Genomic DNA, 105013 nt, shown 5'->3' with positions numbered 1-105013 from the left:
CAATAATTTCCATATAACTTCTATAGTTCTCATTAGGGTAGACAAAGAGACTGGGGAAAGGCATAATTCTAATATATCTGTTGCTTCCCTTGTCTAAATCCCATGTAAGAGATTTATTAATAGCAAATAGCTCCAGAGTCAGTCTTCCTTGTTAGGTGGGGCAGCCCCGTAAGTCACTGGTGGAGAGGATGTGAGGCCTGGGCAGGGGATGGCAAAAGTAGTGACCTTCCCTCTCACTCCTCCTCCATGCAGAGATTGTGTTAACTTACAAGAATGGGCTATGGAGAGGTCAGTTTTACAGAAGATGTACTATGAACACCAGAAATTAAATAACTGGCATATTCTTGGTTTCATAAGAAAAATGACTGTTCAGGATAGACTGAACAAAAGTATATCAAAATTCTAAAACATCCAAAGTAGTATTGCATGCTGGGAGTTGTAGTCAGAGACATGAAGAGGTGCTGAGAGGAAGAGCAAGTAGAGACTGGAGTCAACGAGGAGGCATAGTGAGCGGGTTGGTGTAATTTCAGTTTAGTGAGTGTGTGGAATAAAGGAGCTTTAAGTATTTGTTTCTGCTGTTTTGGAATTATTGTAGTACAATATAGTCACATTCATTGAAAATTTTGTATTTACACCAGGAATTAAATGACTGGCATATTCTTGGTTTGATAAGAAAAGGGGTCTGTTGAGGATAGACTGAACAAGAGGATACCCAAAGTCTAAAACATGCAAAATAATTTATGCTCTAATAAAGAAATTAATAGCTTGTGCGGTATTTGTTTTTCTCAAAAATTCAGTTTTCATCTCGTATCATGACAATGGCAATAGAAATAAACCTGTTTAGGAACAGAGTAAAAGCACATTATAATGCAACATAAACAAGCATTTAGGGAAACTGGTGAAGAGAACAACATGACCTCAACATCCTGTTGAGCTCAATGAGATTGAGTCCTTAACTTTGTAGGATATTTACTTTGTAGAATATTTACTGCATAATAGACTTCCTTTTGAAAACTTATAAAAATGCAAGAAAGCTTTCTAAATGGTAGATTCACAATACACCTTCTTAGAGAGAAGTAAAAATCGTATTTTGGACTAGGGTAGATATTTTATAGATCACCTTAATTTTTCTTTTTAATTTTACCCTTTAGCAATAAGACCCAATCCTGCTCTGCTCATCATAATAATTACAGGGGGGGGGGAATACTTATTTCTTACTGCTTTGTTATTGCCAGATGGGTAGAAAACACAAATGAAATTGAAAAGAACAAAGGAAAGTTCATCAGGTGATGTCTAACTCTAGGGCATAATATAAACTCCGATTATTTAACCCCTTCAAAGTTCATATAGGCTTCCCCCCTTTTCTTTAAAGATCAACTTCTCTTAAGTGATTGTAGCATGATTGTGATCATGAAAAATCCATCCTCCTTCAGGGAAAGTCTTGAGTAAGCACATTTATATCCCCCCCCCCCCCAATATCATTAAGATCTCAGGGCGGCATACAGATTCCCAGGGTGGCATACAGATAATAGGAAGGGAAAAAGAAAGACGTGGGGTTTCGGTGAAGAATGGATCTTGGGATACTTTCTTCTCCAGCTAAACTGGAAAAATAGAAAAGAGGAAAAAAGAGAGAGAAATATTGAGGGGAAAGGAAAACAAATAAAACAATAGGGAAGGGAATTAGGGCGAAGGGTGAAGCCTTCTGAGAAGTGACCCTGTACATGGTTTTATATTGATCAGGGATGGGAGCATACTTTTTCACTATTTTCAATAATTGTAAGTCGTTTTCATCATGCACATCATTTTGGGAAAATACAAGTGAACATATAAATCATTCTACTTTATATGAGTGCCCAAACTCTTTCTCATGGGAATGCTTGTCAGTGATTCTTTAATTGCCTTTTCCTTGCTTCATCAGCACACTCAATCTTCTACAACTACATTAAGGATGTATCATCTCCTATGCCAGTTCCCTGTCACAGGCTTCTTGTTTATAACCAATACAAAAGTTACACCATCGCAGTCATGGTTTATGTGGTCAATTTGACCCAGGCCGTTGCTAGACGAGGGTTTAGCCCAGTGCGAGGCCCGGGCTCCTTGCTGTGCGTGCAGATGATGCACAGGGGATCCCGGGGTCAGGCCGGGCTAAACCCTCCCTTGACCTGGGATAACCGGATCCAATTGTGGCCTGGTTTTTCCGCAGCCCCAGGCTGGTTCTAGCTGGTTCCGTGGTCTAGCTGGTTCCATGGCTTTTCCCGGCTCCTCGCTTACTCGCGAGTAGCCGGGAGAAGCTGTGCACGGGTCACAGCGCTACATAGGAGCGCTGTGCCCATCAGGCTGGGAGGAAAAACCATGGGGGGGAGATGGGGGATGTGGGGGAAGAGCGGACCCGGAGGGAGAGATGGGGGAAAAAGCGGAACCAGGGTGGGGAGATCATGGATGGGGGGGCAGAGGGGGCATCAGACATGGTGGGCAGGTGTTCGGGCGGGCGGGTGATTAGGTGGGCATGGCGAGTGGGGGCGGATGGGCGAGTGAGTGGGGGACGGGTGGGCGAGTGAGTGGGCGGGGGGGCATCAGACATTGGGGGAAATCGGGGGTAGGGGAAGCGGGGAACCCTTTATTTTTTAAAAAAAGACTTACCTTTTTGTTGGTGTGCTCCTGCGCACATGGCCCCTTTAAGATAAAAAAAATGGCCAACGCGACGGGGCTTTCTCTTACGCCATCGTGTGTTACGTGTAACTAGGGGCCATGGCCCGCACTGACATGCAATTTTAAGTGGAGAAAAGGCGTAACTAAAATAAATGAGTTCGAAGGAATCTGGAAACAGTTCCTAGTGTTCGTGTTTACTAAGGGAAATGGGAAACCACCAGCAGAAGAAATGATTAGATTTTGGACTCAAGAATGATCCCGAGGTGGGGGGTGCACTTTTATGTTAAGAATGAAGATGTTGTAGTGTGATAAGGCATATGTAATAGTTTTTGATATTTGTACTCAACAATTATTCAATATGTATGCAGCAGATATTTGATGTATTTTTTTTTCTTATTGTGTTTGTTTCAGTTATATTTTGGAAATGTTTATCTATGTTTATATAGTGTTGAAAATGAATAAAAATTATTATATATATAAAAAAAAAGATAAAAAAAATGGCCAACGCGACGGGGCTTTCTCTTACGCCATTGTGTGTTACGTCTAGCTAGGGGCCATGGCCCGCACTAGCTGCAGCGAGGCCTTGCCCCTACTCCCCACCGAATTATCAGGTAGGTCTAGCAAGGCCCCCAGAAGCAACTTCTCTTCCTTCCTCTGTTCATTTAACGAGTCTGCACTTTCCCACCATTGTTATCCACAGTAGTCCAATGTGGCTGCTCTAATATTTACTGAAGCAGGCAGTTCCTTGGGCCTAGCAGATCCATATTGACATTGGCTGCCATCGCTGCCACATAGTGTGACTTAAAACGGACTCTGTGTATTCTGTCAGATTCGTCACAAGGACTATGCCACTGATGTTCTTCTTATCACCCTTGCTGTGTCATCCTGAGCAGCTCTCTAGGTTCTGCTAAGCAGGAGAGGGCTATGTGTCAACTGTCTGCTATTACTGCAGAAGATGGCACCTGATACAAAGTTTTCAGTGTTGTTATCTCTTCAACACAAACTTGTAGTACCTTGTTGGCCAGTTGTTTCTTTTTGGTAAACTAAATTAAACTAAACTTAAAAGTACCAAACATTGTTTCCCCATGGAGAAGTTTTGGTGTGAGAAGACTTGGGTGTTGATAGGAAGAGGGTGTTGATAGGAAGAGGGCTGCTTCAAAATCCTGATGATGTTGACATGGTACTTGGAGCAATGCAACTGGCCATGTGCCCTCTCAATTCTTGCCCCTCCTGGCTAATAAAAGCTAGCCAAGGGAGTTTGACTGGGTGGGTCCAGGGTGTAGTGAATGCTTCTCTATGGGAAGGGTGGTCCCTTCAGTAGTGTGACCACTCCTCAATCAACTCCTTGGGATGGGCATTGGAGGCACTGTGTTCTGGTGGTTCCAGTCCTACCTGTAGGGTTGATTTCAGAGAGTAACATTGGATGATAATTCTCAGCCCCCTGGCAATTAAGCTATGGGAGACCGTAACAGGGCACCCCCATAAAGCCTTGAGGGTGGTCATATGGGGATTTGGAGCAAACTTCCACAAGCATGTTGATAACACACAGCTCTATCTCCCCGTGACATCTCAATCAGGAGAGGCTGTGCAAGTCCTAGATCTGTGCCTAAACTCAGTAATGGACTGGATGAGGGACGATAAACTGAAGCTGAATCCTGGCAAGATGGAAACCCTGTGGGTGAGTAGTTCCCGAGTCCAGGAATTAGGCTCATTGCCTTTTCTGGATGGGGCTGCACTCTCTCTGAAAGGTCAGGTTCATAGTTTGGGCATACTCCTAGATCCATCATTATCACTGGAGGCCCAAGTGGCTGCGGCAACTTGGAATGCCTTTTCCCAGCTTCACCTGGTTCGCCAGCTATGGCCTCTTCTGGACAGGAATAGCTCAGCCACAGTGGTACAGGCATTTTATTTATTTATTTGTTGTATTTTTATACCACCCAATGGCCGAAGCTCCCTGGGCGATTCATAAAACTTAAAACCATCCAAAGTATAAAACTAACAGCATAAAAACATTATATAAAATACAATATAAAAACACAACCAGATTAAAATCAACAGCGGTGCAGAAATACAAATTTAAAATACAAATTTAAAACAGCAAACTTAAAATTGAATTTATAGATTGTTAAAATGCTGAGAGAATAAAAAGGTTTTCACCTGGCATCTGAAAGAATATACTGTAGATGCCATGCAAACTTCCTTAGTGAGCTAATTCCACAGCTGGGGTGCCACAGCAAAGAAGGCCCTCCTCCTGGTAACCTCAAGACTGGATGACTGCAATGTGCTCTTTGTGGGGCTGCCCTTAAGACTGCTCCAGAAGCTGGAGCTAGTGCAGAACGCAGCAGCTCGGCTGGTGTCAGGAGCTGCCTCTTTTCTGCATATAACTCCTTTATTGAAGGAATTGCACTGGCTTCCTATTGGCTACTGGGCCAGGTTTAAGGTTTTGGTACTAGTGTACAAAGCCCTAAATGACTTGGGATCAGGATACCTGAGACAGCACCTTCTCCTTTACTGTCCTGCCTGATCACTGAGGCCATTGGAGGGCGTGCTCCTGGTGGTTCCACCTGGACCAGTGGACCGATTGGAATCCACACGGAGAAGAGCCTTTAGTGTAGTGGCTCCTTCTCTGTGGAACTCTGTGGAAATAAATAAATAAATAAGTGTGGTGACTAGAACTCTGCACAATATTCCAAACGTAGTTATACCATAGATTTGTTTAAGGGCATTATGATCTTGGCAGGTTTAGTTACTAATGGATAAAATAGCAAAGTGGAATTTCCTGGGATTTATTTATTTATTTATTTATTTATTTATTTATTTATTTATTACATTTATATACCGCCCCATAGCTGAAGCACTCTGGGCAGCTTACAACAGTTAAAAATAGTAAACATTAAAAAGTATACAAGATTTAAAAAACCATCAGAAACATAAAAACAGTATAAAAACAACAGTACCCATTTAAAAAACAACAATTTCTCATCATCTGCACTCCAGATCAACTTTTTCATTCAGTAATCCACCACATACCCTGGATTCTTTTCTTAGTCAGTCACTGCCAACTTACATGTTGCTTTCTATGGGTTCCATTATAGAATTGAGAGGTGCTTGTAAGATGAGTCCTGCTGCGTCAGGGCTTTTGTTTTTAAACAGTGTTTAAACACCAAAAGAGGTCCACATTATTTTTATTGGAGAAACGAGGGTTCTTATGATTACAATGTGTTGAAGTTTATCTCTCTTTAAAACAAACCTTCTCCCCCTTTTGTCCCAAGGTGCAGAATTTTCAACGCAATCCAGAAGTTATACTGCATGGAAATGGCAAGACATAAAATTACCACCATGGTGGTAAAATGAAGAAATCCAGGGTGTAAGGTTAGATAGCCCAAGGAGAATGATCTGTGGACTGTGTCATGTGCCACATGAGGTTTGTTGTTGTTTATTCGTTCAGTCGCTTCCGACTCTTTGTGACTTCATGGACCAGCCCACGCCAGAGCTTTCTGTCAGCCGTCGCCACCCCTAGCTCCCCCAAGGTCAAGTCTGTCACCTCCAGAATATCATCCCTCCATCTTGCCCTTGGTCGGCCCCTCTTCCTTTTGCCTTCCACTTTCCCTAGCATCAGCCTCTTCTCCAGGGTGTCCTGTCTTCTCATTATGTGGCCAAAGTACTTCAGTTTTGCCTTTAATACCATTCCCTCAAGTGAGCAGTCTGGCTTTATTTCCTGGAGTATGGACTGGTTGGATCTTCTTGCATTATAACAACTACTACTACTACTACTACTACAACCACCTTCTTGTAAATTGGCCCAGTGTCTGCTGATATTCACATGTTTGTTGAGATTCTCAAAGCACTCTAAAAGGCTAGTGACACAGGATGTCTTTCACAAAATGGAAGCAAGAGAATGGGCATCTCTTATTTTACCATTTGCCTTATCGATTGAAGCCACAACTGTGGCTCCAATAATACAGATATGAATCAGAACAAGCTATGAGTTGGAATTTGGTTGACAAATTTGGTTTTTGGAGATTCACACATCCATCAATCTCTTCAATGAAGGTCCTTGAAGCATGGGAGAGAGAAGGTGGATCTTCTCACAGACAGTTATGACATAATATGGCCTGCTAGTGACTATAGTGGGCTGCTCGGAATAGGAGTCAGCATCGGTTGGGCATAGAACTCCTCTTCCTGGGCTGTTATCCAAGGTAACTACAACAAAACACATACTTGACAATGGGAGGCAAAGGTGATCTCTCCCTGATTCTTTGTGTCTCTCAATTACATAATTATGAAGTGGAGCACTATGACTGGATGGGCTCAGAAAGGTCTCTGAGTGTTTGAGGAAGTGGGCATCTGCTTGGAGCATCACATGTCTCATTTTTGGACACAGAAGTGAATGCACACATTATCTCATGGGCATGAGGTCAGCTGTATGTTTTAGACGTTTACAACATGCTTCTCACCTGAAAACCATTTGACATTGATGATATCCACTCTTGAAAGTCCCTGAAGATCCCCTTTCCCCCGTTCTTATTTGAAAAAAGGTCTAGCAAATGAGGAGAGTGGGGGTGAGGAGAGACTTTAGGCCAGCCCTATGCATGACTGGCTGTTGCAGAGAAAAGGAACATAGGGTCAGTGGTGTAGTGGTACATTTTGAAAGGCAGGCGCTCATCATGATAGTCCCCCTAGCCATGCCCCCAAGGAGATTCCACATATTCATGCGGTTTTGTTGAGCCATATCAATAAACCAGTTCCAGCACCAGGAGCAAAACTTTTGTAAAGATAATGGGTCTTAATTGCCCATTCATGACCAAAATACTCTGCATTAGAACAGGGATAACTCACAACAATAAATATATATATATATATATATATATATATATATATATATATATATATAATCTCCCTACAAAATCCCATTTCCCTGAGTTACTGTGAGGGTTTAGCATTTGTCATAATTGTTCCTGCTAATCAAAAAGTATAGGCTCCACCAAACCACTGTGTGGGATACAGCAGGAAAAGGTCAAAATGTGTAAAGGAATGGAGGCGATTTGTTAGGGCAGACATGATAGTGCAAGAATAAGGATGTTATTGATTCACAAGCATGTTCCTATTTCCGTCTGTGAAGTGTCAGATGGGAATGTACATAGCATGATGTATCTTGACCTGATTGCAAAGTGGAGAGGATTTGATAGTGGAAATTGTTTCAGAAGTGAAATATACAAGAACAAGATACAAGAATACACAATCTCCTTCTTTATGTTTCATTGCGATGTTGCGAGAATCTAGCTATATATTTCAATTATGCTTCGAACTGATGGTGTGCAAAAGTTCTCAAACAAGGTATTTACTCAAAGGAAATGAAAAACAACAAGAACAACAACTGGGAAGCTGGTCCAATTGGCCATTTTGATGAGCCTTTAATCATTCTACATTTCCAGTTTCTAAAACTGATCTTACATAATAATATAGAAATAATGAAAGAGAGGACAAAGAAAAAATTATCATGCAAAGATTGAAAGAAGTAAAACAGTGATTGCATAAAATTTTATTGATTATGGGAAATCATGTATATTGGATGAAGAAATCTCCTTGAATCTCATATTTTAGAAATATAAAAGTGACAGAGCAATCAGGGAGAATGATGACATGAATCTACCACCTCCTTCACAGCCATGCTGGTTTACAACAGCCAAGGCGAATGGTCTTTGGGTGTGTCTGTTCTTTTTCTTTTTCTGGGTGGAACAGTTTTTTTAAAAAATGTTCCTCCCATGGGTCATAATAGGAAGGAATTTTGTGGGCAGCTTCAAATTTGCATATGTGGGGCCAAAATTAGCTGCTCTTGGAACAGAGGAGCTTTGGATCTGGATGCTCCATCACTGGTTCTGGCCCACCCAAGAATGACCATTTGCAAAGCTTTCCTTCTGATCTACTGAGCAGAAGTAGTAACTGATCTGCTTAGCCTGTAGTAACTTTCCACCTCTGTGGTGGTAATGGAGCCCCACTCCAATGGGATTGTTTTCAGCAAGTGGAGGCTGATGGAGGACACCCCCAAAGCATTGTAACCCCTTCTTGCCATTCAAAATGGGATGTTGGGATTGTTCTCAAAATCTCAAGGATGATTATTGTTATTATTATTATTACTATTATTATTATTATTATTATTATTACTATTATTATTATTATTATTGACTAAAATATTACCTTTAGCATAATGTAGATCTATCCTAATTGTCCTGGCTCCTGACCAGAGTCCAGGGGTGGATGAAACATTCTAAGCTTTTTCTCCAAGTATTAATGCCCAGGTTTCTTTTTTTTTTAATAACCCATAGCACTTTATCCATGACCAAATTGTTTTATAAAGATTTAAATCATCAATCCAGATGCACCCAAATTAATCAGACAGATGGCTGTTGGTGGTATGGGTCCCTGAATCTGTACCCTGTTGCAAGTGGTCATTTTGGACATATTTAAACAGAGTCGCACCGGGAACCTGCATGATGATATTCCACGCAGTCAGTTGGCAGGCTGAAAGAAGAGAGTCACAGGAAGACATGGCACAAGAGGCATCAAGAGGAATGTCACAGGAGGGATAGTGCAAAGGAGAGCAAGAGGAGGGTCACAGTGGAGGTGTTGTGCCATCCACCATTCTTCCCACCCCATTAGCAGTCGTCGTGGAGGTTTTCGTCATCATGGAGCTGTTTGCAGGGCACCAGTCGTTGCTTGAATCCACTTGAAATAGGCAGGTACTGAAGTGTAGACACCAGGGTGTTTGGGCTCAGCACACCCTGTTCCCCAACTCACAACCCCAACTTGAGTCCAACCTCCTTCACGTTTGCAAACCAAGGGTCCACCGGAGTCCCCCTGCAGAGAGAGACGATGGGAGATAGCACATGAGTGACAACAGATTTTAAACACTCTGAGCTTAGATTCAGTATACAGAGCACGTGAGGGGTCTAGAATAAATGTTCTACCTCCCTTCAGACACATACTGGGAAGGTGATCATAGGCAAGGCATTATCTCAGCCCCCTGCCACCCACATCTGTGATGTGTTCCGTATAAGCCTTCGAGGGTGACATGAGAAAGGGCCTTTTGGTGGCTGCTCCCAGGCTGTGGAACTCTCTCCCAAGGGAAGCTAGGTTCCCTCCCTCTTCGCTGTCCTTCCACTTGCAGGCAATGACCACTTTATTTAGGAAGGCCTTAGGTGTGGGTCTGTTGGGTTGTGTGCTGTTTTTATTCTGTAATTTTTATGTTTTATTGTATTTTAATGTACTCTTCTATAGTTTTAATCAAGTTTAATTGTTTCTTTAAGCCACATTGAATGCCATTTTAGATAGAAAAATGGGGGTATCAATCCATCCATCCATCCATCCATCCATCCATCCATCCATCCAATCAAAGAATTGCTGGAAAAGTTGTTAATGATTGTTTTTCAAAAAACAATAACTATTTTTTATGCAAAATGTGGTCAACAAGTTTGACTTTAGAAGAGGCATTCACTCCTGTGTCCAAGGGAAGAAGAGGGTGCAAGTCTTGCATGCAGACGATGTGATCAATTGACCAAGATTTAATTTTATTTGGTGACAACCTTAGATCATCATCATCATCATCATCATCATCATCATCATCATCATCATCATCATCATCATTATCAATAATAAACTTTTGAGAACTTGAAAAATGGAGATGTACCATCATCCAACTACACCAAATGCAGAAAGAAATCCATTTCAGTTTAATTAATCCATATTCCATTTTAAATGGCAGCTGCTCTCTTCTCAGAAAAGGAAGGAGGCCTGAATTCTTAGAATTCCTCAACTGTGTATTTCTGAACATTTTTGTTTGTGCATCTGGCCACTCTAGGATTGCACTATCATTACTCTCTGGTGTTTCACCACAGGGAATGCCTGTATGAAGGACATGTTATGGAACATCATACCAAGCAGGAATCCTTCCCTCCTTCTGGATAACCAGCGCACAACATTCCAGGCGTGACAGGATCCATGGGATTGCTATCAACGGGGGCACTGTTATAGAGATCGTTGCAGGCTGACCGGTTTATGAGTGGTACCTTCAGTTCTTGGAGGGTTTTGGGATATGGCAAACTCACTGTAGGAGAGAAAACTGGAATATTGACTTGAAATGCAGAGGGAGGAAAAATACATCATTGGAGCAATGGGTGCACTATGGAAGGACATACAGGGCTCATCTACACCAAGCAGGGTATTCCAGTATGAAAGACGTATGAAAGTGGCATATAAAAAGCAGGAGCCACACTACTGCTTTATAGCGGTATTGAAGTGCCGTGCAGGATCTACACTACTGCTTTATAGTGGGACTGAAGTGCACAGAAAAGTGTTGGGGCCCACAACACATCTACACCAACCAGGATATAGCACTATGAAAGTGGTATGAAAGCGGTATATGGCATGTGTCAATGAGCCCCAACAGTTGTCAGTGTGCTTCAGTATCACTATAAATATATCGCTCCATGCTTCTCCATCTGAAGGTTTCTTTCTCCCCCAGGCATGTCTGACCTTTCTTCCTTGTTCCCCATATTGCATCTGGAACTCCATCCCTGAACACCTTCCATTGCCACTCCATCTCTTCCTTCACAGACCTCCCCGAAAGCCTCCTTTTCTCTGAAGATTTTGGAGACCACTCATGACAGGGCAGCCATTTTGGGCAGCTTCCCTCTTGTAACCCTGACATGTGCTCCTCCTGGCCTGTTTGGATGGGTTATGATGGGAAGATCTCCTTCCCTGTGGATCTTGCCCTACCCTTTGAGCCCGGTTTGTTCACGGTCCCGGGCTGAGCCTGCGGCCATGGAATGTGTGGCCGGACATCATGGTTTGTCCCGGTTCCTCGCGAGGAGCCAGGTCCCATGCACAGGGACTGCACCCATGGGTGGGGCGGGGTGGAGTGAGCCGGGGAAATAAGGTGGTTATTTAAAGAAAAACTTACCTTTTCTGCACTAGCACTTGTGTGCATCTTCTCATTTAAAAAAACAAAACAAAATGGTGGGTGCAATGCCTTTTCCTCTGAGATCGTCTCACATTGTGTGTAAGAGGGGGAATCTCGTGATAAAAACCATGCGAGGTCTTCACCCCTCTGTCACGCAATAACAGGTAGGTCTAGCTAAGGCCCGTAAGGACCTTGGGGAGGGCAGCTGTCCCCCCTCCTATTGTAAAACACCATAATTGATGATCTGAACATCAGCAGAGTCTGAGTGAGCACCGGAAAGAGGATTACCCACCTCCATCTTTAATGTTTCCCCATCCAGTGTACAAGAACAAGATACAAGAATACACAATCTCCTTCTTTATGTTTCATTGCGATGTTGCGAGAATCTAGCTATATATTTCAATTATGCTTCGAACTGATGGTGTGCAAAAGTTCTCAAACAAGGTATTTACTCAAAGGAAATGAAAAACAACAAGAACAACAACTGGGAAGCTGGTCCAATTGGCCATTTTGATGAGCCTTTAATCATTCTACATTTCCAGTTTCTAAAACTGATCTTACATAATAATATAGAAATAATGAAAGAGAGGACAAAGAAAAAATTATCATGCAAAGATTGAAAGAAGTAAAACAGTGATTGCATAAAATTTTATTGATTATGGGAAATCATGTATATTGGATGAAGAAATCTCCTTGAATCTCATATTTTAGAAATATAAAAGTGACAGAGCAATCAGGGAGAATGATGACATGAATCTACCACCTCCTTCACAGCCATGCTGGTTTACAACAGCCAAGGCGAATGGTCTTTGGGTATGTCTGTTCTTTTTCTTTTTCTGGGTGGAACAGGTTTTTTTAAAAAATGTTTCTCCCATGGGTCATAATAGGAAGGAATTTTGTGGGCAGCTTCAAATTTGCACATGTGGGGCCAAAATTAGCTGCTCTTGGAACAGAGGAGCTTTGGATCTGGATGCTCCATCACTGGTTCTGGCTCACCCAAGAATGACCGTTTGCATAGCTTTCCTTCTGATCTACTGAGCAGAAGTAGTAACTGATCTGCTTAGCCTGCAGTAACTTTCTACCTCTGTGGTGGTAATGGAGCCCCACTCCAATGGCATTGTTTTCAGCAAGTGGAGGCTGATGGAGGACACCCCCAAAGCATTGTAACCCCTTCCTGCCATTCAAAATGGGATGTTGGGATTGTTCTCAAAATCTCAAGGATGATTATCGTTATTATTACTATTATTATTATTATTATTGACTAAAATATTACCTTTAGCATAATGTAGATCTATCCTAATTGTCCTGGCTCCTGACCAGAGTCCAGGGGTGGATGAAACATTCTAAGCTTTTTCTCCAAGTATTAATGCCCAGGTTTCTTTTTTTTGGAATAACCCATAGCACTTTATCCATGACCAAATTGTTTTATAAAGATTTAAGTCATCAATCCAGATGCACCCAAATTAATCAGACAGATGGCTGTTGGTGGTATGGGTCCCTGAATCTGTACCCTGTTGCAAGTGGTCATTTTGGACATATTTAAACAGAGTCGCACCGGGAACCTGCATGATGATATTCCATGCAGTTAGTTAGCAGGCTGAAAGAAGAGAGTCACAGGAAGACATGGCACAAGAGGCATCAAGAGGAATGTCACAGGAGGGATAGTGCAAAGGAGAGCAAGAGGAGGGTCACAGTGGAGGTGTTGTGCCATCCACCATTCTTCCCACCCCATTAGCAGTCGTCGTGGAGGTTTTCGTCATCATGGAGCTGTTTGCAGGGCACCAGTCGTTGCTTGAATCCACTTGAAATAGGCAGGTACTGAAGTATAGACACCAGGGCGTTTGGGCTCAGCATTCCTTGTTCCAAAACTCACAACCCCAACTTGAGTCCAACCTCCTTCGTGTTTGCAAACCAAGGGTCCACCGGAGTCCCCCTGCAGAGAGAGACGATGGGAGATAGCACATGTGTGACAACAGATTTTAAACACTCTGAGCTTAGATTCAGTATACAGAGCACGTGAGGGGTCTAGAATAAATGTTCTACCTCCCTTCAGACACATACTGGGAAGGTGATCATAGGCAAGGCAACATTATCTCAGCCCCCATGTCACCCACATCTGGAATATGTTGGTGGTGACATGAGAAAGGGCCTTTTGGTGGCTGCTCCCAGGCTGTGGAACTCCCTCCCAAGGGAGGCTAGGTTCCTTCCCTCTTTGCTGTCCTTCCACTGGCAGGCAATGACCACTTTTTTTAGGAAGGCCTTAGGTGTGGGTCTGTTGGGTTGTGTGCTGTTTTTATTCTGTAATTTTTATGTTTTATTGTATTTTAATGTACTCTTCTATAGTTTTAACCAAGTTTAATTGTTTCTTTGAGCCACATTGAATGCCATTTTTAGACAGAAAAATGGGGTATAAATCCATCTATCCATCCATCCATCCATCCATCCACCCATCTAATCAAAGAATGGCTGGAAAAGTTGTTAACTATTTTTTTATACAAAATGTGGTCAACAAGTTTGACTTTAGAAGAGGCATTCACTCCTGTGTCCAAGAGAAGAAGAGGGTGCCTCTTCTCTTGCACGCAGACGATGTGATCAATTGACCAAGATTTAATTTTATTTGGTGACAACCTTAGATCATCATCATCATCATCATCATCATCATCATCATCATCATCATCATCATCATCATCATCATCATCCATAATAATAAACTTTTGAGAACTTGAAAAATGGAGATGTACCATCATCCAGCTACACCAAATGCAGAAAGAAATGGCTAAGGGCTTTATTCATATAATCCATTTCAGTTTAATTAATCCATATTCCATTTTAAATGGCAGCTGCTCTCTTCTCAGAAAAGGAAGGATGCCTGGATTCTTTGAATTCCTCAACTGTGTATTTCTGAACATTTTTGTGTGTGCATCTGGCCACTCTAGGATTGCACTATCATTACTCTCTGGTGTTTCACCACAGGGAATGCCTGTATGAAGGACATGTTATGGAACATTGTACCTCGGCGGCATTCTTCCCTCCTTCTGCATAACCAGCGCACAGCATTCCAGGCATGACAAGATCTATGGTATAGAGATCGTTGCAGGCTGACCGGTTTATGAGTGGTACCTTCAGTTCCTGGAGGGTTTGGGGATCTGGCAAACTCACTGTAGGAGAGAAAACTGGAATGTTGACTTGAAATGCAGAGGGAGGAAAAATACATCATTGGAGCAATGGGTGCACTATGGAAGGACATACAGGGCTCATCTACACCAAGCAGGGTATTCCAGTATGAAAGACGTATGAAAGCGGCATATAAAAAGCAGGATCTACACTACTGCTTTATAGTGGGACTGAAGTGCACTGACAAGTGTTGGGGCCCACAACACATCTACACCCACCAGGATATAGCACTATGAAAGTGGTATGAAAGCGGTATATGGCATGTGTCAATGGGCCCCAACAGTTGTCAGTGTGCTTCAGTATCACTATAAATATATCACTCCATGCTTCTCCATCTGAAGGTTTCTTTCTCCCCCAGGCATCTCTGACCTTTCTTCCTTGTTCCCCATATTGCATCTGGAACTCCATCCCTGAACACCTTCCATTGCCACTCCATCTCTTCCTTCACAGACCTCCCCGAAAGCCCCCTTTTCTCTGAAGACTTCGGAGACCACTCATGACAGGGCAGCTATTTTGGGCAGCTTCCCTCTTGTAACTCTCACATGTGCTCCTCTTGGCCTGTTTGGATGGGTTATGATGGGAAGATCCCCTTGCCTGGGGATCTTGCCCTACCCTTTGAGCCCGGTTTCTCCACGGTCCCGGGCTGAGCCTGAGGCCATGGAATGTGTGGCCAGGCATCATGGTTCGTCCCGGTTCATCGCGAGGAGCCGGGTCCCGTGCACAGGGCGAAGAGCACCTCAGGAGCACTGAGCCCATGGTGGGGTGGGGTGGGGTGAGTGGGGGAAATAAGGTGTTTTTTTAAAGAAATACTTACCTTTTCTGCACGAGCACTTGTGTGCATCTTCTCATTTTTAAAAACAAAACAAAATGGCAGGTGCAACGCCTTTTCCTCTGAGATCGTCTCGCATTGTGTGTAAACAAAGGGGGATTCTCGTAATAAAAACCATGCGAGGTCTTCACCCCTCTGTCAAGCAATAACAGGTAGGTCTAGCTAAGGCCCGTAAGGACCTTGGGGAAGGCAGCTGTCCCCCCTCCTATTGTAAAACACCATAATTGATGATCTGAACATCAGCAGAGTCTGAGTGAACACTGGAAAGAGAATTACCCACCATTATATTTAATGTCTCCCCATCCAGTGACCCAGCAGTCTGCATCCATGGGGACTTCTTCCAAAGAGTGTAGCAGGCTGATGGGGTGGATGTAGTCAGTGAATTCCACAGGAGCCTTCAGTTTAACCAAAGCAATATCCGCAGAGGTTAAAGGATAGTAGTCAGGATGGATTTCAATCTGCTCCACATCAGAACGTATCACACTATCTGAGAAGTTTGAGAGCTGATAGGCACCCAGCAGGACTTTATAATCAGAAGTATTATTACACCTGTGAACACAAGAGCCAAATGCAGCAAGAACTTGCAAAGCTGGGGCTATTTATTGTTTCTGTGAAATGTGCAAGACCTCAGCCCCCCTCCCCCCTATTTACACCCTGCCTTGGCTGATAGTGAAACTACATTAAACATGGGAGCTCAATGAGTGGGAATCCATCCGTTTGGCAGAACAATCCAATATCCAAATAATGCGGAGGGCTGGGTAGGAATATTCACCACTGGTGTCTGAAATTGTGCTGCATTCCATTTCACCTCTAGGGTTGTTTTTGTTCACCAAACCACATAGGAACAACCAAAATTTGGTACAAAAGAGAACTTCAAAATGGGAAGCCTTAAAACGGGGGTTTCTATAAGACCTGACATACACTGAAGAAAATGATAGACACAGAGGGGGTCAAGGAGACTTGGGAAAAGGAGGCAAGGAGGTGAGTTTCTAGGAACATGCTTACCCCAAAAGGATTTAAAAGGTGGTTGAAGTGGTTGTGCTTTTCTCAAGATTGGCAAGGGGCGGAGAGGTAGGAGACCACCACAGTGCATTTTTTCTTGTGGCATTGCCACTGAATGCTACCACTGCACTCAAATGGAGGTGAGAGGCTCCTTGAATGGCCCTACAGGTTTAGCCTTGTTACTTAAACATATGGGACTTGGTTTTTCACTCAGTGGGAGCTTTGGTAGTGGGGTAAAGCTGCTGCTATGGGTGTACAAGGACAATGGACCCATCTAGGCAGACAAGGAAACAAAGTGGTTCAAGAAAACAATGGAAAGACAGAGGCCCTGGAAAATTGGATAGGTGCCAGAGTGGAGTAAGGGGGATCATGGTGAGAAGGGACCATGATGAACCTTCTTGGAGACACAGTTAAACATGGAGCTGAGCTGAAACCATGAATGGAAGAGATGCCAAAGCAAAAATTAAGTGTCTGAAATCAAGAGATTTCTAGGTTTCAGGGCAAAGAGCAAAAAAAGACTCAGGCCAGAACTCACCAAGCAGAATATAACACTTTGAAAATGGTATATGGAATGTCACATGGGCCCCAACCATTGTCTGTGCACTTCAAAACTGTTACAAAAAGTGAAGGTCCTGCCTTAGTGCCTTTGTATCTGGGCTTTGGATGAGGCTGAGCAAACAGAACAAAAGTTTGAAAAATACAAGGAATTCCTTGCTTCTGAAGGTAAATCTACCTGGCTTTATATGGCAAATACTGGGGGGTGGAGCCTAACAGTCTAATGGAGCGGTAGGACTTCTCAGCTCTTGATGGGTTAAGCCTAGAAGCGCAATTATCTCCATTTGATCGGCATAAGCTGTGAGTAAACTTTACAAAAAGATTTATGAAATCTCTGTGTATCTGGGAAAGTAGAGACGTCCCCCAGAGAGCTCAGGAAATGAATAATAATCTTTACTTTCACTTTTGCTCTCCATAAGGGGGGTCTTGCATATAATAAATAACTCTAAAGGAATGCAGAGACTCTAAGGCCTCATCTACACCAAGCAGGATATTCCACTATGAAAGCAGTCTATAGAGGCAGGAGCCACACTACTGCTTTATAGTGGTATTGAAGTGCACTAACAACTGTTGGGGCCCATTGGCACATATCATATACTGCTTTCATACCACTATATCCTGCTCGGTGCGGCTCCTGCCTTTTACATACCACTTTCATAGTGCAATATCCTGCTTGGTGTAGATGAGGCCTAAGTGGAATTAAATCACTCTCTATCTCAAGGAGAGACAGAAAAAACAAATTAGTCGCTCTAACATTATTTATAGAGGCAAAGGAGGGGTCGTGAAGGCCCGGCTGGGTGTTGGTGTGACGTGATTTCTGCCTACTGCAACTGTGAAAGAGCAACGGGAAGCTTATGCTGAGAAAAAATAAAAACAGAACCAAACCAATTTGGACCAGAACTAAAACACATCCCTCTGATAAGTCTGCGGCCAGATTAACAAAAAAAGAGGAAGGGGAAGAGAGTGGGAGTGCACAAGATTCAAACGACTTGACAACAGAAAGCGACGAGATGGCGGCCAAAGCTGGTACTGAGCCAAAATCAGCACTTGATGAATCTCATACTAAGATGATGGAATTTATCAAAAGTAATAATGACGCATTGCTCCAGGAAATGAGAATGATTAAAGAAGAAGTTATTAAAAATATACAAAAGCTTCAAATATCAGTAGCAAAAGTTGAGAAGGATCTGGCAAAGACCAAAACAGAACTCAAGCAAATATCAAATCAAGTGGATGTGAATCAACAACAAATAACTCAGCACAGTATTAAATTTCATCAACATGAACTGAGGCTGATCCATTTGGAAGTCAATCAAGACGATCAAATCTTCGGATAAAAAATCTCCCAGAGATGCAAGGAGAGAATTTGAGAATGAGTATTCTGGGATGGTTTAAGGAGCTGGCTGCAGATATGGATTTAACAAAGCAGGATGTTGAGAGATTTCACAGAGTGGCTGGAAACAGATTAAGTGCTATGCCCAGAGATACTTTGGTCAGATTTGCAAATTATTATAAGAAGGAGCAGTTCATGAGAAAATTAAGGTCAATATCTACGCTGAAGTTTCAAGAAGCATCAGTTCAAATCTACAATGATCTTTGTCAGCAAACCGTTGAATGGAGAATAAGCGTTAGGCCCGTAATAGCAAAGCTTAAGAAGGAGGGAATTGCTTATTCATGGGGTTATCCGGTGTTCCTGAGATTTATGCGAGATGGAAGACAGCACAGAGTAACATCTCTGGAACAGGGAATGGCTCTGTTGAGAAATCTGGGGCTGGATGAAGAATTGTCAACTCAGCCGGAAGGAGGAGAAGAGGAAAGTCCTGGCCCAAGTGGGATTTAAAGGTTTAATAAATTTTTAAAAAGTGCGGGGCGGGGAAGGAGATAATAAAAAATAAATAATGAGTAAGAGGCTTGCTGCATCAGGACTGTGGGTTCTACCTTCCCCCCCTTAAAGGTTGATAGCCATGACCGGGGTGTGTCACCAACGGAGCAGTAAAGGGGGGGAAAGAGGGGGAGAGGGGAGGGGAGGGAGGGGGATTAAGGGTGAGAAGGGGAGGGGCAGGAATAAAAATTGTATTTGTTGGTTGTTGTAAATTTGTTTTCATGGTTTTGATAATAATGTGCGTGTGCACAAGGGATCTACAAGAAATTAAACAAAAACATTATGGATAAGAAGATACGAATCTCAACACTCAGTGTCAAAGGTTTGGGGGCAGTTGTTAAAAGGAAGAGGATTAAACAATTATTAAATAAAGAAGGGGCCCATTTTATCTTTCTACAGGAAACACCTCAAGCTAAAGAAGGTGCAAATGAATTACATCTAAAGTGGTCAGTGTGGTATGAAAAGTCCTTGGGGACCTCAAAAAAAATATGGGGTGGCTATAATTATTTTGAATAAAAGTGGATTCAATGTATTAAAGAGTAAAAAAAAGATGAGAAAGGGAGATATATTATGATACAAGGGCAATTGGAAGGCAATTATTATACTTTAATTAATATTTATGCCCCTAATGAGAGACAAAAAGAGTTTTATAAAGAACTATTTAGGGAAACAGAGGAATTTAAAAAAGGATATGTTATATTGGCTGGAGATTTTAATATGGTCATGGATAATAGGGTAGACAGGTCCAACCCTACCGTTTATGAAAGGAAAAATAATATTACAATTTTAAATAAAATGATAAAAGAGAAGGATTATATTGATGCATGGTGTTTAACAAGAATGGGGGAACCTGGATATACTTATTATTCTCCAATTCACAAAACTTTCTCCAGGATAGATTATACTTTTGTTTCAAAAGACTTAGCAACAAAGGTTTGTAACACACGATTAGGGGTAATCAAAGTAACTGACCATGCACTGGTAAGCTTAGATATTAAAGTAAAAAGAGACTATAGGGAAGTGAATAGATGGAAGTTAAATACCAGAATATTAAAATATGATAAAGTGGTAGATAAAATGGAGAAAGAATTGTTGGAAATATGGGAAATTAATGAGAATGGGGAATGTTCCCCATCAGTATTGTGGGATACAATGAAGGCTGTGGCTAGGGGGATTTGTATTAAAGAAACGTGTAATTTAAAGAGGCAACAAGATGAAATACAGAGAAATTTAGAGGATGGAATTAAGAAGCTTGAAAGAGAGTATTTGCAAAGTAGAAATAAACAAATCCTGATAGAATTAGAAAGAAAGAATTAGAAAATAGGAATTTAGAAGAAGTACAGAAGAATTTGATTTACATGAAAAGAGAGTATTTTGAGAATAGTAATAAAAACTCTAAGGTGCTGGTGAGAATCACACAAAAGGAAAAGTCAAAGAATTTGATAGGGATCGTTAAAGATAAATTAGGAAAGCCATGTAGTATTATGAAAGGGAAAATAAAGATATTTCAAGAATTTTATCTAGAAGTATACAGAGAAAAGGACACACTGAAGATAAAGATGGAGAATTATATAGATAAACATATAAAGAAGGGTCTGATAGGGGAAGATAAAGATTTAATGGAAAGATATATTTCTCAAAGGGAAACAGAAGAAGCTATTGATAAATTGAAAGGGGGTAAATCCCCTGGTATAGATGGGTTGGGATTGGAGTACTATAAAACGTTTTAAAAAACATTGGTACCAAAATTATTGAAATTGTATAATGGGATAATAGAAGGAGATAAGATACCACCATCGTGGGAACAATCATTAATTATATTAATTCCAAATCCGGATAAGGACTTAACAGTCCCAGACTCTTACAGACCTATTTCTTTAATAAATCAGGATGCTAAAATTTTATCTGCTGTAATGGCAAGGCGGATGAATACAGTTATAGGTAATTATATTGGGGAGGATCAGTGTGGATTTATAGCGGGAAGACAAATGCACAATTTAGTTGGAAGAGCGTTAAATATAGTACAGGGGTTAAAAACAAACAAAGATAAAAGCAGGAATAATAGCTTTGGATATATTTAAGGCGTTTGATTATGAGAGCTGGCTAACACTAAAGATGATAATAGAAAAGATGGGGTTTGAAGATAGATTCGAAGGTTTAATTGGACAATTATACTCACAAAACAGCTTTAGTGATAAACGATGGAGTTACAGAAAAGATACAACTGGCCTGAGGAACAAGACAAGGACGCCCGCTCTCGCTGGTCTTATTTGTATTGGTCATAGAACTATTGGCGAACGTGATAAGAGATGATATTAGCATTGAGGGAGTAGGATGTAACAAAAAAATAAATAAAAATAAAAATGTTTGCAGATGATACATTGTTGACAATTAAGAATCTATTGGAGAAAATGGAAAGAATAAAATACCATCTGAAGGAGTTTGAAGAAGTGACTGGATTAAGAATAAATTGGACAAAATCAGAAATGATGCTATTTAATTATAATAAAAAGGAAGGGAAAGATTGGGAATGTAAAGAGAAGAATATGAAAATTAAAGAAATAATTAAATATTTGGGAATTAAAATTACAAAAAAATTAGATGATTTAGAAAAAGAAAATCTAAATAATTTGAAAAAAGAAGTTATGGATAAATTAGAAAAATATAAAAGGCTAAATTTATCTTGGTTTGGAAGAATAGCTTTAGTAAAAATGAGGATTTTACCAAAGGTAAATTTTGTATTTAGAATGTTACCAATAAGAAAATCTGAAAAAGAATTAAAAAGTTGGCAAAATATTTTATATAATTTTTGCAATGGTGATAGGAAAGCGAGAATAAATTTAAAAAGGTGGTGTATAATGCAAAAAAGAAAAAAGAAAAAAAGGAGGGTTAGGACTCCCAAACTTAAAACTATATTACGTAGCTAATAGGTTGAGACACGTAGTAGAATGTATGATAGGATTAGGAGATTTAAGTTGGTTGAAGGATAGAAAGGGAGAAGATAAAGAATGGAAATTAGAAAATATATTTTTCTGAGAATATAATAAAAAATGGGGGGAAGAAATAGAGAACCCCCTTTTAAAAAATCACTGGGAAATATGGTGTGTATACAAAAAGGATTTACTTCCAAGCATTTCCCCAATAACACCAGTGATAATGCTACGGAATTTTCCAGGAAATTTAAAAGATAAGTTGGGGAAAACTTTAATAGAGAGGAATATAATGAAGCTAAAAGATTGGCTAGGAAAGATGAATACTCGAGAAGACTTAGAGGAGGCACTAAAGGAGAAAAAATTAAATTATTTTCAATTAGAACAATGGACGAAGAAATGGCTAAAGGATAGTGTAGAGTGACTACGAAATTTGAGGAGCTGATCTTAAAAAAAGAAATGGAGAAAGGGGAAAATAAAGTGATAAAAGGGTTAACGAGCAAAATATATAGAATATTAGTTGGGAAGGGGGAGACAGAAAGTATGGGTAAGTTGGTTTGGGAAACTGACTTGAAGGTACAAATAGGGCAACAGAGCTGGGAGGGAATATGGAAACAAAGAGTGTTGAGAAATATGTCTGTGAGGATAAAAGAAAATTATTATAAGATTATATGGAGGTGGTATCTAACCCTGGTGAGATAAAATAAAATAAATTAATGTGAATTTGTTCAAAAATTGTGGAAAATGGTGTTTAATGAGATAAAAGAAATTGTAGGAATGGAGATTGAAGAGACACCTATAGTGGCATTGTTATCATTACATGGAGAATTAAACTGTAATAAAGAGATAAAAGAATTGATAACGAATTTGCTGACGGCAGCAAGGTTAATGATATCTAGGAACTGGAAGGTTCAAGGGGATTACCATATAGAAGATTGGTATCAAGAGATATGGGACATTGCTATTAATGTTAAATTAACATGTAATATAAAATTGAGAAGAAGAATAACAAAAACGAATGACTTCGAGGGAATATGGAAACAGTTCCTAGAATTTGGTTTATCTAAGGGGAGTGGGAAACCACCTCCAGAAGAAACAATGAGATTTTGGAAACAGGAATAGATCCCGGGGTGCACTTTTATGTTAAGTATGACTATGTTAACACATTAAATTAGAAAATATGTTATTAAGGTTATTCAGCATTTCAGTATTATGTTGGTTTTTTTGTTATTGTATTGATGTATGTTTAAGTTTTGAAAAGAATAAAAACTATTTTAAAAAATGGCAAATACTATAAATGGGGATATAATTAAATCGGGATATACAAAAGTAACGTTTCCATAGTTCCGTTTTTCTATTGTTCCATATCAATGGTAGAAGCACATAGTCCTGAGAGGTGCTCAGGTAGTTTCTATACCTGATGACTTGCCTGATAGATGGGAACATTTGAGGATCTGGTGATATTTCTCACCAAGGTACTATATTGGTCAATTCACTGCCTGGCAAGATAGCTGGGCAGTGGCTGGGTGGGAATCTACACTGGTGTTATTATAACGTTTTTAATGGGTTACTGTGACGCATAGCGTCACGTGACCCGGGTCTCCAATGTTGTAAATGAGTCGTACTTACAGTTTCTGTTTCTTAGTTCCAGCGTGGCTGCAGCTCCATGTGCCCTGTTCAATCGTTAATTTTCCTGTCCGTTTCTCAGAGCTGCAGGGTTTGCTCCGCCCACTTCCTGTTCTCCTTCCTTTCCCCGTTTGCTATCTTATCTGCTATAGCAGATAAATTACACCAGCCTTATACTGTGCAGTCACTGACGATGATTTTTTAAAAAAAACATTTTCCCCCTCTTTGCAAAGGAGCTGTAGCTCCCTGCAGGAAAATTAACAAGGTTCCAAAGTCCAAAACTCATGACCAGCGGCGGCTGCAAAAAGCTTTCAGTGTGGTCTGCCATCCAAATCCTCACCAGAGCCATCCCAGCTTAGCTTCAGCAAAGGGGCTGGCTCCTGTGCGCTCAGGCAATTCCCTGGGACTTGGGTTAAGATGTTTTGGGAGGGAGGGAGTTTGTGTGTGCTTATGCCTTGCTCTGCTTTGCCAGCTAGAAATGAGGCAGGCAGTGGGTGGAGCAAATCCAGCAACGAAGGGATTGAACCATGTGCCCTGCTGTAACGTTATAGCTACAGACAACCGATACAGAGAGCCACGTTAGAAAGGGACACTAGCAACGTTATAAGACTAGTGTAGAACCGGCCTGGGTATTTACATGTAATAGCTGGGTATTTACATGTTTCTATAAGAACTCAGTGGCTCTGAGGTTAAGCTCAGGAAAAGGTCAGGGAAGCTCCTGGCTTCTCAAGTTAAACTGAGCAAACTTTACATTGCAAACACTATACAGTGGGATATAATTCGTGACAGGCATACAAAGGAAAAGTTATTGGAAGAGGAACCCAGGTGGTCTCTAAACTTGTTGGATGGGAACTGTTCAGGATCTGGACATACTTCTCATCAAAGGTCTATACTGGTCAATTTACTGACTGGCTAGATGACTGGGCATGTTTCTGTAGTTCCCGAATCAATGGAAGAAGCACATATGCAAATGCTTTTTCTCTTCTATAGCCACCCAGGGAAATATCCATGATTTCAGCAGGCTTTGATGCCTATGGTTCTGCTCCTTCATCTGGCACAAAACAGATTCTTGAGGCAAGGTTTGAGGGTGATGCCAATGAAACACTAATACTCATGAGCAGGATCTCCACTACTGCTTTATAATGGGTTATAATGGTATTGACAACTGTTTGGGCCCAGGACACATTCCATATACCATTTCAGACTGTTTTCTGTGGCCTCATCTACACCAAGCAGGATATTGCACTATGAAAGCAGTATGAAAGCGGTATATAAAAGGCTGGAGTCACACCAAGCAGGATATTAGCACTATGAACGTGGTAGATGGTCTGTGTCAATGGGCCCCAACCGTTGCCAGTGCACTTCAAAACCTCTATAAAGCAATAGTGTGGCTCTGGACTTTTATAGACCGCTTTCATACACTTTCATAGTGCAATATGCTGTAGTGCAATATGGTGCACTATGGTATAGATCTGGCCTTGGACAGCATGTATGAATCCTCCTGTAAAACCTCACATTGACATATGCTACTTACTTTTTAAAGCAGTGCGCTGCTGTCAACACCCACTGTTCAGCTATGAGGGAGCCCCCACATAAATACTTGGGACAAAAAACGAGGACTTGCCATGGCCACGACCCAGGAGAAGCTGGTTGGCCCCCAATTATTTTTGGAGAGATTTTTGGCTCGCCACAAACTAAGAAGACATAAGAGGATGTGTCATTATGATTTGCAATTTGAACAAAATTAAAATGTTACAAGAGATGGAACATGTCAGGGAAGAGAAGTTCTCAACTTGAACTAGCTTGCCAATAGATGTATGTAATTTTTTGGTCAAGACTAATAATACTTCTAGGTCATGGGGTTTTTCATACTGGCAAATTAAGGAACATTCATTGTCTTATTTTGAGGCCCAATCTTAGGAATACTTAATCACAAGTAAAACTCACTTTGTTCAGTAAGACTGCCGCCCCTGGAAGTGCATGTCATACCCCAAAGAGAGGGTCAGGCTTTTTAAATTTATTTTTTTACTTTAGCACATGGAATAGGCAGGGAAAGTTATAATTAAATATTGAAGTCTTAAACAATATAGGTGTTTTATCTTATTAACATACAATCTCTATCACATATGTGCATAGAATAAAGGCAACTGAGAAATCTCTTTCTGTATTTTTATTTTCTCCCGCACTATATTCTGACTAATCTGTTCCAGAAGTCGCTCACCAGGAATCCTCTCCTAATTGTATCTGACTTTAATGGATTCCACTTCCCTCGGGATTTAATCCAGACTTAGAACCTTTGAAATGTATGGAAATCAAGTTAGCCATGTCCCATTGATTTCAGTTGGTCTTCTCTTCGTATGCCTAAACCTGGATCCAACCCTCGGAATGCTCCTGTCCACCACATGCTTCTCTTCACCAACTTTCCAATTCATTATTGTGGTTGCTGAATTTAATTTCAGCATTTCTGCTTAAGCAGAATCCTCTGCACAATCAGCGACTCTGCTAGTTTGCATCTCCCTGGGCAGCTCCCCACTGCCTCCACTCACCTTGGATCAAAGTCAGTTGTAGTAGCCATACAGTGAGCAAGGAAAACACAATGGGCATGGTTGCCACTTCTACTGTATCCTGGTCCGAGTGGCTCTGCTCCTGTCAGATACAGAACATGGCTGCTTTACTTCTATCTCAATGTCTTTTGGTATCTGTGCTACAACACTTCATATCTAAGATGAAAGGGTAGGATTGGTGGACTCTAAAGACCGGTGCAATTAGGAAGTCCCAATCCCTGAATTCCCCAGTTTCCAGCAGAATCCCAAATCCTGGCTCTCCCCAACATGCCGAGACCTCCCATCTCCCCCATTCTGAATACTGGTATTGTCAAAGTTCCTGGTAGTATTCATGTATTCTAAACAAGTACACATGAGTAGAAAATAAATCATCTCCACCATCATCATCTATGGCACTTGATGAATAGTTCAAGGACTGGTTACCTGCACTCTGTAGTGAGATTAGAAATACAGTCTTTATTTGTTTATTTAATGATACAGGGCTTCACCCCTGCAGAGTGCACTGGCTTGACCAAACACCCAAAGGAGCCCATACTGGCATGACACTGACACACCAACCCACAATGGGTGACAAGCTACACACTGTGCATTGTTTTACAGATATCCTACAGTGCAGGGTTGATGCACTTTTTTTTAATTACTTTTTTTTGCAAAAATGGTACCGGGAATCCCCCCCCCTCTTCCTGTCAAAGTACTGAAGATCATGGTTGTCAGAGGAATCCATCCAAAGGGTGGCATTTGCCAGTCTTTCCGCATTTGCCTCTTTGGACATTGGCTTGCTTCTTCATGAGCTGACTTGATTTGAACTGAATCAAGTCTGGCTTATCATGGATTTTCCAGGATTTTTTCCACGTCAATAGAGTGTTGTACAAATCGTGACCACAATTTGCATAATTCGCACAAATTCTGATCATAATTCGCATAATTTGTATGGATCCTTTTCACAATCTACATAAATTATGGTGGGAAAATATGCAAATTCAGTTAATTACAGCTGGAATTTGAGAAAATTGTGGCTGCAATTCACACAACATTCAATTGATAAGGAAAAAAACAACCGAATTGGAAGAAGTCCCCAAACTCTGAAAAAACCAAGGCCTTGTGGGCAGTGGGGTTCTATTGGGCCCGAATAGGGGCAGATGTCCAAAGGATGAATATCCTTTCTCTCTTGACTGCAATTCCCATCATTCTTCACAATTGATTATGCCGGCTAGGGCTGATTGGAGTTGGAGTCCAATAACCTCTGGAGGGTCACAATTTGCCGACTCTTGCATTAGACCATCCTCCCCTCCCTTGGAGGAGGGGCATTTTCATCTTAGTATTGCTATTTCTCCATGCTGTGGCTGCTTTTAAAAGAGAAAAATTATGTAGGGAGATCCAATCATTATTTATTTATTTATTTATTTATTTATTACATTTATATACCGCCCCACAGCCAAAGCTCTCTGGGGGCCTTGCTAGACCTGCCGGCATAAGTCGGCAGGGAGGCGGGGCTATGGCGCACTAACTTTAATGCGCGCCGCCCAGCCTCCTAGATGGCTGACGCGCAGGGACGACGGAATCCCTGCAGCGTCGGCTTTTTTTAAAAAAAGGGCCCACGTGGGTCTCGAAGCCGCCGGAGAAGGTAAGTTTTTTTTTTACGTGGGATCAACCCCCCCCTGGCGCGATGGGCACAGTGCTCGTATGAGCACTGTGCCATGTCCGTGGCGTTTCGCGGCTACTCGCGAGTAAGTGAGTAGCCGCAAAAAGCCACGGACCTTCCTAGACGTTCCGCAGCCCCGGCCTGAGGCCGGGGCTGTGAAAAAGGCTTGCCATAAGTCACTTCGCTTATGGCGTGTTAGAGGAGGCCTCAGTGCGGCCTGGGGCCGGATTCCCCTGTGCGTCATCTGGACGCACAGCAGGGAAACCGGCTCTCAAAGCGCGCTAAGGCCTCGTCTAGCAAGGCCCTGGGTGGTTCACAAAAGCTAAAAACAGTAAACATTAAAAGAATACAAAATTTAAAAACCATCAGAATCATAAAAGCTACAGTATAAAAACAGCAGCATCCTTAGATCTTCTATGTAACATCTGGTTTCCCCCATTCAGAACTCTGCCCGTGCATCCCTCATATCCAAATGCCCCTTCCTGTCCCTTGCAATTCCTACCTGGTTCTTTCTTGGTCGGTCAGAAAAGACCCGCTAACCTTGGGCTGCTGTTTGTTTCTTGAAGGAAAGCACAGAGCCCTTTATAAATACCCTGGTGCATTCTTTATATGGTACAGCACTATTTGTCAAATACTCAGAACAAATAAATTAGCTTCCTGGTTTGAACAAAGAGCCATCTTCTGATTTCTTTTTTCTTTTTCTTTTTTTTAAAAAAGAAGAAGTCAAAATGACATTTCTCTTCTTCAAAATGACATTTCTCAAAAAAGAGTTCAATAATTAAAACCTACACTATCCTCTAGTGGGCCAATGTTTCTTCCGCCCTAAATGATAGGGTAATCATATACATGCCTTCTCTGACATACACACTTATCTGGGAGTAAGGGCCAATAGAAACAATAGGACGTATTTCCAAGGAAGCATGTATAGGTTTGTGCTGTTAATAAAAAACTTAAATTCCCCATATTTTAAAATATTATTCATACGTCTTAAATAAGCCGCATGAATTGAATGCAGTGCTAACTTGCTGGATCGATACATTATAGCTGTATCTAGTGGGCAGAGGTTGGGGAAGGCTGTTTGAGGTTACTTTTTACTTATGGGAAGCCAAGTGAAAACAGGTGGGCCTTCCATGGTTTGCTTGATTGGTCACTTTTTTTCTTTAAGTAAAGATCAGTCTTTGCAAGGTTGACCAGTTCAACTGCAAAATTGCCTTAAAAGGAAGACGGGACTAACATTTTAAAGAGAACCTAGGGTGGACAGAATCAGATGTGGAGTTTGCCCAGGAGTTGATCTCCCTAGCATATGCTTTTCTGGTATGACACACCTTGACACATGCCCTGGATCTTTTGAGGTGGGACCTGGATCATTTTGAAGTGTCTCAATAATATCGTTTGTGTCATCATAAGTCTGTTTCTTCCTTGTTAGCTCCAGTAGTCTTGCATTGACTGGGAGAACTTAACATCCAGTCCTTTAGCAGGCCAGTAGGGGTTTATTATGAAATCAGCCATTTAAACTACAGGGAATACAACCACCCCCCTTTCCATCTCCGGGTTTGCTTATGTTTTTATTGTCTCTCCCTGCCTTTCTATTCCCCCACTCTTCATTTCACATACCTGTAACATCTAACGTGAAATTCCAGTACAGCAAAGAGGTATATATAGGTAGTAGATTGGAAACCACCCAGATTATGGCAACAGCAAAATTCCCAATAATTTCCATATAATTTCTATAGTTCTCATTAGGGTAGACAAAGAGACTGGGGAAAGGCATAATTCTAATATATCTATTGTTTCCCCTGTCTAAATCCCATGTAAGAGATTTATTAATAGCAAATAGCTCCATAGTCAGTGTTCCTTGTTAGGTGGGGCAGCCCCGTAAGTCACTGGTGGAGAGGATGTGAGGCCTGGGCAGGGGATGGCAAAAGTAGTGACCTTCCCTCTCACTCCCCCTCCATGCAGAGATTGTGTTAACTTACAAGAATGGGCTATGGAGAGGTCAGTTTTACAGAAGATGTACTATGAACACCAGAAATTAAATAACTGGCATATTCTCGGTTTCATAAGAAAAATGACTGTTCAGGATAGACTGAACAAAAGTATATCAAAATTCTAAAACATCCAAAGCAGTATTGCATGCTGGGAGTTGTAGTCAGAGGCATGAAGAGGTGCTGAGAGGAAGAGCAAGTAGAGACTGGAGTCAACGAGGAGGCATAGTGAGCGGGTTGGCTTAATTTCAGTTTAGTGAGTGCGTGGAATAAAGGAGCTTTAAGTATTTGTTTCTGCTGTTTTGGAATTATTGTAGTACAATAAAGTCACATTCATTGAAAATTTTGTATTTACACCAGGAATCAAATGACTGGCATATTCTTGGTTCGATAAGAAAAGGGGTCTGTTGAGGATAGACTGAACAAGAGGATACCAAAAGTCTAAAACATGCAAAATAATTTATGCTCTAATAAAGAAATTAATAGCTTGTGCGGCATTTGTTTTTCTCGAAAATTCAGTTTTCATCTCGTATCATGACAATGGCAATAGAAATAAACCGGTTTAGGAACAGAGTAAAAGCACATTACAATGCAACATAATCAAGTATTTAGGGAAACTGGTGAAGAGAACAACATGACCTCAACATCCTGTTGAGCTCAATGAGATTGAGTCCTTAACTTTGTAGGATATTTACTTTGTAGAATATTTACTGCATAATAGACTTCCTTTTGTAAACTTATAAAAATGCAAGAAAGCTTTCTAAATGGTAGATTCACAATACACCTTCTTAGAGAGAAGTAAAAATCGTATTTTGGACTAGGGTAGATATTTTATAGATCACCTTAATTTTTCTTTTTAATTTTACCCTTTAGCAATAAGACCCAATCCTGCTCTGCTCATCATAATAATTACAGGGGGGGGGGGGAATACTTATTTCTTACTGCTTTGTTATTGCCAGATGGGTAGAAAACACAAATGAAATTGAAAAGAACAAAGGAAAGTTCATCAGGTGATGTCTAACTCTAGGGCATAATATAAACTCCGATTATTTAACCCCTTCAAAGTTCATATAGGCTTTCCCCCTTTTCTTTAAAGATCAACTTCTCTTAAGTGATTGTAGCATGATTGTGATCATGAAAAATCCATCCTCCTTCAGGGAAAGTCTTGAGTAAGCACATTTATATCCCCCCCCCATATCATTAAGATCTCAGGGCGGCATACAGATTCCCAGGGCGGCATACAGATAATAGGAAGGGAAAAAGAAAGACGTGGGGTTTCGGTGAAGAATGGATCTCAGGATACTTTCTTCTCCAGCTAAACTGGAAAAATAGAAAAGAGGAAAAAAGAGAGAGAAATATTGAGGGGAAAGGAAAACAAATAAAATAATAGGAAAGGGAATTAGGGCGAAGGGTGAAGCCTTCTGAGAAGTGACCCTGTACATGCTTTTATATTGATCAGGGATGGGAGCATACTTTTTCACTATTTTCAATAATTGTAAGTCGTTTTCATCATGCACATCATTTTGGGAAAATACAAGTGAACATATAAATCATTCTGCTTTATATGAGTGCCCAAACTCTTTCTCACGGGAATGCTTGTCAGTGATTCTTTAATTGCCTTTTCCTTGCTTCATCAGCACACTCAATCTTCTACAACTACATTAAGGATGTATCATCACCTATGCCAGTTCCCTGTCACAGGCTTCTTGTTTATAACCAATACAAAAGTTACACCATGGCAGTCATGGTTTATGTGGTCAATTTGACCCAGGCCGTTGCTAGACGAGGGTTTAGCCCAGTGCGAGGCCCGGGCTCCTTGCTGTGCGTGCAGATGATGCACAGGGGATCCCGGGGTCAGGCCGGGCTAAACCCTCCCTTGACCTGGGATAACCGGATCCAATTGTGGCCTGGTTTTTCCGCAGCCCCAGGCTGGTTCTAGCTGGTTCCGTGGTCTAGCTGGTTCCATGGCTTTTCCCGGCTGCTCACTTACTCGCGAGTAGCCGGGAGAAGCTGTGCACTGGTCACAGCGCTACATAGGAGCGCTGTGCCCATCAGGCCGGGAGGAAAAACCATGGGGGGGGGGGAGATGGGGGATGGGGGGGAAGAGCGGACCCGGAGGGAGAGATGGTGGGAAAAGCGGAACCAGGGTGGGGAGATCACGGATGGGGGGGCGGAGGGGGCATCAGACACGGCGGGCAGGTGTTCGGGTGGGCAGGTGATTAGGTGGGCATGGTGAGTGGGGGGGCGGATGGGCGAGTGAGTGGGGGACGGGTGGGCAAGTGAGCGGGCGGGGGGGCATCAGACATTGGGGGAAATCGGGGGTAGGGGAAGCGGGGAACCCTTTATTTTTTAAAAAAAGACTTATCTTTTTGTTGGTGCGCTCCTGCGCACATGGCCCCTTTAAGATAAAAAAAATGGCCAACGCGACAGGGCTTTCTCTTACGCCATCGTGTGTTACGTGTAACTAGGGGCCATGGCCCGCACTAGCTGCAGCGAGGCCTTGCCCCTACTCCCCACCGAATTATCAGGTAGGTCTAGCAAGGCCCCCAGAAGCAACTTCTCTTCCTTCCTCTGTTCATTTAACGAGTCTGCACTTTCCCACCATTGTTATCCACAGTAGTCCAATGTGGCTGCTCTAATATTTACTGAAGCAGGCAGTTCCTTGGGCCTAGCAGATCCATTGTGACATTGGCTGCCATCGCTGCCACATAGTGTGACTTAAAATGGACTCTAATGTGTATTCTGTCAGATTCGTCACAAGGACTATGCCACTGATGTTCTTCTTATCACCCTTGCTGTGTCATCCTGAGCAGCTCTCTAGGTTCTGCTAAGCAGGAGAGGGCTATGTGTCAACTGTCTGCTATTACTGCAGAAGATGGCACCTGATACAAAGTTTTCAGTGTTGTTATCTCTTCAACACAAACTTGTAGAACCTTGTGGGCCAATTGTTTCTTTTTGGAAAACTAAATTAAACTAAACTTAAAAGTACCAAACATTGTAATGTTTCCCCATGGAGAAGTTTTGGTGTGAGAAGACTTGGGTGTTGATAGGAAGAGGGCTGCTTCAAAATCCTGATGATGTTGACATGGTACATGGAGCAATGCAACCGGCCATGTGCCCTCTCGATTCTTGCCCCTCCTGGCTAATAAAAGCTAGCCAAGGGAGTTTGACTGGGTGGGTCCAGGGTGTAGTGAATGCTTCTCTATGGGAAGGGTGGTCCCTTCAGTAGTGTGACCACTCCTCAATCAACTCCTTGGGATGGGCATTGGAGGCACTGTGTTCTGGTGGTTCCAGTCCTACCTGTAGGGTCGATTTCAGAGAGTAACATTGGATGATAATTCTCAGCCCCCTGGCAAGTAAGCTATGGGGCACCGTAACAGGGCACCCCCATAAAGCCTTGAGGGTGGTCATTTGGGGATTTGGAGCAAAATGCCACAAGCATGTTGATGACACACAGCTCTATCTCCCCGTGACATCTCAATCAGGAGAGGCTGTGCAAGTCCTAGATCTGTGCCTAAACTCAGTAATGGACTGGATGAGGGATGATAAACTGAAGCTGAATCCTGGCAAGATGGAAACCCTGTGGGTGAGTAGTTCCCGAGTCCAGGAATTAGGCTCATTGCCTTTTCTGGATGGGGTTGCACTCTCTCTGAAAGGTCAGGTTCATAGTTTGGGTATACTCCTAGATCCATCATTATCACTGGAGGCCCAAGTGGCTGCGGCAACTTGGAATGCCTTTTCCCAGCTTCAGCTGGTTCGCCAGCTATGGCCTCTTTTGGACAGGAATAGCTTAGCCACAGTGGTACAGGCATTTTATTTATTTATTTATTTATTTGTTGTATTTTTATACCACCCAATGGCCGAAGCTCCCTGGGCAATTCATAAAACTTAAAACCATTCAAAGTATAAAACTAACAGTATAAAAACATTATATAAAATACAATATAAAAACACAACCAGATTAAAATCAACAGCGGTGCAGAAATACAAATTTAAAATACAAATTTAAAACAGCAAAGTTAAAATTGAATTTATAGATTGTTAAAATGCTGAGAGAATAAAAAGGTTTTCACCTGGCATCTGAAAGAATATGCTGTAGATGCCATGCAAACTTCCTTAGTGAGCTAATTCCACAGCTGGGGTGCCACAGCAAAGAAGGCCCTCCTCCTGGTAACCTCAAGACTGGATGACTGCAATGTGCTCTATGTGGGGCTGCCCTTAAGACTGCTCCAGAAGCTGGAGCTAGTGCGGAACGCAGCAGCTCGGCTGGTGTCAGGAGCTGCCTCTTTTCTGCATATAACTCCTTTATTGAAGGAATTGCACTGGCTTCCTATTGGCTACTGGGCCAGGTTTAAGGTTTTGGTACTAGTGTACAAAGCCCTAAATGACTTGGGATCAGGATACCTGAGACAGCACCTTCTCCTTTACTGTCCTGCCTGATCACTGAGGCCATTGGAGGGCGTGCTCCTGGTGGTTCCACCTGGACCAGTGGACCGATTGGAATCCACACGGAGAAGAGCCTTTAGTGTAGTGGCTCCTTCTCTGTGGAACTCTCTGCTCCTGGAGGTCGGGCAGGAGCCAACACTAGGCAGCTTCTACCACCTCCTGAAAACAACTCTGTATCGAGAAGCCTTCCTTAATGGACTAGCCACTGTTTCTCTGGTTCCTTTCTTTTTAAATTGAACAATTTTAATTTGCTTTTTAATTTTCTTCCTTTTATTGTTTATACCTATGTTCACAGCTCTGGAATCTGTATTAGATAATCGATCAGTATATAAACAACAACAACAACAACAGAGAACAGAATTCTGCTCATATAGTGCCCAACTATTAGCAAATGGGAAACCCACAATCAGGAGATGAGTGCAATAGCACCCTCCCACTCAGGTCCCAGAACTGGCTTTCAGAGACATGCTACCTTTGATCGTGGAGGTAGCTTATAGCAATTTTGACCAATAGCCGTATCCTCCATAAATTTGTCTAATCCCCTTTTAAAGCCATCCAGGTTTGCAGGTATCACTCCACCTTGTCTCGTGAATTCCATGGTCTGTCAATGTGCTTTGTGATGAAGTACTTCTCTTCTTTTCTTTTCTGTTCTGAATCCCCCATCAACCAGCTTCTTGGGATGACCCCAGGTTCTTTTATTATGAGGTATGTTTTTCTCCCTCTCCACTTTCTCCATGATATGCAACACCTCAATCATGTCCTCCCCCCCCCCCGCCCTTGCTTCCCTTATTTCTAAGCATTGTAACCTTTCCTCCCAGGGGAATCGTTTTTAACTATGAGGAAAGGTTACAATGAGCTCATGACCTCCTTGATCATTTGGATTGTCCTTTTGTGCACTTTTCCCGGGCTGTCCAGAGGGATCAGGGGACTTGGAGCAATGGGATTTTTGGGGGGAGGGCTGTCACACAGGAGGCCTTGGGATTTTACTTAAAAAAAAAGCTTGTCAGGGCCCTCCTGCTGTCTGGGGGCCCAGGTCGAAACTGCCCATTTTGCCCACCCCCACCCCTCAACAGGCCTGCCTTTTCCAGTACTACAATATAAATTTTGAAGTGTGGTGACTAGAACTATACATAATATTCCAAACGTAGTTATACCATAGGTTTGTTTAAGGGCATTATGACCTTGGCAGGTTTAGTTACAAATGGATAAAATAGCAAAGTGGAATTTGCTGAGATTTATTTATTTATTTATTTATTTATTTATTTATTACACTAGCTGTACTCTTCCACGCGTTGCTGTGGCTCAGTCTGGTTAAATTGAAAAGAAAGAAAAGACAAAGCGGATGTTTCTAATATGTTTAATTTCACAATGCTTGTGGATATACAATATTTTTAGTTGTTCCATTGTCTGTGTAGATATAGAGATTGTCTGGTTTGCCTACTCTAGAACACGCAAGATATAATTGTCCATGTGAGAAGCAATCTGTGTCTAGATCTAAACCGCACAATTCTAAAGAATGGCCCTGAGCTTTGTTGATGGTGATTGCAAACGCCAATCGAATGGGGAATTGCAATCTCTTAAATTGAAATGGCATATCTGTTGGAATCATAGGAATGCGAGAAATGAGGACATCTTCACCTTTGAAAGGTCCTGTCAAGATTGATCTCCGACTATAACAATTGCCACTTCGTCTATAGTTGGAGCATTGAATCCTCGCACATGTTCTCCAGCAGGCATTTTATCAGCATGAATAACAATCTTGCGTGTATCAGATGCATCATGTCAATTGCTGTTTTGAACAAATGTACTAAATTGTTTTTTTCATGAAGTAGCTGTTGCAGTTTTGAAACGATGGACCTTTTTATGCCGGTATAAATTCCGCAGCGTGCATTCAATTCATCATTGCCATCACCAACGAAATACATTTGTAGGAATTTATGTTGACTATCTTGAAATGGAAGGAAGGAGCCGGCTTTATGATAAATTTGTCCTTTGACTTTGAAAGTTGGCATAAATGGAGCTGTGATGATTTCTGCGCCGAACGACGTCATTTGGAAGCATGAGTTGTATTTCCTGATGTTAGATAGGAAATGCTTTGATTCTGCGGTATATCCGGCAAGCAAAGTTTGTAATGGCTCTGGTGGTTCTCCAAGTTGAGGCAGTTTAATTTTTCCAGCAGCGCAACACATTCCTTTTGTTTCTCCATTAAATTTAAGAGCCTTGCAATAAGGACACACTTCAGTCATAGTGCCGATGAGAACATGCTGCCTCAAACTATAATCATCAGCTGGGTTGTACCAGAATGCAAGGTGATTGTAATCGTGTGATTGTTTACCATGGGGTCGTGTTTGACGCTGATGTGCTGTTTCTCGTTGACGTCTTTCAGCCACTCTCAGCCTGTCGCGTTCATTCTGTTGAGAACAAAGCAGATCTGAAGCTGTAGAACGCGATTGCCGTGCTCGCAATCGTGCATCCTCAATTCTGGCTGAACGTTGCTTGGCTGGTTCCTTGGCACGTATTTGAGGCATTCTTTTTCTTTTTTTCTCGTTTGCTGATGCCCGTTCTTCCTCAGTCTGATTTGCAATTTCTCGTCGGAGTGCTTCCGCTCTGCGAGTACGACGACCTAAGTGTAATTTTCTGTGAGGCATTATTTGGATGAAGTAAAGCAAATTGTTTGGTTTTTTAAAAAGGATGTTTTTACGGTGAGGAGGTTAGCGGAAACTCCTGGCACTTACCTTTCTTCAGAACGTGTAACTGTCACAGGTGTGACATCTATATTCACTCAGCCAAGGCAGTGGATTGGCCTACTGGTTGGCGATGTCACAATGACCTATAAGAGCCAATAGGAGAGAACATGCAAATAAGAGAGGAGGCAAAGGCAGCGGATTGGCCTACTGGTTGGCGATGTCACAATGATCAGCAGGACTGGTTTTGAGGAGGCCTATTTCTTTGATTTTAAGACAAACCTTTGACCCCATATAGAACATAGTTACATAACAACGCTTGCATATTCTAATGCAACATGGTGTCAAAATTTCAAAGCAATCGGTGAAGAGCTTTCGGAGATATAACGTCTGTTTCGAACAGACATTTACATTTCGGGTAACTGTCACAGGTGTGACATCTATATTCACTCAGCCAAGGCAGTGGATTGGCCTACTGGTTGGCGATGTCACAATGACCTATAAGAGCCAATAGGAGTGGACATGCAAATAGGAGAGGAGGCAGAGGGAGCGGATTGGCCTACTGGTTGGCGATGTCACAATGATCAGCAGGACTGGTTTTGAGGAGGCCTATTTCTTCGATTTTAAGACAAACCTTTGACCCCATAGAGAACATAGTTACATAACAATGCTCGCGTATTCGAACGCAACGCTGTGTCAAAATTTCAAAGCAATCAGTGAAGAACTTTCGGAGATATAACGACAGTAACGAATGGTCTTTTTCATTTTTATTTATATAGATAGATTTATATACCGCCCCACAGCCGAAGCTCTCTGGGCAGCTTACAAAAGTTAAAAATAGTAAACATTAAAAAGTATACAAGATTTAAAAAACTACCAGAAACATAAAAAAAGTAAAAAAAACAACAGAATCCATTTAAAAAACAACAATTTCTCATCATCTGCACTCCAGATCAACTTTTTCATTCAGTAATCCACCACATACCCTGGATTCTTTTCTTAGTCAGTCACTGCCAACTCATATGTTGCTTTCTATGGGTTCCATTATAGAATTGAGAGGTGCTTGTAAGATGAGTCCTGCTGCGTCAGGGCTTTTGTTTTTAAACAGGGTTTAATGCAGTCACACCAAAAGAGGTCCACATTATTTTTATTGGAGAAACGAGGGTTCTTATGATTACAATGTGTTGAAGTTTATCTCTCTTTAAAACAAACCTTCTCCCCCTTTTGTCCCAAGGTGCAGTATTTTCAACGCAATCCAGAAGTTATACTGCATGGAAGCAGCAAGACATAAAATTACCACCATGGTGGTAATATGAAGAAATCCAGGGTGTAAGGGTAGATAGCCCAAGGAGAATGATCTGTGGACTGTGTCATGTGCCACATGAGGTTTGTTGTTGTTTATTCGTTCAGTCGCTTCCGACTCTTCGTGACTTCATGGACCAGCCCACGCCAGAGCTTTCTGTCAGCCGTTGCCAGCCCTAGCTCCCCCAAGGTCAAGTCTGTCACCTCCAGAATATCATCCATCCATCTTGCCCATGGTTGGCCCCTCTTCCTTTTGCCTTCCACTTTCCCTAGCATCAGCCTCTTCTCCAAGGTATCCTGTCTTCTCATTATGTGGCCAAAGTACTTCAGTTTTGCCTTTAATACCATTCCCTCAAGTGAGCAGTCTGGCTTTATTTCCTGGAGTATGGACTGGTTGGATCTTCTTGCATTATAACAACAACAACAACAACAACAACAACAACAACCACAACAACCACCTTCTTGTAAATTGGCCCAGTGTCTGCTGATATTCACATGTTTGTTGAGATTGTCAAAGCACTCTAAAAGGCTAGTGACACCGGATGTCTTTCACAAAATGGAAGCACGAGAATGGGCATCTCTTATTTTACCATTTGCCTTATCGATTGAAGCCACAACTGTGGCTCCAATAATACAGATATGAATCAGAACAAGCTATGAGTTGGAATTTGGTTGACAAATTTGGTTTTTGGAGATTCACACATCCATCAATCTCTTCAATGAAGGTCCTTGAAGCATGGGAGAGAGAAGGTGGATCTTCTCACAGACAGTTATGACATAATATGGCCTGCTAGTGACTATAGTGGGCTGCCCGGAATAGGAGTCAGCATCGGTTGGGCATAGAACTCCTCTTCCTGGGCTGTTATCCAAGGTAACTACAACAAAACACATACCTGACAATGGGAGGCAAAGGTGATCTCTTCCTGATTCTTTGTGTCTCTCAATTACATAATTATGAAGTGGAGCACTATGACTGGATGGGCTCAGAAAGGTCTCTGAGTGTTTGAGGAAGTGGGCATCTGCTTGGAGCATCACATGTCTCATTTTTAGACACAGAAGTGAATGCACACATTATCTCATGGGCATGAGGTCAGCTGTATGTTTTAGACGTTTACAACATGCTTCTCACCTGAAAACCATTTGACATTGATGATATCCACTCTTGAAAGTCCCTGAAGATCCCCTTTCCCCCTTTCTTATTTGAAAAAAGGTCTAGCAAAAGTGGAGAGTGGGGGTGAGAAGAGACTTTAGGCCAGCCCTATGCATGACTGGCTGTTGCAGAGAAAAGGAACATAGGGTCAGTGGTGTAGTGGTACATTTTGAAAGGCAGGCGCTCATCCTGATAGTCCCCCTAGCCATGCCCCCAAGGAGATTCCACATATTCATGCGGTTTTGTTGAGCCATATCAATAAACCAGTTCCAGCAGTTGTCATCTCCACCAGGAGCAAAACTTTTGTAAAGATAATGGGTCTTAATTACCCATTCATGACCAAAATACTCTGCATTAGAACAGGGATAACTCACAACAATATATATATATATATATATATATATATATATATATATATATATATATATTCCTACGAAATCCCATTTCCCTGAGTTACTGTGAGGGTTTAGCATTTGTCGTAATTGTTCCTGCTAATCAAAAAGTATAGGCTCCACCAAACCACTGTGTGGGATACAGCAGGAAAAGGTCAGAATGTGTAAAGGAATGGAGATTTGTTAGGGCAGACATGATAGTGCAAGAATAAGGACGTTATTGATTCATAAGCATGTTCCTATTTTCGTCTGTGAAGTGTCAGATGGGAATGTACATAACACGGATGTACCTCTACCTAGTTGCAAAGTGGACAGGTTTCGATAGTGGAAATTAATTTGGAAATGCTGTGTCAGAAGTGAAATATACAAGTACAAGATACAAGAATGCATAATCTCCTTCCTTATGTTTCATTGAGATATTGCGAAAATCTAGCTATACATTTCAATTATGCTTCAAATTGATGGTGTGCAAAAGTTCTCAAAGAAGTTATTTACTCAAAGGCAATGAAAAACAACAACTTGGAAGCTGGTCCATTTGGCCATTTTGATGAGCCTTTAATCATTCTACATTTTAAGTTTCTAAAACTGATCTTACATAATAATATAGAAATAAAGAAAGAGAGGACAAAGAAGAAATTATCATGCAAAGATTTAAAGAAGTAAAACAATGATTGCATAAAATTTTATTAATGATGTGAAATTATGTGTATTGGATGAAGAAATCTCCTTGAATCTCATATTTTAGAAGTATAAAAGTGGCAGAGCAATCAGGGAGAATGATGATATGAATCTACCACCTCATTCACAGCCATGCTGGTTTACAACAGCGAAAGCAAATGGTCTTTGGGTGAGTCTGTTCTTTTTCTTTTTCTGGGTGGAGCAGGTTTTTTAAAAAATGTTCCTCCCATGGGTCATAATAGGAAGGAATTTTGTGGGCAGCTTCAAATTTGCACATGTGGGGCCAAAATTAGCTGCTCTTGGAACAGAGGAGCTTTGGATCTGGATCCTCCATCACTGGTTCTGGCCCACCCAAGAATGACCGTTTACATAGCTTTCCTTCTGATCTACTGAGCAGAAGTAGTAACTGATCTGCTTAGCCTGTAGTAACTTTCCACCTCTGTGGTGGTAATGGAGCCCCACTCCAATGGCATTGTTTTCAGCAAGTGGAGGCTGATGGAGGACACCCCCAAAGCATTGTAACCCCTTCCTGCCATTCAAAATGGGATGTTGTGATTGTTTTCAAAATCGCAAGGATGATTATCGTTATTATTATTATTATTATTATTATTATTATTATTATTATTATTGACTAAAATATTACCTTTAGCATAATGTAGATCTATCCTAATTGTCCTGGCTCCTGACCAGAGTCCAGGGGTGGATGAAACATTCTCAGCTTTTTCTCCAAGTATTAATGCCCAGTGTGTTTTTTTTGGAATAACCCATAGCACTTTATCCATGACCAAATTGTTTTATAAAGATTTAAATGATCAATCCAGATGCACCCAAATTAATCAGACAGATGGCTGTTGGTGGTATGGGTCCCTGAATCTGTACCCTGTTGCAAGTGGTCATTTTGGACATACTTAAACAGAGTCGCACCGGGAACCTGCATGATGATATTCCATGCAGTTAGTTAGCAGGCTGAAAGAAGAGAGTCACAGGAAGACATGGCACAAGAGGCATCAAGAGGAATGTCACAGGAGGGATAGTGCAAAGGAGAGCAAGAGGAGGGTCACAGTGGAGGTGTTGTGCCATCCACCATTCTTCCCACCCCATTAGCAGTCGTCGTGGAGGTTTTCGTCATCATGGAGCTGTTTGCAGGGCACCAGTCGTTGCTTGAATCCACTTGAAATAGGCAGGTACTGAAGTGTAGACACCAGGGTGTTTGGGCTCAGCACACCCATCTCCCCAGCTCACAACCCCAACTTGAGTCCAACCTCCTTCACGTTTGCAAACCAAGGGTCCACCGGAGTCCCCCTGCAGAGAGAGACGATGGGAGATAGCACATGTGTGACAACAGATTTTAAACACTCTGAGCTTAGATTCAGTATACAGAGCACGTGAGGGGTCTGGAATAAATGTTCTACCTCCCTTCAGACACATACTGGGAAGGTGATCATAGGCAAGGCAACATTATCTCAGCCCCCCTGTCACCCACATCTGTGATGTATTCCGTATAAGCCTTCGAGGGTGACATGAGAGAGGGCCTTTTGGTGGCTGCTCCCAGGCTGTGGAACTCCCTCCCAAGGGAAGCTAGGTTCCCTCCCTCTTCGCTGTCCTTCCACTGGCAGGCAATGGCCACTTTATTTAGGAAGGCCTTAGGTGTGGGTCTGTTGGGTTGTGTGCTGTTTTTATTCTGTAATTTTTATGTTTTATTGTATTTTAATGTACTCTTCTATAGTTTTAATCAAGTTTAATTGTTTCTTTAAGCCACATTGAATGCCATTTTTAGATAGAAAAATGGGGTATCTATCCATCCATCCATCCATCCATCCATCCAATCAAAGAATTGCTGGAAAAGTTGTTAATGATTGTTTTTCAAAAAACAATAACGATTTTTTATACAAAATGTGGTCAACAAGTTTGACTTTCGAAGAGGCATTCACTTCTGTGTCCAAGGGAAGAAGAGGATGCAAGCCTTGCATGCAGACGATGTGATCAATTGACCAAGATTTAATTTTATTTGGTGACAACCTTAGATCATCACCATCATCATCATCATCATCATCATCATCATCATCATTATCAATAATAAACTTTTGAGAACTTGAAAAATGGAGATGTACCATCATCCAACTACACCAAATGCAGAAAGAAATTCATTTCAGTTTAATTAATCCATATTCCATTTTAAATGGCAGCTGCTCTCTTCTCAGAAAAGGAAGGAGGCCTGAATTCTTAGAATTCCTCAACTGTGTATTTCTGAACATTTTTGTGTGTGCATCTGGCCACTCTAGGATTGCACTAGCATTACTCTCTGGTGTTTCACCACAGGGAATGCCTGTATGAAGGACATGTTATGGAACATCATACCGAGCAGGAATCCTTCCCTCCTTCTGGATAACCAGCGCACAACATTCCAGGCGTGACAGGATCCATGGGATTGCTATCAACGGGGGCACTGTTATAGAGATCGTTGCAGGCTGACCGGTTTATGAGTGGTACCTTCAGTTCCTGGAGGGTTTGGGGATCTGGCAAATTCACTGTAGGAGAGAAAACTGGAATGTTGACTTGAAATGCAGAGGGAGGAAAAATACATCATTGGAGCAATGGGTGCACTATGGAAGGACATACAGGGCTCATCTACACCAAGCAGGGTATTCCAGTATGAAAGACGTATGAAAGTGGCATATAAAAAGCAGGAGCCACACTACTGCTTTATAGCGGTATTGAAGTGCCGTGCAGGATCTACACTACTGCTTTATAGTGGGACTGAAGTGCACTGACAAGTGTTGGGGCCCACAACACATCTACACCAACCAGGATATAGCTCTATGAAAGTGGTATGAAAGCGGTATATGGCATGTGTCAATGGGCCCCAACAGTTGTCAGTGTGCTTCAGTATCACTATAAATATATTGCTCCATGCTTCTCCATCTGAAGGTTTCTTTCTCCCCCAGGCATCTCTGACCTTTCTTCCTTGTTCCCCATATTGCATCTGGAACTCCATCCCTGAACACCTTCCATTGCCACTCCATCTCTTCCTTCACAGACCTCCCCGAAAGCCCCCTTTTCTCTGAAGATTTCGGAGACCACTCATGACAGGGCAGCTATTTTGGGCAGCTTCCCTCTTGTAACCCTGGCATGTGCTCTTCCTGGCCTGTTTGGATGGGTTATGATGGGAAGATCCCCTTGCCTGGGGATCTTGCCCTACCCTTTGAGCCTGGTTTGTCCACGGTCCCGGGCTGAGCCTGAGGCCATGGAATGTGTGGGCGGGCATCATAGTTTGTCCCGGTTCCTCGCGAGGAGCCGGGTCCCGTGCACAGGGACTGCACCCATGGGGTGGGTGGGTGGGGTGAGCGGGCGAAATAAGGTGGTTTTTTAAAGAAAAACTTACCCTTTCTGCACGAGCACTTGTGTGCATCTTCTCATTAAAAAAACAAAAACAAAATGGTGGGTGCAACGCCTTTTCCTCTGAGATCGTCTCGCATTGTGTGTAAGAGGGGGAATCTCGTGATGAAAACCATGCGAGATCTTCACCCCTCTGTCACGCAATAAGAAGTAGGTCTAGCTAAGGCCCGTAAGGACCTTGGGGAAGGCAGCTGTCCCCCCTCCTATTGTAAAACACCATAATTGATGATCTGAACGTCAGCATAGTCTGAGTGAGCACCCGAAAGAGGATTACCCACCTCCAACTTTAATGTTTCCCCATCCAGTGACCCAGCAGTCTGCATCCATAGGGACTTCTTCCAAAGAGTGTAGCAGGCTGATGGGGTGGATGTAGTCAGTGAATTCCACAGGAGCCTTCAGTTTAACCAAAGCAATATCCGCAGAGATTAAAGGATAGTAGTCGTAGTCAGGATGGATTTCAATCTGCTCCACATCAGAACGTATCACACTATCTGAGGGCTTTGAGAGCTGATAGGCGCCCAGCAGGACTTTATAATCAGAAGTATTATTACACCTGTGAACACAAGAGCCAAATGCAGCAAGAGCTTGCAAAGCTGGGGCTATTTATTGTTTCTGTGAAATGTGCAAGACCTCAGCCCCCCTCCCCCCTATTTACACCCTGCCTTGGCTGATAGTGAAACTACATTAAACATGGGAGCTCAATGAGTGGAAATTCATCCGTTTGGCAGAACAATCCAATATCCTAATAATGTGGAGGGCTGGGTAGGAATATTCACCACTGGTGTCTGAAATTGTGTTGCATTCCATTTCATTTCTAGGGTTGTATTTGTTCACCAAACCACATAGGAACAACCAAAATTTGGTACAAAAGAGAACTTCAAAATGGGGAGCCTTAAAATGAGGGGTTCCTATAAGACCTGACATAGGCCATAGTTAGATGGGGCTTTATCCCGGGATGATCCCTGCGATCGCCCCTGTGTGTCCACATGATGCACAGGGGATTCCGAGATCAGGGATCCCTCTCTTGTCCCAGGAAATCGCCCTCCCTTTTGGCCCTGGTTTTTTCACGGTCCCGGCCAAGTGCTGCAGGTTGACTCCGCTCCGGGTGATTCCTTGTGTGGAACCGGGAGCTGCACATGGGGTGCAGCACTCCTCAGGAGCGCTGTGTCCATCGGGGGTAGGGTGGGGGAACAGGGAAAGTATTTTAAATTTTAAAAAATACTTAACTTTTGCACACAAGTGTTCGTGCACTGCTGATCCTTTAATCCCCTCCCAAAAAATGGTGGGCACGACGCCTCTCCTTCTGAGGTCATCATGCATTTCGTGTAAACAGAGAAGGTATCTCACATTCAACACAATGTGAGATCTTCCCTCCTCTGTCGCAGGATAACAGGTTGGTCTAGCTAAGGCCATACATTGAAGTAAATGATAGACAAAGAGGGGGTCAAGGATACTGGGGAAAAGGAGGCAAGGAAGTGAGTTTCTAGGAACCCAAAAGTGTTTAAAAGGTGGTTGAAGTGGTCGTGCTTTTCTCAAGATTGGGAAGGTGCGGAGAGGTAGGACAGCACCACAGTGCATTCTTTTCTTGTTGCACTGCCACTGAATGCTACCACTGCACTCATATGGAGGAGGGAGGCTCCCTGAATGGCCCCACAGGTTTAGCCTTGTTACTTCCACATCGGGGACTTGGTGTTTCACTCAGTGGGAGCTTTGGTAATGGGGTAAAACTGCTGCTATGGGTGTACAAGGACAATGGGCCCATCTAGGCAAACAAAGTGGTTCAAGAAAACAATGGAAAGACTGAGGCCCTGGAAAATTGGATAGGTGCCAGAGTGGAGTAATGGGGATCACGGTGAGAAGGGACTGCGATGAACCTCCTTGGAGACACAGTTAAACGTGGGGCTGAGCTGAATCCATGAATGGAAGAGATGCCAAAGCAAAAATTAAGTATCTGAAATCAAGAGATTTCTAGGTTTCAGGACAAAGAGCAACGAAGACTCAGGCCAGAACTCACCAAGCAGAATATAACACTTTGAAAGTGGTATATGGAATGTCTCATGGGCAACAACCATTGTCTGTGCACTTCAAAACTGTTACAAACCTGTAGTGAAGATCCTGCTTCGGTGCCTCCGTGTCTTGGCTTTGGGTAAGGCTTAGCAAACAGAACAATAGTTTGAAAAATGCAGGGAATTTCCTTGCTTCTGAAGGTAAATCTACCTGGCTCTATATGGCAAATACTATAAATGGGGATATAATTAACGTATACAAAAGAAACGTTTCCATAGTTCCATGTTTCTATTGTTCCATATCAATGGTAGAAGCACATAGGCACGAGGGGTGCAGATGTAGTTTCTATACCTGATGACTTGCCTGATAGATGGGAACAATTAAGGAACGGGCAATATTTCTCACCAAGGTTCAACATTGGTCAATTCACTGGCTGGCAAGATAGCTGGGCAGTGACCTTAGAGGCATTTACATGTGTCTGTAAAGACTCAGTGGCTCTGAGGTTAAGCTCAGAAAAAGCTCAGGGAAGCTCCTGGCTTCTCAAGTTAAACTATGGCCATGGCTAGACCAGGGCTGAAACAACACATCGTACTGAGGATACTGAGGACGCATGCGCCCCCAGTGCACCCCCAAGGCGATTGTGTAGCTTGCCTGTTCGAAGAGACGAGGAAGAGGAGGAGGAGGAGGTGGCTGGGGAATCCGGCTGCGTCCTTGCCGCCGCCGCCCTCCTCCCCGCTGGCCTCCAGCTGCCGGCGAAAGAGCCAGCTGGGTCGGAGAGCTTCTTCCGCTCTCTGCCCAGCCTTCTTCCGCCGAGCTCTCCGACCCGGCCGGCGAGGAAGTAGGTGGGCGGTGGCGGCCAGATTCCCCAGCTGCCTCCTCCTCCGCCTCTTCCTCGTCTCTTCGAATAGGCAAGCTACACGATCGCTTTGGGGGTTCACTGGGGGCGCATGCAAGCACTCTCAGTACGACGTATAGATTCAGCCCAGGCCTATATCCCGCGATCATCCCGGGATCATCCCTTTGCATCTGAATGACACACAGGGGATCCCAGGAGCAGGCAGTGACTCCATTTGCCTGGGATAATCCTTAGGTCTAGCTATGGCCCATGCTAAGTTTACATTGCAAACATTATACAGTGGGATATAATTTGTGATGGGCATACAAAGGAAAAGTGATCATGAGAGGTACCCAGGTGGTTTCTAAAGCTGTTGGATGGGAACTGTTCAGGATCTGGACATACTTCTCATCAAGGCTCTGTACTGGTCACTTTACTGACTGGGCATGTTTCTGTAGTTCTATATCAATGGAAGAAGCACATATGCAAATACTTTGTCTCTTCTACAGCCACCCAGGGAACTATCCATGATTCCAACAGGCTTTGATGCCTATGGTTCTGGCACAAAAGGGATTCTTGTGACAAGGTGTGAGGGTGATGTCAATGAGACACTAATACTCATGAGCAGGATCTCCACTACTCCTTTATATTGGGTTATAATGGCATTGACAACTGTTTGGGCCTAGGACACATTCCATATACCATTTTCAGACTGTGGCCTCATCTACACCAAGCAGGATATTGCACTATGAAAGCAGTATGAAAGCGGTATATAAAAGGCTGGAGTCACACCAAGCAGGATATTAGCACTATGAACGTGGTGGTAGATGGTCTGTGTCAATGGGCCCCAACCGTTGCCAGTGCACTTCAAAACCTCTATAAAGCAATAGTGTGGCTCTGGACTTTTATAGACCGCTTTCATACACTTTCATAGTGCAATATGCTGTAGTGCAATATGGTGCACTATGGTATAGATCTGGCCTTGGACAGCATGTATGAATCCTCCTGTAAAACCTCACATTGACATATGCTACTTACTTTTTAAAGCAGTGCGCTGCTGTCAACACCCACTGTTCAGCTATGAGGGAGCCCCCACATAAATACTTGGGACAAAAAACGAGGACTTGCCATGGCCACGACCCAGGAGAAGCTGGTTGGCCCCCAATTATTTTTGGAGAGATTTTCGGCTCGCCACAAGCTAAGAAGACATAAGAGGATGTTTCATTATGATTTGCAATTTGAACAAAATTAAAATGTTACAAGAGATGGAGCATGTCAGGGAAGAGAAGTTCTCAACTTGAACTAGCTTGCCAATAGATGTATGTAATTTTTTGGTCAAGACTAATAATACTTCTAGGTCATGGGGTTTTTCATACTGGCAAATTAAGGAACATTCATTGTTTTATTTTGAGGCCCAATCATAGGAATACTTAATCACAAGTAAAACTCACTTTGTTCAGTAAGACTGCCGCCCATGGAAGTGCATGCCATACCCCAAAGAGAGGGTCAGGCTTTTTAAATTTATTTTTTTACTTTAGCACATGGAATAGGCAGGGAAAGTTATAATTAAATATTGAAGTCTTAAACAATAAATAGGTGTTTTATCTTATTAACATACAATCTCTATCACATATGTGCAGAGAATATAGGCAACTGAGAAATCTCTTTCTGTATTTTTATTTTCTCCCTCACTATATTCTGACTAATCTGTTCCAGAAGTCGCTCACCAGGAATCCTCTCCTAACTGTATCTGACTTTAATGGATTCCACTTCCCTCGGGATTTAATCCAGCCTTAGAACCTTTGAAATGTATGGAAATCAAGTTAGCCATGTCCCATTGATTTCAGTTGGTCTTCTCTTCGTATGCCTAAACCTGGATCCAACCCTCGGAATGCTCCTGTCCACCACATGCTTCTCTTCACCAACTTTCCAATTCATTATTGTGGTTGCTGAATTTAATTTCAGCATTTCTGCTTAAGCAGAATCCTCTGCACAATGAGCGACTCTGCTTGTTTGCATCTCCCTGGGCAGCTCCCCACTGCCTCCACTCACCTTGGATCAAAGTCAGTTGTAGTAGCCATACAGTGAGCAAGGAAAACACAATGGGCATGGTTGCCACTTCTTCTGTACCCTGGTCCGAGTGGCTCTGCTCCTGTCAGATACAGAACATGGCTGCTTTACTTCTATCTCAATGTCTTTTGGTATCTGTGCTACAACACTTCATATCTAAGATGAAAGGGTAGGATTGGTGGACTCTAAAGACCGGGGCAATTAGGAAGTCCCAATCCCTGAATTCCCCAGTTTCCAGCAGAATCCCAAATCCTGGCTCTCCCCAACATGCCGAGACCTCCCATCTCCCCCATTCTGAATATTGGTATTGTCAAAGTTCCTGGTAGTATTCATGTATTCTAAACAAGTACACATGAGTAGAAAATAAATCATCTCCACCATCATCATCTATGGCACTTGATGAATAGTTCAAGGACTGGTTACCTGCACTCTGTAGTGGGATTGGAAATACAGTCTTTATTTGTTTATTTAATGATACAGGGCTTCACCCTGCAGAATGCACTGGCTTGACCAAACACCCAAAGGAGCCCATACTGGCATGACACTGACACACCAACCCACAATGGGTGACAAGCTACACACTGTGCGTTGTTTTACAGATATCCTACAGTGCAGGGTTGATGCACCTGACAAATGATCAGGCTCATCGTGGATTGTCTCCCCTCCTCCCGGCCTTCGTCTTTTGTCCTTCCGCTTGCTCTGCCTGGCATTTAGAGGTCTTGGCGGCAGAATCCATCTTGTCTGCCACTAATTTTCCATCCTTGCTTGATTGCCATTAGAGCACTTTTTTTTATTTTTTTTAAAAAATTTTTGCAAAAATGGTACCGGGAATCCCCCCCCTCTTCCTGTCAAAGTACTGAAGATCATGTTTGTCAGAGGAATCCATTCAAAGGGTGGAGTTTGCCAGTCTTTCCGCATTTGCCTCTTTGGACATTGGCTTGCTTCTTCATGAGCTGACTTGATTTGAACTGAATCAAGTCTGGTTGATCATGGATTTTCCAGGATTTTTTCCACGTCAATAGAATGTTGTACAAATCGTGACCACAATTTGCATAATTCGCACAAATTTTGATCATAATTCGCATAATTTGTATGGATCCTTATCACAATCTACATAAATTATGGTGGGAAAATATGCAAATCCAGTTAATTACAGCTGGAATTTGAGAAAATTGTGGCTGCAATTCACACAACATTCAATTGATGAGGAAAAAACCAACCAAATTGGAAGAAGTCCCCAAACTCTGAAAAAACCAAGGGCATGTGGGCATTGGGGATCCATTGGGCCCCAATAGGGGCAGATATCCAAAGGATGAATATCCTTTCTCTCTTGACTGCAACTCCCATCATTCTTCACAATTGATTATGCCGGCTAGGGCTGATTGGAGTTGGAGTCCAATAACCTCTGGAGGGTCACAATTTGCCGACTCTTGCATTAGACCATCCTCCCCTCCCTTGGCGGAGGGGCATTTTCATCTTAGTATTGCTATTTCTCCATGCTGTGGCTGCTTTTAAAAGAGAAATATTATGTAGGGAGATCCAATCATAATTGCTAGACCTGCTGGGATAAGGTGATGGCTAGATGGCTGACGCGCAGGGACGACGGAAGCCCTGCAGCGTCGGCTTTTTTTTTAAAGGGGCCACGTGGGTCTCGAAGCCGCCGGAGAAGGTAAGTTTTTTTTTTAAGTGGGATCAACCCCCCCTGGCGTGATGGGCACAGCGCTTGTATGAGCGCTGTGTCATTGTCTGTGGCTTTTTGCAGCTACTCGTGAGTAAGCGAGTAGCTACAAAAAGCCACAGACCTTCCTAGACGTTCCGCAGCCCCGACCTCAGGCCGGGGCTGCGAAAAAGGCGCGCCATAAGTGACTTCGCTTATGGCGCGTTAGAGGAGGCCTCAGTGCGGCCTGGGGCCGGATTCCCCTGTGCGTCATCTGGACGCACAGCAGGGAAACCGGCTCTCAAAGCGCGCTAAGGCCTCGTCTAGCAAGGCCCTGGGTGGTTCACAAAAGCTAAAAACAGTAAACATTAAAAGTATACAAAATTTAAAAACCATCAGAAGCATAAAAGCTACAGTATAAAAACAGCAGCAGCCTTCGATCTTCTATGTAACATCTGGTTTCCCCCATTCAGAACTCTGCCCGTGCATCCCTCATATCCAAATGCCCCTTCCTGTCCCTTGCAATTCCTACCTGGTTCTTTCTCGGTCGGTCAGAAAAGACCCTCTGACCTTGGGCTGCTGTTTATTTCTTGAAGGAAAGCACAGAGCCCTTTATAAATACCCTGGTGCATTCTTTATATGGTACAGCACTATTTGTCAAATACTCCGAACAAATAAATTAGCTTCCTGGTTTGAACAAAGAGCCATCTTCTGATTTCTTTTTTCTTTTTCTTTTTTTTTAAAAAGAAGAAGTCAAAATGACATTTCCCTTCTTCAAAATGACATTTCTCAAAAAAGAGTTCAATAATTAAAACCTACACTATCCTCTAGTGGGCCAATGTTTCTTCCGCCCTAAATGATAGGGTAATCATATACATGTCTTCTCTTACATACACACTTATCCGGGAGTAAGGGCCAATAGAAACAATAGGACGTATTTCCAAGGAAGCATGTATAGGGTTGTGCTGTTAATAAAAAACTTAAATTCCCCATATTTTAAAATATTATTCATACATCTTAAATAAGCCGCATGAATTGAATGCAGTGCTAACTTGCTGGATCGATACATTATAACTGTATCTGGTGGGCAGAGGTTGGGGAAGGCTGTTTGAGGTAACTTTTTACTTATGGGAAGCCAAGTGAAAACAGGTGGGCCTTCCATGGTTTGCTTGATTGGTCACTTTTTTTCTTTAAGTAAAGATCAGTCTTTGCAAGGTTGACCAGTTCAACTGCAAAATTGCCTTAAAAGGAAGACGGGATTAACATTTTAAAGAGACCCTATGGTGGACGGAATCAGATGTGGAATTTGCCCAGGAGTTGATCTCCCTCGCATATGCTTTTCTGGTATGACACACCTTGACACGTGCCCTGGATCTTTTGAGGTGGGACCTGGATCATTTTGAACTGTCTCAATAATATCATTTGTGTCATCATAAGTCTGTTTCTTCCTTGTTAGCTCCAGTAGTCTTGCATTGACTGGGAGAACTTAAGATCCAGTCCTTTAGCAGGCTAGTAGGAGTTTATTATGAAATCAGCCATTTAAACTACAGGGAATACAACCACCCCCCTTTCCATCTCCTGGTTTGCTTCTGTTTTTATTGTCTCTCCCTGCCTTTCTACTCCCCCACTCTTCATTTCACATACCTGTAACATCTAAAGTGAAATTCCAGTACAGCAAAGAGGTATATATGGGTAGTAGATTGGAAACCACCCAGATTATGGCAAGAGCAAAAATCCCAATAATTTCCATATAATTTCTGTAGTTCTCATTAGGGTAGACAAAGAGACTGGGGAAAGGCATAATTCTAATATATCTGTTGCTTCCCTTGTCTAAATCCCATGTAAGAGATTTATTAATAGTAAATAGCTCCATAGTCAGTGTTCCTTGTTAGGTGGGGCAGCCCCGTAACTCACTGGTAGAGAGGATGTGAGGCCTGGGCAGGGGATGGCAAAAGTAGTGACCTTCCCTCTCACTCCTCCTCCATGCAGAGATTGTGTTAACTTACAAGAATGGGCTATGGAGAGGTCAGTTTTACAGAAGATGTGGTATGAACACTAGAAATTAAATAACTGGCATATTCTTGGTTTCATAAGAAAAATGACTGTTCAGGATAGACTGAACAAAAGTATATCAAAATTCTAAAACATCCAAAGTAGTATTGCATGCTGGGAGTTGTAGTCAGAGGCATGAAGAGGTGCTGAGAGGAAGAGCAAGTAGAGACTGGAGTCAACGAGGAGGCATAGTGAGCGGGTTGGTGTAATTTCAGTTTAGTGAGTGTGTGGAATAAAGGAGCTTTAAGTATTTGTTTCTGCTGTTTTGGAATTATTGTAGTACAATATAGTCACATTCATTGAAAATTTTGTATTTACACCAGGAATTAAATGACTGGCATATTCTTGGTTTGATAAGAAAAGGGGTCTGTTGAGGATAGACTGAACAAGAGGATACCCAAAGTCTAAAACATGCAAAATAATTTATGCTCTAATAAAGAAATTAATAGCTTGTGCGGTATTTGTTTTTCTCAAAAATTCAGTTTTCATCTCGTATCATGACAATGGCAATAGAAATAAACCTGTTTAGGAACAGAGTAAAAGCACATTACAATGCAACATAAACAAGCATTTAGGGAAACTGGTGAAGAGAACAACATGACCTCAACATCCTGTTGAGCTCAATGAGATTGAGTCCTTAACTTTGTAGGATATTTACTTTGTAGAATATTTACTGCATAATAGACTTCCTTTTGAAAACTTATAAAAATGCAAGAAAGCTTTCTAAATGGTAGATTCACAATACACCTTCTTAGAGAGAAGTAAAAATCGTATTTTGGACTAGGGTAGATATTTTATAGATCACCTTAATTTTTCTTTTTAATTTTACCCTTTAGCAATAAGACCCAATCCTGCTCTGCTCATCATAATAATTACAGGGGGGGGGGGGGAAATACTTATTTCTTATTGCTTTGTTATTGCCAGATGGGTAGAAAACACAAACGAAATTGAAAAGAACAAAGGAAAGTTCATCAGGTGATGTCTAACTCTAGGGCATAATATAAACTCCGATTATTTAACCCCTTCAAAGTTCATATAGGCTTCCCCCCTTTTCTTTAAAGATCAACTTCTCTTAAGTGATTGTAGCATGATTGTGATCATGAAAAATCCATCCTCCTTCAGGGAAAGTCTTGAGTAAGCACATTTATATCCCCCCCCCCCTATATCATTAAGATCTCAGGGCGGCATACAGATTCCCAGGGCGGCATACAGATAATAGGAAGGGAAAAAGAAAGACGTGGGGTTTCGGTGAAGAATGGATCTCGGGATACTTTCTTCTCCAGCTAAACTGGAAAAATAGAAAAGAGGAAAAAAGAGAGAGAAATATTGAGGGGAAAGGAAAACAAATAAAATAATAGGGAAGGGAATTAGGGCGAAGGGTGAAGCCTTCTGAGAAGTGACCCTGTACATGCTTTTATATTGATCAGGGATGGGAGCATACTTTTTCACTATTTTCAATAATTGTAAGTCGTTTTCATCATGCACATCATTTTGGGAAAATACAAGTGAACATATAAATCATTCTACTTTATATGAGTGCCCAAACTCTTTCTCACGGGAATGCTTGTCAGTGATTCTTTAATTGCCTTTTCCTTGCTTCATCAGCACACTCCATCTTCTACCACTACATTAAGGATGTATCATCTCCTATGCCAGTTCCCTGTCACAGGCTTCTTGTTTATAACCAATACAAAAGTTACACCATGGCAGTCATGGTTTATGTGGTCAATTTGACCCAGGCCGTTGCTAGACGAGGGTTTAGCCCAGTGCGAGGCCCGGGCTCCTTGCTGTGCGTGCAGATGATGCACAGGGGATCCCGGGGTCAGGCCGGGCTAAACCCTCCCTTGACCTGGGATAACCGGATCCAATTGTGGCCTGGTTTTTCCGCAGCCCCAGGCTGGTTCTAGCTGGTTCCGTGGTCTAGCTGGTTCCATGGCTTTTCCCGGCTGCTCGCTTACTCGCGAGTAGCCGGGAGAAGCTGTGCACGGGTCACAGCGCTACATAGGAGCGCTGTGCCCATCAGGCTGGGAGGAAAAACCATGGGGGGGAGATGGGGGATGTGGGGGAAGAGCGGACCCGGAGGGAGAGATGGGGGGAAAAGCGGAACCAGGGTGGGGAGATCATGGATGGGGGGGCAGAGGGGGCATCAGACATGGTGGGCAGGTGTTCGGGCGGGCGGGTGATTAGGTGGGCATGGCGAGTGGGGGCGGATGGGCGAGTGAGTGGGGGACGGGTGGGCGAGTGAGTGGGCGGGGGGGCATCAGACATTGGGGGAAATCGGGGGTAGGGGAAGCGGGGAACCCTTTATTTTTTAAAAAAAGACTTACCTTTTTGTTGGTGCGCTCCTGCGCACATGGCCCCTTTAAGATAAAAAAAATGGCCAACGCGACGGGGCTTTCTCTTACGCCATCGTGTGTTACGTGTAACTAGGGGCCATGGCCCGCACTGACATGCAATTTTAAGTGGAGAAAAGGCGTAACTAAAATAAATGAGTTCGAAGGAATCTGGAAACAGTTCCTAGTGTTCGTGTTTACTAAGGGAAATGGGAAACCACCAGCAGAAGAAATGATTAGATTTTGGACTCAAGAATGATCCCGAGGTGGGGGGTGCACTTTTATGTTAAGAATGAAGATGTTGTAGTGTGATAAGGCATATGTAATAGTTTTTGATATTTGTACTCAACAATTATTCAATATGTATGCAGCAGATATTTGATGTATTTTTTTTTCTTATTGTGTTTGTTTCAGTTATATTTTGGAAATGTTTATCTATGTTTATATAGTGTTGAAAATGAATAAAAATTATTATATATATAAAAAAAAAGATAAAAAAAATGGCCAACGCGACGGGGCTTTCTCTTACGCCATTGTGTGTTACGTCTAGCTAGGGGCCATGGCCCGCACTAGCTGCAGCGAGGCCTTGCCCCTACTCCCCACCGAATTAACAGGTAGGTCTAGCAAGGCCCCCAGAAGCAACTTCTCTTCCTTCCTCTGTTCATTTAATGAGTCTGCACTTTCCCACCATTGTTATCCACAGTAGTCCAATGTGGCTGCTCTAATATTTACTGAAGCAGGCAGTTCCTTGGGCCTAGCAGATCCATATTGACATTGGCTGCCATCGCTGCCACATAGTGTGACTTAAAACGGACTCTGTGTATTCTGTCAGATTCGTCACAAGGACTATGCCACTGATGTTCTTCTTATCACCCTTGCTGTGTCATCCTGAGCAGCTCTCTAGGTTCTGCTAAGCAGGAGAGGGCTATGTGTCAACTGTCTGCTATTACTGCAGAAGATGGCACCTGATACAAAGTTTTCAGTGTTGTTATCTCTTCAACACAAACTTGTAGAACCTTGTTGGCCAATTGTTTCTTTTTGGTAAACTAAATTAAACTAAACTTAAAAGTACCAAACATTGTTTCCCCATGGAGAAGTTTTGGTGTGAGAAGACTTGGGTGTTGATAGGAAGAGGGTGTTGATAGGAAGAGGGCTGCTTCAAAATCCTGATGATGTTGACATGGTACTTGGAGCAATGCAACTGGCCATGTGCCCTCTCAATTCTTGCCCCTCCTGGCTAATAAAAGCTAGCCAAGGGAGTTTGACTGGGTGGGTCCAGGGTGTAGTGAATGCTTCTCTATGGGAAGGGTGGTCCCTTCAGTAGTGCGACCACTCCTCAATCAACTCCTTGGGATGGGCATTGGAGGCACTGTGTTCTGGTGGTTCCAGTCCTACCTGTAGGGTTGATTTCAGAGAGTAACATTGGATGATAATTCTCAGCCCCCTGGCAATTAAGCTATGGGAGACCGTAACAGGGCACCCCCATAAAGCCTTGAGGGTGGTCATATGGGGATTTGGAGCAAACTTCCACAAGCATGTTGATAACACACAGCTCTATCTCCCCGTGACATCTCAATCAGGAGAGGCTGTGCAAGTCCTAGATCTGTGCCTAAACTCAGTAATGGACTGGATGAGGGACGATAAACTGAAGCTGAATCCTGGCAAGATGGAAACCCTGTGGGTGAGTAGTTCCCGAGTCCAGGAATTAGGCTCATTGCCTTTTCTGGATGGGGCTGCACTCTCTCTGAAAGGTCAGGTTCATAGTTTGGGCATACTCCTAGATCCATCATTATCACTGGAGGCCCAAGTGGCTGCGGCAACTTGGAGTGCCTTTTCCCAGCTTCACCTGGTTCGCCAGCTATGGCCTCTTCTGGACAGGAATAGCTCAGCCACAGTGGTACAGGCATTTTATTTATTTATTTGTTGTATTTTTATACCACCCAATGGCCGAAGCTCCCTGGGCGATTCATAAAACTTAAAACCATCCAAAGTATAAAACTAACAGCATAAAAACATTATATAAAATACAATATAAAAACACAACCAGATTAAAATCAACAGCGGTGCAGAAATACAAATTTAAAATACAAATTTAAAACAGCAAACTTAAAATTGAATTTATAGATTGTTAAAATGCTGAGAGAATAAAAAGGTTTTCACCTGGCATCTGAAAGAATATACTGTAGATGCCATGCAAACGTCCTTAGGGAGCTAATTCCACAGCTGGGGTGCCACAGCAAAGAAGGCCCTCCTCCTGGTAACCTCAAGACTGGATGACTGCAATGTGCTCTTTGTGGGGCTGCCCTTAAGACTGCTCCAGAAGCTGGAGCTAGTGCAGAACGCAGCAGCTCGGCTGGTGTCAGGAGCTGCCTCTTTTCTGCATATAACTCCTTTATTGAAGGAATTGCACTGGCTTCCTATTGGCTACTGGGCCAGGTTTAAGGTTTTGGTACTAGTGTACAAAGCCCTAAATGACTTGGGATCAGGATACCTGAGACAGCACCTTCTCCTTTACTGTCCTGCCTGATCACTGAGGCCATTGGAGGGCGTGCTCCTGGTGGTTCCACCTGGACCAGTGGACCGATTGGAATCCACACGGAGAAGAGCCTTTAGTGTAGTGGCTCCTTCTCTGTGGAACTCTGTGGAAATAAATAAATAAATAAGTGTGGTGACTAGAACTCTGCACAATATTCCAAACGTAGTTATACCATAGATTTGTTTAAGGGCATTATGATCTTGGCAGGTTTAGTTACTAATGGATAAAATAGCAAAGTGGAATTTCCTGGGATTTATTTATTTATTTATTTATTTATTTATTTATTTATTTATTTATTTATTACATTTATATACCGCCCCACAGCTGAAGCACTCTGGGCAGCTTACAACAGTTAAAAATAGTAAACATTAAAAAGTATACAAGATTTAAAAAACCATCAGAAACATAAAAACAGTATAAAAACAACAGTATCCATTTAAAAAACAACAATTTCTCATCATCTGCACTCCAGATCAACTTTTTCATTCAGTAATCCACCACATACCCTGGATTCTTTTCTTAGTCAGTCACTGCCAACTCACATGTTGCTTTCTATGGGTTCCATTATAGAATTGAGAGGTGCTTGTAAGATGAGTCCTGCTGCGTCAGGGCTTTTGTTTTTAAACAGTGTTTAAACACCAAAAGAGGTCCACATTATTTTTATTGGAGAAACGAGGGTTCTTATGATTACAATGTGTTGAAGTTTATCTCTCTTTAAAACAAACCTTCTCCCCCTTTTGTCCCAAGGTGCAGAATTTTCAACGCAATCCAGAAGTTATACTGCATGGAAATGGCAAGACATAAAATTACCACCATGGTGGTAAAATGAAGAAATCCAGGGTGTAAGGTTAGATAGCCCAAGGAGAATGATCTGTGGACTGTGTCATGTGCCACATGAGGTTTGTTGTTGTTTATTCGTTCAGTCGCTTCCGACTCTTTGTGACTTCATGGACCAGCCCACGCCAGAGCTTTCTGTCAGCCGTCGCCACCCCTAGCTCCCCCAAGGTCAAGTCTGTCACCTCCAGAATATCATCCATCCATCTTGCCCTTGGTCGGCCCCTCTTCCTTTTGCCTTCCACTTTCCCTAGCATCAGCCTCTTCTCCAGGGTGTCCTGTCTTCTCATTATGTGGCCAAAGTACTTCAGTTTTGCCTTTAATACCATTCCCTCAAGTGAGCAGTCTGGCTTTATTTCCTGGAGTATGGACTGGTTGGATCTTCTTGCATTATAACAACAACAACTACTACTACTACTACTACTACAACAACCTTCTTGTAAATTGGCCCAGTGTCTGCTGATATTCACATGTTTGTTGAGATTCTCAAAGCACTCTAAAAGGCTAGTGACACAGGATGTCTTTCACAAAATGGAAGCAAGAGAATGGGCATCTCTTATTTTACCATTTGCCTTATCGATTGAAGCCACAACTGTGGCTCCAATAATACAGATATGAATCAGAACAAGCTATGAGTTGGAATTTGGTTGACAAATTTGGTTTTTGGAGATTCACACATCCATCAATCTCTTCAATGAAGGTCCTTGAAGCATGGGAGAGAGAAGGTGGATCTTCTCACAGACAGTTATGACATAATATGGCCTGCTAGTGACTATAGTGGGCTGCTCGGAATAGGAGTCAGCATCGGTTGGGCATAGAACTCCTCTTCCTGGGCTGTTATCCAAGGTAACTACAACAAAACACATACTTGACAATGGGAGGCAAAGGTGATCTCTCCCTGATTCTTTGTGTCGCTCAATTACATAATTATGAAGTGGAGCACTATGACTGGATGGGCTCAGAAAGGTCTCTGAGTGTTTGAGGAAGTGGGCATCTGCTTGGAGCATCACATGTCTCATTTTTGGACACAGAAGTGAATGCACACATTATCTCATGGGCATGAGGTCAGCTGTATGTTTTAGACGTTTACAACATGCTTCTCACCTGAAAACCATTTGACATTGATGATATCCACTCTTGAAAGTCCCTGAAGATCCCCTTTCCCCCGTTCTTATTTGAAAAAAGGTCTAGCAAATGAGGAGAGTGGGGGTGAGGAGAGACTTTAGGCCAGCCCTATGCATGACTGGCTGTTGCAGAGAAAAGGAACATAGGGTCAGTGGTGTAGTGGTACATTTTGAAAGGCAGGCGCTCATCATGATAGTCCCCCTAGCCATGCCCCCAAGGAGATTCCACATATTCATGCGGTTTTGTTGAGCCATATCAATAAACCAGTTCCAGCAGTTGTCATCTCCACCAGGAGCAAAACTTTTGTAAAGATAATGGGTCTTAATTGCCCATTCATGACCAAAATACTCTGCATTAGAACAGGGATAACTCACAACAATATATCTATATCTATATATATCTATATATCTCCCTACGAAATCCCATTTCCCTGAGTTACTGTGAGGGTTTAGCATTTGTCATAATTGTTCCTGCTAATCAAAAAGTATAGGCTCCACCAAACCACTGTGTGGGATACAGCAGGAAAAGGTCAAAATGTGTAAAGGAATGGAGGCGATTTGTTAGGGCAGACATGATAGTGCAAGAATAAGGATGTTATTGATTCACAAGCATGTTCCTATTTCCGTCTGTGAAGTGTCAGATGGGAATGTACATAGCATGATGTATCTTGACCTGATTGCAAAGTGGAGAGGATTTGATAGTGGAAATTGTTTCAGAAGTGAAATATACAAGAACAAGATACAAGAATACACAATCTCCTTCTTTATGTTTCATTGCGATGTTGCGAGAATCTAGCTATATATTTCAATTATGCTTCGAACTGATGGTGTGCAAAAGTTCTCAAACAAGGTATTTACTCAAAGGAAATGAAAAACAACAAGAACAACAACTGGGAAGCTGGTCCAATTGGCCATTTTGATGAGCCTTTAATCATTCTACATTTCCAGTTTCTAAAACTGATCTTACATAATAATATAGAAATAATGAAAGAGAGGACAAAGAAAAAATTATCATGCAAAGATTGAAAGAAGTAAAACAGTGATTGCATAAAATTTTATTGATTATGGGAAATCATGTATATTGGATGAAGAAATCTCCTTGAATCTCATATTTTAGAAATATAAAAGTGACAGAGCAATCAGGGAGAATGATGACATGAATCTACCACCTCCTTCACAGCCATGCTGGTTTACAACAGCCAAGGCGAATGGTCTTTGGGTATGTCTGTTCTTTTTCTTTTTCTGGGTGGAACAGGTTTTTTTAAAAAATGTTTCTCCCATGGGTCATAATAGGAAGGAATTTTGTGGGCAGCTTCAAATTTGCACATGTGGGGCCAAAATTAGCTGCTCTTGGAACAGAGGAGCTTTGGATCTGGATGCTCCATCACTGGTTCTGGCCCACCCAAGAATGACCTTTTGCATAGCTTTCCTTCTGATCTACTGAGCAGAAGTAGTAACTGATCTGCTTAGCCTGTAGTAACTTTCCACCTCTGTGGTGGTAATGGAGCCCCACTCCAATGGCATTGTTTTCAGCAAGTGGAGGCTGATGGAGGACACCCCCAAAGCATTGTAACCCCTTCCTGCCATTCAAAATGGGATGTTGGGATTGTTCTCAAAATCTCAAGGATGATTATCGTTATTATTACTATTATTATTATTATTATTGACTAAAATATTACCTTTAGCATAATGTAGATCTATCCTAATTGTCCTGGCTCCTGACCAGAGTCCAGGGGTGGATGAAACATTCTAAGCTTTTTCTCCAAGTATTAATGCCCAGGTTTCTTTTTTTTGGAATAACCCATAGCACTTTATCCATGACCAAATTGTTTTATAAAGATTTAAGTCATCAATCCAGATGCACCCAAATTAATCAGACAGATGGCTGTTGGTGGTATGGGTCCCTGAATCTGTACCCTGTTGCAAGTGGTCATTTTGGACATATTTAAACAGAGTCGCACCGGGAACCTGCATGATGATATTCCATGCAGTTAGTTAGCAGGCTGAAAGAAGAGAGTCACAGGAAGACATGGCACAAGAGGCATCAAGAGGAATGTCACAGGAGGGATAGTGCAAAGGAGAGCAAGAGGAGGGTCACAGTGGAGGTGTTGTGCCATCCACCATTCTTCCCACCCCATTAGCAGTCGTCGTGGAGGTTTTCGTCATCATGGAGCTGTTTGCAGGGCACCAGTCGTTGCTTGAATCCACTTGAAATAGGCAGGTACTGAAGTATAGACACCAGGGCGTTTGGGCTCAGCATTCCTTGTTCCAAAACTCACAACCCCAACTTGAGTCCAACCTCCTTCGCGTTTGCAAACCAAGGGTCCACCGGAGTCCCCCTGCAGAGAGAGACGATGGGAGATAGCACATGTGTGACAACAGATTTTAAACACTCTGAGCTTAGATTCAGTATACAGAGCACGTGAGGGGTCTGGAATAAATGTTCTACCTCCCTTCAGACACATACTGGGAAGGTGATCATAGGCAAGGCAACATTATCTCAGCCCCCATGTCACCCACATCTGGAATATGTTGGTGGTGACATGAGAAAGGGCCTTTTGGTGGCTGCTCCCAGGCTGTGGAACTCCCTCCCAAGGGAGGCTAGGTTCCTTCCCTCTTTGCTGTCCTTCCACTGGCAGGCAATGACCACTTTTTTTAGGAAGGCCTTAGGTGTGGGTCTGTTGGGTTGTGTGCTGTTTTTATTCTGTAATTTTTATGTTTTATTGTATTTTAATGTACTCTTCTATAGTTTTAACCAAGTTTAATTGTTTCTTTGAGCCACATTGAATGCCATTTTTAGACAGAAAAATGGGGTATAAATCCATCTATCCATCCATCCATCCATCCATCCACCCATCTAATCAAAGAATGGCTGGAAAAGTTGTTAACTATTTTTTTATACAAAATGTGGTCAACAAGTTTGACTTTAGAAGAGGCATTCACTCCTGTGTCCAAGAGAAGAAGAGGGTGCCTCTTCTCTTGCACGCAGACGATGTGATCAATTGACCAAGATTTAATTTTATTTGGTGACAACCTTAGATCATCATCATCATCATCATCATCATCATCATCATCATCATCATCATCATCATCATCATCATCCATAATAATAAACTTTTGAGAACTTGAAAAATGGAGATGTACCATCATCCAGCTACACCAAATGCAGAAAGAAATGGCTAAGGGCTTTATTCATATAATCCATTTCAGTTTAATTAATCCATATTCCATTTTAAATGGCAGCTGCTCTCTTCTCAGAAAAGGAAGGAGGCCTGGATTCTTAGAATTCCTCAACTGTGTATTTCTGAACATTTTTGTGTGTGCATCTGGCCACTCTAGGATTGCACTATCATTACTCTCTGGTGTTTCACCACAGGGAATGCCTGTATGAAGGACATGTTATGGAACATTGTACCTCGGCGGCATTCTTCCCTCCTTCTGCATAACCAGCGCACAGCATTCCAGGCATGACAAGATCTATGGTATAGAGATCGTTGCAGGCTGACCGGTTTATGAGTGGTACCTTCAGTTCCTGGAGGGTTTGGGGATCTGGCAAACTCACTGTAGGAGAGAAAACTGGAATGTTGACTTGAAATGCAGAGGGAGGAAAAATACATCATTGGAGCAATGGGTGCACTATGGAAGGACATACAGGGCTCATCTACACCAAGCAGGGTATTCCAGTATGAAAGACGTATGAAAGCGGCATATAAAAAGCAGGATCTACACTACTGCTTTATAGTGGGACTGAAGTGCACTGACAAGTGTTGGGGCCCACAACACATCTACACCCACCAGGATATAGCACTATGAAAGTGGTATGAAAGCGGTATATGGCATGTGTCAATGGGCCCCAACAGTTGTCAGTGTGCTTCAGTATCACTATAAATATATCACTCCATGCTTCTCCATCTGAAGGTTTCTTTCTCCCCCAGGCATCTCTGACCTTTCTTCCTTGTTCCCCATATTGCATCTGGAACTCCATCCCTGAACACCTTCCATTGCCACTCCATCTCTTCCTTCACAGACCTCCCCGAAAGCCCCCTTTTCTCTGAAGACTTCGGAGACCACTCATGACAGGGCAGCTATTTTGGGCAGCTTCCCTCTTGTAACTCTCACATGTGCTCCTCTTGGCCTGTTTGGATGGGTTATGATGGGAAGATCCCCTTGCCTGGGGATCTTGCCCTACCCTTTGAGCCCGGTTTCTCCACGGTCCCGGGCTGAGCCTGAGGCCATGGAATGTGTGGCCAGGCATCATGGTTCGTCCCGGTTCATCGCGAGGAGCCGGGTCCCGTGCACAGGGCGAAGAGCACCTCAGGAGCACTGAGCCCATGGTGGGGTGGGGTGGGGTGAGTGGGGGAAATAAGGTGTTTTTTTAAAGAAATACTTACCTTTTCTGCACGAGCACTTGTGTGCATCTTCTCATTTTTAAAAACAAAACAAAATGGCAGGTGCAACGCCTTTTCCTCTGAGATCGTCTCGCATTGTGTGTAAACAAAGGGGGATTCTCGTAATAAAAACCATGCGAGGTCTTCACCCCTCTGTCAAGCAATAACAGGTAGGTCTAGCTAAGGCCGGTAAGGACCTTGGGGAAGGCAGCTGTCCCCCCTCCTATTGTAAAACACCATAATTGATGATCTGAACATCAGCAGAGTCTGAGTGAACACTGGAAAGAGAATTACCCACCATTATATTTAATGTCTCCCCATCCAGTGACCCAGCAGTCTGCATCCATGGGGACTTCTTCCAAAGAGTGTAGCAGGCTGATGGGGTGGATGTAGTCAGTGAATTCCACAGGAGCCTTCAGTTTAACCAAAGCAATATCCGCAGAGGTTAAAGGATAGTAGTCAGGATGGATTTCAATCTGCTCCACATCAGAACGTATCACACTATCTGAGAAGTTTGAGAGCTGATAGGCACCCAGCAGGACTTTATAATCAGAAGTATTATTACACCTGTGAACACAAGAGCCAAATGCAGCAAGAACTTGCAAAGCTGGGGCTATTTATTGTTTCTGTGAAATGTGCAAGACCTCAGCCCCCCTCCCCCCTATTTACACCCTGCCTTGGCTGATAGTGAAACTACATTAAACATGGGAGCTCAATGAGTGGGAATCCATCCGTTTGGCAGAACAATCCAATATCCAAATAATGCGGAGGGCTGGGTAGGAATATTCACCACTGGTGTCTGAAATTGTGCTGCATTCCATTTCACCTCTAGGGTTGTTTTTGTTCACCAAACCACATAGGAACAACCAAAATTTGGTACAAAAGAGAACTTCAAAATGGGAAGCCTTAAAACGGGGGTTTCTATAAGACCTGACATACACTGAAGAAAATGATAGACACAGAGGGGGTCAAGGAGACTTGGGAAAAGGAGGCAAGGAGGTGAGTTTCTAGGAACATGCTTACCCCAAAAGGATTTAAAAGGTGGTTGAAGTGGTTGTGCTTTTCTCAAGATTGGCAAGGGGCGGAGAGGTAGGAGACCACCACAGTGCATTTTTTCTTGTGGCATTGCCACTGAATGCTACCACTGCACTCAAATGGAGGTGAGAGGCTCCTTGAATGGCCCTACAGGTTTAGCCTTGTTACTTAAACATATGGGACTTGGTTTTTCACTCAGTGGGAGCTTTGGTAGTGGGGTAAAGCTGCTGCTATGGGTGTACAAGGACAATGGACCCATCTAGGCAGACAAGGAAACAAAGTGGTTCAAGAAAACAATGGAAAGACAGAGGCCCTGGAAAATTGGATAGGTGCCAGAGTGGAGTAAGGGGGATCATGGTGAGAAGGGACCATGATGAACCTTCTTGGAGACACAGTTAAACATGGAGCTGAGCTGAAACCATGAATGGAAGAGATGCCAAAGCAAAAATTAAGTGTCTGAAATCAAGAGATTTCTAGGTTTCAGGGCAAAGAGCAAAAAAAGACTCAGGCCAGAACTCACCAAGCAGAATATAACACTTTGAAAATGGTATATGGAATGTCACATGGGCCCCAACCATTGTCTGTGCACTTCAAAACTGTTACAAAAAGTGAAGGTCCTGCCTTAGTGCCTTTGTATCTGGGCTTTGGATGAGGCTGAGCAAACAGAACAAAAGTTTGAAAAATACAAGGAATTCCTTGCTTCTGAAGGTAAATCTACCTGGCTTTATATGGCAAATACTGGGGGGTGGAGCCTAACAGTCTAATGGAGCGGTAGGACTTCTCAGCTCTTGATGGGTTAAGCCTAGAAGCGCAATTATCTCCATTTGATCGGCATAAGCTGTGAGTAAACTTTACAAAAAGATTTATGAAATCTCTGTGTATCTGGGAAAGTAGAGACGTCCCCCAGAGAGCTCAGGAAATGAATAATAATCTTTACTTTCACTTTTGCTCTCCATAAGGGGGGTCTTGCATATAATAAATAACTCTAAAGGAATGCAGAGACTCTAAGGCCTCATCTACACCAAGCAGGATATTCCACTATGAAAGCAGTCTATAGAGGCAGGAGCCACACTACTGCTTTATAGTGGTATTGAAGTGCACTAACAACTGTTGGGGCCCATTGGCACATATCATATACTGCTTTCATACCACTATATCCTGCTCGGTGCGGCTCCTGCCTTTTACATACCACTTTCATAGTGCAATATCCTGCTTGGTGTAGATGAGGCCTAAGTGGAATTAAATCACTCTCTATCTCAAGGAGAGACAGAAAAAACAAATTAGTCGCTCTAACATTATTTATAGAGGCAAAGGAGGGGTCGTGAAGGCCCGGCTGGGTGTTGGTGTGACGTGATTTCTGCCTACTGCAACTGTGAAAGAGCAACGGGAAGCTTATGCTGAGAAAAAATAAAAACAGAACCAAACCAATTTGGACCAGAACTAAAACACATCCCTCTGATAAGTCTGCGGCCAGATTAACAAAAAAAGAGGAAGGGGAAGAGAGTGGGAGTGCACAAGATTCAAACGACTTGACAACAGAAAGCGACGAGATGGCGGCCAAAGCTGGTACTGAGCCAAAATCAGCACTTGATGAATCTCATACTAAGATGATGGAATTTATCAAAAGTAATAATGACGCATTGCTCCAGGAAATGAGAATGATTAAAGAAGAAGTTATTAAAAATATACAAAAGCTTCAAATATCAGTAGCAAAAGTTGAGAAGGATCTGGCAAAGACCAAAACAGAACTCAAGCAAATATCAAATCAAGTGGATGTGAATCAACAACAAATAACTCAGCACAGTATTAAATTTCATCAACATGAACTGAGGCTGATCCATTTGGAAGTCAATCAAGACGATCAAATCTTCGGATAAAAAATCTCCCAGAGATGCAAGGAGAGAATTTGAGAATGAGTATTCTGGGATGGTTTCAGGAGCTGGCTGCAGATATGGATTTAACAAAGCAGGATGTTGAGAGATTTCACAGAGTGGCTGGAAACAGATTAAGTGCTATGCCCAGAGATACTTTGGTCAGATTTGCAAATTATTATAAGAAGGAGCAGTTCATGAGAAAATTAAGGTCAATATCTACGCTGAAGTTTCAAGAAGCATCAGTTCAAATCTACAATGATCTTTGTCAGCAAACCGTTGAATGGAGAATAAGCGTTAGGCCCGTAATAGCAAAGCTTAAGAAGGAGGGAATTGCTTATTCATGGGGTTATCCGGTGTTCCTGAGATTTATGCGAGATGGAAGACAGCACAGAGTAACATCTCTGGAACAGGGAATGGCTCTGTTGAGAAATCTGGGGCTGGATGAAGAATTGTCAACTCAGCCGGAAGGAGGAGAAGAGGAAAGTCCTGGCCCAAGTGGGATTTAAAGGTTTAATAAATTTTTAAAAAGTGCGGGGCGGGGAAGGAGATAATAAAAAATAAATAATGAGTAAGAGGCTTGCTGCATCAGGACTGTGGGTTCTACCTTCCCCCCCTTAAAGGTTGATAGCCATGACCGGGGTGTGTCACCAACGGAGCAGTAAAGGGGGGGAAAGAGGGGGAGAGGGGAGGGGAGGGAGGGGGATTAAGGGTGAGAAGGGGAGGGGCAGGAATAAAAATTGTATTTGTTGGTTGTTGTAAATTTGTTTTCATGGTTTTGATAATAATGTGCGTGTGCACAAGGGATCTACAAGAAATTAAACAAAAACATTATGGATAAGAAGATACGAATCTCAACACTCAGTGTCAAAGGTTTGGGGGCAGTTGTTAAAAGGAAGAGGATTAAACAATTATTAAATAAAGAAGGGGCCCATTTTATCTTTCTACAGGAAACACCTCAAGCTAAAGAAGGTGCAAATGAATTACATCTAAAGTGGTCAGTGTGGTATGAAAAGTCCTTGGGGACCTCAAAAAAAATATGGGGTGGCTATAATTATTTTGAATAAAAGTGGATTCAATGTATTAAAGAGTAAAAAAAAGATGAGAAAGGGAGATATATTATGATACAAGGGCAATTGGAAGGCAATTATTATACTTTAATTAATATTTATGCCCCTAATGAGAGACAAAAAGAGTTTTATAAAGAACTATTTAGGGAAACAGAGGAATTTAAAAAAGGATATGTTATATTGGCTGGAGATTTTAATATGGTCATGGATAATAGGGTAGACAGGTCCAACCCTACCGTTTATGAAAGGAAAAATAATATTACAATTTTAAATAAAATGATAAAAGAGAAGGATTATATTGATGCATGGTGTTTAACAAGAATGGGGGAACCTGGATATACTTATTATTCTCCAATTCACAAAACTTTCTCCAGGATAGATTATACTTTTGTTTCAAAAGACTTAGCAACAAAGGTTTGTAACACACGATTAGGGGTAATCAAAGTAACTGACCATGCACTGGTAAGCTTAGATATTAAAGTAAAAAGAGACTATAGGGAAGTGAATAGATGGAAGTTAAATACCAGAATATTAAAATATGATAAAGTGGTAGATAAAATGGAGAAAGAATTGTTGGAAATATGGGAAATTAATGAGAATGGGGAATGTTCCCCATCAGTATTGTGGGATACAATGAAGGCTGTGGCTAGGGGGATTTGTAATAGAGAAACGTGTAATTTAAAGAGGCAACAAGAGGAAATACAGAGAAATTTAGAGGATGGAATTAAGAAGCTTGAAAGAGAGTATTTGCAAAGTAGAAATAAACAAATCCTGATAGAATTAGAAAGAAAGAATTAGAAAATAGGAATTTAGAAGAAGTACAGAAGAATTTGATTTACATGAAAAGAGAGTATTTTGAGAATAGTAATAAAAACTCTAAGGTGCTGGTGAGAATCACACAAAAGGAAAAGTCAAAGAATTTGATAGGGATCGTTAAAGATAAATTAGGAAAGCCATGTAGTATTATGAAAGGGAAAATAAAGATATTTCAAGAATTTTATCTAGAAGTATACAGAGAAAAGGACACACTGAAGATAAAGATGGAGAATTATATAGATAAACATATAAAGAAGGGTCTGATAGGGGAAGATAAAGATTTAATGGAAAGATATATTTCTCAAAGGGAAACAGAAGAAGCTATTGATAAATTGAAAGGGGGTAAATCCCCTGGTATAGATGGGTTGGGATTGGAGTACTATAAAACGTTTTAAAAAACATTGGTACCAAAATTATTGAAATTGTATAATGGGATAATAGAAGGAGATAAGATACCACCATCGTGGGAACAATCATTAATTATATTAATTCCAAATCCGGATAAGGACTTAACAGTCCCAGACTCTTACAGACCTATTTCTTTAATAAATCAGGATGCTAAAATTTTATCTGCTGTAATGGCAAGGCGGATGAATACAGTTATAGGTAATTATATTGGGGAGGATCAGTGTGGATTTATAGCGGGAAGACAAATGCACAATTTAGTTGGAAGAGCGTTAAATATAGTACAGGGGTTAAAAACAAACAAAGATAAAAGCAGGAATAATAGCTTTGGATATATTTAAGGCGTTTGATTATGAGAGCTGGCTAACACTAAAGATGATAATAGAAAAGATGGGGTTTGAAGATAGATTCGAAGGTTTAATTGGACAATTATACTCACAAAACAGCTTTAGTGATAAACGATGGAGTTACAGAAAAGATACAACTGGCCTGAGGAACAAGACAAGGACGCCCGCTCTCGCTGGTCTTATTTGTATTGGTCATAGAACTATTGGCGAACGTGATAAGAGATGATATTAGCATTGAGGGAGTAGGATGTAACAAAAAAATAAATAAAAATAAAAATGTTTGCAGATGATACATTGTTGACAATTAAGAATCTATTGGAGAAAATGGAAAGAATAAAATACCATCTGAAGGAGTTTGAAGAAGTGACTGGATTAAGAATAAATTGGACAAAATCAGAAATGATGCTATTTAATTATAATAAAAAGGAAGGGAAAGATTGGGAATGTAAAGAGAAGAATATGAAAATTAAAGAAATAATTAAAGATTTGGGAATTAAAATTACAAAAAAATTAGATGATTTAGAAAAAGAAAATCTAAATAATTTGAAAAAAGAAGTTATGGATAAATTAGAAAAATATAAAAGGCTAAATTTATCTTGGTTTGGAAGAATAGCTTTAGTAAAAATGAGGATTTTACCAAAGGTAAATTTTGTATTTAGAATGTTACCAATAAGAAAATCTGAAAAAGAATTAAAAAGTTGGCAAAATATTTTATATAATTTTTGCAATGGTGATAGGAAAGCGAGAATAAATTTAAAAAGGTGGTGTATAATGCAAAAAAGAAAAAAGAAAAAAAGGAGGGTTAGGACTCCCAAACTTAAAACTATATTACGTAGCTAATAGGTTGAGACACGTAGTAGAATGTATGATAGGATTAGGAGATTTAAGTTGGTTGAAGGATAGAAAGGGAGAAGATAAAGAATGGAAATTAGAAAATATATTTTTCTGAGAATATAATAAAAAATGGGGGGAAGAAATAGAGAACCCCCTTTTAAAAAATCACTGGGAAATATGGTGTGTATACAAAAAGGATTTACTTCCAAGCATTTCCCCAATAACACCAGTGATAATGCTACGGAATTTTCCAGGAAATTTAAAAGATAAGTTGGGGAAAACTTTAATAGAGAGGAATATAATGAAGCTAAAAGATTGGCTAGGAAAGATGAATACTCGAGAAGACTTAGAGGAGGCACTAAAGGAGAAAAAATTAAATTATTTTCAATTAGAACAATGGACGAAGAAATGGCTAAAGGATAGTGTAGAGTGACTACGAAATTTGAGGAGCTGATCTTAAAAAAAGAAATGGAGAAAGGGGAAAATAAAGTGATAAAAGGGTTAACGAGCAAAATATATAGAATATTAGTTGGGAAGGGGGAGACAGAAAGTATGGGTAAGTTGGTTTGGGAAACTGACTTGAAGGTACAAATAGGGCAACAGAGCTGGGAGGGAATATGGAAACAAAGAGTGTTGAGAAATATGTCTGTGAGGATAAAAGAAAATTATTATAAGATTATATGGAGGTGGTATCTAACCCCGGTGAGATAAAATAAAATAAATTAATGTGAATTTGTTCAAAAATTGTGGAAAATGGTGTTTAATGAGATAAAAGAAATTGTAGGAATGGAGATTGAAGAGACACCTATAGTGGCATTGTTATCATTACATGGAGAATTAAACTGTAATAAAGAGATAAAAGAATTGATAACGAATTTGCTGACGGCAGCAAGGTTAATGATATCTAGGAACTGGAAGGCTCAAGGGGATTACCATATAGAAGATTGGTATCAAGAGATATGGGACATTGCTATTAATGTTAAATTAACATGTAATATAAAATTGAGAAGAAGAATAACAAAAACGAATGACTTCGAGGGAATATGGAAACAGTTCCTAGAATTTGGTTTATCTAAGGGGAGTGGGAAACCACCTCCAGAAGAAACAATGAGATTTTGGAAACAGGAATAGATCCCGGGGTGCACTTTTATGTTAAGTATGACTATGTTAACACATTAAATTAGAAAATATGTTATTAAGGTTATTCAGCATTTCAGTATTATGTTGGTTTTTTTGTTATTGTATTGATGTATGTTTAAGTTTTGAAAAGAATAAAAACTATTTTAAAAAATGGCAAATACTATAAATGGGGATATAATTAAATCGGGATATACAAAAGTAACGTTTCCATAGTTCCGTTTTTCTATTGTTCCATATCAATGGTAGAAGCACATAGTCCTGAGAGGTGCTCAGGTAGTTTCTATACCTGATGACTTGCCTGATAGATGGGAACATTTGAGGATCTGGTGATATTTCTCACCAAGGTACTATATTGGTCAATTCACTGCCTGGCAAGATAGCTGGGCAGTGGCTGGGTGGGAATCTACACTGGTGTTATTATAACGTTTTTAATGGGTTACTGTGACGCATAGCGTCACGTGACCCGGGTCTCCAATGTTGTAAATGAGTCGTACTTACAGTTTCTGTTTCTTAGTTCCAGCGTGGCTGCAGCTCCATGTGCCCTGTTCAATCGTTAATTTTCCTGTCCGTTTCTCAGAGCTGCAGGGTTTGCTCCGCCCACTTCCTGTTCTCCTTCCTTGCCCCGTTTGCTATCTTATCTGCTATAGCAGATAAATTACACCAGCCTTATACTGTGCAGTCACTGACGATGATTTTTTTAAAAAAACATTTTCCCCCTCTTTGCAAAGGAGCTGTAGCTCCCTGCAGGAAAATTAACAAGGTTCCAAAGTCCAAAACTCATGACCAGCGGCGGCTGCAAAAAGCTTTCAGTGTGGTCTGCCATCCAAATCCTCACCAGAGCCATCCCAGCTTAGCTTCAGCAAAGGGGCTGGCTCCTGTGCGCTCAGGCAATTCCCTGGGACTTGGGTTAAGATGTTTTGGGAGGGAGGGAGTTTGTGTGTGCTTATGCCTTGCTCTGCTTTGCCAGCTAGAAATGAGGCAGGCAGTGGGTGGAGCAAATCCAGCAACGAAGGGATTGAACCATGTGCCCTGCTGTAACGTTATAGCTACAGACAACCGATACAGAGAGCCACGTTAGAAAGGGACACTAGCAACGTTATAAGACTAGTGTAGAACCGGCCTGGGTATTTACATGTAATAGCTGGGTATTTACATGTTTCTATAAAAACTCAGTGGCTCTGAGGTTAAGCTCAGGAAAAGGTCAGGGAAGCTCCTGGCTTCTCAAGTTAAACTGAGCAAACTTTACATTGCAAACACTATACAGTGGGATATAATTCGTGACAGGCATACAAAGGAAAAGTTATTGGAAGAGGAACCCAGGTGGTCTCTAAACTTGTTGGATGGGAACTGTTCAGGATCTGGACATACTTCTCATCAAAGGTCTATACTGGTCAATTTACTGACTGGCTAGATGACTGGGCATGTTTCTGTAGTTCCCGAATCAATGGAAGAAGCACATATGCAAATGCTTTTTCTCTTCTATAGCCACCCAGGGAAATATCCATGATTTCAGCAGGCTTTGATGCCTATGGTTCTGCTCCTTCATCTGGCACAAAACAGATTCTTGAGGCAAGGTTTGAGGGTGATGCCAATGAAACACTAATACTCATGAGCAGGATCTCCACTACTGCTTTATAATGGGTTATAATGGTATTGACAACTGTTTGGGCCCAGGACACATTCCATATACCATTTCAGACTGTTTTCTGTGGCCTCATCTACACCAAGCAGGATATTGCACTATGAAAGCAGTATGAAAGCGGTATATAAAAGGCTGGAGTCACACCAAGCAGGATATTAGCACTATGAACGTGGTAGATGGTCTGTGTCAATGGGCCCCAACCGTTGCCAGTGCACTTCAAAACCTCTATAAAGCAATAGTGTGGCTCTGGACTTTTATAGACCGCTTTCATACACTTTCATAGTGCAATATGCTGTAGTGCAATATGGTGCACTATGGTATAGATCTGGCCTTGGACAGCATGTATGAATCCTCCTGTAAAACCTCACATTGACATATGCTACTTACTTTTTAAAGCAGTGCGCTGCTGTCAACACCCACTGTTCAGCTATGAGGGAGCCCCCACATAAATACTTGGGACAAAAAACGAGGACTTGCCATGGCCACGACCCAGGAGAAGCTGGTTGGCCCCCAATTATTTTTGGAGAGATTTTTGGCTCGCCACAAACTAAGAAGACATAAGAGGATGTGTCATTATGATTTGCAATTTGAACAAAATTAAAATGTTACAAGAGATGGAACATGTCAGGGAAGAGAAGTTCTCAACTTGAACTAGCTTGCCAATAGATGTATGTAATTTTTTGGTCAAGACTAATAATACTTCTAGGTCATGGGGTTTTTCATACTGGCAAATTAAGGAACATTCATTGTCTTATTTTGAGGCCCAATCTTAGGAATACTTAATCACAAGTAAAACTCACTTTGTTCAGTAAGACTGCCGCCCCTGGAAGTGCATGTCATACCCCAAAGAGAGGGTCAGGCTTTTTAAATTTATTTTTTTACTTTAGCACATGGAATAGGCAGGGAAAGTTATAATTAAATATTGAAGTCTTAAACAATATAGGTGTTTTATCTTATTAACATACAATCTCTATCACATATGTGCAGAGAATATAGGCAACTGAGAAATCTCTTTCTGTATTTTTATTTTCTCCCGCACTATATTCTGACTAATCTGTTCCAGAAGTCGCTCACCAGGAATCCTCTCCTAATTGTATCTGACTTTAATGGATTCCACTTCCCTCGGGATTTAATCCAGACTTAGAACCTTTGAAATGTATGGAAATCAAGTTAGCCATGTCCCATTGATTTCAGTTGGTCTTCTCTTCGTATGCCTAAACCTGGATCCAACCCTCGGAATGCTCCTGTCCACCACATGCTTCTCTTCACCAACTTTCCAATTCATTATTGTGGTTGCTGAATTTAATTTCAGCATTTCTGCTTAAGCAGAATCCTCTGCACAATCAGCGACTCTGCTAGTTTGCATCTCCCTGGGCAGATCCCCACTGCCTCCACTCACCTTGGATCAAAGTCAGTTGTAGTAGCCATACAGTGAGCAAGGAAAACACAATGGGCATGGTTGCCACTTCTTCTGTACCCTGGTCCGAGTGGCTCTGCTCCTGTCAGATACAGAACATGGCTGCTTTACTTCTATCTCAATGTCTTTTGGTATCTGTGCTACAACACTTCATATCTAAGATGAAAGGGTAGGATTGGTGGACTCTAAAGACCGGTGCAATTAGGAAGTCCCAATCCCTGAATTCCCCAGTTTCCAGCAGAATCCCAAATCCTGGCTCTCCCCAACATGCCGAGACCTCCCATCTCTCCCATTCTGAATACTGGTATTGTCAAAGTTCCTGGTAGTATTCATGTATTCTAAACAAGTACACATGAGTAGAAAATAAATCATCTCCACCATCATCATCTATGGCACTTGATGAATAGTTCAAGGACTGGTTACCTGCACTCTGTAGTGGGATTGGAAATACAGTCTTTATTTGTTTATTTAATGATACAGGGCTTCACCCCTGCAGAATGCACTGGCTTGACCAAACACCCAAAGGAGCCCATACTGGCATGACACTGACACACCAACCCACAATGGGTGACAAGCTACACACTGTGCATTGTTTTACAGATATCCTACAGTGCAGGGTTGATGCACTTTTTTTTAATTACTTTTTTTTGCAAAAATGGTACCGGGAATCCCCCCCCCTCTTCCTGTCAAAGTACTGAAGTTCATGGTTGTCAGAGGAATCCATCCAAAGGGTGGCATTTGCCAGTCTTTCCGCATTTGCCTCTTTGGACATTGGCTTGCTTCTTCATGAGCTGACTTGATTTGAACTGAATCAAGTCTGGCTTATCATGGATTTTCCAGGATTTTTTCCACGTCAATAGAGTGTTGTACAAATCGTGACCACAATTTGCATAATTCGCACAAATTCTGATCATAATTCGCATAATTTGTATGGATCCTTTTCACAATCTACATAAATTATGGTGGGAAAATATGCAATTTCAGTTAATTACAGCTGGAATTTGAGAAAATTGTGGCTGCAATTCACACAACATTCAATTGATAAGGAAAAAAACAACCGAATTGGAAGAAGTCCCCAAACTCTGAAAAAACCAAGGCCTTGTGGGCAGTGGGGTTCTATTGGGCCCGAATAGGGGCAGATGTCCAAAGGATGAATATCCTTTCTCTCTTGACTGCAATTCCCATCATTCTTCACAATTGATTATGCCGGCTAGGGCTGATTGGAGTTGGAGTCCAATAACCTCTGGAGGGTCACAATTTGCCGACTCTTGCATTAGACCATCCTCCCCTCCCTTGGAGGAGGGGCATTTTCATCTTAGTATTGCTATTTCTCCATGCTGTGGCTGCTTTTAAAAGAGAAAAATTATGTAGGGAGATCCAATCATTATTTATTTATTTATTTATTTATTTATTACATTTATATACCGCCCCACAGCCAAAGCTCTCTGGGGGCCTTGCTAGACCTGCCGGCATAAGTCGGCAGGGAGGCGGGGCTATGGCGCACTAACTTTAATGCGCGCCGCCCAGCCTCCTAGATGGCTGACGCGCAGGGACGACGGAATCCCTGCAGCGTCGGCTTTTTTTAAAAAAAGGGCCCACGTGGGTCTCGAAGCCGCCGGAGAAGGTAAGTTTTTTTTTTACGTGGGATCAACCCCCCCCGGCGCGATGGGCACAGTGCTCGTATGAGCACTGTGCCATGTCCGTGGCATTTCGCGGCTACTCGCGAGTAAGTGAGTAGCTGCAAAAAGCCACGGACCTTCCTAGACGTTCCGCAGCCCCGGCCTGAGGCCGGGGCTGTGAAAAAGGCTTGCCATAAGTCACTTCGCTTATGGCGTGTTAGAGGAGGCCTCAGTGCGGCCTGGGGCCGGATTCCCCTGTGCGTCATCTGGACGCACAGCAGGGAAACCGGCTCTCAAAGCGCGCTAAGGCCTCGTCTAGCAAGGCCCTGGGTGGTTCACAAAAGCTAAAAACAGTAAACATTAAAAGAATACAAAATTTAAAAACCATCAGAATCATAAAAGCTACAGTATAAAAACAGCAGCATCCTTAGATCTTCTATGTAACATCTGGTTTCCCCCATTCAGAACTCTGCCCGTGCATCCCTCATATCCAAATGCCCCTTCCTGTCCCTTGCAATTCCTACCTGGTTCTTTCTTGGTCGGTCAGAAAAGACCCGCTAACCTTGGGCTGCTGTTTGTTTCTTGAAGGAAAGCACAGAGCCCTTTATAAATACCCTGGTGCATTCTTTATATGGTACAGCACTATTTGTCAAATACTCAGAACAAATAAATTAGCTTCCTGGTTTGAACAAAGAGCCATCTTCTGATTTCTTTTTTCTTTTTCTTTTTTTTAAAAAAGAAGAAGTCAAAATGACATTTCTCTTCTTCAAAATGACATTTCTCAAAAAAGAGTTCAATAATTAAAACCTACACTATCCTCTAGTGGGCCAATGTTTCTTCCGCCCTAAATGATAGGGTAATCATATACATGCCTTCTCTGACATACACACTTATCTGGGAGTAAGGGCCAATAGAAACAATAGGACGTATTTCCAAGGAAGCATGTATAGGTTTGTGCTGTTAATAAAAAACTTAAATTCCCCATATTTTAAAATATTATTCATACGTCTTAAATAAGCCGCATGAATTGAATGCAGTGCTAACTTGCTGGATCGATACATTATAGCTGTATCTAGTGGGCAGAGGTTGGGGAAGGCTGTTTGAGGTTACTTTTTACTTATGGGAAGCCAAGTGAAAACAGGTGGGCCTTCCATGGTTTGCTTGATTGGTCACTTTTTTTCTTTAAGTAAAGATCAGTCTTTGCAAGGTTGACCAATTCAACTGCAAAATTGCCTTAAAAGGAAGACGGGACTAACATTTTAAAGAGAACCTAGGGTGGACAGAATCAGATGTGGAGTTTGCCCAGGAGTTGATCTCCCTAGCATATGCTTTTCTGGTATGACACACCTTGACACATGCCCTGGATCTTTTGAGGTGGGACCTGGATCATTTTGAAGTGTCTCAATAATATCGTTTGTGTCATCATAAGTCTGTTTCTTCCTTGTTAGCTCCAGTAGTCTTGCATTGACTGGGAGAACTTAACATCCAGTCCTTTAGCAGGCCAGTAGGGGTTTATTATGAAATCAGCCATTTAAACTACAGGGAATACAACCACCCCCCTTTCCATCTCCGGGTTTGCTTATGTTTTTATTGTCTCTCCCTGCCTTTCTATTCCCCCACTCTTCATTTCACATACCTGTAACATCTAACGTGAAATTCCAGTACAGCAAAGAGGTATATATGGGTAGTAGATTGGAAACCACCCAGATTATGGCAACAGCAAAAATCCCAATAATTTCCATATAATTTCTATAGTTCTCATTAGGGTAGACAAAGAGACTGGGGAAAGGCATAATTCTAATATATCTATTGTTTCCCCTGTCTAAATCCCATGTAAGAGATTTATTAATAGCAAATAGCTCCATAGTCAGTGTTCCTTGTTAGGTGGGGCAGCCCCGTAAGTCACTGGTGGAGAGGATGTGAGGCCTGGGCAGGGGATGGCAAAAGTAGTGACCTTCCCTCTCACTCCTCCTCCATGCAGAGATTGTGTTAACTTACAAGAATGGGCTATGGAGAGGTCAGTTTTACAGAAGATGTAGTATGAACACTAGAAATTAAATAACTCGCATATTCTTGGTTTCATAAGAAAAATGACTGTTCAGGATAGACTGAACAAAAGTATATCAAAATTCTAAAACATCCAAAGCAGTATTCCATGCTGGGAGTTGTAGTCAGAGGCATGAAGAGGTGCTGAGAGGAAGAGCAAGTAGAGACTGGAGTCAACGAGGAGGCATAGTGAGCGGGTTGGCTTAATTTCAGTTTAGTGAGTAGTGAGTGCGTGGAATAAAGGAGCTTTAAGTATTTGTTTCTGCTGTTTTGGAATTATTGTAGTACAATAAAGTCACATTCATTGAAAATTTTGTATTTACACCAGGAATCAAATGACTGGCATATTCTTGGTTCGATAAGAAAAGGGGTCTGTTGAGGATAGACTGAACAAGAGGATACCAAAAGTCTAAAACATGCAAAATAATTTATGCTCTAATAAAGAAATTAATAGCTTGTGCGGCATTTGTTTTTCTCAAAAATTCAGTTTTCATCTCGTATCATGACAATGGCAATAGAAATAAACCGGTTTAGGAACAGAGTAAAAGCACATTACAATGCAACATAATCAAGTATTTAGGGAAACTGGTGAAGAGAACAACATGACCTCAACATCCTGTTGAGCTCAATGAGATTGAGTCCTTAACTTTGTAGGATATTTACTTTGTAGAATATTTACTGCATAATAGACTTCCTTTTGTAAACTTATAAAAATGCAAGAAAGCTTTCTAAATGGTAGATTCACAATACACCTTCTTAGAGAGAAGTAAAAATCGTATTTTGGACTAGGGTAGATATTTTATAGATCACCTTAATTTTTCTTTTTAATTTTACCCTTTAGCAATAAGACCCAATCCTGCTCTGCTCATCATAATAATTACAGGGGGGGGGGAATACTTATTTCTTACTGCTTTGTTATTGCCAGATGGGTAGAAAACACAAACGAAATTGAAAAGAACAAAGGAAAGTTCATCAGGTGATGTCTAACTCTAGGGCATAATATAAACTCCGATTATTTAACCCCTTCAAAGTTCATATAGGCTTCCCCCCTTTTCTTTAAAGATCAACTTCTCTTAAGTGATTGTAGCATGATTGTGATCATGAAAAATCCATCCTCCTTCAGGGAAAGTCTTGAGTAAGCACATTTATATCCCCCCCCCCCATATCATTAAGATCTCAGGGCGGCATACAGATTCCCAGGGCGGCATACAGATAATAGGAAGGGAAAAAGAAAGACGTGGGGTTTCGGTGAAGAATGGATCTCGGGATACTTTCTTCTCCAGCTAAACTGGAAAAATAGAAAAGAGGAAAAAAGAGAGAGAAATATTGAGGGGAAAGGAAAACAAATAAAACAATAGGGAAGGGAATTAGGGCGAAGGGTGAAGCCTTCTGAGAAGTGACCCTGTACATGCTTTTATATTGATCAGGGATGGGAGCATACTTTTTCACTATTTTCAATAATTGTAAGTCGTTTTCATCATGCACATCATTTTGGGAAAATACAAGTGAACATATAAATCATTCTGCTTTATATGAGTGCCCAAACTCTTTCTCACGGGAATGCTTGTCAGTGATTCTTTAATTGCCTTTTCCTTGCTTCATCAGCACACTCCATCTTCTACCACTACATTAAGGATGTATCATCTCCTATGCCAGTTCCCTGTCACAGGCTTCTTGTTTATAACCAATACAAAAGTTACACCATCGCAGTCATGGTTTATGTGGTCAATTTGACCCAGGCCGTTGCTAGACGAGGGTTTAGCCCAGTGCGAGGCCCGGGCTCCTTGCTGTGCGTGCAGATGATGCACAGGGGATCCCGGGGTCAGGCCGGGCTAAACCCTCCCTTGACCTGGGATAACCGGATCCAATTGTGGCCCGGTTTTTCCGCAGCCCCGGGCTGGTTCTAGCTGGTTCCGTGGTCTAGCTGGTTCCATGGCTTTTCCCGGCTGCTCGCTTACTCGCGAGTAGCCGGGAGAAGCTGTGCACGGGTCACAGCGCTACATAGGAGCGCTGTGCCCATCAGGCTGGGAGGAAAAACCATGGGGGGGAGATGGGGGATGGGGGGGAAGAGCGGACCCGGAGGGAGAGATGGGGGAAAAAGCGGAACCAGGGTGGGGAGATCATGGATGGGGGGGCAGAGGGGGCATCAGACATGGTGGGCAGGTGTTCGGGCGGGCGGGTGATTAGGTGGGCATGGCGAGTGGGGGGGCGGACGGGCGAGTGAGTGGGGGACGGGTGGGCGAGTGAGTGGGCGGGGGGGCATCAGACATTGGGGGAAATCGGGGGTAGGGGAAGCGGGGAACCCTTTATTTTTTTAAAAAAGACTTATCTTTTTGTTGGTGCGCTCCTGCGCACATGGCCCCTTTAAGATAAAAAAAATGGCCAACGCGACGGGGCTTTCTCTTACGCCATTGTGTGTTACGTCTAGCTAGGGGCCATGGCCCGCACTAGCTGCAGCGAGGCCTTGCCCCTACTCCCCACCGAATTATCAGGTAGGTCTAGCAAGGCCCCCAGAAGCAACTTCTCTTCCTTCCTCTGTTCATTTAATGAGTCTGCACTTTCCCACCATTGTTATCCACAGTAGTCCAATGTGGCTGCTCTAATATTTACTGAAGCAGGCAGTTCCTTGGGCCTAGCAGATCCATATTGACATTGGCTGCCATCGCTGCCACATAGTGTGACTTAAAACGGACTCTGTGTATTCTGTCAGATTCGTCACAAGGACTATGCCACTGATGTTCTTCTTATCACCCTTGCTGTGTCATCCTGAGCAGCTCTCTAGGTTCTGCTAAGCAGGAGAGGGCTATGTGTCAACTGTCTGCTATTACTGCAGAAGATGGCACCTGATACAAAGTTTTCAGTGTTGTTATCTCTTCAACACAAACTTGTAGAACCTTGTTGGCCAATTGTTTCTTTTTGGTAAACTAAAATAAACTAAACTTAAAAGTACCAAACATTGTTTCCCCATGGAGAAGTTTTGGTGTGAGAAGACTTGGGTGTTGATAGGAAGAGGGTGTTGATAGGAAGAGGGCTGCTTCAAAATCCTGATGATGTTGACATGGTACTTGGAGCAATGCAACCGGCCATGTGCCCTCTCAATTCTTGCCCCTCCTGGCTAATAAAAGCTAGCCAAGGGAGTTTGACTGGGTGGGTCCAGGGTGTAGTGAATGCTTCTCTATGGGAAGGGTGGTCCCTTCAGTAGTGTGACCACTCCTCAATCAACTCCTTGGGATGGGCATTGGAGGCACTGTGTTCTGGTGGTTCCAGTCCTACCTGTAGGGTTGATTTCAGAGAGTAACATTGGATGATAATTCTCAGCCCCCTGGCAATTAAGCTATGGGAGACCGTAACAGGGCACCCCCATAAAGCCTTGAGGGTGGTCATATGGGGATTTGGAGCAAACTTCCACAAGCATGTTGATAACACACAGCTCTATCTCCCCGTGACATCTCAATCAGGAGAGGCTGTGCAAGTCCTAGATCTGTGCCTAAACTCAGTAATGGACTGGATGAGGGACGATAAACTGAAGCTGAATCCTGGCAAGATGGAAACCCTGTGGGTGAGTAGTTCCCGAGTCCAGGAATTAGGCTCATTGCCTTTTCTGGATGGGGCTGCACTCTCTCTGAAAGGTCAGGTTCATAGTTTGGGCATACTCCTAGATCCATCATTATCACTGGAGGCCCAAGTGGCTGCGGCAACTTGGAGTGCCTTTTCCCAGCTTCACCTGGTTCGCCAGCTATGGCCTCTTCTGGACAGGAATAGCTCAGCCACAGTGGTACAGGCATTTTATTTATTTATTTGTTGTATTTTTATACCACCCAATGGCCGAAGCTCCCTGGGCGATTCATAAAACTTAAAACCATCCAAAGTATAAAACTAACAGCATAAAAACATTATATAAAATACAATATAAAAACACAACCAGATTAAAATCAACAGCGGTGCAGAAATACAAATTTAAAATACAAATTTAAAACAGCAAAGTTAAAATTGAATTTATAGATTGTTAAAATGCTGAGAGAATAAAAAGGTTTTCACCTGGCATCTGAAAGAATATACTGTAGATGCCATGCAAACTTCCTTAGTGAGCTAATTCCACAGCTGGGGTGCCACAGCAAAGAAGGCCCTCCTCCTTGTAACCTCAAGACTGGATGACTGCAATGTGCTCTATGTGGGGCTGCCCTTAAGACTGCTCCAGAAGCTGGAGCTAGTGCAGAACGCAGCAGCTCGGCTGGTGTCAGGAGCTGCCTCTTTTCTGCATATAACTCCTTTATTGAAGGAATTGCACTGGCTTCCTATTGGCTACTGGGCCAGGTTTAAGGTTTTGGTACTAGTGTACAAAGCCCTAAATGACTTGGGATCAGGATACCTGAGACAGCACCTTCTCCTTTACTGTCCTGCCTGATCACTGAGGCCATTGGAGGGCGTGCTCCTGGTGGTTCCACCTGGACCAGTGGACCGATCGGAATCCACACGGAGAAGAGCCTTTAGTGTAGTGGCTCCTTCTCTGTGGAACTCTGTGGAAATAAATAAATAAATAAGTGTGGTGACTAGAACTCTGCACAATATTCCAAACGTAGTTATACCATAGATTTGTTTAAGGGCATTATGATCTTGGCAGGTTTAGTTACTAATGGATAAAATAGCAAAGTGGAATTTCCTGGGATTTATTTATTTATTTATTTATTTATTTATTTATTTATTTATTTATTACATTTATATACCGCCCCACAGCTGAAGCACTCTGGGCAGCTTACAACAGTTAAAAATAGTAAACATTAAAAAGTATACAAGATTTAAAAAACCATCAGAAACATAAAAACAGTATAAAAACAACAGTATCCATTTAAAAAACAACAATTTCTCATCATCTGCACTCCAGATCAACTTTTTCATTCTGTAATCCACCACATACCCTGGATTCTTTTCTTAGTCAGTCACTGCCAACTTACATGTTGCTTTCTATGGGTTCCATTATAGAATTGAGAGGTGCTTGTAAGATGAGTCCTGCTGCGTCAGGGCTTTTGTTTTTAAACAGTGTTTAAACACCAAAAGAGGTCCACATTATTTTTATTGGAGAAACGAGGGTTCTTATGATTACAATGTGTTGAAGTTTATCTCTCTTTAAAACAAACCTTCTCCCCCTTTTGTCCCAAGGTGCAGTATTTTCAACGCAATCCAGAAGTTATACTGCATGGAAATGGCAAGACATAAAATTACCACCATGGTGGTAAAATGAAGAAATCCAGGGTGTAAGGTTAGATAGCCCAAGGAGAATGATCTGTGGACTGTGTCATGTGCCACATGAGGTTTGTTGTTGTTTATTCGTTCAGTCGCTTCCGACTCTTTGTGACTTCATGGACCAGCCCACGCCAGAGCTTTCTGTCGGCTGTCGCTCCCCCTAGCTCCCCCAAGGTCAAGTCTGTCACCTCCAGAATATCATCCATCCATCTTGCCCTTGGTCGGCCCCTCTTCCTTTTGCCTTCCACTTTCCCTAGCATCAGCCTCTTCTCCAGGGTGTCCTGTCTTCTCATTATGTGGCCAAAGTACTTCAGTTTTGCCTTTAATACCATTCCCTCAAGTGAGCAGTCTGGCTTTATTTCCTGGAGTATGGACTGGTTGGATCTTCTTGCATTATAACAACAACAACAACTACTACTACTACAACAACCACCTTCTTGTAAATTGGCCCAGCGTCTGCTGATATTCACATGTTTGTTGAGATTCTCAAAGCACTCTAAAAGGCTAGTGACACCGGATGTCTTTCACAAAATGGAAGCAAGAGAATGGGCATCTCTTATTTTACCATTTGCCTTATCGATTGAAGCCACAACTGTGGCTCCAATAATACAGATATGAATCAGAACAAGCTATGAGTTGGAATTTGGTTGACAAATTTGGTTTTTGGAGATTCACACATCCATCAATCTCTTCAATGAAGGTCCTTGAAGCATGGGAGAGAGAAGGTGGATCTTCTCACAGACAGTTATGACATAATATGGCCTGCTAGTGACTATAGTGGGCTGCCCGGAATAGGAGTCAGCATCGGTTGGGCATAGAACTCCTCTTCCTGGGCTGTTATCCAAGGTAGCTACAACAAAACACATACCTGACAATGGGAGGCAAAGGTGATCTCTCCCTGATTCTTTGTGTCTCTCAATTACATAATTATGAAGTGGAGCACTATGACTGGATGGGCTCAGAAAGGTCTCTGAGTGTTTGAGGAAGTGGGCATCTGCTTGGAACATCACATGTCTCATTTTTAGACACAGAAGTGAATGCACACATTATCTCATGGGCATGAGGTCAGCTGTATGTTTTAGACGTTTACAACATGCTTCTCACCTGAAAACCATTTGACATTGATGATATCCACTCTTGAAAGTCCCTGAAGATCCCCTTTCCCCCTTTCTTATTTGAAAAAAGGTCTAGCAAATGAGGAGAGTGGGGGTGAGGAGAGACTTTAGGCCAGCCCTATGCATGACTGGCTGTTGCAGAGAAAAGGAACATAGGGTCAGTGGTGTAGTGGTACATTTTGAAAGGCAGGCGCTCATCATGATAGTCCCCATAGCCATGCCCCCAAGGAGATTCCACATATTCATGCGGTTTTGTTGAGCCATATCAATAAACCAGTTCCAGCAGTTGTCATCTCCACCAGGAGCAAAACTTTTGTAAAGATAATGGGTCTTAATTGCCCATTCATGACCAAAATACTCTGCATTAGAACAGGGATAACTCACAACAATATATCTATATCTATATATATCTATATATCTCCCTACGAAATCCCATTTCCCTGAGTTACTGTGAGGGTTTAGCATTTGTCATAATTGTTCCTGCTAATCAAAAAGTATAGGCTCCACCAAACCACTGTGTGGGATACAGCAGGAAAAGGTCAAAATGTGTAAAGGAATGGAGGCGATTTGTTAGGGCAGACATGATAGTGCAAGAATAAGGATGTTATTGATTCACAAGCATGTTCCTATTTCCGTCTGTGAAGTGTCAGATGGGAATGTACATAGCATGATGTATCTTGACCTGATTGCAAAGTGGAGAGGATTTGATAGTGGAAATTGTTTCAGAAGTGAAATATACAAGAACAAGATACAAGAATACACAATCTCCTTCTTTATGTTTCATTGCGATGTTGCGAGAATCTAGCTATATATTTCAATTATGCTTCGAACTGATGGTGTGCAAAAGTTCTCAAACAAGGTATTTACTCAAAGGAAATGAAAAACAACAAGAACAACAACTGGGAAGCTGGTCCAATTGGCCATTTTGATGAGCCTTTAATCATTCTACATTTCCAGTTTCTAAAACTGATCTTACATAATAATATAGAAATAATGAAAGAGAGGACAAAGAAAAAATTATCATGCAAAGATTGAAAGAAGTAAAACAGTGATTGCATAAAATTTTATTGATTATGGGAAATCATGTATATTGGATGAAGAAATCTCCTTGAATCTCATATTTTAGAAATATAAAAGTGACAGAGCAATCAGGGAGAATGATGACATGAATCTACCACCTCCTTCACAGCCATGCTGGTTTACAACAGCCAAGGCGAATGGTCTTTGGGTGTGTCTGTTCTTTTTCTTTTTCTGGGTGGAACAGTTTTTTTTAAAAATGTTCCTCCCATGGGTCATAATAGGAAGGAATTTTGTGGGCAGCTTCAAATTTGCATATGTGGGGCCAAAATTAGCTGCTCTTGGAACAGAGGAGCTTTGGATCTGGATGCTCCATCACTGGTTCTGGCCCACCCAAGAATGACCATTTGCAAAGCTTTCCTTCTGATCTACTGAGCAGAAGTAGTAACTGATCTGCTTAGCCTGTAGTAACTTTCCACCTCTGTGGTGGTAATGGAGCCCCACTCCAATGGGATTGTTTTCAGCAAGTGGAGGCTGATGGAGGACACCCCCAAAGCATTGTAACCCCTTCTTGCCATTCAAAATGGGATGTTGGGATTGTTCTCAAAATCTCAAGGATGATTATTGTTATTATTATTATTACTATTATTATTATTATTATTATTATTATTATTATTATTATTATTATTATTGACTAAAATATTACCTTTAGCATAATGTAGATCTATCCTAATTGTCCTGGCTCCTGACCAGAGTCCAGGGGTGGATGAAACATTCTAAGCTTTTTCTCCAAGTATTAATGCCCAGGTTTCTTTTTTTTTTAATAACCCATAGCACTTTATCCATGACCAAATTGTTTTATAAAGATTTAAATCATCAATCCAGATGCACCCAAATTAATCAGACAGATGGCTGTTGGTGGTATGGGTCCCTGAATCTGTACCCTGTTGCAAGTGGTCATTTTGGACATATTTAAACAGAGTCGCACCGGGAACCTGCATGATGATATTCCACGCAGTCAGTTGGCAGGCTGAAAGAAGAGAGTCACAGGAAGACATGGCACAAGAGGCATCAAGAGGAATGTCACAGGAGGGATAGTGCAAAGGAGAGCAAGAGGAGGGTCACAGTGGAGGTGTTGTGCCATCCACCATTCTTCCCACCCCATTAGCAGTCGTCATGGAGGTTTTCGTCATCATGGAGCTGTTTGCAGGGCACCAGTCGTTGCTTGAATCCACTTGAAATAGGCAGGTACTGAAGTGTAGACACCAGGGTGTTTGGGCTCAGCACACCCTGTTCCCCAACTCACAACCCCAACTTGAGTCCAACCTCCTTCACGTTTGCAAACCAAGGGTCCACCGGAGTCCCCCTGCAGAGAGAGACGATGGGAGATAGCACATGAGTGACAACAGATTTTAAACACTCTGAGCTTAGATTCAGTATACAGAACATGTGAGGGATCTGGAATAAATTTTCTACCTCCCTTCAGACACATACTGGGAAGGTGATCATAGGCAAGACATTATCTCAGCCCCCTGCCACCCACATCTGTGATGTGTTCCGTATAAGCCTTCGAGGGTGACATGAGAAAGGGCCTTTTGGTGGCTGCTCCCAGGCTGTGGAACTCCCTCCCAAGGGAAGCTAGGTTCCCTCCCTCTTCGCTGTCCTTCCACTGGCAGGCAATGGCCACTTTATTTAGGAAGGCCTTAGGTGTGGGTCTGTTGGGTTGTGTGCTGTTTTTATTCTGTAATTTTTATGTTTTATTGTATTTTAATGTACTCTTCTATAGTTTTAATCAAGTTTAATTGTTTCTTTAAGCCACATTGAATGCCATTTTAGATAGAAAAATGGGGTATCAATCCATCCATCCATCCATCCATCCATCCATCCATCCATCCAATCAAAGAATTGCTGGAAAAGTTGTTAATGATTGTTTTTCAAAAAACAATAACTATTTTTTATGCAAAATGTGGTCAACAAGTTTGACTTTAGAAGAGGCATTCACTCCTGTGTCCAAGGGAAGAAGAGGGTGCAAGTCTTGCATGCAGACGATGTGATCAATTGACCAAGATTTAATTTTATTTGGTGACAACCTTAGATCATCATCATCATCATCATCATCATCATCATCATCATCATCATTATCAATAATAAACTTTTGAGAACTTGAAAAATGGAGATGTACCATCATCCAACTACACCAAATGCAGAAAGAAATCCATTTCAGTTTAATTAATCCATATTCCATTTTAAATGGCAGCTGCTCTCTTCTCAGAAAAGGAAGGAGGCCTGAATTCTTAGAATTCCTCAACTGTGTATTTCTGAACATTTTTGTGTGTGCATCTGGCCACTCTAGGATTGCACTATCATTACTCTCTGGTGTTTCACCACAGGGAATGCCTGTATGAAGGACATGTTATGGAACATCATACCGAGCAGGAATCCTTCCCTCCTTCTGGATAACCAGCGCACAACATTCCAGGCGTGACAGGATCCATGGGATTGCTATCAACGGGGGCACTGTTATAGAGATCGTTGCAGGCTGACCGGTTTATGAGTGGTACCTTCAGTTCTTGGAGGGTTTTGGGATATGGCAAACTCACTGTAGGAGAGAAAACTGGAATATTGACTTGAAATGCAGAGGGAGGAAAAATACATCATTGGAGCAATGGGTGCACTATGGAAGGACATACAGGGCTCATCTACACCAAGCAGGGTATTCCAGTATGAAAGACGTATGAAAGTGGCATATAAAAAGCAGGAGCCACACTACTGCTTTATAGCGGTATTGAAGTGCCGTGCAGGATCTACACTACTGCTTTATAGTGGGACTGAAGTGCACAGAAAAGTGTTGGGGCCCACAACACATCTACACCAACCAGGATATAGCACTATGAAAGTGGTATGAAAGCGGTATATGGCATGTGTCAATGAGCCCCAACAGTTGTCAGTGTGCTTCAGTATCACTATAAATATATTGCTCCATGCTTCTCCATCTGAAGGTTTCTTTCTCCCCCAGGCATGTCTGACCTTTCTTCCTTGTTCCCCATATTGCATCTGGAACTCCATCCCTGAACACCTTCCATTGCCACTCCATCTCTTCCTTCACAGACCTCCCCGAAAGCCTCCTTTTCTCTGAAGATTTTGGAGACCACTCATGACAGGGCAGCCATTTTGGGCAGCTTCCCTCTTGTAACCCTGACATGTGCTCCTCCTGGCCTGTTTGGATGGGTTATGATGGGAAGATCTCCTTCCCTGTGGATCTTGCCCTACCCTTTGAGCCCGGTTTGTTCACGGTCCCGGGCTGAGCCTGCGGCCATGGAATGTGTGGCCGGACATCATGGTTTGTCCCAGTTCCTCGCGAGGAGCCAGGTCCCATGCACAGGGACTGCACCCATGGGTGGGGCGGGGTGGAGTGAGCCGGGGAAATAAGGTGGTTATTTAAAGAAAAACTTACCTTTTCTGCACTAGCACTTGTGTGCATCTTCTCATTTAAAAAAACAAAACAAAATGGTGGGTGCAATGCCTTTTCCTCTGAGATCGTCTCACATTGTGTGTAAGAGGGGGAATCTCGTGATAAAAACCATGCGAGATCTTCACCCCTCTGTCACGCAATAACAGGTAGGTCTAGCTAAGGCCCGTAAGGACCTTGGGGAAGGGATCTATCCCCCCTCCTATTGTAAAACACCATAACTGATGATCTGAACATCAGCAGAGTCTGAGTGAGCACCGGAAAGATGATTACCCACCTCCATCTTTAATTTCTCCCCATCCAGTGACCCAGCAGTCTGCATCCATGGGGACTTCTTCCAAAGAGTGGGGCAGGCTGATGGGGTGGATGTAGTCTGTGAATTCCACAGGATGCTTCAGTTTAACCAAAGCAATATCCGCAACGGTGTAAATGCCCATATTGAAGTCAGGATGGATTTCAATCTGCTCCACATCAGAATGTATCACACTATGTGAGGGGTTTGAAAGCTGATAGGCACCCAGCAGGACTTTATAATCAGAAGTATTATTACACCTGTGAACACAAGAGCCAAATGCAGCAAGAGCTTGCAAAGCTGGGGCTATTTATTGTTTCTGTGAAATATGCAAGACCTCAGCCCCCCTCCCCCCTATTTACACCCTGCCTTGGCTGATAGTGAAACTATATTAAACATGGGAGCTCAATGAGTGGGAATTCATCCATTTGGCAGAACAATCCAATATCCTAATAATGCGGAGGGCTGGGTAGGAATATTCACCACTGGTGTCCGAAATTGTGCTGCGTTCCATTTCACCTCTAGGGTTGTTTTTGTTCACCAAACCACATAGGAACAACCAAAATTTGGTACAAAAGAGAACTTCAAAATGGGGAGCCTTAAAACAAGGGGTTCCTATAAGACCTGACATAGGCCATAGCTAGATGGGGCTTTATCCCGGGATGATCCCTGGGATCACCCCTGTGTGTCCACATGATGCACAGGGGATACCGAGATCAGGGAGGGATGATCCCTCCCTTGCCCCAGGAAATAGCCCTCCCTTTTGGCCCTGTTTTTTTCACGGTCCCGGCCAAGTGCTGCAGGTTGACTCAGCTCCGGGCGATTCCTCGCGAGGAACCGGGAGCTGCACATGGGGTGCAGCGCTCCTCAGGAACACTGTGTCCATCGGGTGTAGGGTGGGGAAGCAGGGAAAGTATTTTAAATTTTAAAAAATACTTAACTTTTGCACACAAGTGTTTGTGCATTGCTGGTCCTTTAATCCCCTCCCCAAAAATGGTGGGCACGACGCCTCTCCTTCTGAGGTCGTCGTGCATTGCGTGTAAACAGAGGAGGGATCTCGCATTCAACACAATGTGAGATCGTCCCTTCTCCGTCGCAGGATAACAGGTAGGTCTAGCTAAGGCCATACATTGAAGTAAATGATAGACAAAGAGGGGGTCAAGGAAACTGGGGAAAAGGAGGCAAGGAAGTGAGTTTCTAGGAACCCAAAAGGTTGTTGAAGTGGTCGTGCTTTTCTCAAGATTGGGAAGGTGCAGATAGGTAGGACAGCACCACAGTGCATTCTTTTCTTGTTGCACTGCCACTGAACGCTACCACTGCACTCATATGGAGGAGGGAGGCTCCCTGAATGGCCCCACAGGTTTAACCTTGTTACTTCCACATCAGGGACTTGATGTTTCACTCAGTGGGAGCTTTGGTAGTGGGGTAAAGCTGCTGCTATGGGTGTACAAGGACAATGGACCCATCTAGGCAAACAAGGAAACAAAGTGGTTCAAGAAAACAATGGAAAGACTGAGGCCCTGGAAAATTGGATAGGTGCCAGAGTGGAGTAATGGGGATCACGGTGAGAAGGGACCGCGATGAACCTCTTTGGAGACACAGTTAAACGTGGGGCTGAGCTGTATCCATGAATGGAAGAGATGCCAAAGCAAAAATTAAGTATCTGAAATCAAGAGATTTCTAGGTTTCAGGACAAAGAGCAAAAAAGACTCAAGCCGGAACTCACCAAGCAGAATATAACACTTTGAAAGTGGTATATGGAATGTCTCATGGGCAACAACCATTGTCTGTGCACTTCAAAACTGTTACAAACCTGTAGCGAAGATCCTGCTTCAGTGCCTCTGTGTCTCGGCTTTGGGTAAGGCTTAGCAAACAGAACAATAGTTTGAAAAATGCAGGGAATTTCCTTGCTTCTGAAGGTAAATCTACCTGGCTTTATATGGCAAATACTATAAATGGGGATATAATTAACGTATACAAAAGAAACGTTTCCATAGTTCCATGTTTCTATTGTTCCATATCAATGGTAGAAGCACATAGGCATGAGGGGTGGAGATGTAGTTTCTATACCTGATGACTTGCCTGATAGACGGGAACAATTAAGGATCGGGCAATATTTCTCACCAAGGTTCTACATTGGTCAATTCACTGGCTGGCAAGATAGCTGGGCAGTGACCTTAGAGGCATTTACATGTGTCTGTAAAGACTCAGTGGCTCTGAGGTTAAGCTCAGAAAAAGCTCAGGGAAGCTCCTGGCTTCTCAAGTTAAACTATGGCCATGGCTAGACCTGGCCTATATCCCACGATCATCCCTTTGCATCCGAATGACACACGGGATCCCAGGAGCAGGCAGTGATGAACCCTCCATTTGCCTGGGATAATCCTTAGGTCTAGCTATGGCCCAAGCTAACTTTACATTGCAAACATTATACAGTGGGATATAATTTGTGATGGGCATATAAAGGAAAAGTGATCATGAGAGGTACCCAGGTGATTTCTAAAGCTGTTGGATGGGAACTCTTCAGGATCTGGACATACTTCTCATCAAGGGTCTGTACTGGTCACTTTACTGACTGGCTAGATGACTGGGCATGTTTCTGTAGTTCTATATCAATGGAAGAAGCACATATGCAAATGCTTTGTCTCTTCTACAGCCACCCAGGGAACTATCCATGATTCCAGCAGGCTTTGATGCCTATGGTTCTGGCACAAAATGGATTCTTGAGACAAGGTGTCAGGGTGATGTAATGAAACACTAATACTCATGAGAAGGATCTCCACAACTGGTTTATATTGGGTTATAATGGCATTGACAACTGTTTGGGCCCAGGACACATTCCATATACCATTTTCAGACTGTGGCCTCATCTACACCAAGCAGGATATTGCACTATGAAAGCAGTATGAAAGCGGTATATAAAAGGCTGGAGTCACACCAAGCAGGATATTAGCACTATGAAAGTGGTGGTAGATGGTCTGTGTCAATGGGCACCAACAGTTGCCAGTGCGTTTCAATACCTCTATAAAGGAGTAGTGTGGCTCTGGGCTTTTATAGACCGCTTTCATACCACTTTCATAGTGCAATATGCTGTTGGTGTAGATCTGGCCTTGGACAGCATGTATGAATCCTCATGTAAAACCTCACATTGACATATATCTGCTACTTACCTTTTAAAGCAGTGCGCTGCTGTCACCACCCACTGTTCAGCTATGAGGGAGCCCCCACAGTGATGCTTCTCGTGACGATAAATGCTGACTTGCCATGGCCACGACCCAGGAGAAGCTGGTTGGCCGCCAAGAATTTTTGGAGAGATTTTTGGCTCACCACAAACTAAGAAGACATAAGAGGATGTGTCATTATGATTTGCAATTTGAACAAAATTAAAATGTTACAAGAGATGGAGCATGTCAGGGAAGAGAAGTTCTCAACTTGAACTAGATTGCCAATAGATGTATGTAAATTTTTGGTCAAGACTAATACTCCTAGGTCATGGGGTTTTTCATACTGGCAAATTAAGGAACATTCATTGTCTTATTTTGAGGCCCAATCTTAGGAATACTTAATCACAAGTAAAACTCACTTTGTTCAGTAAGACTGCCACCCATGGAAGTGCATGTCATACCCCAAAGAGAGGGTCAGGCTTTTTAAATTTATTTTTTTACTTTAGCACATGGAATAGGCAGGGAAAGTTATAATTAAATATTGAAGTCTTAAATAATAAATAGGTGTTTTATCTTATTAACATACAATCTCTATCACATATGTGCAGAGAATATAGGCAACTGAGAAATCTCTTTCTGTATTTTTATTTTCTCCCGCACTATATTCTGACTAATCTGTTCCAGAAGTCGCTCACCAGGAATCCTCTCCTAACTGTATCTGACTTTAATGGATTCCACTTCCCTCGGGATTTAATCCAGCCTTAGAACCTTTGAAATGTATGGAAATCAAGTTAGCCATGTCCCATTGATTTCAGTTGGTCTTCTCTTCGTATGCCTAAACCTGGATCCAACCCTCGGAATGCTCCTGTCCACCACATGCTTCTCTTCACCAACTTTCCAATTCATTATTGTGGTTGCTGAATTTAATTTCAGCATTTCTGCTTAAGCAGAATCCTCTGCACAATCAGCGACTCTGCTAGTTTGCATCTCCCTGGGCAGCTCCCCACTGCCTCCACTCACCTTGGATCAAAGTCAGTTGTAGTAGCCATACAGTGAGCAAGGAAAACACAATGGGCATGGTTGCCACTTCTTCTGTACCCTGGTCCGAGTGGCTCTGCTCCTGTTAGATACAGAACATGGCTGCTTTACTTCTATCTCAATGTCCTTTGGTATCTGTGCTACAACACTTCGCATCTAAGATGAAAGGGTAGGATTGGTGGACTCTAAAGACCGGTGCAATTAGGAAGTCCCAATCCCTGAATTCCCCAGTTTCTAGCAGAATCCCAAATCCTGGCTCTCCCCAACATGCCGAGACCTCCCATCTCCCCCATTCTGAATATTGGTATTGTCAAAGTTCCTGGTAGTATTCATGTATTCTAAACAAGTACACATGAGTAGAAAATAAATCATCTCCACCATCATCATCTATGGCACTTGATGAATAGTTCAAGGACTGGTTACCTGCACTCTGTAGTGGGATTGGAAATACAGTCTTTATTTGTTTATTTAATGATACAGGGCTTCACCCCTGCAGAGTGCACTGGCTTGACCAAACACCCAAAGGAGCCCATACTGGCATGACACTGACACACCAACCCACAATGGGTGACAAGCTACACACTGTGCGTTGTTTTACAGATATCCTACAGTGCAGGGTTGATGCACCTGACAAATGATCAGGCTCATCGTGGATTGTCTCCCCTCCTCCCGGCCTTCGTCTTTTGTCCTTCCGCTTGCTCTGCCTGGCATTTAGAGGTCTTGGCGGCAGAATCCATCTTGTCTGCCACTAATTTTCCATCCTTGCTTGATTGCCATTAGAGCACTTTTTTTATTTTTTTAATTTTTTTTTTGCAAAAATGGTACCGGGAATCCCCCCCCCTCTTCCTGTCAAAGTACTGAAGATCATGGTTGTCAGAGGAATCCATCCAAAGGGTGGAGTTTGCCAGTCTTTCCGCATTTGCCTCTTTGGACATTGGCTTGCTTCTTCATGAGCTGACTTGATTTGAACTGAATCAAGTTTGGTTGATCATGGATTTTCCAGGATTTTTTCCATGTCAATAGAATGTTGTACAAATCGTGACCACAATTTGCATAATTCGCACAAATTTTGATCATAATTCGCATAATTTGTATGGATCCTTATCACAATCTACATAAATTATGGTGGGAAAATATGCAAATCCAGTTAATTACAGTTGGAATTTGAGAAAATTGTGGCTGCAATTCACACAACATTCAATTGATGAGGAAAAAACCAACCAAATTGGAAGAAGTCCCCAAACTCTGAAAAAACCAAGGGCATGTGGGCATTGGGGATCCATTGGGCCCCAATAGGGGCAGATATCCAAAGGATGAATATCCTTTCTCTCTTGACTGCAACTCCCATCATTCTTCACAATTGATTATGCCGGCTAGGGCTGATTGGAGTTGGAGTCCAATAACCTCTGGAGGGTCACAATTTGCTGACTCTTGCATTAGACCATCCTCCCCTCCCTTGGCGGAGGGGCATTTTCATCTTAGTATTGCTATTTCTCCATGCTGTGGCTGCTTTTAAAAGAGAAAAATTATGTAGGGAGATCCAATCATAATTGCTAGACCTGCTGGGATAAGGTGATGGCTAGATGGCTGACGCGCAGGGACGACGGAAGCCCTGCAGCGTCGGCTTTTTTTTTAAAGGGGCCACGTGGGTCTCGAAGCCGCCGGAGAAGGTAAGTTTTTTTTTTAAGTGGGATCAACCCCCCCTGGCGTGATGGGCACAGCGCTCGTATGAGCGCTGTGTCATTGTCTGTGGCTTTTTGCAGCTACTCGTGAGTAAGCGAGTAGCTACAAAAAGCCACAGACCTTCCTAGACGTTCCGCAGCCCCGACCTCAGGCCGGGGCTGCGAAAAAGGCGCGCCATAAGTGACTTCGCTTATGGCGCGTTAGAGGAGGCCTCAGTGCGGCCTGGGGCTGGATTCCCCTGTGCGTCATCTGGACGCACAGCAGGGAAACCGGCTCTCAAAGCGCGCTAAGGCCTCGTCTAGCAAGGCCCTGGGTGGTTCACAAAAGCTAAAAACAGTAAACATTAAAAGTATACAAAATTTAAAAACCATCAGAAGCATAAAAGCTACAGTATAAAAACAGCAGCAGCCTTCGATCTTCTATGTAACATCTGGTTTCCCCCATTCAGAACTCTGCCCGTGCATCCCTCATATCCAAATGCCCCTTCCTGTCCCTTGCAATTCCTACCTGGTTCTTTCTCGGTCGGTCAGAAAAGACCCTCTAACCTTGGGCTGCTGTTTATTTCTTGAAGGAAAGCACAGAGCCCTTTATAAATACCCTGGTGCATTCTTTATATGGTACAGCACTATTTGTCAAATACTCCGAACAAATAAATTAGCTTCCTGGTTTGAACAAAGAGCCATCTTCTGATTTCTTTTTCCTTTTTCTTTTTTTTTTAAAAAGAAGAAGTCAAAATGACATTTCCCTTCTTCAAAATGACATTTCTCAAAAAAGAGTTCAATAATTAAAACCTACACTATCCTCTAGTGGGCCAATGTTTCTTCCGCCCTAAATGATAGGGTAATCATATACATGTCTTCTCTTACATACACACTTATCCGGGAGTAAGGGCCAATAGAAACAATAGGACGTATTTCCAAGGAAGCATGTATAGGGTTGTGCTGTTAATAAAAAACTTAAATTCCCCATATTTTAAAATATTATTCATACATCTTAAATAAGCCGCATGAATTGAATGCAGTGCTAACTTGCTGGATCGATACATTATAACTGTATCTGGTGGGCAGAGGTTGGGGAAGGCTGTTTGAGGTAACTTTTTACTTATGGGAAGCCAAGTGAAAACAGGTGGGCCTTCCATGGTTTGCTTGATTGGTCACTTTTTTTCTTTAAGTAAAGATCAGTCTTTGCAAGGTTGACCAGTTCAACTGCAAAATTGCCTTAAAAGGAAGACGGGATTAACATTTTAAAGAGACCCTATGGTGGACGGAATCAGATGTGGAATTTGCCCAGGAGTTGATCTCCCTCGCATATGCTTTTCTGGTATGACACACCTTGACACGTGCCCTGGATCTTTTGAGGTGGGACCTGGATCATTTTGAACTGTCTCAATAATATCATTTGTGTCATCATAAGTCTGTTTCTTCCTTGTTAGCTCCAGTAGTCTTGCATTGACTGGGAGAACTTAAGATCCAGTCCTTTAGCAGGCTAGTAGGAGTTTATTATGAAATCAGCCATTTAAACTACAGGGAATACAACCACCCCCCTTTCCATCTCCTGGTTTGCTTCTGTTTTTATTGTCTCTCCCTGCCTTTCTACTCCCCCACTCTTCATTTCACATACCTGTAACATCTAAAGTGAAATTCCAGTACAGCAAAGAGGTATATATGGGTAGTAGATTGGAAACCACCCAGATTATGGCAAGAGCAAAAATCCCAATAATTTCCATATAATTTCTGTAGTTCTCATTAGGGTAGACAAAGAGACTGGGGAAAGGCATAATTCTAATATATCTGTTGCTTCCCTTGTCTAAATCCCATGTAAGAGATTTATTAATAGTAAATAGCTCCATAGTCAGTGTTCCTTGTTAGGTGGGGCAGCCCCGTAACTCACTGGTAGAGAGGATGTGAGGCCTGGGCAGGGGATGGCAAAAGTAGTGACCTTCCCTCTCACTCCTCCTCCATGCAGAGATTGTGTTAACTTACAAGAATGGGCTATGGAGAGGTCAGTTTTACAGAAGATGTGGTATGAACACTAGAAATTAAATAACTGGCATATTCTTGGTTTCATAAGAAAAATGACTGTTCAGGATAGACTGAACAAAAGTATATCAAAATTCTAAAACATCCAAAGTAGTATTGCATGCTGGGAGTTGTAGTCAGAGGCATGAAGAGGTGCTGAGAGGAAGAGCAAGTAGAGACTGGAGTCAACGAGGAGGCATAGTGAGCGGGTTGGTGTAATTTCAGTTTAGTGAGTGTGTGGAATAAAGGAGCTTTAAGTATTTGTTTCTGCTGTTTTGGAATTATTGTAGTACAATATAGTCACATTCATTGAAAATTTTGTATTTACACCAGGAATTAAATGACTGGCATATTCTTGGTTTGATAAGAAAAGGGGTCTGTTGAGGATAGACTGAACAAGAGGATACCCAAAGTCTAAAACATGCAAAATAATTTATGCTCTAATAAAGAAATTAATAGCTTGTGCGGTATTTGTTTTTCTCAAAAATTCAGTTTTCATCTCGTATCATGACAATGGCAATAGAAATAAACCTGTTTAGGAACAGAGTAAAAGCACATTACAATGCAACATAAACAAGCATTTAGGGAAACTGGTGAAGAGAACAACATGACCTCAACATCCTGTTGAGCTCAATGAGATTGAGTCCTTAACTTTGTAGGATATTTACTTTGTAGAATATTTACTGCATAATAGACTTCCTTTTGAAAACTTATAAAAATGCAAGAAAGCTTTCTAAATGGTAGATTCACAATACACCTTCTTAGAGAGAAGTAAAAATCGTATTTTGGACTAGGGTAGATATTTTATAGATCACCTTAATTTTTCTTTTTAATTTTACCCTTTAGCAATAAGACCCAATCCTGCTCTGCTCATCATAATAATTACAGGGGGGGGGGGAATACTTATTTCTTACTGCTTTGTTATTGCCAGATGGGTAGAAAACACAAATGAAATTGAAAAGAACAAAGGAAAGTTCATCAGGTGATGTCTAACTCTAGGGCATAATATAAACTCCGATTATTTAACCCCTTCAAAGTTCATATAGGCTTCCCCCCTTTTCTTTAAAGATCAACTTCTCTTAAGTGATTGTAGCATGATTGTGATCATGAAAAATCCATCCTCCTTCAGGGAAAGTCTTGAGTAAGCACATTTATATCCCCCCCCCCCCCTATATCATTAAGATCTCAGGGCGGCATACAGATTCCCAGGGCGGCATACAGATAATAGGAAGGTAAAAAGAAAGACGTGGGGTTTCGGTGAAGAATGGATCTCGGGATACTTTCTTCTCCAGCTAAACTGGAAAAATAGAAAAGAGGAAAAAAGAGAGAGAAATATTGAGGGGAAAGGAAAACAAATAAAACAATAGGGAAGGGAATTAGGGCGAAGGGTGAAGCCTTCTGAGAAGTGACCCTGTACATGCTTTTATATTGATCAGGGATGGGAGCATACTTTTTCACTATTTTCAATAATTGTAAGTCGTTTTCATCATGCACATCATTTTGGGAAAATACAAGTGAACATATAAATCATTCTGCTTTATATGAGTGCCCAAACTCTTTCTCACGGGAATGCTTGTCAGTGATTCTTTAATTGCCTTTTCCTTGCTTCATCAGCACACTCCATCTTCTACCACTACATTAAGGATGTATCATCTCCTATGCCAGTTCCCTGTCACAGGCTTCTTGTTTATAACCAATACAAAAGTTACACCATGGCAGTCATGGTTTATGTGGTCAATTTGACCCAGGCCGTTGCTAGACGAGGGTTTAGCCCAGTGCGAGGCCCGGGCTCCTTGCTGTGCGTGCAGATGATGCACAGGGGATCCCGGGGTCAGGCCGGGCTAAACCCTCCCTTGACCTGGGATAACCGGATCCAATTGTGGCCCGGTTTTTCCGCAGCCCCGGGCTGGTTCTAGCTGGTTCCGTGGTCTAGCTGGTTCCATGGCTTTTCCCGGCTGCTCGCTTACTCGCGAGTAGCCGGGAGAAGCTGTGCACGGGTCACAGCGCTACATAGGAGCGCTGTGCCCATCAGGCTGGGAGGAAAAACCATGGGGGGGAGATGGGGGATGTGGGGGAAGAGCGGACCCGGAGGGAGAGATGGGGGGAAAAGCGGAACCAGGGTGGGGAGATCACGGATGGGGGGGCAGAATGGGCATCAGACATGGCGGGCAGGTGTTCGGGCGGGCGGGTGATTAGGTGGGCATGGCGAGTGGGGGCGGATGGGCGAGTGAGTGGGGGACGGGTGGGCGAGTGAGTGGGCGGGGGGGCATCAGACATTGGGGGAAATCGGGGGTAGGGGAAGCGGGGAACCCTTTATTTTTTAAAAAAAGACTTACCTTTTTGTTGGTGCGCTCCTGCGCACATGGCCCCTTTAAGATAAAAAAAATGGCCAACGCGACGGGGCTTTCTCTTACGCCATCGTGTGTTACGTCTAGCTAGGGGCCATGGCCCGCACTAGCTGCAGCGAGGCCTTGCCCCTACTCCCAAGGCCCCCAGAAGCAACTTCTCTTCCTTCCTCTGTTCATTTAACGAGTCTGCACTTTCCCACCATTGTTATCCACAGTAGTCCAATGTGGCTGCTCTAATATTTACTGAAGCAGGCAGTTCCTTGGGCCTAGCAGATCCATATTGACATTGGCTGCCATCGCTGCCACATAGTGTGACTTAAAACGGACTCTGTGTATTCTGTCAGATTCGTCACAAGGACTATGCCACTGATGTTCTTCTTCTCACTCTTGCTGTGTCATCCTGAGCAGCTCTCTAGGTTCTGCTAAGCAGGAGAGGGCTATGTGTCAACTGTCTGCTATTACTGCAGAAGATGGCACCTGATACAAAGTTTTCAGTGTTGTTATCTCTTCAACACAAACTTGTAGAACCTTGTTGGCCAATTGTTTCTTTTTGGTAAACTAAATTAAACTAAACTTAAAAGTACCAAACATTGTTTCCCCATGGAGAAGTTTTGATGTGAGAAGACTTGGGTGTTGATAGGAAGAGGGTGTTGATAGGAAGAGGGCTGCTTCAAAATCCTGATGATGTTGACATGGTACTTGGAGCAATGCAACTGGCCATGTGCCCTCTCAATTCTTGCCCCTCCTGGCTAATAAAAGCTAGCCAAGGGAGTTTGACTGGGTGGGTCCAGGGTGTAGTGAATGCTTCTCTATGGGAAGGGTGGTCCCTTCAGTAGTGTGACCACTCCTCAATCAACTCCTTGGGATGGGCATTGGAGGCACTGTGTTCTGGTGGTTCCAGTCCTACCTGTAGGGTTGATTTCAGAGAGTAACATTGGATGATAATTCTCAGCCCCCTGGCAATTAAGCTATGGGGCACCGTAACAGGGCACCCCCATAAAGCCTTGAGGGTGGTCATATGGGGATTTGGAGCAAAATTCCACAAGCATGTTGATAACACACAGCTCTATCTCCCCGTGACATCTCAATCAGGAGAGGCTGTGCAAGTCCTAGATCTGTGCCTAAACTCAGTAATGGACTGGATGAGGTATGATAAACTGAAGCTGAATCCTGGCAAGATGGAAACCCTGTGGGTGAGTAGTTCCCGAGTCCAGGAATTAGGCTCATTGCCTTTTCTGGATGGGGCTGCACTCTCTCTGAAAGGTCAGGTTCATAGTTTGGGCATACTCCTAGATCCATCATTATCACTGGAGGCCCAAGTGGCTGCGGCAACTTGGAGTGCCTTTTCCCAGCTTCACCTGGTTCGCCAGCTATGGCCTCTTCTGGACAGGAATAGCTCAGCCACAGTGGTACAGGCATTTTATTTATTTATTTGTTGTATTTTTATACCACCCAATGGCCGAAGCTCCCTGGGCGATTCATAAAACTTAAAACCATCCAAAGTATAAAACTAACAGCATAAAAACATTATATAAAATACAATATAAAAACACAACCAGATTAAAATCAACAGCGGTGCAGAAATACAAATTTAAAATACAAATTTAAAACAGCAAAGTTAAAATTGAATTTATAGATTGTTAAAATGCTGAGAGAATAAAAAGGTTTTCACCTGGCATCTGAAAGAATATACTGTAGATGCCATGCAAACTTCCTTAGTGAGCTAATTCCACAGCTGGGGTGCCACAGCAAAGAAGGCCCTCCTCCTGGTAACCTCAAGACTGGATGACTGCAATGTGCTCTATGTGGGGCTGCCCTTAAGACTGCTCCAGAAGCTGGAGCTAGTGCAGAACGCAGCAGCTTGGCTGGTGTCAGGAGCTGCCTCTTTTCTGCATATAACTCCTTTATTGAAGGAATTGCACTGGCTTCCTATTGACTACTGGGCCAGGTTTAAGGTTTTTGGTACTAGTGTACAAAGCCCTAAATGACTTGGGATCAGGATACCTGAGACAGCACCTTCTCCTTTACTGTCCTGCCTGATCACTGAGGCCATTGGAGGGCGTGCTCCTGGTGGTTCCACCTGGACCAGTGGACCGATTGGAATCCACACGGAGAAGAGCCTTTAGTGTAGTGGCTCCTTCTCTGTGGAACTCTCTGCTCCTGGAGGTCGGGCAGGAGCCAACACTAGGCAGCTTCTACCACCTCCTGAAAACAACTCTGTATCGAGAAGCCTTCCTTAATGGACTAGCCACTGTTTCTCTGGTTCCTTTCTTTTTAAATTGAACAATTTTTATTTGCTTTTTAATCTTCTTCCTTTTATTGTTTATACCTATGTTCACAGCTCTGGAATCTGTATTAGATAATTGATCAGTATATAAACAACAACAACAACAACAGAGAACAGAATTCTGCTCAACTATTAGCAAATGGGAAACCCACAAGCAGGAGATGAGTGCAATAGCACCCTCCCACTCAGGTCCCAGAACTGGCTTTCAGAGGCATGCTACCTTTGATCCTGGAGGTAGCTGATAGCAATTTTGACCAATAGCCGTATCCTCCATAAATTTGTCTAATCCCCTTTTAAAGCCATTTTAAAGGTTTGCAGGTATCACTCCACCTTGTCTCGTGAATTCCATGGTCTGTCAATGTGCTTTCTGATGAAGTACTTCTCTTCTTTTCTTTTCTGTTCTGAATCCCCCATCAACCAGCTTCTTGGGATGACCCCCGGTTCCTTTATTATGAGGTATGTTTTTCTCCCTCTCCACTTTCTCCATGTTATGCAACACCTCAATCATGTCCTCCCCCCCCCCCCCCCCCGCCCTTGCTTCCCTTATTTCTAAGCATTGTAACCTTTCCTCCCAGGGGAATCGTTTTTAACTATGAGGAAAGGTTACAATGAGCTCATGACCTCCTTGATCATTTTGATTGTCCTTTTGTGAACTTCTCCTGGGCTGTCCAGAGGGATCAGGGGACTTGGAGCAATGGGATTTTTGGGGGGAGGGCTGTCACACAGGAGGCCTTGGGATTTTACTTTTAAAAAAAGCTTGTCAGGGCCCTCCTGCTGTCTGGGGGCCCAGGTTGAAACTGCCCATTTCCCCCCCCCCCCTCAACAGGCCTGCCTTTTCCAGTACTACAATATAAATTTTGAAGTGTGGTGACTAGAACTCTGCACAATATTCCAAACGTAGTTATACCATAGATTTGTTTAAGGGCATTATGATCTTGGCAGGTTTAGTTACTAATGGATAAAATAGCAAAGTGGAATTTCCTGGGTTTTATTTATTTATTTATTTATTTATTTATTTATTGCATTTTTATACCACCCCACAGCCGAAGCTCTCTGGGCGGCTTACAACAGTTAAAAATAGTAAACATTAAAAAGTATACAAGGTTTAAAAAACCATCAGAAACATAAAAACAGTATAAAAACAACAGAATCCATTTAAAAAACAACAATTTCTCATCATCTGCACTCCAGATCAACTTTTTCATTCAGTAATCCACCACATACCCTGGATTCTTTTCTTAGTCAGTCACTGCCAACTCACATGTTGCTTTCTATGGGTTCCATTATAGAATTGAGAGGTGCTTGTAAGATGAGTCCTGATGCGTCAGGGCTTTTGTTTTTAAACAGTGTTTAAACACCAAAAGAGGTCCACATTATTTTTATTGGAGAAACGAGGGTTCTTATGATTACAATGTGTTGAAGTTTATCCCTCTTTAAAACAAACCTTCTCCCCCTTTTGTCCCAAGGTGCAGTATTTTCAACACAATCCAGAAGTTATACTGCATGGAAACGGCAAGACATAAAATTACCACCATGGTGGTAATATGAAGAAATCCAGGGTGTAAGGGTAGATAGCCCAAGGAGAATGATCTGTGGACTGTGTTGTAAGGGAAAGGTAAGGGTTAATTGGAACTTGGGACCGGAATGTGTTTTAATTGTATTTTATGGTTTCGTAGGAAGAGATAAGGATGCCAGGACAGCTGTATGGGGGAGAAGACCGGAGCCAGACCGGCCATATCTGTCTTGTCCTTGAGTGATTAAGCATCCCGGGCGAGAGGTGTGAAGACACGCCACGCATCAAAGCTGGAGGGAGGGGGGAAAGGAGTGAAAAGAATGGTATAAAGATCTCCCTGTGAAGGGAACAGGGGGTTGTTGGCTGAGATCGGTCTGGGGTGATGTAACAAACTGTTAGCAGTAGTTTTTAGCTTGCCTGCACTGGGTTCTTATATATGCATGGTTTTATTGTCTGTTTTAATCTGCTGGTCCCATGTATTCCTACCCTTTTCCTAAATAAAAGGTCTTAAACCTCACGTTGTGAGCTGTGAGTGTCTGTGCCTGGGGATCCGTGCTAAATCCAGTCAAGAAGCCAGCTGGGTGCTGGGCGCTCTTCCTTTACATGGTGGGCAGCGGTGGGATTCGACACGGATCCCCAGGCACAGACACTCACCTTTTATTTAGGAAAAGGGTAGGAATACATGGGACCAACAGAGTAAAAAAACCCTCTTCCATTTGCCTTCCACTTTCCCTAGCATCAGTCTCTTCTCCAGGGTGTCCTGTCTTCTCATTATGTGGCCAAAGTACTTCAGTTTTGCCTTTAATACCATTCCCTCAAGTGAGCAGTCTGGCTTTATTTCCTGGAGTATGGACTGGTTTGATCTTCTTGCATTGTAACAACAACAACTACTACTACTACAACAACAACCTTCTTGTAAATTGGCCCAGTGGATGGGCTCAGAAAGGTCTCTGAATGTTTGAGGAAGTGGGCATCTGCTTGGAGCATCACATGTCTCATTTTTAGACACAGAAGTGAATGCACACATTATCTCATGGGCATGAGGTCAGCTGTATGTTTTAGACGTTTACAACATGCTTCTCACCTGAAAACCATTTGACATTGATGATATCCACTCTTGAAAGTCCCTGAAGATCCCCTTTCCCCCTTTCTTATTTGAAAAAAGGTCTAGCATATGAGGAGAGTGGGGGTGAGGAGAGACTTTAGGCCAGCCCTATGCATGACTGGCTGTTGCAGAGAAAAGGAACATAGGGTCAGTGGTGTAGTGGTACATTTTGAAAGGCAGGCGCTCATCCTGATAGTCCCCCTAGCCATGCCCCCAAGGAGATTCCACATATCCATGCGGTTTTGTTGAGCCATATCAATAAACCAGTTCCAGCAGTTGTCATCTCCACCAGGAGCAAAACTTTTGTAAAGATAATGGGTCTTAATTGCCCATTCATGACCAAAATACTCTGCATTAGAACAGGGATAACTCACAACAATATATCTATATCTATATATATCTATATATCTCCCTAAGAAATCCCATTTCCCTGAGTTACTGTGAGGGTTTAGCATTTGTCATAATTGTTCCTGCTAATCAAAAAGTATAGGCTCCACCAAACCACTGTGTGGGACACAGCAGGAAAAGGTCAAAATGTGTAAAGGAATGGAGGTGATTTGTTAGGGCAGACATGATAGTGCAAGAATAAGGATGTTATTGCTTCACAAGCATGTTCCTATTTTCGTCTGTGAAGTGTCAGATGGGAATGTACATAGCATGATGTATCTTGACCTGATTGCAAAGTGGAGAGGATTCGATAGTGGAAATTGTGTCAGAAGTGAAATATACAAGAACAAGATACAAGAATACACAATCTCCTTCTTTATGTTTCATTGCGATGTTGCGAGAATCTAGCTAGACAT

At 42.4% G+C, this 105013-nt stretch overlaps 3 protein-coding genes across 3 annotated transcripts; all 3 read right to left on the bottom strand.

Annotated features, from left to right (window-relative positions):
• Positions 1 to 9333: 9333 nt before the first annotated feature.
• Positions 9334 to 26210, bottom strand: LOC134405626 (serine protease 27-like). Its single transcript, XM_063136868.1, has 5 exons — positions 26153 to 26210; positions 25141 to 25300; positions 15892 to 16160; positions 14621 to 14766; positions 9334 to 9507 (listed from the first exon to the last, which is right to left on the bottom strand). Exons 1-5 carry the CDS (start codon positions 26208 to 26210, stop codon positions 9334 to 9336), a joined length of 807 nt encoding a protein of 268 aa, XP_062992938.1.
• A 15367-nt stretch (positions 26211 to 41577) lies between these two features.
• LOC134405625 (brain-specific serine protease 4-like) lies at positions 41578 to 74269 on the bottom strand. The gene is made up of 7 exons (XM_063136867.1): positions 74241 to 74269; positions 63980 to 64248; positions 62709 to 62854; positions 61502 to 61632; positions 44124 to 44398; positions 42808 to 42977; positions 41578 to 41751 (listed from the first exon to the last, which is right to left on the bottom strand). The coding sequence occupies exons 1-7, from the start codon at positions 74267 to 74269 to the stop codon at positions 41578 to 41580; spliced, it is 1194 nt and encodes a 397-aa protein (XP_062992937.1).
• A 12219-nt stretch (positions 74270 to 86488) lies between these two features.
• Positions 86489 to 93296, bottom strand: LOC134405624 (serine protease 27-like). The gene is made up of 5 exons (XM_063136866.1): positions 93239 to 93296; positions 92225 to 92387; positions 89043 to 89317; positions 87726 to 87895; positions 86489 to 86662 (listed from the first exon to the last, which is right to left on the bottom strand). Exons 1-5 carry the CDS (start codon positions 93294 to 93296, stop codon positions 86489 to 86491), a joined length of 840 nt encoding a protein of 279 aa, XP_062992936.1.
• Positions 93297 to 105013: the final 11717 nt, after the last annotated feature.

This window comes from Elgaria multicarinata, chromosome 11 (assembly GCF_023053635.1).
Source record: "Elgaria multicarinata webbii isolate HBS135686 ecotype San Diego chromosome 11, rElgMul1.1.pri, whole genome shotgun sequence".
Classification (NCBI taxonomy): Eukaryota; Metazoa; Chordata; class Lepidosauria; order Squamata; family Anguidae; genus Elgaria; species Elgaria multicarinata.
Note: the sequence above shows the minus strand (reverse complement) of the source record. Positions and strands in the feature narration are given on the sequence as shown.

What these genes read in the sequence shown, in the direction of transcription:
- LOC134405626 (XM_063136868.1), bottom strand. Translation starts at nt 26,210, where the DNA reads ATGCCCATTGTGTTTTCCTTGCTCACTGTATGGCTACTACAACTGACT. An exon ending in GCAGCGCACTGCTTTAAAAA is followed by an intron (nt 16,161 to 25,140) that starts GTAAGTAGCATA and finishes TTGTGTTCACAG; the next exon opens with GTGTAATAATACTTCTGATT. An exon ending in GGGAGACATTAAATATAATG is followed by an intron (nt 14,767 to 15,891) that starts GTGGGTAATTCT and finishes TCTCTCCTACAG; the next exon opens with TGAGTTTGCCAGATCCCCAA.
- LOC134405624 (XM_063136866.1), bottom strand. Translation starts at nt 93,296, where the DNA reads ATGCCCATTGTGTTTTCCTTGCTCACTGTATGGCTACTACAACTGACT. An exon ending in GGGAGAAATTAAAGATGGAG is followed by an intron (nt 87,896 to 89,042) that starts GTGGGTAATCAT and finishes TCTCTCCTACAG; the next exon opens with TGAGTTTGCCATATCCCAAA. An exon ending in GAGGGAAGGATTCCTGCTCG is followed by an intron (nt 86,663 to 87,725) that starts GTATGATGTTCC and finishes CTCTCTCTGCAG; the next exon opens with GGGGACTCCGGTGGACCCTT.
- LOC134405625 (XM_063136867.1), bottom strand. Translation starts at nt 74,269, where the DNA reads ATGGCTACTACAACTGACTTTGATCCAAG. An exon ending in GGGAAACATTAAAGTTGGAG is followed by an intron (nt 42,978 to 44,123) that starts GTGGGTAATCCT and finishes TCTCTCCTACAG; the next exon opens with TGAATTTGCCAGATCCCCAA. An exon ending in GAGGGAAGGATTCCTGCTCG is followed by an intron (nt 41,752 to 42,807) that starts GTATGATGTTCC and finishes CTCTCTCTGCAG; the next exon opens with GGGGACTCCGGTGGACCCTT.